At 32.9% G+C, this 144,179-nt stretch overlaps 9 protein-coding genes and 1 non-coding gene across 14 annotated transcripts; 6 read left to right on the top strand and 4 right to left on the bottom strand.

Annotated features, from left to right (window-relative positions):
• Window positions 1-12,294: 12,294 nt before the first annotated feature.
• Window positions 12,295-15,043, bottom strand: LOC126728556 (uncharacterized). The gene is made up of 3 exons (XM_050434359.1): window positions 14,051-15,043; window positions 13,748-13,984; window positions 12,295-13,470 (listed from the first exon to the last, which is right to left on the bottom strand). Exons 1-3 carry the CDS (start codon window positions 15,041-15,043, stop codon window positions 12,295-12,297), a joined length of 2,406 nt encoding a protein of 801 aa, XP_050290316.1.
• A 573-nt stretch (window positions 15,044-15,616) lies between these two features.
• Window positions 15,617-19,841, top strand: LOC126726706 (L10-interacting MYB domain-containing protein-like). 2 transcript variants are annotated; one of them, XM_050432039.1, is made up of 4 exons: window positions 15,617-15,967; window positions 16,111-16,168; window positions 18,778-19,481; window positions 19,566-19,841. In XM_050432039.1, the coding sequence occupies exons 3-4, from the start codon at window positions 18,789-18,791 to the stop codon at window positions 19,812-19,814; spliced, it is 942 nt and encodes a 313-aa protein (XP_050287996.1). In that variant the 5' UTR covers window positions 15,617-15,967; window positions 16,111-16,168; window positions 18,778-18,788; the 3' UTR covers window positions 19,815-19,841. The 2 variants fall into 2 exon arrangements, with proteins under 2 accessions (XP_050287996.1, XP_050287997.1); XM_050432040.1 differs by lacking the exons at window positions 18,778-19,481; window positions 19,566-19,841 and adding exons at window positions 17,476-17,826; window positions 17,919-18,679.
• Window positions 19,842-41,520: 21,679 nt separating this feature from the next.
• On the top strand, window positions 41,521-41,629 carry LOC126732001 (small nucleolar RNA R71). Its single transcript, XR_007659193.1, has one exon. It is a non-coding gene; the product is annotated as a small nucleolar RNA R71 (small nucleolar RNA).
• Window positions 41,630-50,784: 9,155 nt separating this feature from the next.
• LOC126726705 (uncharacterized) lies at window positions 50,785-58,284 on the top strand. 3 transcript variants are annotated; one of them, XM_050432038.1, is made up of 4 exons: window positions 50,785-50,987; window positions 51,302-51,433; window positions 53,037-53,139; window positions 57,812-58,284. In XM_050432038.1, exons 2-4 carry the CDS (start codon window positions 51,353-51,355, stop codon window positions 57,988-57,990), a joined length of 363 nt encoding a protein of 120 aa, XP_050287995.1. In that variant the 5' UTR covers window positions 50,785-50,987; window positions 51,302-51,352; the 3' UTR covers window positions 57,991-58,284. The 3 variants fall into 3 exon arrangements, with proteins under 3 accessions (XP_050287995.1, XP_050287994.1, XP_050287993.1); XM_050432037.1 differs by having other exon boundaries at window positions 50,786-50,987; window positions 51,281-51,433; XM_050432036.1 differs by lacking the exon at window positions 50,785-50,987 and having other exon boundaries at window positions 51,006-51,433.
• A 21,150-nt stretch (window positions 58,285-79,434) lies between these two features.
• On the top strand, window positions 79,435-82,931 carry LOC126726704 (LOB domain-containing protein 4). The gene is made up of 2 exons (XM_050432035.1): window positions 79,435-79,875; window positions 82,017-82,931. Exons 1-2 carry the CDS (start codon window positions 79,699-79,701, stop codon window positions 82,353-82,355), a joined length of 516 nt encoding a protein of 171 aa, XP_050287992.1. The 5' UTR covers window positions 79,435-79,698; the 3' UTR covers window positions 82,356-82,931.
• A 1,791-nt stretch (window positions 82,932-84,722) lies between these two features.
• LOC126726703 (photosystem I reaction center subunit III, chloroplastic) lies at window positions 84,723-86,769 on the bottom strand. Of its 2 annotated transcripts, none has more exons than XM_050432033.1 (2): window positions 85,936-86,769; window positions 84,723-84,890 (listed from the first exon to the last, which is right to left on the bottom strand). In XM_050432033.1, exon 1 carries the CDS (start codon window positions 86,625-86,627, stop codon window positions 85,950-85,952), a length of 678 nt encoding a protein of 225 aa, XP_050287990.1. In that variant the 5' UTR covers window positions 86,628-86,769; the 3' UTR covers window positions 84,723-84,890; window positions 85,936-85,949. The 2 variants fall into 2 exon arrangements, with proteins under 2 accessions (XP_050287990.1, XP_050287989.1); XM_050432032.1 differs by having other exon boundaries at window positions 84,723-84,893; window positions 85,936-86,760.
• A 6,454-nt stretch (window positions 86,770-93,223) lies between these two features.
• LOC126726702 (uncharacterized) lies at window positions 93,224-98,246 on the top strand. The gene is made up of 4 exons (XM_050432031.1): window positions 93,224-93,422; window positions 93,835-93,937; window positions 94,107-94,211; window positions 97,872-98,246. The coding sequence occupies exons 2-4, from the start codon at window positions 93,869-93,871 to the stop codon at window positions 97,911-97,913; spliced, it is 216 nt and encodes a 71-aa protein (XP_050287988.1). The 5' UTR covers window positions 93,224-93,422; window positions 93,835-93,868; the 3' UTR covers window positions 97,914-98,246.
• A 155-nt stretch (window positions 98,247-98,401) lies between these two features.
• Window positions 98,402-101,920, bottom strand: LOC126726701 (uncharacterized). Its single transcript, XM_050432030.1, has 2 exons — window positions 100,901-101,920; window positions 98,402-99,490 (listed from the first exon to the last, which is right to left on the bottom strand). Exons 1-2 carry the CDS (start codon window positions 101,858-101,860, stop codon window positions 98,597-98,599), a joined length of 1,854 nt encoding a protein of 617 aa, XP_050287987.1. The 5' UTR covers window positions 101,861-101,920; the 3' UTR covers window positions 98,402-98,596.
• A 17,012-nt stretch (window positions 101,921-118,932) lies between these two features.
• Window positions 118,933-122,188, bottom strand: LOC126726700 (MDIS1-interacting receptor like kinase 2-like). Its single transcript, XM_050432029.1, has 2 exons — window positions 119,584-122,188; window positions 118,933-119,368 (listed from the first exon to the last, which is right to left on the bottom strand). Exons 1-2 carry the CDS (start codon window positions 122,141-122,143, stop codon window positions 119,079-119,081), a joined length of 2,850 nt encoding a protein of 949 aa, XP_050287986.1. The 5' UTR covers window positions 122,144-122,188; the 3' UTR covers window positions 118,933-119,078.
• A 16,728-nt stretch (window positions 122,189-138,916) lies between these two features.
• Window positions 138,917-140,750, top strand: LOC126728555 (desiccation-related protein PCC13-62-like). The gene is made up of 3 exons (XM_050434358.1): window positions 138,917-139,242; window positions 139,530-139,755; window positions 140,379-140,750. Exons 1-3 carry the CDS (start codon window positions 138,917-138,919, stop codon window positions 140,748-140,750), a joined length of 924 nt encoding a protein of 307 aa, XP_050290315.1.
• The last annotated feature ends 3,429 nt before the right edge of the window (window positions 140,751-144,179 follow it).

The raw sequence follows: 144,179 nt of genomic DNA, 5'->3' as shown, positions 1-144,179 counted from the left end.
TGAAATGGTTATTTATGTCTTTCTCTTAGGATTTTTTAATCATTCCCATCAAAAAGAGTGATATGAGTGCTAAGTATAAAAGATTACTTAATCATACTCATCACAAACACGAGCCACAAAGCTCACTTACATAGTTGTGCATTGAGATGCTTATCTAAGTTACAAAAAATACAAAGTTTAGAAAACTTTATTTCAATGGCCATCCAAGGTACACAAGTACCAATGTACACAAAACACATACTGTTTTTGTATTTTTGTAATTTTTCAATTTTTATTTTTATTTTTATGAGAAACAAAATAAAGAAGAACTGAAAACAAACAAACAAAAACATGTTAAATAAAGCAAGCATAAAACTAGACCAACTCAAAATAAGAAAGCAAAACACACAAGTAATGCATAACCATAAAGGGAGAGAGAAAAAAAGTGACTAAATCACTTTAAGCGTTTTTCCTTCCACAACTTGGAAGAACGTTTCCTTTGAGCGAACCTTTGATCTGGTGGTGAGGGGAAAGAATTGAAACCTTTCAAGTTCGAAAGAAACATGAGGTCCTTGAGAAGATTTCCAAGAGGAGCAAAAGAGGATGGAAACTTATTCTAGTTTTCGAACGAGTGCATATTATTGCTTTATTGAGTGGCTAACCACTTGTAGCAATTTAAACGAGTATGCCGTCAAGCTCCACAGTGATGACAGACTTTGGTTGAGACTTTTTGTTGTTAACCTTCTTAGTCCTAGGGTTTCTAGTCTCTTTCTTTTCAACCTTAAGGGGTGTCCTAGAATAGATTTGCCCTTGTTTGCGTTCTCACTAGCTATTTCAGTTTTAGTTTCATTGTTCTCAGAATTAACATTATTAGCAGGTGAGACAAACACAATAGTACTAGAAGAGGCAATATTAGGAGAAGAGAAATCATAGCTTAAACCAGTTTTATCAGACATAGCTTTCTGAAAGCTTAGCATCTCATCAAGCTTTGCACTAGAAGTCCTTTCCAATTGAGCTCTAACCTAGAACAGTTATGCTTCAAGCTTCTTTATCTTTTTAGCAAGGAAGTTGTTCTCGAATTGCAAAGCTTCGATGGTTTGATTTGCTTCATCAACCTTTGTAGAGAGCTCCTCTCGATCTAGCTCAACATCACTCAGCTCCATGGTGGCTAGTCTATACAGTTTCTCATGCTTCTCAAAAACCTTGTATAATTTTGCATAGGCTGTATGGATGTCATCTTGATCTTCCATTTTCTCAAACTTAGAATCCACCTAGTCCTCTTCATCATCCACTGGTTCTGAAACCCCATTAGTAGGATCAACTGTAGTAGTGAATGCATTTAAAATTCCCTAGTCATCACTGTTATCTAACTCATCCTCAGGCTCGGTGTCACTCAAGGTAGCAATAAGGGCCTTGCTTTTCCTAATAGACTTAAGATATGTTGGACATTCTTGTTTCATGTGTCCAAAACCTTGACATCCGAAGCACTTTGGTCCGAAGGGAATAATGTACTGACCACCATCCTTAGCATCCTTCTTTCATCTGTCTTGGTTTTTGAACTTAGATGAACTAGATTGCTTACGATCCTTGTCAAATCCTTTTGCATTAGCATTCTTCATGAACTTCTTGAACTGTCTAGTCGATAGGCCACAAACTGAATGACCCCTTGTGATAGAAATTAATTAATTAATTAGCCAAGTTATTAATTAATCAATTTATCATGCAAACGCGTGGTAGCACAAACAAATCACCAATAAACTAATAATGCAGCAGAAAATAAATAACACGGTGATTTGTTTACGAATGGGGAAAACCTAACGGCAAAAACCCCACCGGGTGATTTTCAGGTCACCACTCCCGAAACTCCACTATTATCATAACAAGCAGTTACAAGTAAAGGAATCCCAAGTACCTTACCAACCTACAGTTGAACCCTTACCCCAATACAGCAATTGGACTTGTCTGTAGTGACAGTTCCCCTTTCGATGCACGACTCCCAAGTATGTGACTAACCAATTGTGCGAATCCCAGTACGCGACTTCAATCATCAACTAAAAAGGTTGTTGGTGCAAAGTTCTTCAGTTCATCCACACGATGAAGATCAAGAAGATGCTTGGTCACAAAACCCTACGATGCACATACACAGTAACTTCTTCAAAAGAAAGAGATGAGCTAGGGCAAGAACTTCGTCTCCGGTTACAACTTGCTTGAACAGAGTTTGCTCAAAGCTTATGCAACTTGTGAACTGTTTGACGGCCCTTAAAACAATCCTTTTATATGTTTAGGGTTAAGAGAAAAGAAAGCCCAAAGAAAAATTCATGGATCCCAAGAAAATCATATTTGAATTTTGAAAATCTTAAATCTCGACAGATAGAAGGTGTCGAGCAGGTGTCGAGCACACCGAATCTTTGAACAACTTTCTTAAGCTTGATAGATAAAGCTGTTGAGCCAGCTGTCGAGTTTTAATGATTTTGCACTATGAACTTGTTTTCTTGGACAGACTTGAAGGTTTCAATACTTAATCTTGAAACATGGTGTTTTGAAATATTTAAACACATCTTAAATCTACCCAAATACAAGTAAAATGTGTTTTGTCAAAGGATAAGCCAATTACATAAAATCATGACATATGTTCTTAATATGTAAAACACATATATCCTAACACTAGTGATGTAGGATTTCATCTTGGAATCTTCGTCATCAGAAGACTCATAAATTTCATTGCTTTTGGCCTTAAATGTCATGCTGTTGCTTTTGCTCTCTTTCCCAATTCTAGTCAAACCCAATTCATAGGTTTGCAAGTTGCCAACTAGCTCCGTCAAAGGAATAAAGTTAATATCCTTTGATTCTTTAATCGCAATGATCTTAGCATGAAATCTCTCAGGCAGAGACCTTAGCACCTTTCTTGCAACCTTAGGTTCGGTAATAGTTTCCTTAAGATTAAAGACAGAGTTGACTATGTCCTTTAGCTTGGTATAGAACTTGTCAAATGACTCATCCTCCATCTTAATCTCTTCAAAACTCGTAGTAAGCCTTTGAAGTTTTGAATCCTTGACAGCCTTAGTCCCTTCATAGGTTGTCTAGAGGATAGTCCATGCTTCCTTAGCAGTTTCAGTAGATGATATCTTCTTGAACTCCTCATTGGTGACTGCACTGAATAGAGCATTCAATGCTCGGCTATTGAAGTTTGCTGCTTTAATCTTAGCATCATCACAATCAGCTGGTGCTTCCTTTGGCTTAGTTTAGCCAATCTCCATAGCTTGTCACACCTTCTCATCTAAGGACTGCAAGAAAGCTCTCATGCGTACTTTCCAGTAGTTAGTACCATCAAATAAAGGAAGTATAATAAGAAACTGTCTTCTATCCATGACAAACAAATGTCAATAGATCACACAGCAAAGATTAATCTTAATCAGAGTTTGCCCGCTCTAATACCACTTGATAGGCCAAAAAGGTATTGACCCTTTTAGTAAATTAATCAATTAATTATTTAAGTGAATTAATTAGATTCAATTACATTCAATAAGCATAGTAGCATAAATAAATCACCAACTAACTTAAATACAGTGGAAAATAAATTTGACACAAGTGATTTATTTACGAATGGAGAAAACCATCGAGGCAAAACCCCACCGAGTGAATTTAAAGTCACCACTCCCGAGAATCTACTATTATCAAAACAAGCGGTTACAAGTAAAAGGAATCCCAGTACCTTATACCAACTTACAATTAAACCTTTATCCCAATACCCAATTAGACTTGTGATGTAACAATAATCTCTCCTTTCAATGCACGAATCCCAGTATGTGACTAACCAATGATGCATAGATCCCAGTACGTGACTAACACACCAACTTGAGGAAGATGTTGGTTGCAAAGTTCTTTCATTCATCTAACAATGAAGATCAAGAAGTTCCTTGGTCACAGAACCCTTGGCGCAAAGACACAGTAGCTTTTAGAGAGAATATGATGAATTAGGGCAAAATCTATCTCTGGTTACAATTTGCATGCATAATGACTTTCCATCAAGTTGCATCACCTTGCATCCTTTGAAACGGCCCTTAAAATAATCTTTATATATGTCTATGGTTGTCAGAAAAGACCTTACACAAATACATATGGATATGCGTGAAATCAGATTTGGAAATTTGAATTTTGTAATTCTCAATAAATACAGCTTCTATCAAGATCCATCATTAAACCTTGATAGATATGTTTCTGTTGAGCTATCTGTCGAGCTTTAATGAACATCACTTCTTCACTTTTTTCTTGAATAGATTTGTATGGTTTCAATACTAAATTTGAACTTTTGTTCCTTGAAGTACTAAACCCATCCTAGATCTACCCAAATACAAGTAAAGTGCGTTTTGTTAAAAGATTAGTCAATTTACATAACATATGTCTCTAACAAGTCTCACATATGTCCTAACATCTTGCAATAACTCCATTGTTTCTAGCACTTCCAACCGGCTCTTCTCTTGCCATAGCTCCATAGTTTCTAGCACTTCTAGCCGACCCTTGTCTTTTCTTAGCTCCATAGTTTCTAGCAGTTCTAGCCAAATCTTTTCTTGCAATAACTCCATTGTTTCTAGCACTTCTAGCTGACTCTTCTCTTGCCATAGCTCCATAGTTTCTAGTACTTTTAGCTAACTCATCTCTTGCAATAGCTCGATAGTCTCTAGCACTTCTAGTCAACATTTCTAGCAATTCCAGTTAATTCTTCTCTTGTAGTAGCTCCATAGTCTCTAGCACATCTAGTCGACTCTTCTCTTACAATAGCTCCATTGTTTCTAGCACTTCCAGTAGACTCTTCTCTTACCATAGCTCCATAGTTTCTATCACTTCTAGCCGACGCTTGTCTTGCAATAGCTCCATTGTTTCTAGCACTTCCAGTAGACTCTTCTCTTACCATAGCTCCATAGTTTCTATCACTTCTAGCTGACACTTGTCTTGCAATAGCTCCATTGTTTCTAGCACTTCCAACCATCTCTTCTCTTACCATAACTCCATAGTTTCATGCACTTCTAGCCAGCTCTTTTCTTGCAATAGCTCCATTGTTTTTAGCACTTCCAACTGACTCTTTTCTTGCAATAGCTCCATAGTTTCTAGCACTTCTAGCTGATTCTTCTCTTGCAAATGCATCATTATTTCCAACACTTCTAGCCATAGGTAGAATTCCTTCAAAAATTTTTAAACGAGGTTATAAAGAGTAGGAAAAAAAAAATACTCTTTCCCATAATATGTGGCCTGCATTACATGAAAAACAAGAATTCTTAATTAAAATATTAAAAGCAAGCAAGAATGACAATTCTATTCAACTTAAGAATTACTTGGCAAGGAATAATGAAGACCTGTAAGTCACTTTTATTTTAAAATGTTACAATATAATTGGCACCTTAAACTTTAAACATTAAAACTAGTTGTTTATTCAATGAGAAGCACATGCAAGCCAACAGCTGTCAGTATTTATAGCCTATCCATAGTATAAGATTGAAATTTAAGAAGCACCTTGACATTGTGGAGAACAATGTAGTCTTTGTATGACTTAACATGTGGAAGATCCTCCAACCTTGTAGTGAATATATGCACAGGGAACTCTTTGTCCATATAGGACTCATCCACAATCCTCAGTAATGAAAAATAATCTAAAATACCCATAAGATAAATTTTCTATAAATAAGACTGAAAGCTTAAAAAGGAGGTAAAATTTGTCATATATATATATATATATCCAAAGGCTAAGAAACTGAAAGAGTATGTGTAAAATGAGAAAATAAAAATAAAAAAGAAAAGGAAAGAAAGAAATAAAGTAGGTACCACTTCCTCTACTCTTTCTGGGAAAAGTGAATTCCCTAACAATTCCAACAAGGTTGAAGTTGAAGTTAATCCTTATTAAGGCATCTCTTATTACAGTGTTACAGTTTTTGCTCATCTTGCCAAACTCTCTCTCTCTCTCTCTCTCTCTCTTATTGACATACACAATAAAGTAGTCACAATAACTGATAGTAATGAGAAGGAAGGATTGGTATAGTACTGCTACAATGAAGAAGAGGAAAAAAACACCACACCACACCCCCTCTATTAGTATTAATTAATGAGAATAATTATTACTCCTACTCCTACCCTATGATCCATCCTAGTTCAGTTTTAGAGACAACTTTGTTCTATTTGACGAACCTAACTAGATTTATGTGGGCCTCTGTTACCTTACTTACTTGGAGAGATTGGGCCCATATTGACTATTGAGATTTCGGGGGCTGAAAAATGGGCTTCTTGAGCTTTTTTTTAGTCTTTCGTTGGAGCCATGATCCCATGGGCCTGCTCTAAGGCTTTTTTAGTTTTTGCAATGTATACATGAGAGAGAGAGAGAGAGAGAGAGAGAGAGAGAGAGAGAGAGAGAAATATGGCTTGTTTATTAATTATATGGTCTTCTAATACATGCTTATCAAAGGAAATTTTTATTTTTTTCTTATCCTAGTTCAACAGAATCTGAAATACGGTTTGGAAGTAAATTGTACTAAAGTAATTATTTTGTAGCCCCAAATTAATTCACACCAAACATGTAAGGTGTACGAAATTAAGATAAGCCAAAGGCAATACAAAAAGAAGTATTAATCAAGCTTGGTACGCAATACAATAAACCTCCACAATTTATTGTTTAACTACCATAATAGATAAAGCTTCACACAGAATGAGCAAGTCACTTAATATAACTAACACAATAGATCAGGCTTCACACATAATGAGCAAGTCAGTGGAGCAAGAGAATCAGTATGCGCACTACAAATATTGATTATGTAAATGAAGTCAAATCGACTCAATAAAATACCAAGGTTTCACATTCTCAAAAAAAAAAAAAAAAAAAAAAAAAAAAAAAAAAACAAAACAAAACCTAAGGTTTCAGGAGAATAATTGATCTTAGATCCAAGTAGCTAAAGAATCACACAGTAATACTCTACATGACCATTTGTAACACATTTAAAACTACAACAACTAATTCTACCACTAATAGGGGAAAATATTAAAAAGTAGGTCCAAGCAACTAAATTTTCAAACAGCAAAACTATAAATGGCCATCTATAAACACCGTTCAGCACCATGCAAAAAAAAATTCTAACACTGTAAATAAAAGAGAAAACAGATAGAAAATAAAGTTGACCCTTTAGATGATGATATTGCAGAAACTGACACTATAAGCACGGATCATTCAAAAGCTTATAAAGGGTCTTGCAACAATTTTACTCAAAAAGAAAGGGAAAAAGAAGGGGGGGGGGGGGGGGGGGGGGGCGGGGGGGCTTACAGAATATCTCTCTTGACCATTCACCAAAACTTTGTGCAATGTGGACCTGAGTACAAGCGTAAAGCAAAATGTTAGTCAAACAAGAGTCAAGAAGAAGATTTTCAGAAAAGGTGGCAACAAAAAGAGAGTTTTCATCCCAAGTGTTTTTCTATAGGGCCTTTCTAAACTCTGAGAGGATGCCTTGGTAACAAAATGCATGTAAAAGTCAACAGCTAAAATTGAATAGGAATTCAATAGAAGAAGGTTTAGAATGCACCTGCAAAGAAGTAGTTCACAGAAATAGAGGGCAATTAGTAACTTTAGATTGAAATTCTGACCAAAAGGGATGCAGACGTCATGATTTTTGCTTAAATATATTAAGGTTCTCTCAAGCCGATCCTCAATCAACTTTCCAATGTAAAAAAATTATCTCACAATCAAAGCAATAAGCCAATACCCATTGGTGAATTTCATTTGAAAAGGTGTCAAATTCAAAAGTTCACCTATTTTCTAGGCAGCAAATGGCCCTTTTTCAACTCTAGTGACCATATAGAACTACTACAGATGCAAAATGGCTGCAATAGATCCATTTTTTATTCTTTCCCTCTGTAAAGTGCCATGATAGCAGCCTAAAGCAAACTCAGGCTCTTCACAGCTTGCAATGCCCACTATTTTATCCACGCTTTTTCTTTAATATTTATGCACTAATTATGCAATACCTCCTTCGCCAAAAACTTCTCTTAAGTGCAATATATCCTAAGAATGAATCATTCAAACTAGTGGTTGTATTCGACACATGAACTTCCACTATTTTTTAGCTTATTTTCTTCTAATATTCTAAAATTTGACCACATTATCAGCCTCATTCACAATCTGTATTTTTATAAAATTATTGCAGACCAATCCAAACCACAATTAGATGAGCTTTCTTTTCAAAACAATTAGATGATTTTTTATTTGTTTACAGAAATATACAGTGTTAAAACAAAATCATTACATATGGATTGTACTTACTTTGTTTTCAAAGAAACCTGTTACTATAAGCCTCAAAGCTATATACCCTTTACCACAACTTATATTAATTGTTGGAAAATTTACATAAAACACTCATGAAAAACGCATCAAACTCTGAATTCCAAAAGACCATTGAGCATATCTATTGTCCACAAGTTAGTTCCTGGAAATTCCATCTATTCACAACTTAAATCTAAACTATTAAAGCTATAAACTAATTATCCTCCACAAATCTCTTATTCTTTGTTTTCCTTTTAATTTATTTTTTACTCTTTGGGTAATTTCCACAAGCACTTGGTACACATACTCTATGTCTAGACTTGCACAGACCAGGTTGAAGGATAGTAAATGTTTTCCACTTCTAATCAAGGAGTCTAGCAATGAGAAATACATCAACTTAACGCAGCAGCTAGGAAATATCAATTTAAAAACATATGGCTTTATCAAAAGTTATTCTATAGTTGAGGAAGTGTTATCATTGACTTCCTCATCACATCATGATGGGTAAGTTATCTAAATCAAAGTTGCCTAATGCCTAACACTACTCCTCCTATGAGTAGTCTACAATTAAAGGAGATATTTGAAGCCAAAATAGAAAAATTGAAAAACAAACCTAAACTCAAAAGCATTTTGCATTTACATGAAGGAACATCAATGTTTACCTTAAGGAGTAAAAGTCTTGTGACACCAAGTACAAGCGCTGCACCTCCAACAAACCCAATGGACTCACCAAATAACAAAAATGCAAGTATAGCCACTGCTAAAGATTGAGAGTCAATTATTTGATCACCAAGACTCCTTTTCATGTTTAAACTAGCATTTTCATTGGTCAAGAAAGTCAACTTCAATGGCGGTAAATAACAATTCAGCCATTTTTGTGATAAGTAAGAGTAATTATATTAATAAACAATAATTCTAGATTTGCTGTTTAATTATACAAGTTATATACAAAAAAATCCAAAATCAAAAGCAAAACGTTTATGCTATCTATGGAAAAACAAAAAAATACAAAATTGAAGGTTAGGTTTTCAAGGAGAATGTGCAATTGGATTCATCGATATATAGAAGATACCTAATCAGAGTTTTGGATAGGTAAAAGTGTGAAAATATACAAGATTTGGATGTGATTGTACCAACTTGGTGAATCTGAAGCAAAGCAAAATCAACCAAAGTCAAAAACTCTATTTGGTTGCCGAGAAAATAACAGAAAAACCCAAGGAAGGAAGAGAGAGAGAGAGAGAACTTGTGAGGAGCTGAGAACCTATGTTTAGGCTGAGACAGATGTGAGCTATGAAAGAGAGCGGAAGCAAAAGCGAGAGAGCCTACCTTAACGTTTTAAACTATGTGAGTTTAAAATGAGCTTTTATACAATATAGTGTTCTTGATTTCCAACGTTTTACAACCGTTGATACAAAATTTAATTTATTTTATCCACAGTTGATCAAGCTGTTAATAAAACTATTCTCTTTTTAATATTTTTGACCCCCTTTTACCACGATGCCTGAAGAGAAAAACTAAAACCAAATATTTTTTAATACTTTTTCCAACAGTTATAACAACTGTGGAAATAAGTATATGAATTTCCTTATTTTTACTCTACAGTTGTACTCAACCGTAGAAAATTAAGTTTTTATTTACATTTTTTAGTGACCGTGGATATAAATATGTTGAAAAAACTCAAGTTTATTGTAGTGAGTGGGTCCATGGTGGTGAAGTGCCTATTGTTCCAAAGCATGGATAATGAGGATGATAATATTTACGGCCCAGCTGGAGTATTTGGGAGCTTCCAACAGCAAAATGTGGAGGTTGTGTATGACTTGGAGCAAGAGAGAGTTGGCTTTCAACCTAGGGACTGTGCTGTAGCAGCGGTTGCTCAAGGACTTCACAAAATGTAGTTAATGGTGGTTCTCTTTTTGCTGAAGTTAAGGGTGATTCTTCTTCTTATGTACTCGTGCTTTTCAACGGGCACAATGAGGCATGGCAGTTTTCCTAGGCATTATTGATTTGATTGTCTTTTTCGTTACTTTTCTTTCCTTCTTTGATGGTTATTTGAGTACTTTTGATTCGTTGTATGGCTTTTATTGATCAAGAAATGAGATTGATATATTCTTTTTTTTTTTTTTTTTTTTGAGGGGAAAACAACTGAACTTTATTATTGAATACCAACTAAATTAGAATGAAATACTATAAGAAAGCACAGAAATCTTGAAGAGGAAACAATGTGCGAGAGAGAGAATGAAAGTTGAAGAAAATACTGATTTCTATTGAATGAATGAATCTGTACAATCTCTGTGTCTAAATACCAAAACAGAGGCTTGGAAAATATCCCAAATCATACGGGGACAGTTATAGCACGTGTAACAGTTAGTTATTCCACATGTGAACATCTCCTACTTTAAATACATTACAAATTACATGTAGCTTTAGATACTGAAAACACAAAACTACAACAATTATACTTCACTAATGTCGTTTAGTCAGATAGTTCATTTCTTCGTTCCTTTCTTCTTTTGCTTCATCTCTTCTCTTTCTTTCTGATGTGAGCTACAATCTTGATACTCCCCCTCAAGATGAGAATTGGGATTGTGAATGTTCACAATACACATCTTGGAAAGTAATGCTTTCAACTGTTGACCACTAGGAGCCTTTGTGAGAAGATCAGCTAGCTGTGAATGAATAGGAGTGAAAAATAATCGAATGACCTTATCTTGAACTTTTTCCCTGACCAAGTGGCAATCTATTTCTATGTGCTTGGTTCTCTCATGAAATACAGGATTCTCACCAATGTATATGGCTGCTTGATTATCACAGAAAAGCATAGCAAGTTTTGGATGAAATACCTCTAAATCCTTTAACAAGGCCAGAATCCAAGTTATTTCACATGTAGTCACTGCCATGGCTCTATACTCTGCCTCAACAGAGGATCTAGAGACTATAGATTGCTTTTTGGTCTTCCATGAAATGAGAGAATCACCTAAGAAAATACAAAATCCGGTGGTGGATCTTCTAGTGTCAATGCAAGATGCCCAGTCTGCATCTGTGTATGCTTTTAAATGCAAATCTGACTTGGATGATAAAAGAATGCCCTGACCAGGACTTCCTTTAAGATATTGCAGCACTTTATAAGTTGCATCCAGATGAGGTTTGCGTGGCTTGGACATAAATTGACTCAATTTTTGTACTGAGTAAGCAATATTTGGTCTGGTTATGGTGAGATACAACAATCTCCCTACTAGTCTCCTGTAAACACCAGGATCAAGTAGTAACTCCCCACAAAACTTGCTTAACTTCAAATTTTGTTCCATAGGAACTTTACTTGGTTTGCAACTTGACATCCCAGCATCTTTAAGTATCTCCAAGGTATATTTTCTTTGGCATAAAGAAATGCCTTGTTCTGATCTAGCCACTTCAAGACCAAGGAAAAATTTCAGGTTTCCAAGATCTTTCAGCTTGAATTCTTGATCTAAAAACACCTTAAGTTCTTCAACAGCATGAACATCATTGCTGGCAATAAGGATGTCATCAACATACACCAAAAGAGCTATAAATGACTGATTAAATTTCTTGGTAAACAAAGAGTAATCTGACTTAGATTGTTTGAACCCACACTTCAAAATGGTAGATGAAAACTTAGAGTACCATTGTCTTGAGGCCTGCTTAAGACCATACAATGATTTATTGAGTTTACACACCAAATGCTCCCCCTTGCTGTGAAAGCCTTGAGGTAGGTGCATGTAAACTTCCTCATGGAGATCACCATGGAGGAAAGCATTGTTTACATCAAGTTGAACAAGGTGCCAACCCTTCACAGCAACAATAGCAAGGACTATCTTCACTGAAGTCATCTTTGCCACAAGAGAGAAAGTGTCTATGAAGTCTAAACCCTCTTGTTGAGTGAATCCTTTGGCCACAAGTCTGGCCTTGTACCTCTCCACTATTCCATTAGCCTTATAATTGATCCTATATACCCATTTCCACCCAATGGCCTTTTTGTGAGAAGGTAGGGAAGTAAGAGTCCAAGTCTAATTAGATTCCAAAGCTGCAATCTCATCAGCCATAGCATTCTGCCACTTAGGATCTTTGACAGCCTCAGAATAGGATTTAGGCTCAGAAATAGCAGTGATTAGGGAACAAAAATGAGCATAAGAGGATGATAGACCAAAAGAACCAATATAATCAAATAAAGGATACTTAGTACCTGACATGGAGGAGCTGGAACCAAACTTGATGGCTAGATTGGAATGATCAAACTGAGCATGAACAACATTACTGCATTTATAATCTTGCAAATAAGCAGGAGCTTTACTGATTCGTGTAGATTTCCTTAAGGATGGAATGGAAGCAGGAATAGAAACAGGTATTGAAGCAGGAAGTGAAGCAGGAATGGAAGCAGGTATGGGATTAGGAATGGAATCAGAAATAGGAGCAAGTATGGGGTCTGCAGAATTAGGAGGAATAGTATCAAGGGAAGGTGCAGATGTAGGTATTGAATTGGATAAATCTGAAGTATTGGGAGGTAAGACAGGATTGGACAAAACAGATGTAGAATCTGTAGTGGGAAGTATTGGTGTATGGGGATCAATAATAGGAGTGGCAACAAAAGGTAAGGGGTCAATGTAAGGGTCCGGGGAAGGGAAAAGGTGAGGTAAAGTGATTGTGGAATGAGGGGAAGAAGAATATGTGGAGGATATATAAGGGAAGACAGCCTCATGAAAAAGAACATCCCTGGAGACAAATATTTTCTTGCTAGCTAAATCAAGCACCTTGAAACCTTTAACCCCATAAGGATAGCCCAGAAAAACACATGGTAAGGATCTAGGATCAAATTTATACCTATTGTGAGACAAAGTAGAGGCAAAACAAAGGCATCCAAACACCTTTAGATGATCATAGGAAGGGATTTTGTTGTAAAGTTTCTCAAAGGGAGTTTTGTTGCCTAGAGTAGAAGAAGGTAACCTATTTATAATATACACAGCAGTTAAAACACATTCACCCCAAAAGGTAAGAGGCATATTGGACTGAAACTTTAAGGCTCTTGTAATGCTCAATATGTGTTGGTGTTTCCTCTCCACAACTGAATTTTGTTGTGGAGTGGCTACACAAGAGTGCTGATGCAGAATTCCATGATTAGCATAAAATTCTGTTAGAGTAAATTCTTGAGCATTATCAGTCCTAATAGCCTTGATTTTAGTGTTAAACTGTGTGGATATCATGTTGAAAAATAAAATTAACAAGGGTCTGGTTTCAGATTTGGTTTTCATAAGGTACACCCATGTGGATCTAGTGGCATCATCAACAATGGTAAGGAAATATCTAAAACCATCATGAGTGGACTTAGCAAAAGGGCCTCATACATCACAATGAATAAGATCAAAAGGAGTTGCAAACAAATGATTAAAGAAAGGAAATGGAAAACGTTTCTGTTTAGCAATGGGGCAAAAGAGTACAAGTTTTATTGCTATGAACACTGCTTACATCAGGAATACAATCATGTAAAGCATGAAGTTTGGCATCTGAAGCATGTCCTAGTCTAAGATGCCAAAGAAATGGCTTGGTTATGACAGGAACATTAGAAACATTATTGACAAAAGTACCAAAAACATAATCTAAAATGGAAGATGCTGCAGAATCAGATTTGCAAGGAGTTGTAGATAGCAAGTAGAGGTTGTTATGTAGTTTACCCACTCCAATCGTTTTCCAACAAGAAAGGTCCTGTATAAAACACAGATTGGACAAGAAAATGAAACAACAGGACAATCTTTTTGTCAATTGACTCACAGAGATCAGATTGAAAGTGAAAGCAAGAACACATAACACATTTTCAAGGATAAGGCTAGCTGTGACTTGAATGGTGCCAATGTGTGTGACAACAACTCTTTCACCATTAGGTAGTTGAACAAAAGATGAGACAGAACTAGTGATTTTAGTGAATAATTTGATAGAATGGACAATGTGATCTGTTGCCCCAGTGTCAAGGACCCAAGTTTGTTTATCAAAAATTGTTTTACTGGCTGGATTGTTGGCAAAGATGGAATGTTGCATACTTAAGCAAACAAAATCTTGAAAAGAGTCACAAAAATTACCTGAAATGGCAAAATTGGCTGTGGCTATAGCATCATTGGAATTACCAGAAGTGGATGCATGAGAGTTCAGTAGAGAGAGCAACTGTTGATACTGCTCTGAAGTGAAAGGAAAGGGATTATTCTGCTGCACAAACTCAAATTGACCTTGATTATCATCAACCATAACCTGATTGACCTTGGCCATCCTTCCATTTTGCTTATAACCTTGAGGAAATCCAACAAGCTTGTAACATTTTTCCATGATGTGACCAAGCTTTCCACAGTGGCTGCACACAGGTCTTCCTTTGCCAGCATTGCCCTTGAAATTTCTACCATTACTGTTGTTTGAAGGAGAACCTTGATTGAAAACTTGGTTCTTAACAGCAAGTGCAGCTAATTCAACAGAAGGAGCACCATTAAAGGTTGGAAACCTTTGCCTTTCTTCCTGGATTACCAATGAGAAAGCCTTATCTATTGATGGAACAAGCTCCATCATAAGGATTTGAGTCTTGGCTTGTGAATAGCAATCACTCAATCCATTGAGAAACTGCATTATTGAATCTTGATGATAAAGCTGTGTAATCTTATCATTTACTCCACAAGTGCATTTGCCACATGAACAGCTTGGCAAAGGCCTGAGATTCAACAGTTGATCCCAAGCAGCTTGAAGATCAGTGAAAAAGGTTGTTCCTGTAGAATCTCCTTGCATTATAGTGGAAATCTGCTTCTGGAGCTGAGAAATTCTTGGTCCATTTGCTTATTGGAAGCGAATCTTGAGTGCATTCCACATTGCAAGAGTTGTGTCTCTGTAAATAACACTAGCTTTGATGTGAGGTGAAACAGAATTCAAGATCCAAGATGAGATCATTGAGTTGCATTTTGACCAAGCTTGCTTCTCGAGTGGTGTAATTGCCATTGCAACAGTGATGGAGCCATCAACAAAACCAAGTTTGCTCTTAGCATCCAAAGCCATTATCATCGCTCTAGCCCAGGTTGGATAATTATCCTCAGTCAGGTGTTGAGCAACGAGGATCGTACCAGGAGATTCACCATGATGCAGAAAGAATGGACTACGAGGATCTTCCATTGGAGAAAGCTCGCGATGTGAAGAAGTAGATGAGGTAGTTTCAATGTTTGATGCCATTGATAAAGGCTCAAGCTCTGATACCATATAAGAAAGCACAAAAATCTTGAAGAGGAAACAATGTGTGAGAGAGAGAATGAAAGTTGAAGAAAATATTGATTTCTATTGAATGAATGAATCTGTACAATCTCTGTGTCTAAGTACCCGTTTGGTTCAACTTTTAGAGCCTAAAAGTTGCGTTTTGCAAAACGCTGGCCCAAAAATTGCGTTTGGTTATTACAAAACGCAACTTTGGGTCAAAAGTTGCGTTTTAAAAAACGCCCAAAACGCGCCTCAGTCCTTATGCGAAGCATCAGGTCCATTTTCCAAAAGTCCTTGGGCGTTTTGGGGTATCCGTTGGGGTGAGCAGGCAATTACGAAATTACCCTTCAAATGCTCATGTCTTCAGAGATCGCACAGGCACTTCATTTCACTTTGGGTCTCTCTGCTCTGCGCAAGCTCCTTCGTTCCTCTCATCTCTGTGCTGCTACAAGTAACAACTTTCCGCGCGTAAGTCTCTCTTTTCTTTTGTCATCCGTTGGTCGTCTTCTTCCTCTTCTTCTTCTTCTTTCTTCGTCTTCTTCAACGGGCCTTCCTCTGTAATTTTTTTTTTTTTTATTTGTCTAATCTGATCTGAGAAATACATTTTGCAGGTAGAGTTTTGATCAAAAAAACCCCAAGCAACACGGATCTGCTACCCAAAGCCACCAGGTACCAACATTGATCTGGAATTTTTTTTTTTTTTTTTACCAAGCTGAAAAAAAGAATTTTCAGATCTTGCATGCTTTGTTCTTGCTAAAGATATATTTGTTCTCTTGCCGGGTACTGAAAAAGCTTTATGGGTACATGCTTCGTAATTTATTTATTTTTTATTTGTGTTTTTGTGGATGCTCTGTCTCATGCGATATCTGATTTGGGTATTTTATTAGTATGATTTGGGTATTTTAGAAATATAAAGAATGAGAAGGAAAGAAGAATTTTCAGAAGAAATATAAATATTTTTGATACTGGTTGATATGGTTCGTTGTGTATGTGACATTGTGGAATATTGGCTTTGTTGGTTGCTGCATGGTGAAGTGCTGATGGGGTGTTGATTGGAAATGGATGGTAGAGATGTTGTTGTTGCTGGATGCATAATATTTTTATTTATTAGTTATTAGCATGAACTGAAATTAGTTTTGTGTAAATTTTAGTTTTTGTTTTTATCCTTTTTGGGTCTAACTTGTGATTGGTTTTAAGGAATCTTTCTAATTTTGGTCCTTGAATTTAACATAAACTAGTAAGGTTTTTTACTAAATTTGATATTTCGTATTCATTAATGGCCGTATAGGAAAGGTAATGGAGCCAAGGAGGTTGTACAGAGTAATCACGAAGTAAAAGTCTATAATGGTGTGGACAAATATTACAAATTGTAATAAAATGATAAGAATTAACCTCTTGGACATTATTATAGCCTTGCACTAGTATTATTTCATAGTACCTTGCAAACTAAAATGAAATAATTATAGTCAGTAACTTAAGACAACTCCCTTTTTTTGTTAGTAATTATAGATGGATGATGATGAAGAAGAGGACCCGCACACAGTGCAGCAGCTGGTCTAGCTGCTGCACCAGTGCAGTGTGCAGCCCAAGCTGCACACAGTGCAGCAGCCAGTGCAGCTTGGGCTGCTGCACTGGGTTGCACACAGTGCAGCAGCTAGACTAGCTGCTGCACCTGTGTGCAGCCCAGTGCAGCAGCCCAAGCTGCACTAGCTGCTGCACTGTGTGCAGCTTGGGCTGCTGCAATGGGTTGCACACAGTGCAGCAGCTAGACTAGCTGCTGCACCTGTGTGCAGCCCAGTGCAGCAGCCCAAGCTGCACTAGCTGCTGCACTGTGTGCAGCTTGGTCTGCACACTGCACTGGCAGCTAGTCCAAGCTGCAACATGGATGATTATAATTCTATTTTTTGCATTCTATTTTTTGCATTCCCGGCTGGAATTCTATTTTTTGCATTTCTTATGGTTGGTTAACTTTATAGATGGGTAAAAAGACTACTTCCAACTCTGAGGTAAAAAAGGCTAGAGCAGACTGGGATATTAATCCAACGTGGACAACTACCTTTTGTAACATTTGTGTGGAACAAATTCAAGCCGGGAATAGAACAAAAGGTGCTGGCTTTAGTACCAAAGGTTGGGTCAATTTGGTGACCAAATTTTGTAATGAGACCGGTCTAAACTATGATAAGGACCAATTAAAAAGTAGGTGGGATGTATTGAAAGGTGACTGGAGAGTGTGGGAAAGATTGAAGAATCTTGACACAGGTTTAGGTTGGGATGCAGAGAAGGGAACGATTGCTGCTCCTGATGAATGGTGGGACCTAAAGTTGAAGGTGAGTTGAGTATTTTATTAATATGTAGTTAGTTGAAGATAGTTTTTTTTATATTATTGTTATATGAGTGAAATTACAATTACATATTGTAGGAATTACCCAAAGCCAAAAAGTTTCGAGAGAAAGGTCCACAGAATCTAGAACAACTTGATATAATGTTTAGAGATGTTGCAGCAACTGGGGTAGCTGCATGGACCCCTTCTTCAAATACACTCCCTCCAACAATGCCAGAAGAGGGTGCTGGTGATTCAGATGGTAGCTCCGAATTTAAGGATAACCAATGTGACATGAGTTTAGACATTGATAGTTTGCAGCAAGGACAAACTAGTCAATCACGTAGTTCAGGACAAAAGCGAACTAGTGTATCAATACCCTCACAGAAGAAAAAGAAGAAGATAGGAGGAGCTGCAATGTTGGACGATCGTATGTGTCAATTAATAACTGCATGTCAAAATAGGTCTGAAGGTACTTCTCGAGAGTCACCAAGTTCAATTGATAATGTTATGACGATTGTGAGAGCACTTCCTGGAGTGGAAAGTTCGTTCGTGGTTCAAGCTTCCTATATCTTACTAAAAAAGTCACGTAGGGAGATGTTCCTAACTTTCAAGGACCCAGAGGTACAGCTAGAGTGGCTACAAGGAATGATTTATAACCAAAAGAAGTGAACAACTTTATGTTGTATTAACTTTAAACTAAGTTAGCTATGTTGTATTAACTATGTTGTATTAGCTATATTGTATTAACTTTAAACTAAGTTATGTGACATTTAGTATTAGCTTTGGACTAATATGTGTAATGTAAACACATTTGAAATTTTCATTACAATGTTATGTACTTGATATTTTAAATTGTCTTGGTATGTTTTGAATTGTCTTGATGTTCTGATTATTATGTTGATCTATATTAAAATAGTATTAGCAAGGGTTGACTATTTGTTACTTTGTTGTGTAGCTTAAACCAATATGGATGATTATAATGGTACTCATGAGAGTGGCCATTTTATGGAACTATTAATGGATGGAGATTACAGAAATTACTGTGATGATTTTGATGATGGTGATTATAACAATGTTGACAATAATGATAATGGTGATAACAATGATGATGATGATGGTGAGAGTAGTGACAGTGATGATGACAGTGATAGTGATTCTGATGATGATGATAGTAATGATGATTCTGATGAAGAGTTTTACCAGCTTGTGGCAGTTACTTGTGAAGCAGTTGTGACATATTTCAATAAGTACATTAATAAGACTCCTTGTTATGATTCTGAACAAACAGGGTGGGTTTGGGTGAGACGTTGTATGGAAGGTAATGAGAAATTGTGTTACAATATGTTTAGAATGAAAAAGGAGGTGTTTCATAATTTGTGTCAAGTTTTACAACATGATTATGGACTTGAACATACAAGGAATATAAGGTTAGAAGAGTCAGTGGCAATCTGTTTACTGATACTTGGTCATGGAACATGTAACCGAATGGTTCAAGAAATATTTCAGCATTCAGGTGAAACCATAAGTAGGCATTTTGAGAAGATGATAACTCTGTTGGGTGCTCGCTTTGCAGCTGCATATGTAAAGCCTTCGGATCCAACTTTTAGTGAAGTTCCAACCAAAATACAAGACCATCCAATTTATTGGCCACATTTCAAAGTATGTGTACTATTGTATATTTGAATAAGTACTATTGTATAATACAATGCATGTGGAACTGAAAACTATTAATGTTTTTATTAGGATTGCATCGGTGCGATTGATGGCACACATGTGATGGCGGTTGTACCTATTGAGAAGTCCATTCCGTACTTTGGAAGAAAGGGATATCCAACCCAAAATGTGATGGCTGCATGTGACTTTGATATGTTATTCACATTTGTTTTGCCTGGATGGGAAGGTGCAGCACACGACACCTCTATTTTTCTTGATACTATTCGTAAACAAAGTAACAACTTTCCGCACCCACCACCAAGTTTGTGCCATGGTTAATCAATTCTTCATTATAATGACATATTGTGTGTGTGTTAATACAATTGAATTTTATTTTCTAGGAAAATATTATGTAGTTGATTCTGGATACCCAATGATGAAAGGCTATTTGGCACCATACAAGGGGATATCATACCATCTTCAGGAATTTCGAAGGAGAGGTGGAAGCCCTAGAACTAGACATGAAAAATTTAATCATGCTCACTCATCTCTTCGATGTACGATTGAGCGCACTTTTGGTGTGTGGAAGAATAAATGGAGAATTATCAGAAACATGCCATCTTTTCCATTCCATATCCAAATACTTATTGTATCTGCTACTATGGCTCTTCATAATTTTGTTAGACTAAATGATAGGGATGATATGGGCTTTATAAACGCCACTCAAGATTCAATTTCTAGAAGAGAACATAATAGTGAAGCAGGTAGCAGTTATGAGCAGAATTCAGGAACTTTAACAGACCCTGCGATGGTGGTTCTTCGTGATTCCATTGCTAATTCCATTTGGGAGGATAATAATTAGTAGTTGTCTTTTTTTTTTTTTTTTTAATATTATGTAGTACAATTTAAACTTGGGTTATTGGTATGTATTTTATCATATTTTTTTACATTTTTATGTAGTACAATTTAATCTTGGATTATTGGTGTATATTTTATCTTTTTACATTTTTATTTTGTGCTTCATGATGATGAAAATTATTTAGATTTAATAATATTGATAAGAAGTCAATAATGGTAATAACAAATAATTATGACACTAAAAAAGAAAAATTACCTAAACATTATTAAAATAATACCAATTATATATATTATTATTATTTTTTTTAGTAAATATATGAAATAGTTGATTTAAGTATGAAATAAACTCCTTATATATACATTGTCCTTTTTGGTAATTTACCCCTCAAACTGCAACTTTTATAGTGCTAGCCAAACACTCAGCTTTTTCAAAAAGCACTTTTTAACAGTTTTTACCAAACACTCAGCTTTTTGAAAAAGCACTTTTTCATTATGCACTTTTTGAAAACTCAACTTTTTAAAAAAGTTCAACTTTTGAAAGTCGAACCAAACTCACCCTAAATACCAAAACAGAGGCTTGGAAAATATCCCAAATCATACGGGGACAGTTATAGCACGTGTAACAATTAGTTATTCCACGTGTGAACATCTCCTACTTTAAATACATTACAAATTACATGTAGCTTTAGATACTGAAAACACAGAACTACAACAATTATACTTCACTAATGTCATTTAGTCAGATAGTTCATTTCTTCGTTCCTTTCTTCTTTTGCTTCATCTCTTCTCTTTCTTTCTGATGTGAGCTACAATCTTGATAAATACAGAAAGAACTTGTGGGGATCATCCTCCATCCACACTAAAAAATTCTGAAATACTAATGGCATATCTAGTTAGACTATGAGCAACAAAGTTTCCTTCTCTCTTTTAATTCCTAGGATTCATCTCGAAATAGTGCTCAGATTAGCTTGGACTATAGCCTCCTCAGCTTGGCTTTGGCAGCACCTAAGGTCAAGCTAAGGAGCAGGGTCCAGCGAAATCATGCTATCCCATTTCTCTGTCCTTAGGCATTAGCTGCCCTTATTTCCATGTCAGGCATGGCCTTGGAAATCTTGGCCTTTTACATTTTGTCTTGACAGTGTCGACACCTGATTTCGGTGCCAACCCCTACTTTTGGAGCCTTGGTGACTGTGTGCATGACTCGTGTATGACACTTAGGCGGATTTGTGTGCATGTATGTCTTTTTATCTTGTATTCATTTAAGGGAATTGCCACCGATCATTGACTTTTAACAGTATGATTGGTCACCTCTGTCGAGTTGATGTTATCTCGTAATTTGGCTAAAATAGTCTTAAGAGTTACAAAGCTTAAACTGAAAAAAAAAAAAAAAAAAAAGAAAAAGAAAGGGGGGGCTTATGTAGGGAAGATGTCATGCACTCCACAATGTTCATTTCACAATGATACCTCATTTGAATTATTCATATATTTCACCATGTCTATTTGAAGAGTAACTTAGAAATTTGGGATTTTGGATTTTTTTTTTTTTTTTGGGGGGGGGGGGGGGGTGGGAATTGCAATATCAAGTGATATATACATGCTTTATTCAAAACTACTTAGGAAAGAGAAAACTTGAATTAAATACTTTTAACCTCGTGCGTTTAGTATAGGCGTATAGCAAACTTAATAAAGGCAAATTAATCTTCTACGTATTTTCTCATGCAAAACAACAAAAAACACAATGCTAAATTTGGGAGAGGGGAACTGGTTTGGCTTGATTTGGAGTTCATGGTCTTATTTGATTTAGACCATGGACAAATTACTTCTTTTTTCTTTTCTTTTTTGAAAATTGAATTTCAAGTTTGAAAACATGTTCTTGGAATTTTTCAGAAAAAAAGTTCATTCAAAGAATATATATATCATTGTAGTTTTTGGATTCGTCAAATATATGTATATATATATATATATATATATATTCTGGATTTCTTTTTTGGGGGAAAGAAATGAAATTTTTATGGATATTTTTCTTTGAAAAAGGGACTTTATTTACAAAGAGTGAAATCACCATGGTTTTTGGAAAAATAATTTCTAAAGGGTAGGAAAATACAATAAAACCATTTCTCAGGAGTTAAAATTCCATGGAGTTTATGGAATATATTTTTCAAAAGGAAAATTAATGGATTTTGGAAAAAAAAAAAAAATCTTTCAAGAATTGGAAATCCCATGAGTATTGGAAAATGATTTTTCTAATATAATCTCCGTGGGTAATTGGAAAGAGATGTTTAGATTTGAAAATCCCAGGGTTAAGGAAAACAGTTTTCGAGGAAAAGTCCAAAGGTTTTTAGGAAAACAATTTCTAGGTGGAAGCTCCCGTGGTATTTGGAAAAACAATTTTTATGGAAATCTTCTAAGTTAAAAATCCCATGATTTTTGGACAACACATATCAGGGAAAATTCCATGGGACTTTAGGAAAACAATTTCAAAGTGAAAAATTCAATTATCTTTGGAAAAAACTTTAAAAGTTACCATGGCTTTTGAGTGGAGTTGTGGTGTGCCTTTGTGTTAGAACCTCTTTCCCTCTCCCTTGTGTGTGTATGTGTTTGTTTCTCAAAAAAAAAAAAAAAAAAAAAATCCATGGGTGTTTAGGAAAATAATAAGATTTTTTTTTAAGAGAATTTCAACTTATGATGTTCGCTCTTGATAATAGTTCTTTATTATTGACCAAGACACCAATTGGTTTTTGGTATAGGCAAGGATTAAATCTCAGATCTCTTATTTCAACTATCAGAGATTTTACTAGTTTAATTAACTGAAAGTCACAAGAAAATAATAAGTTGAAAATAACTTTTTTTGGAAAATAATGGGTTTTGTGGGTTCTTGGAAAGTAATTTAATTAATTTGGGAGAGGCTCCCCTTTCCATTTATAATTCTCCTGTTTCCTCCAATTTTAAAATATATGAATGACACGTGTAAAAAAAGAATGATCCAACGGATTGAAAAAAAATCAACTTAATTTTTAAAATTTTCTTATCTATCTTCCTCTTCTTTAATATGCAACGTCATCACCATTACTTGAGATTGTGAGAAGGAGACCCATACCTAATTGATGTCAGAGGAACGATTACTAGCAGTGGTTTTTGGGTTGAGTGGCATGGTTGTGTTGTGGGTCGGGGTTTGGGTTGTAGACTTGGCGGCGTTGTGGGTCATACTGGCGGAGATTCGGGTTAGATGTTGCGTGGACGGTTAATGGAGGCATAAGTTGTAGGTCATTGGTGTGAGGAAAAGTTGAGGGTTGACGATTTGGGCCGCTGGTGGCTGTGATTTGTGCGATCTAGTGGATTTAGGCTAGTAGTTGGTAAATTGCTTGACCGTAAGATAACGAAGTATTAGAAAGTTGGAAATAAAATTTAGGACCAAGTAGTTTGTAAACTACTTTTTTTTTTTAATTTAGCTATTTAAATTAGCAATTTTAAATATAACCCTATTATTTAAGCTTTGTAAACTGGTGAATTTGAGGGTATTTTGGGTATCAAAATTGAGGATCCCAAACAAGGGAAGCACTTTAAATAGTAGTATAGACTAGCCTAGCTTCAAACAATGAACAAATATGATTTTTCAATTTTTATTTTTTGAAGTTAGCCTCATAACACTCTTGATTATATTAATAGTTCTAAATGCGTATTACTAATGAGAAAATGTGTAAACCTCAAATTTGAATGAATGAATAATTATGACACTAAAAAAAAAAAAAAAAAAAAGCCTCAGTATTGATTAAGTTGGCTTGTTTTCCCAGCCGTTGGATTTATTATTTACACGTGTCATTCATATATTTTAAAATGGGAGGAAACATGAGAATTACAAATTGGAGGGGAGTCTCTCCCAATTAATTTAATCTTATATAGAATTTTTGCAAAACCAAGTTTGAAAACATGGACAATTTGAAATTACTTTTGAAAACATAGTGGGAAAAAAATTTACACATTGCTTGTTTCGATATTAAGTCATTAACATTTTCCACAAAAGCATTTTCTAGAAAGCTATCATTTTCCTATGTTTGGTAGTGACCTGAAAAGAAGTTGGAAAATTTTCTTTTAATTTTCTTTATTTAGTTTCATGTGAGATAGAGTTTTTATATAAATTTTTAGCGGAAAATAACTTTATCTTATGCTAAATTAAATAAAGGAAGTTAAGACTTAAGAGATAATTTTCCTTTAATTTTTTTTTTTTTTTTTTTTTTTCCTGATACTACCAACTACCAAGAATAGACGAGCTCTGGAAACTAGTTTTGATCGGGTGACTCTTGAAGGCGATTCACTGATCCTTATCTCAGCTCTCAAGACTGATTCCTACTCCTTGTCTCACTTTGGCCATATAGCAAAAGACATATAGTATCTTACCTCCTTTTTTTCAAAACTTAATTATTCTCATGTATATTGGCATTGTAATACTGTTACTCACCCACTTGCGAGGAGAGCAATTTACAACTCTTAATTTCAAGTTTGGATGGAAAATGTACCACTAGACGTTATCTTTGTATTACAGGCTAACATTGACAGCCTACCTTAAATAAAATGCACGGTCTTTCTTCTAAAAAAATAAAATAAAATAAAAATCATGTAAATAATAAATGTTAACAAAATAACTACAAAGCATGATAATTATTGAAACAACTAGAGTATAATAATTAGTAAACAAAGAATATTGTTGAGTAATATCTAAGAGAAATTGGAACTAATGAGGGATTAATTTTTTGGAATTCTTCATGAGAGATTTGTGTAGTTTTTGGGCATTTTTTGGGGGATTTTATGGCTTCAAGGTTAGGAAAAAAAAGATTTGATCTTTAGAATTTTTTGAAATTTTATTTTCTCACAAAACATCAAGGGCATTTGAAATAAGGTTTCAACAATATTTTTTGATAATCGGTATCAATAATAGTTATTTCTTAGGTTAGCGCAAAAGGCTTAATTAATATTCTCAATGGCATTAATTGCGTATATTATCACAAGCTGGTAGAGAAGTATTGCTTAAATTAGTAATCTAAGCAATTCCAACATATGCTATGGGGTGTTTTAAAGTACTCCCTATTGGCTTATGTCATGAAATTGTAGGCCTAATCAAGATATTTTGGTGGGGGCAACATGGTGACCGAAGAAAAATACATTGGCTTAAATGGGATGAGTTGACTAAGTCTAAGGCAGTTGGGGGTAAGAGCTTTCATGATTTGGCCATGATTAATGACTCTCTATTGGCCAAATATGCATGGAGGCTGCGGCAAAACAAAACATCCCTTTTCTATAGAGTTTTTAAGGCCAAGTTCTTTCTTGACTACACAATTATGGAGGCCAAAGAATTGAGATCCGGTTCCTATGCATGGAGAAGTATACTTAAAGGTAAAGATGTGATTCAAAGGGGCTCAAGGTGGCAAGTTAGTGATAAGGGGGAAAATTAAAATCTAGTTGCATCAATGGTTGCCAATTAAACATCCCACTACACTAACTTCCCCATTCGTTGCTACAATGGAGGAGGCTATAATGGATGTTTTAATTGATCCCCATACACGAAAGTGGGATGAATCAATGATTGATGGAATTTTTGTCCCACATGAGGCTGAATTAATTAAAAAAATCCCTTTGACTCAAGTGATATCGGAGGATGTTCTTTGTTGACCTTTTTCTCAGGATGGAAAATACAATTGCAAGTCGGTGTAGACACCTCATTTTGTACTCCTTACGACTCGGGCCTCCGTTCCCTAATGATGGCAGTACTCCGAGGCCCAAGGTTGGTTTAAGGCCTAATCCCATGAAAATTGACTTGAGGAAATCGTTATGGAAAATATAAAATCATTTTTGAAAGAATAAAACTATTTTTGGAAAAGAAAGTTTGCTAAAAACCCTAAGTGTGTGCATGCATACATGTGTATGTGCACACACATTGAAGAAGTGCATACGCATGCTTGGGGTATGTGCACACATACCTCGAGCATGCGCATGCAACTAGGGTTCTAGAAACTATGTAAGGAAAGCTTTTTACATTAAAAATGGTGTGGAACGAATCTCACATTGTCTAGGAGACACCCCACACCTCCATTTTACCACTATATAAAGCCATAAAAGGTATTTTTTCAAAACACACAGAAATGGAGGTGAATATATGCAAGATTTACTAGAAAATAGTGAATCAAAGAGAAAGTTTTTTTATTTCACAAAAAGTCCTCAAGTCAAAAAGACCTATTTTGGTCTTCGCTTTTGAGTTCTAAAGTTTACTAACCTTTTGGTTTGTTATTGATTATATTGATTGAGGGGGAATGTCAAAATCAAACTCTAGAGAGTCTTTGTGTTGAGGTAAATGTTCTAATTTGGGCTCTTCACTTTCCTTCTTTTATGTTGTTTGTTTATATGTTTTATTACTTTAATATGTTTGTTTATATGTTTTATTGCATTAATATGTTTGTTTAGTTTAGTTCTGCTTTGTGTCTTTGTTATAAGCATGATAGGTTGTTAGATTTCTTGTTTTTCTTTGTTTTCTAGTCTGAGTTGCTAGGTTGAGGTCCTGTTAGTGAGTTTACATACCTTTTGATATGCTCTTTGGCATTTCTAGCTATGCCATCATACTTGGGGAAGATAAGTGTGTTGTTGACAAGATATGGTTTCCTAGCCACGTCCTTAGGATAAGGAGGCCATATGTTAATGTAGACAGAGCTCTCTACCTTTCTAGCTTCAAGAAAAATGGCGGCAATATCCTCCCTTGTCAGGTAAGGGGATGCTTGAGGTCCAGTGGGCTAGTGCAGATCTCTTTGCTCTTAATTCAAGGGTGGAACCAGATTTGACCTCTCAGTCTCTCTTTGAGGTGACTGGCCTCCTTGTGGGGTCTAAGGGGTGGATGTCCTCTGATGTAAGGACTGAACTTTTACCCACATGGCAGCATGAGAATGTTGTAGGTCTTCTGTGGCTGTGACAAGAGCTTGGTTGCTAGGTTGTCTAACCTCTTCAGAGGATTTTGAATCCTTAATATGCACAGACATGTGATCTATGCTTACTTTGGCTTGGGTTTCTTTACCAGAACCCATTGAAGACATTGTGTTCTTCTTTCTTGGAGGAATTGGATGATGAAAAAGAGAGAATAACTAGAGATTCTACCTTGTGAAGTCACCAAAAAGGTACATGTAAGTTAGATTTGTAAGACACTCAGATGTGTGTGACCTAAAGTCTAACAGTACATTTGGGTGTCAAACTTGGTGAGAAATAAAATGTCAACTTTAGCACCAAAACATCAAAGGGAAAAAAAAAGGTAGGATAGAAAAGTAATGAATAACCAGAGATATACATGGAAAACCCTATGAACGGCCATGGTGAGTGAAGGATAGAGTATCCCTCACTTTTAAAAGCTATGTAATAATATGTGTTAGGAAATATGTGGAACATGTTATGAACATATGTCATTTAGAATTGGCTAATCCTTTGACAAAACACACTTTACTTGTAATTGGGTAGATCTAGGATGTGTTTAATACTTCAAGGAATAAGAGTTCAAGTTTAAGTATTGCAGTCATGCAAATTTGTCCAAGAATCAAATGAAGAAGTGTTGTTCATTAAAGCTTGATAGATAGCTTGACAGCTGCATCTATCAAGATTTAATATTTGAAGCTCGACAGATATCTCGACAGCTGCATCTATCGAGAATTACAAAATTCAGATTTCCAGATCTGTTTTTCACGCATATCCAAGCTATTTGTGTAGGGTTTCTTTTCTCATGACCCTAGACATATATAAAGATTATTTTAAGGGCCGTCAAAGGTGATGCAACTTGATGCAAAGTGATTATTCACTCAAATTGTGACCGAAGACAATTTGCCATAGTTCATCTTTCTCTTGAAGAAGCTACTGCATTTGTACACCAAGGGTTTTGTAACCAAGGAGCTTCTTGATCTTCATTGTGTGGATGAACTGAAGAACTTTGAAGCCAACATCTTTCTCAAGTTGGTGTGTTAGTCACGTACTAGTATCCATGCATCGATTGGTTAGTCAAGTTCTGGGAGCCGTGCATTGAAAGGAGAGATTGTTACTACATTACAAGTCCAATTAGGTATTAGGATAAGGGTTCAACTGTAGGTTGGTATAAGATATTGGGATTCCTTTACTTGTAACCACTTGTTTTGATAATATAGGAGTGGTGACCTTAAATTTACCTAGTGGGGTTTTGCCTCGGTGGTTTTCCCCATTCATAAGCAAATCACCCATGTCAAATTTAATTTCTGCTGCATTTAGTTATTTGGTGATTTGTTTATACTACCATGCGTATTGTATGTTAAATTGACTTAATTAATTCATTTGGCTAATTAATTGGTTAATTTACCTAAGGAGTCAATACATTCTTGGCCTATCAATATGGAAAGTTTATGGTTACACAAGGGGTTGTTCTTCCCAAAAACCTATCATTTTTTGCCTTTCTTTCCTACCTAGATTTAAACCTACTCTTCTCTTTACTCAACAACATTCTCCTTTTATAGTACGAGGAATTCTGCTAACTATACAAAAACAAGTGTTTCACTCTCATTCCTCTCCACAAACCCTAATACAGCTACAGGTACTATTTCATGGCTGGAGGAAAGAGAAAAATCGCTTCTACTAGGGTAATGAGATGAAAGGCAGCTCTGCTAGATCGTGAGGGACAAGCAAAGACAAGGAAATGGATTGTATAGATCCTGAAGGCATTGCACATGTCCTTGGCAGTGGTCTAGCTTGGTATTAATCAATAAAAGGTGTTCTACAACCTCTGACCGACAGGGACTGAATTCCCTCTCATGGTAGTGCTTAATGTCTATGCCAGACTGTGTATTTCTTTTCTCCCAACGTTAATCACACTGTTGGCTCAAGTCAAAGGCGCAACTCCCCTCACCAACATCTCTCTTCTGTATCTCATGGTTTGTCCACGTGGAAGGCCCATATGTAACCAAGTTAGAACACTTGCTTGCACTAGCTTGTGTACTGTACAATCCCCGACACTTTTTCAGTTTCTACCCCTCTCTCACTTTTGAGAAGACGTCTCATCTCTGCCCATCTTGCATAAGGAAACCTTGCTTTCTCTCATGATCATAATGGCTCACTCTCTCTACCTAGATCCTCTCCCACACTTCCTTCAATGAAGCCCAAGTTTGCCAACACTGTGAACCACCACCTAGGGTGGCTCTCACTTTCAAGTTTCTTTCTTTCCTTACTCATGTTTATAGAAGCTGAAACCTAGGAGACCTATACCACCATTGATAACGGTAGAGCATAACGATGTAACCACAAATGGTGGTAGCCATTCTCTCTCTCTTTCTGTTCTTATTTCGGATTCTATGTGGGTTTACGGATTGGGTTTCCTATTGGGTTGTTAGGATTCAACATTTTCAAATTGGGTTTGAAAATCAGGAGTTTGTGCATGGTAGTTTGTAGATCTGTGTGTTTGGGTGTGTGCTTTGTTGAAAGTTTTTGTTTTGATTGGGTTTTTGGGTTTTCAAGCAAAAGATGGTTTGTCGAATGAGTAATTTTAGGTTTTGTGTTTTTAGGATTTTTTTTTTTTTTTTTTTTTTTTTTGTGGAACTAATGTATATGTGGATGTGGATATGGATATTCTTGGGTGGTTAGTGGAGTGGTGGGTGGGTGGGTGGGTTTGTGCCAATTTGGTGGTGATCGGTGGATTGGTGCTTGGCTTTGTTGGGTGGTTTGATTTGTGCATTTTCATGTACACAACCAAACACTGTAAAATGAAAATATTTTCAGTAAAATATTTTACATTTGAAAATATTTTATAACAAAACAAATGGAGCGTAAAAAGGACAAAATTTGGCATGGTTTGACTACCAAAACATATGGACCTTACAATATCATGTTAAATGGGGCAACATGGTCATGTGTCTTGTAAGCGTAAAGGGCAAGTATGACCTCACAATAAGGGTTCCTCTACTACTACTAAGTACAAGAAATTATGCATGGTTGGTGGTACCAATCCACCTTGTTGTGCTATAATTTGTCATTAAGTATATGATATCATACTTGTCTTGTAGCAGTTGTTAATGAGGTGATCAAATCAGATTAAACTATTGAGAGGTGAACAAGAAATGGGCATGGCATCAGTAACCTTGACTACCTCATCACCCTTGAGAGCATAAGATTTTATTTATCTATGTTAGGACATATGTGATTCACTTGTTAGAAACATATGTCACTATTTTATGTAATTGACAAATCCTTTGACAAAACGTACTTTACTTGTATTTGAATAGATCTAGGATGTGCTTAATACTTCAAGAAACTTTGTTTCAAGATCAAGTGTTAAAGCCATGCAAGTCTGTCCAAAATTCAAGCTAAAAAGTGCAAGTTTATTAAAGCTCGACAGCTAGCTCGACAACTAGTATCTATAGAGCTTGAAGAGCTGTTCCAGCCCCGTGGCTTGACAACTGCTCGACAGATGGCTATCTGTCGAGGTTTATGAAAAACAAATTTTCAGTTCTGTTTTGACTCTAATCGGTGATTATGTATTTGGGCTTTCTTTTCTCACAACCCTACACATATAAAATGATTATTTTAAGGCTTGTCAATAAGGACACAAGTTGCACAAGTATTGAGCAAAATTTGTTCAAGCAAATTGTGACTGGAGACAGAATTTGCCCTAGTTCATCATTCTTGTGTAGAAGTTGCTGTGTCTGTGCACTATAGGGTTTTGTGACCAAACATTTTCTAGATCTTCATCGTGGATGAATTGAAGAATTTTGCAGCCAACAACTTTCTCTAGTTGGTGATTGAAGTCACGTACTGGGATCCGCGTAATTGGTTAGTGATAACGTCTTAAAATGTATACTTGCTATATATTTATATGGGCGTTATCTCTTTATTATTATGCTTAATTTGTATAATTAAGCCATGATTTGCATTAGTCCCTATTATTTATCTTTACATAATTTCTTGAATAAAATGCTATTCATTGTGTGTAATTTTCTACTTTCAGGAAATTATGTGAGAAAGATGAGTTTACAGGAATTTGTGAGAGAATGGAGGCTAAACTAGAATTAAAGTGGAGCTAAAGGACCATGCTTAAATGTCTAAGGAGGTGCAGCTGGAGTGCTTGGATCGTCTACCATGATTGGAAGCTTCAAATAAGGAAAGAAATCAAAGAAGCATAATCTGAAAAGGAAAAATTTGATTTGAGCACTGATCAGTATTTTGGGCTTATCTCTCTCCTCAAAAATCCAATTGACACAAGACCAGATGGGTTGGAACCGTGACTTAAATATCTACTACTTTCCAGTTTTGAGTTTTTCGAAATTCTCAATATTTGAAGGCCAAAATTAACTCACAAGTTACCACTGTAAACCTGGACGGAAATTAAAATAGTAAATGTTTTATTTTCTTTGGACACTTAGACATTAGGGTTTTGAAGGGAGGCTGTGGAGAACGAATTTTTGGAGAGAAAACCTTGTATTTTCCTTTCTCTAATGACAGCCTAAACTCTTTCCTAGGGCTAGGGGTTATGTTTCTTCTATACAATATGAATATTCAATGTGATTCTTTCTAGGATTTTATCTACAACATATTTGATTGTTCAATTAGATTTCTTTTGATGTATTAGTTTTTCCATACTTTCAATAAGTTCAATCATGTTTTTCTTATTGTTTAGATGAATTTCTAATAGTTTCAAATAGAAATTAGGTTTTAAAGTGAATGGGTTTTTCTGAAAACTTTTCTAACTGCATTATCAATCGAGGTTATCATGCGTTCTTGAATTATCTCAGTTCAACCAAATCATAAGTTTTTAATTGTTTAAGAACAATCAATTATGAAATATATATTTTCTTAGATCACAAAAAATTTCATATCAATATAGGTAAACACCCCGATGCCCTAGTATTTACATTATTGATTTAAATAAGTTATCATTGTTATTCTTGTTTACAATTACCAGACAAAAATTATTCTTCACCTTCACCAAAAGTTTTTTTTTAATTACATTGTCTTTGAATTTACCCCGCTCCTTGTGGTTCGACCTCGGTACTCCGAGAATTATATTGCTATGATCTCCTACACATGGGAGTGACCAAGTAGTTAGTTGTGTACTGGGATCTGCACAGAGATTGTCACTACAGAACAAGTCCAATTGGGTATTGGGGTAAGGGTTCAACTATAGGTTGGTATGAGGTACTGGGATTCATTTACTTGTAACTGCTTGTTGTAATAATAATGGATTCTCGGGAGTGGTGACCTTAAAATCACCCGGTGGGGTTTTTGCCGTGTTGGTTTTCCCCATTCATAAACTAATCACCGTGTCAATTTATTTTCCACTGCACTTAGCTTAATTGGTGATTTGTTTGTGCTACTATGCGTTTGCATATTAATTTGATTAATTAATAAACTTGGCTAATTAATTAATTAATTCATCACAAGGGGTCAATACGTTTTTGGCCTATCAATCTGGCCTCAGGCCTTGGCTTGAAAGGGGGAGTTGCCATTTTTTTTTTTTTTTTTTGGTCTCCCTTTTACTTGATACCCTACTCATTGCTTTTGTAGGAATTTTGAAGTGCATTGGTAAGGAACATTGGTCAAAATCATTAGTAAATCTTTATCTGATTCCATTCCTTCCTCACCCAAGTAAATCAAAAAATTTCCAACGAAAGGTGTGGCCACGGGAGGGTTGCCATCATGTAGCTAAACAACCAGTGCTTGCCCCCAAGCTTCATTGTCGTAATTATTTCAACAATGGGAGGGTTGCCCTGCCAAGCCCGCTCTAGCGTAAGCCATCAACACAAGATCACCTAAGTAAGACTTTAAAGTAGTTTATGAAAATCTCACTTTATGAGACTACTCACCTTAAATCTCAAAATAGAACCTTTATATTAGATTGAAGTTGTCCTCGTCATGGAATCCAAAGTGATTTTGTGCCTCAAATCTTGTGGGGACATTTGTACCATGTGAATGATATTCTCCTCTAGGAATCCAGGGGGAAATCCTCACCTCAGGTTGGAGATGTCCTCATCTCGAACTTCACTGGGAAAATCTTGTTTTGAGTTAGAATGTCCTCATTTGAAATTTATTGGGGAATTATCATCTTGGGTTGGAAACGTCCTCATCTCAAACTAAATAAAGAAACCCTCTTCTCGGGTTGGAAAGTCCTCATCGTAGACACTATAGGGAAACCCTTGTCTCGAGTTGGTCCTCATATCATATTCTTTCAAAAAGCCCTTTGTCTTGGGTAGGAAATGTCCTCATTTTGGACTCTTTAGGACTTAAATCTAACAAGAACTAAATTTTTTTCATTGATTCTTTACATGTATTTGCACACAAAGGCTCCTTTAGGTATGTGCTCAAGTGTTTAAACTTTGAAGTCTATACACTTTTCTTTCAATATTTCTTTTTTGATTGTGATTAGAAGATAATCCCATGAACTAAAGTGTTACATCAATTTCTCAACATATTTGCACACTAAAGCTTGTTCAGGTATTTCCTCAAGTGTTCAAAAACCCCACAATTTTCTTTCGGCTATCAAAACAAGTAAAATATGTAATATACTAATTGCTAGTCTATATTTATTTAATAATCTCTTATTCAATGCATTTTAAACTTAATTAAATTTTCAATTCACCTAAGAGTTATATTAAAACCGCAATTCTATATTGCTTAAAATAACAAAAACAATAATCATAAAATTACAATAAATTCTGAAACAAGATTAATGAAAATTACCAAAAAAAAAAAAAAAGTAAACATCAAGATGAAATCAAATCATCTTTAGACATTGAAATTTTTTGAAACTTAAAGACTTGAAGGGTAAGGTAAATAAAACAAATGAAGTTACACATGAAATGTGTATGATTAAAGGATTTAAAAAAGAAAAATTTTCGACTATGTGAATTTTATGTTGTTATCTTTTTTTTTTTTTTTTTTTTTTTTGGTGGCTAACTTGCCAAATGAATTCTAATTGTTAGGTTCTAAAAACTTAGGATTTTATGTATTTAGAACTCTAATGTATATTGTTGGCAAACAATGATCAAAACAAGATATTTAGTCGTGTTTAGACTTGCTCAAAGTTGGTTCTTTTATGTAAAGTTGGAATAAGCTGATGCAGGAATCATTTAAGCTTCTCGGCCTGGTTCGATCGATCGAAGCTTAGGCTCGATCAATCTAAAATCGGGTTAGAGGCGTTTTTCTACAGAATTCCAACTCAGCCCTAGTTTGTTTTAAAACGTTTAGGGTTTTCTAATTTGCCCTAGGCATAAAAGGCAAACCCTAGCCACGTTTTAATGTTACTCATATTACTGTTTGTGTAAATCTCTTGTGAGATTTGTGAGGAGCTTTCCTTTACACAAGCTTAGCATTATCAAGAAGGAGATTTCTTCAAGAGCTTGATGATTATTCAGTTGCTGCCATAAGAACTTAAAGAAACACAAGCGGGTGTGCTTGTACTTGCTGGAGAATCCAAGAAAGAAGGAGTTTGTGGTTTCGGAGCTTGCACGTGGTTGTGTCAGTAAGTTTCTACTAGTGGGTAGCAATAGGATGTTAGTAGTCTAAGTCCTGTTGAACAACTTCGATTCTTTCATAGTGGATTCAGGTTTACCTTGAGGATAACTAGGTTAAATCCTCTCCAGGTTTTTACCGGTTTGGTTTCCTGGGTGATCATATCATTGTGTTATTTATCTTTCTGTTGCTTTGCATGATATGATTGTGTTGATTGTGATAACCTAGATTTGTTAATTTGGACTAAATAACAACTTGGCTAATTACCTAGGTTAATCCAATTGTGTTTTTAAGGGGTCTAAAAACTATTACTAATATATATATATATATATATATATATATATTCACATAAATTTAAAAAAAAATCTTGAAGGATTGGAAATGTAGAAAATTAGAAATATTTTTTAATACAATTTTCAAATAAAAGTTTCATAAACATTAACATAAACATTGATATTTGTCAACTTACAAACATATGTTACTAAGTATTCAAATATAACATGAAAATGTATTAAAATTTTTAACACCAATATATGAAATCATTAAGGTGTTTACACTCAATTCCTATTATATTTTTAATGTATAAAACAATTTTATACTATAAACGTGAGAGACAACTAACCTTTCAAATTAGTTTCATTTCGTTAAAAAATCTAACCTTTTTATTATAGGTTAAGATATCCAACCTTTGTTTTAAATTTTTTAATTTTATATATATGCTCTAATTCTAACAAATATTGTGGTTGACTATGATTTGAAACTTGCCATCTAAACTAATTTTCTATTAATTCCACCAAAAAATTACATATAAACGCTTGCTTTGATAAACCATTAATTGTTTGAAGTCTACAACTTTTTCATTTAGTACTTTCATTTATTGTTAAATTTTCTAAGCATTAACCTCTATTTATTAAATAATCTCCTAGTAATTTATTTAATTTTGAAATTCACATAAAAGCCATATTAAAACCAAAATTATTGTTAAGAAAATATATAAAACATTATTCTCACCCAACCTTAAACATTCACATACAAACTATATAGATATATTGATTTTCATAAAACACAAACTAGTACATGTGTTTAATGTTGTGAAATTTTAAAATACTCGCAGGTGTACGAACCGTACCGAAGTATAGTTGGATAAGAACGAGGTCGAACCCACAGGGACTTATATGAACGTGGGAAAATTAATTAAACCTTAACCAAATTAATCCTAATCTAGTTTAATAAAAATTGGTTTTTTTTTTTTTTTTGCAATTAAATATACTAAACAAATAATAAAATTAAGCAAATAGTTAAACTAAGCAAAATATATAAAGCAATAAAAGATGTAAACAATCAAGAGAAAGGAATTAAGGTTTTGGAATCCACCTTATAAGTCATATCAGCATATATTATTGATCATTAATTTTTCCCAACTCACTACATGATAATCTAGAAATCAATCTTGCTATCATGGAAAATATCATCATTAAAACTTATGTTTAAAAATCTAAAACATGTTCTTCTTCGCTTCTTAAGTATAAAACCAAATCATCAATTATATCTGTAGCCAAACAAATCACAAGATATATCCAATTCTAAAAATCAAATCATAAATTGTATCCATTGACAGACAAATCACAAACGATATCCAATTTTATAGTCAAGAATTAATAAACCAAGCATTCAATTAATTAAGATAAATCCTAAATCATGAGAAAAACATGGTTGAACTCATATCTAGAATTCCATCTTAGTCAATTGATATGAAACAAGAACAATTTAAATCATTAAAGAATAACTATTGTGGGAAAAATCAAATCACATAAATATTACTGATAATCCTTAACAAGGTTCCATCCTCAACCCTAATTATAAATTTAGCTACTCATAGTAATTGAAAGAAAACACAAAAATAAAAAACTAAACATTAAACTAGACATATAAAATAAAACTAACTGTCATGGAAGAAAACCAAAGAACTAGCCGCACTCTCTATACATTCAGCCCTCAGCCCTAGCATTAGCCTCAGCCCCAGCCTCTTTGAATTTTGCCCTAAAGAGCCTTTAAATAGGTCAAGGAATCCTATTACAAGTTGAATTCCCGTTTGGAGAAAATCCCAGATTTTTAGGCTTCACTTAACCGACAGTTTTGGCCCATTTAACGTCATAATTTGGACTTTTGGTAAACTACAAAGTTGTAGCCCTTTAAGTTAAAGTTCCAGCCCAACTTAAATCATCTCGATTGGACATATGAGCCGAAAGTTATGCCAAAAATACTAACTGATATGTAGTCTAGAATCCTAATCCGAATTGGACTTAGATTTGGAGCAAATTTCCTTTTATTCCTTGCTCCAATTGGACTTAAATTTAATTGGGTTGGTCTTTTCTTGAATTCATGCATGGCTGGATGTAAGTTGGCTTGATTCAATTGGCCTAGCCCACTTTGCATGTAAAGCCCTTCTTACCTACAACACAAAGATAATATATAATCAGTCACAAAATAACATAAAAGTAAGGCTAAATATGTAGATATGTGAGTACTTTATTGTATATATTTCATGCACATCAAATACCCCCAAACCTACATTTTGCTAGTCCTCGAGCAAAACAGATAAAGAGTAAAACAAAACAAAGAAATTAAAAACAAAGAAAAAGGAAATCCTAACTAATCCACTTTCGCTGGAATTTTTGATTGCATTTAGCGTATGCAACAAGCCTCTAAACCCCTAGCTTACACTAGTGGACGAGTTGTAGTCTCGTGAGGTTTTGCAGGGAATATACCCACAAAATTCTGAGAATGAATACTAAATAAATAAATAAACAAAACAAAGAAAATCAATTTTAATTTTTTTTTTGAATTGCCTTTTGCAAAGAGGATTAGTTGAAGTTCAAAAACACTACAATGCTAAAGAAATTTCTCATGCCATCAAAACTCAATGTGAGTGAAAAGTGGTAGCCAACCCAAACATACTCTTAGTTTTAGAATAAACTTGACTCGAATCTCTATTTGAAAGTATGTTTCAACTCAAATCTTTCCGGTGTTATCACTCAACAATTGAAATCACTCTGAAATGGGGTTTAACACTCTCAACAATATATGTGAGCAGAATAATGTAAGCAAAATCAAACACCTCACATATAAATCACATGAAAAAACGCTTAATCAAGAAAGAACAAGTAGTCTCATGAAAGGATGCCAAAAATATTCATACCACACCTTTTTCTTCTCAGTCATAACAATATTTGAACTACACAATCTTCAAGATCGAATAAGGACTTTATTAGGACGTAATGTAGGGTAAAAGTAAAGGGAATGAAATAAAAATGGGTGAAGATAAATAATTAGAAGTGTTTTCAAGATTTGTCGAAATGTCAACTCTTTTTGGAATTTCCATTCAACAATTTTTTTTTTCAACTCTTCTTCTTCAAAGTAGTATTCCTTCCTTCCATTTCACTTCTCAAAATTTGATGAGAACCCTTTTTATTTTCTTCTTTTTGACACTTTTCCCTTCTTCTTTTTTCTTCTCTTTGATTTTTTTTTTCTTTTTTCTTTCTTCTTTTTTCTTTCTTCTTTGAATTCTCGCACAAACCACCACATTGAAACAAACTGATCAAATTCCATCTTGAAACACTATGGATAAGGGCTTTAAGAAAGAAAGGCTAATTAAAAGGCTCAACGAGGTGACTAGCGATAATGCATCAAAAAAAAGAAAAATACATATATGGCTCAAGGTAGACAAAAATGGCCTAATCTCATCTCTCAAAGACTATTATAGTTCATTCAACATCAATGACTTCAAAAGATTCAAGTGTGGCATAAAATCATATATTTTTTCTTGGCCAAAAGAAAAAACAATGAGACTACAACAAGGGAAATATGTTACGCACTTACTCATAGGGGTTGCAGTCTCCACATAGTTATCATCAAGATTTTCTAATCATTTTTATCCTTCAACAAAAAGTTGTGTCTGAGTGGCTACGTGCATGTGCAATGAATTGAGCATGAAAGCAATGAAATTCTTTAAGCAAGAGTAGTATAACAAACTCAAAACATAAACCTCAAGCTAGGCAAAAGTTTTTTTTTTTTTTCTTTTTTAACACAACAAAACAAAACAAAAAGATAGAAATCTACGTACATCCCCCCCCCCCCCCCCAAACCTAAACCAAACACTGTCCTCAATGTTAAAAATGATACTCTCAATTATATGTCTTGAATGAAAAGAGAGCAAAATATGAATATGCAACATGAGAAAATCAAGTAGGAAAAGTAAGGTAAGAAGAAAGAGGAGACGTACCTGATCAAGCTGATGGTATAAATTTTAATTTCTGTCAAATATCAGCTAGAACAAAAGAAAATAAAATGAAACAAGAAAATAAACACAAAGATTAATCTAAAACCAGAAAATAAACAAGAATTTTTTTTTTTTTTTTTTTTTTTTGCGAAAAGATTTAACACAACTGGAGATCAATCCTAATAAACAGGACCATCCAAACCTCAACAATGCCATGGAGATAAATAATGCATATTATGAATGGACAGTCCAATGATATTGTAACTTACCTGGGTCAAAAACATGTTGAGAAGCTTTTGTAGTGTCTTCCAAGTGAATTCTTTGCATAACCACAAAAGCACTAATACCCTTAATATCAGCAATTTTCCAACCTATAACTTCCTTATGCTCTTGAAGTATACTTATCAATTGGTGTTCCCAAAAGTCATCCAACTTTAGTGGGTCTACAATAGATGGGAATGGGGATGAAGAAAGTGGGAAAGGGACCACTTTTGGCTGGTAGCTATCAATACTTAAGAGAGGAACAAAATCCAACAATGCATTGACCTCCTCAATTGATTTTTCAGTACCCAAATTGCAATCAAAACGAGTTAAGCAAGCCTTTGGGGGATCCTCACAACTTGATTGTAGGAAAGTATCATGGACTAGGCTCCCAATCATGTTAACCTTACATATATCCTCATTGTCTAGTACTTGCTTACTTATGTCAAAAATATTAAGCTCAACAGTCATATTCCCAAAAGAAATCTTCATCACACCACTCCGACAATTGATCAAAGCATTGGATGTGGCTAAGAAAGGGCGACCCAAAATGACATGGATTTGTGTACTAGCATTTAGGGCAAGCTCAGTGTCTAACACAACAAAATCAACAGGAAAATAGAATGCATCCACCTTAATTAGCACAATCTCAACAATACCTCTAGGGATTTTCACAGACCTATCAGCTAATTGAAGTGTCATGGTTGTGGGTTTCAACTCCCCCAAACCTAGTTGTAAGTATACTGAATATGGCATTAGGTTCACACTTGCCCCCAAATCTAGCAAAGCTCGCTCAATGAGATGATCCCCAATCCTGCATGAAATTGTAGGAGATCCAGGGTCCTTACATTTCACTGGATATTTATTTTGAATGATTGAACTAACTTGCTCGGTCAAAAATGCCTTTTTAGGGACATTTGTCTTTCTCTTCATTGTCACAATATCTTTTAGAAATTTGGCATAAGCAGGAACTTGCTAAATTGCATCAAGAAATGGAATGTTTATTTGCACTTGCTTAAAAACCTCTAAAATATCTCCAAATTGTGCACTTTTCTGAGGACTGATTAAATTTTGAGGAAATGGAGCTTTAGGAACATACTTCTTATCAAGAGGGGAAGAACTAAGATCCTGAATTGGAATAGAGGGTGGGTTTCCCTTCTTTTCTCTAAGATCGTCCTGTGAACTATGAACTCCTTTTTCCTCTAACACAGTATTTTCATTATCCTCCACTTTTGGCATTTTCACTTGATTATCAACCTATCTACCAGACCTAAGGGTAGTAATAGACTGAACGGATTCATGTGCATAAGTAGAACTAGAAGAACCATTGATGGCATATTGCCCTTTTGGGTTAGGTATAGGTTGACTAGGAAACTTTCCTTTTTCTCTCTCTCCAATTTGGGTTGCTAACTGGCCAACTTGATTTTCCAACTTTGAAATAGCTTGAGTATTCAGATGGGTGGAACTTTTTATCTCTTGAATGGCTTGGCTAGTTGATTGCATGAAAGTTTTGAGAGACTCCTCCAAAGATGGTTGTTGTCTTCGTGGTGCTACAAATTGAGGTGTTGATTGAGGAATGGGAGGATATGCTTGAGTAGGTGGACGAAATTGACTTTGTTGATGCACTTGTTGTCCACCTACATTTGTGGAGGCTGATTTTGCCTCCATGAGAAATTAGGATGGTTCCTCCAATTTGGATTGTATGTCTTTGAAAATGGACTAGCAAATGGTTTTCCGTAATTATTCAGTGCATTTGCTTGCTCAGTATAAAAGTCAAGGTACCCAGTTGTAGAAGGACACATTTGCGTTATATGCATAGGACTTGCACAAATAGAGCATGTTTCACTTTGAACTTGTTTGACAGAATTCATCCCTCTACCTAAAGCTAAAGCCTCAACCTTACGAGTGAGATTGTCCAACCTAGCTTTTATGCCTAAATCTTCACTGACTTCATACAATCCTCTTTTCTTAATTGTAGGGGTAGATCTCTCTTTACAGTTGGAAAAATCCCATTGTTGTGAACTTTCAGAAAAATTCTCTAGAAATTTGTATGCCTCATTATCCACAAGACTCAAAAATCCACCACCATTCATGGACTCAATCATGTTACGATTTGTCTGAGTCAAACCATTATAAAAATATTGTACTAGTCTCCATGTTTCAAAACCATGATGGGGACACTTTAAGATCAAGTCCTTAAATCTCTCCCAACTCTCATAAAATTTCTCTTGTTCATCCTGATAAAAATCTGCAATTTCTCTCCTCAAAGCATTGGTTTTGGCCATTGGGAAAAATTTAGAGAGGAATTTTGTGACCAACAGTTCCCATGAGTGATAGATCCAGGTGACAAAGAATTAGGCCATGCTTTTGCCTTATCCTTCAAGGAAAAAGGGAATAAACGCAAGCGAACAGAGTCATCGATGAAATTCTGAAACTTACAAGTAGCACAAATCTCAAGAAAATCCTTCACATGCATATAAGGATCTTCTCTATCCAATCCATGAAAAGTAGGAAGAAGGTGGATTATCTGTGGCTTCAACTCAAAATGTGCAGCAGTGGTTGCAAGCAATACTATGCAAGATGGAGGGTTGGTGGTTATGGGTGAGAACAACTCCCTAAGAGTTTTTGAATCATCTCCTGTTTCTCCCATTGTGGATGAATAATCAAAACTAACAAGACGATTTTCTTTATCACGTATCCAAGTTCTCATACACCACAAAGAAATAAATTTTTTTTTTGTTTTTTTGTTTTAAAAAATAAATAAATTTTAACTACAACTAGTAGAAGGAAAAAATCAATTAAGACCTAATTTATTTTCCTAACCAAGTCCCTAGCAACGGCGCCAAAAACTTGTTGTGAAATTTTAAAATACTCGCAAGTGTACGAACCGTACCGAAGTATAGTTGGACAAGAACGAGGTCGAACCCACAGGGACTTGTATGAACGTGGGAAAATTAATTAAACCTTAACCAAATTAATCCTAATCTAGTTTAATAAAAATTGGTTTTTTTTTTTTTTTTTTTTTTTTGCAATTAAATATACTAAACAAATAATAAAATTAAGCAAATAGTTAAACTAAGCAAAAGATATAAAGCAATAAAAAGATGTAAACAATCAAGAGAAAGGAATTAAGGTTTTGGAATCCACCTTGTAAGTCATATCATCATATATTATTGATCATTAATTTTTCCCAACTCACTACATGATAATCTAGAAATCAATCTTGCTATCATGGAAAATATCATCATTAAAACTTATATTTAAAAATCTAAAGCATGTTCTTCTTCGCATCTTAAGTATAAAACCAAATCATCAATTGTATCCGTAGCCAAACAAATCACAAGATATATCCAATTCTAAAAATCAAATCATAAATTGTATCCATTGACAGACAAATCACAAACGATATCCAATTTTATAGTCAAGAATTAATAAACCAAGTATTCAATTAATTAAGATAAATCCTAAATCATGAGAAAAACATGGTTGAACTCATATCTAGAATTCCATCTTAGTCAATTGATATGAAACAAGAACAATTTAAATCATTAAAGAATAACTATTGTGGGAAAAATCAAATCACATAAATATTACTGATAATTCTTAACAAGGTTCCATCCTCAACCCTAATTATAAATTTAGCTACTCATAGTAATTGAAAGAAAACACAAAAATAAAATACTAAACATTAAACTAGACATATAAAATAAAACTAACTGTTATGGAAGAAAACCAAAGAAGTAGCCGCACTCTCTATACATTCAGCCCTCAGCCCTAGCACTAGCCTCAGCCCCAGCCTCCTTGAATTTTGCCCTAAAGAGCCTTTAAATAGGTCAAGGAATCCTATTACAAGTTGAATTCCCGTTTGGAGAAAATCCCAGATTTTTAGGCTTCACTTAACCGACAGTTTTGGCCCATTTAACGTCATAATTTGGACTTTTGGTAAACTACAAAGTTGTAGCCCTTTAAGTTAAAGTTCCAGCCCAACTTGAATCATCTTTATTGGACATCTGAGCCGAAAGTTATGCCAAAAATACTAACTGATATGTAGTCTGAAATCCAAATCTGAATTGGACTTGGATTTGGAGCAAATTTCCTTTGATTCCTTTCTCCAATTGGACTTAAATTTAATTAGGTTGGTCTTTTCTTGAATTCATGCATGGCTGGATGTAAGTTGGCTTGATTCAATTGGCCTAGCCCACTTTGCATGTAAAGCCCTTGTTACCTACAACACAAAGATAATATATAATCAGTCACAAAATAACATAAAAGTAAGGCTAAATATGTAGATATGTGAGTACTTTATTGTATATATTTCATACACATCATTTAATTCAATTGGATTACTTACTAACGAATTATGCAGAACGTTATTGTCTATCAGTATTTCAGCAGAATTATACAAAAAATACAAACTGGTAATAATAATTCCCAACAATAAAAATGATTTTTGGTTAGTATTCGATAAGAATTAAGCAAAAAACACAAACCAGTAGCAACAATTCACAAAAATACAATGATTCTTAGATGCACAGATTTGCTAGAATGCTTAAATTTGTATATTACCCAAATACTCAAAACCTAAGGTAAAAAAAAATTAATGTATACCCTAAATTATATTTGTGCTCTATGGCTTTTTTTTTTTTTTTTTTTTTTTCATATCTAAATTTGTTGTTATATTTTAACAAGATGCTTAATTGATTCTAACATATCAAGTTTACTTCCATTTACTACTTAAAAATCCTAAAGTGTTATGAATGTAAAGAACCATATGTTTTAATTACAATTATTATATAAAAACTTCATAAACATAAACATAAGCATATACATATACATTAATATATAAAAAAAGGCAAACCAAAATGCAAAACCCTCGATCTAGGAGGTATGATATCAACGATTGGGTTATCCCTTTGAGAAAAAAATATTCTCGGCCTCTTGTTTCTCACAATAAAAAAGGAATTGAAACACAAAAATTGTAATATAATCAAAGGGAAAATTTATTAAAAAGGCATCTAACTACTATAATAACTTAACAAACTCAAAGTTGAATGAGGTACAGACTCATGGTCTTAATCCAAGGTCCTAATGCCTTACCTTTTAAAAAAATAAGTGACATATTATACTTTAGTTGAATATTATATTAATAAAGTCGGCTGAGTTTCCAACACCCATAGGAAAAAGAAGATTTTAATTTTTTGTTGATTTGAAGAATTTTATGGTTAGTGAATTTACAAAACTAGAAAGAAGCATAAACCATAATTTACACCATTGGGATGTAATTTCAACTTGTATATTTTGTGAAATTAACAATTAATTTTTTTTCCATAAATAATTGAACTTAATTATTATTATTATTATTATTTGACTCAAAACATGGCAAGATTGAATTTCCAAATCATAATGCCCCATAAAACACTAAGATAGACAAAAGAAAAGAAATTTTCAAATTATTCTAAAACCCTAACTACAAGGAAATAAATTATACAACTACAAAAATTTTAACAAATCCTCTAGTAATTCAACAAATATATGAATAACATGGTTCAAAAGATAATGTGATCTAATTTAAGAAAAAAAAGTTGGAAAAAAAATGAATAAGGAACAACATATGGATTACATGGTGACATTGTCTATAATTGAGAGAGGGTCTTAACAAGGTAGTGTGAGAGAGTGAGGGTTTGGGAGATTTAGGGACTGATTGAAAGGGTTGGCTGAGACATTGAGTACTTTTGTGTCAGAGAGAGAGAGAGAGAGAGAGAGAGAGAGAGAGAGAGATTTGACTAGGTAAGGTTGAGGAGAATGAAAGGAAAAAAAAAAGAGAGGCAAAAAATGCAATTTACAACCACTAATTTCAAGCAAAAATTATTTTAATCCTCTAAGTTTGATGTCTGTCATTTTAGTTCAATAACTTTGTCAAAAATCATTTTAGTTTTTTAACTAAATTCTATTATTTGTGCCACATAACTCACTATATATATAACATACTAATTAATTATAATATACATGTGAAATTATATGATAAAACATTAAAATAATTTTAATTACTTTATATCTAAATCATACCATATCCGACAAACTATCATCACATTCATTAAATTATATCCAACATATTGTAAAACTCTATTCAAATTTTCATATTTTCAAATTTATACAAGGTGATATATGTCCTAACTTAAAATTAGTAAATTCAAAAAAAAAAAAACTTAAAAATAAGTTATTTCATTCTATAAATATATGTTAATTATTATTTTATTGAAATATTTGTGTTTAATTTAAATATACTTCTCTTATTAAAAAAATTAATATAATTCTTCCTCAATCTATGATATGGCACTATTATAAATTTTTTTTAGAAGTGTAGGGACACAATTATTTAACGGCCCAAGAATAACGTTGGGCTCGCGCATGAAAGATCCCTCACAATATGATTTGTAGAGAGTGGGCTTAAAAGGCTAGCCATTGATCACGGGGCGATGATCCAGTCCTGATTTTAGGGGAACTTACGTAGAAAGGGGTTCAGCTTGGGCACCCAAACCCTACAGCTTCGTAGCCTGAAGGATTGGGCTCCTCGGACTTGTTCCGAGGAGCATTAAGGTCTTCCCCCGGTTACCCGGCGGTGAGTGTTTTTGTGGTGTGCGTACGCAGTTAAGGTGTTTTCCTCCTTGGAGTCTTTTTTCCTGGAGGTGGGATGGGAGCTCCTAGTTTTTTGTCTATTTTTCCCAGCCCCTGATCTCTGGGATCTCTACTCTTATTTATACTACATATTTTCTTTCATCTCTACCCTACACGTGGATAATTGATGGTTTATGCTGATACTTGTCCCATCAACCCCCTCTAGAAGTCTTCTGGGGTGGTTGTAGGGTTGCATTAATACTGTGCAGAGGTCACTTCCTCATTAATGCAGCCAGGGAGTTAGCTGGGGTGCATTCAATGCGGTGACAGTAGCTTTTCCCAAGATATTTTGGGATTCTTCTGTGTCTTTTGTTCTTGCAAGGCTTATCCATATTTCCAGAACTTCATGGATCGCACCCCTAGATGGCAGGCATCCTTTACAGACCTCAGCCTTGGCTAGCCGAGGACAAATTCATCCTCGGCACAAACTCCTAGGCCATTATGTTCAATATTGTCTTCCTTATCCACTAGTATGGGTTTCCCTGGCTATACTTACCCATCCTCGGACAACCCCTTATCCTCGGCTTAGGCCTTAAGCCCAAAACCCAATTGTATGATCTGGGCCCATGACCCCACAAGAAGTATTAGAAATTTAATAACCCACCACATTAAATGGTCAACAAAACCTAGGGTTATAAATGAATCAAGCTGATTATGAACAACTCGGGCTTAGCTCGATAAAAATCTCGTTCATGTTTATTTGTTTGTTTATAAATAAGCCAAGTTTGAACCTTAGTTTTGGGCTCGTTTTAATAAACAAGTCTAGCCCAAGCAAAAAAAGTTGTTCACGAACAAAGCTCGTGAGCTATTAGGCTTAATACAAAACAATTCAAACATAGACTCATTTATAAGTTTATATGTGTTAGGTAAAAATACTTATTATACATATCTTAATAATGACATGACCAACATGAGACTACTACTAATTACCTTAATTTTTTTTCCTTCCCACTAAACAGCCCAAGAACTATTTTAGACTATAGTTACATTTAAAAATAAATTAATTAATTAACATAATCATTCCCTATCAATCATCTAAAGTAAAGTTATGAAACATGTTAGTATTTTTTTCATTCATAATAATTACAAACAAGTATTTTTCTAGTTCTTCACCATCTAACGTGAATGTAAAAATTATATTTTGAACAACTGCTGAAGCTATAGATTAGGAATAATGAATGAATTTATTTAATTATGTAAATTTTTAATTTGAATACTGGCTAATCATAAGTAGGACTAGATACATAATAAATTGAGTATACTATTTTTTTCCTTATTAATTTTAGAGATTTAAGCATTTAATAATGTAATATTTTTAGATCTCAAGCTCAAAAGTTTAACTTGAGCTCGAGTTTGAGCTTGATATTAAGCTTGAACTTAGCTCAACTAATTAATCAAGCCAAGCCAAGCCAAGCTCAAGTTTTTTGGCTTTCTCACAAGCTCAAGTTCAAATACTACTTTTAGGCTTGTCACGAGCTCAAACCAAGCTTGGGCTTTTAAATTTTTTTGACAAGCCAAGCTTGAACATGCACTACTCAACAAAACTCAGCTCGTTTATAGCCCTATTTAAATGAAAGACAAAAAATGTATGCAAAAATACAATTTATAACTGCTAATTTTACCCTAAAATCATTTTAATCCTCTAAGTTTGAAGTGCGTCATTTTAGTTTAGTAACTTTGCCAAAAATCATTTTAATTTTTTTTTAATTCTATTATTTGTGCGATGTAACTCACTTTATATATACTATCCTCACCACAAGCGCTTCGCACGGGTGATGAGGATTTATTTTCTTGGTTATAGTGTCAAAATTTTTCAGAAAAATAAAAGAGAAAGAAGGAACTAAAAATCATATGAGCAATAAAACAATTAAAACAAAAGCACTAAAAGAACTACCTTGTAGGAAAGGACTACTCCTCCCTCTAAGAGAAAAAATATTGGGATTTAAAAAAAAAAAAGATTAAACAAAGGAAGATTGGCATTTATTTATATTTGATTTTAGTAATTGACTTGATGTTTAGAAGGAATAAGGAGAGATGGAAGTGCCTAATTTTAAGAGATATGGATAACTATCTAAAATTTTAGGAGTGTTTAAATGAGTAATACTAGAGATACAAACTTTTTTACAAAATTTTTTACAAACTATTAACGTGGTAAGTGGTTATTGGTAAATAAAAAAGTGATGTTAATGGTGGGCTTTGTTGGTGTTGGTGTATGTTCCAAACACTTTTATTCTTATATATTTTCTAACTGTTAGGAATTTATGAGTAAAAGAGCCATTGGGCAATTATGAGAAAAATAGTTGTTATGCAATAATTGATAATATAGTCATTTGGCTTTTTGGAATTATTAATAACCAATAACTATAGACTATTATTTTCATAAGTAGCCTATATAATACTCATCGTAACACCTTTTCTAAAGCATCTTTCCACTACTCTATATTTAGATATACACAATTCTATTATCTTGCTCTCCCACATATTTTTCTACAATTTATATTTGTTCTAAGGAAAGACAATAGAGAGTTGTTCTTGAACCTTCATGAATGGAAGTGCGTCCATCACCAAGATTGATGCTATAGTCTAATCCTGGGGTGTTCTTTGGCCAAGAGAACCAGTCACACCAAGTTTTTTTTCTAGTTGGCACGAATGAACCTTTAAGGACAACACTTTCACAGCGTGATTCTATAGCATTATGAGATTGTTCTAAACTATCTTTATTTTATATTCTTGCTAACTATTTAGGATATTATTTGTTGTATTAAAACTTGTTTATTCACTAAAATATGTCCAACAAGCTTAAATTAAAACCAATAAGAAGTTGGATACATCAACAGTTTGTAAAAATGTTGTAAAATAGTTTGTAACTATAGCATTACTTGTGTTTAAATTAGTACTTTTATATATCTAACCTTATTATTTAAACTTTCTAAACATATGAATTTGAGTATTTAAATTTTCTAAACATATGAATTTAAGGGTATTTTGGTACACAAAATGATGAAACTCAAACATGGAATCCTGTTATTAGTAGTAGTAGTAGTAGGTGTATATATATATATATTTAGACACACACATACACTACTATTTAAAGGGCTTTCTATGTTTGGGATCCTCAATTTAGATACCCAAATTACCCTTAAATTCATCTATTTGTATGGTTTAAATAAAAGGGTTAGACATGTAAAATTAGTAATTTAAAAACTCCTAATTTTTTCTAAATTAATCAAAAAAAAAAAAAAAAACAGTTTTTTCTCTTACCTTCACATTTCGCTGTCACATTTGTTGTCAAGCACTAATACAACTTCTTCTTTTTGTTTCTCAAAAAAAAAAAAAAAAAAAAAAACTTCTTTTTGAAAAAATAAAAAATAAAAAATAAAACTGATTTTTTTTTTCTTTCACAAACCTGCTTTTTTTTTTTTTTTTTTCCTAATTGCCAAAATGAAATGACCCAAGTTTTTTCACTAAACTGTTTTTTTCCACCTCCACATTTCTCTCTCACATTAGTAGTCAAATACTAATACAACTTTTTTTTTTTTTAAATTAAAAATAAAATTGCTTTTTTTCCCCCCCACAAACGTACTTTTTTTTTTCTAATTGCCAAAATGAAATTGTCCGCATCCTTTTATCACTAAATGGTTTAATAAATTTTAAAAGCTGAAAACATATTCTTTTTTTTCCTAAAAATTCACATACATTATCTCTATTTAGATATATCCCACACACTTTTTACATATCTTTTCAATTTCTTTGCACATACTTTGGATTGCCTCAACTTTTTATTCACCTCATCACCATCTCAAATTTAAGAAATGTTTGTTTTCTTTGACATTGTTGAAATGATTAATTTGTTAGTTTGTGTATTTTTGTTTCCGTAATTTTTTACAGTTCACACTTTGTTTTTTTAAAAAATTCTTCTTCATCTCTTTCTCAAGTTTATTTTTACAGTTCCTTTGATCTCCACAATTTTTTTCCTCACTTCATCACTATCTTTCTTTTCAAAGAGGTATGTTTTTTATACAAGAAGTAAAGATGAGACTGTGAGGATTTGGGGTACGTCAGGGCAAGTTGTTATATTCTTTTTCTTATTATTATTAGTTCATTTGGTTTTTAAAATCAAATGTTGCAGAGAAATTATTACCACTAATGTGATTGTGTTTATATTTAAATACATGTTGTTTTGGTTTGGTGTGTTCATTTCTTTCATTTTCAAGAGCTCAGTCAATACACCTTTAAGTAGCATGAAGAGATTTATGTAAAAAAAAAAAAAAAAATTGTCACATGTTAAAAACATGAAAAACCAAAAAAATTAAAAAGAAAAAGGCATTATTGCACGTGTGATGAAACATTAAAATAATTTTATTTAATTTATATCTAAATCATATAATATCGTGTACAATTATCATTACATTATATCTAACATATTGTGAAGCTCTTTTCAAATTTTCATATTTTCAAATACACTATGTGATATATGTCCTAACTTAAAACAAGTTATTTCATTATATTAATGTGTTAATTATTATTTTATTGAAAAATTTTGGTTTAGTTTAAATATACTTCCCTTCTATTAAAAATAATAATAATAATATAATTCTTCTGCATTCTAGAAATTGAAAGCAACATGTTTACAATATTTATATTTTCACAATAAATCTCTCAGCAAAAAAAAAAAAATCACAATAAATCTTAATTTTTTTTTTTTTTTTTTGAGAAACAAAGTAAATCTAAATGGTTAGGATTTGTTACTGGTTTATGATTTGAGTCTACCATTTAATAAACGCCGCCATAGTCAACAAAACCGGACCACGACCACGACCACGCCCACGCCCCCTCGTCACGCAATCTGCTCCGTTCACCACCGCCACTGCCGATTCTCTTCTACAGCTCCGTCGCCGAAACCGCTTTGGCTTCTCCACCGCTATCTTCAACTCCAGAAAAAGAAAAAGATTTGGGTAACCCCACATTCGGATTACCTTTCAATTTTTTTCAATTCTGAATATATACATACATAGGCATGTGGGATTGAAGGAAAAGAATGCTAAGTGTTTTGAAGGTCTTGAAAGCTCAATTTCAGGAGTGAAACTTCTGGGCAGTTTTTCCTTTTTCTGATATATTGGGGTTGTTGTTTTACAACACAATAGGTTGTTGGTTGGTTGGTGCATCTATTGTGTGTACTTGGGGTTGCGCCCCTTTTTGTTTTTTTAATGAATGCTTTTACTTATCGCAAACTAATGTATCTATATAGCCTTTTGGTTTGATTTTGTAGGTGTGAAAATTTGGTATAAGTTTGATAATATAGAAGAGTTTGGTTACTTGAATGGATGAGATAGAAGAAATACTGGGGAGAAATAGGCCTGAAGATGTGAGTTGGCTCTGTTCCCTTTCTGCTTCAGAGCTTGTAAGTATTTGCGTCTAGAGTTTCCAAACCCCATTTATCATTTATATGCCCTCCCTTTTTAAAAAATATTTAATTAGTTATTTAGTTTTTATAGTTTGTGTATTTGTTTGTTCATACAATTACTTTCTTTCATGTGCATTGGAAATGTTGTCACTAATCCAAACTCACATTCTTTGAAATGAAAATTGCTTAGAAATCGTATTAGGTTGTGGGTTTGGTTAAGATATTAGGCAGCGTTAATGGATGCATTCTGGTTCAACATCCTAAGGTCTTAATTTTGGTAAGTAAGAAAATCCAATAAAAAAATGGGAAAAAAGGGCATAGGCTAGTACTCACAGAGGGTATAAAGGAAATGCAAGTCAAATATGACTGATGAATGTACAAGGATTCTAAGAAATCTAGAAAGTCCATAGTAGACAAGGTGGTGGAGGTTGAAGTTCAGTCATAAAGGGTTCAAAAATAAGAACTTTTACTTAATCAAGTTTTGTTCTTTCCATTCAAAGCAATGAGCAGTTCTTTTCCTCGAAAGAAACCTTATTAAGCTTAAAGGAGCCACTTTCCAAATTGCTCCATTGCCTCTCTTACCAAAGTGTTCTTACCAACATGATAGAAGCTCCATCACAGCAGAAGGCATAACACAAGAAACACCAGACAAGCAAAAAGCCAATGACCACAGTTCTATAGCCACCGCATAGTGAAGGAAGAGATGAGCCACACTCTTCATGTCCTTTTGCAGATGAAGCACTAGTCCAAAATAATTATCCTTTGTTTCCTTAAATTATCTGTGACCAAGTTCTTCCCTAATGTTAAACACCATGAGAAGAAAGACATCTAAGACGGTACACAAGCATTCCAAATGCTCTGCCAAGGGAAAATAACTTTTTAACTTCCTCTGCCTCTCAAATATTTGTAATAGATTTTCACCTGAAAACCTTGAGTTTTAGAAGGGACCCATATTAATTTTTCTTCCTCCCCATGATCAATCTTTGTAATTGTAGCGTATATGTCACGTAGGGTTTCACCAAAATTTCATTGCCTATTTTAAAATTTTACAAAAATTTTGATTAGTTTATGATGAAGATGATAAAGTTGATTAGATTTTGGTCTCATTCTGTTAGACTCAATAGCATATGTGGTAATGTACAATTCAAGAAACAAAAAGGTGGTAAATGTAAATCAATTGCTTTTTAATTGTCAATGTGAATGGGGTCCAAGACCATTGGTTCCATCACCTCTTGTGGTGCCTGGGCACTGGGATTCGAACCCCATTAATTGTCAAAGTGAATCCTGATGCATGATTGCTCTGTATGGATCTTAAACCCGGAAATTGGGTTTATTTAAAATTTTTCTTGATTGCACTCTGGACATCAAATTTGCTTGAGTTTGATTTGCAATGCTACCTGCTTGCCCTCTTCAAACAACTTTTAGCATTAAATGTGTGTTATTACAAATTTACATTGGTATGTTTCATTTTCATGGGAGTCTACATCCATATGCCATAGATGTACAAGTAAAATCCTTTAGCCATTGCCATTGCTTTTATGATTCTTGGTGTTGATTTTTGACAATGACCATGAAAGTATTTGATATTTTGATTGGACAGGATATGCTGATAAGCTTAAAAATGCTGGTCCTCCAGCGTGCAAAAGTAATTGGCCATGAAAGTCTAGCTAAAAAATTTGATCTAAAGATGCTTCGAGCCATGGGTATGTCTTCCACTTTTGTTTCTATGCATTTATTTAATCCTTAATTTTCATGTTTTACCGTAGTTACTTATCAAAAAATAAATAAATGTATTGCCATCGTTAGGAACTGATGATTTCATGAGCAATTAATAATTTATTAATTTTACTTTGTCAGGTGTGTAGTTTGAGTTTACTTCTGCAATATTCTGTGAAATATTGTTATACCCTATTTCTGCATCTATCTGATGTCTAATTTGATTTTTTGTGCTGCCATTTTTTTTTTGTTCTGTCAAAGGACACTATCGAATCTCTTCCTGATTTTCTTCTTATCTTCATTAATTCTAATTAGCATTTATCTTCTTCTTATCTGATGTCCAATTTGATTTATTTTCCGCTGCCTTTTTTTTTGGTCTCTCAAAGGACTCTGTTGTATCTGTTCCATATATTCTGTTTATCTTTTATTAATTCTAATTAGCATCTTCCATTCAATTCACATTCTATATATGGGCTGATTTTGTGTATTTGTTTTTCTAATTGCACTAATGTGACAACAGCAGTTGTTTATGCTGGTTTCAGAATTTTATCTATACAGTCTGCACCTAAGACTGAAAACTTTTATCTTAACGTCATATATTTCTTCAACATGTTGATTTCAGGCATGTTTGGTAGACTGTAATAGATACTGTAATGTAATAGATATTCCTATGACATAACTATTCGATTGTTTGGTTATGTTTTTATTACAATGAATAATTATTCCTTATAAATAGTTATTCTTAAAAATGAGGAATAACTATTCCTTATCAAAAGTACTGAATATCTATTTCTTCACCTTATGTAATAACTTTTTAAAAAAATATCTTAAAAAGCCATTAGTTGCCACATTTTCAAAAGGAAAGAAAATAAATTTTCCTTGTTGTTAATTATTAGCTCTATTTTGAACATCCTAAAATAAGTGTATTTTAAGAAATTTGACTTTAAAATGATTTAATTACACCTTTTTATTCTCTACTAAATTGTGGATGTATATTCAGGATTCTATTCCTAAATAGTCACCAAATTAATAAATAGTAATACTTATTACATTCTAACTTAATGTATTCCTTGTAATACTTATTCCTATTCCTATGTGATAATTATTATAGTGTACCAACGTGCCCTTAGTTTCTTTTTTTTATCATGTCATATTTTGTCTTCGTCTTGCCCTCTACATGTCAATATGAGATTGTGCCTTTAAACCCTTTTAATTCAAATATTATGCTTATAATTAATTCATTCCATAACCCTAACACACGTATTATTTATAGCACTAGTTATAAAATACAATTATATAAAAAAAAGGTATTAGTCATAAAATAAAAAATGACTAAATTGATCTTACAACTAATACTATATTACTTATAATACTCCCCCTCAAGTTGGGACATATTTATCATATAGTCCTGACTTGTCCCATAACAAATCTAAAACAGGCCTTTCGTAATGGTTTCGTGACCATATCAGCAGTTTTTGGCCCCAATAGAGACATGCTGAGTGGCAATCACACCACTCTCCAGTCTTTCTCGGGCAAGATGAAGATTTATCTCTATATTTTTGGTTCACTCATGAACACTAAGTTGCAATATGAATTGTTGCCTGATTTTCACAATACATAGTCATAGACAACTGCACATCAAATGTAAAACTCTTATAAAAGATGTTAAATCCATATAAGCTCACAAGATGTATAAGACATGACATATTCAACTTTTGCACTAGAACAGGACACAACACTGCTCCTTACTTCTCCAAGTGTTCATGGTTTCTCATAGGAATGGGCATAATCTATAGTAGATATCCTATCTAAGGGTGACCTTGGTGAGTCTGAATCTGTAAAAGCTTTTACACACAAATAATATTGGCTGTTTATAACAGTCTATGTCCTGGATTAGCTTTAAGGTAGCTCACAATCCAAAGTACCACCGCCCTCTGTCGAATACAGGGTGTTGCCATATACTGACTCACAACATTGATGGTGAACATTGATATTTGGTTGAGTAGTGGTCGGATCATCTTACCAACCAATCAATGATACCACTCAAGATTAGAGAATAACTCCTAATCTACAGAGATAGTTTAGGATTCATAGGGTGCTCTCCTTTGTTTACTCCTTGTGTACTGGGGTTTGCCCTATATATATATATATATATATATAACTCATTGCACCTAACAACCTGTTTCTTCCAAAATAACACATTTTCTTTTTGACAAACTAATTCCTTCCTTTGATGAGCTACATCAATACCTAAAAAATAATGTAACTTTATCAGATCTTTAGTTTGAAACAAAGTTTGAAGAAATGCCTTTAACTTGACAACTCCTTTCTTGTCATCACCAGTAATAATGATGCCATCTTTATAGGCTATCTATAAAATATTATGATGCAGGACAATTAAAACTGATGCAATCCAACACAAATTTACCAAGAACAAAAATATATATAAATCTTGGAATATACACCATGCCATTGAAAAAATTTAACTGAAATTTTATTCATCATAAACTTGTTGCGATAGGAGTACGATAGCTTTATTATATAGACTATTAGGACTAAACACTAATCCTAAGTGTCTTGAGTCAGAGCCGAATTATTGAATTGAGAAAATAATCATTGAAAATAATTCAGAAGAAAAACAGTAGTCCATGATTTCAGTTCTTTCATCGATTTCATGACAAAATATGATTAAGAAATCATTTACATGTAACCAAACTTCATGAACCAATTAATCAACAGCTCACAACGTCATAACCAGAGCAACCAAATCGCCTCGTCGATTCAAGTGATCATAACGACCTGATTATGATTTTCCTTAGGGATTCAGAGGTTTCTTCATTGTAGTGGTGGATTTATGTGCCTCTTGGTTGATTCAAGGGTTTTGGATTGAATAAATATTATAATATAATACTATCATCTATCTTGAGTAATTATTAGGTGCTCTTAGAGCACGGTAATGTGGTGCTCCCTCCTTTCACATTCATGGTAGATCCCACTTATTAAATTCTTGGTGGGATCCACCATGAATGTTAGAGTTGGGAGCACCACATAACCATGCTCTGGGAGCATCTAATAATTTTCTCATGCATCCCAGTGTCTCAAAGTGACAAAAGAACATTGTTGAAGGAAAAACTAGTTGAGGTCTTACAGGAAAGCTTTTTTATTTTTTATTTTTTTTAAATGAGTAATGGAATTCCTATTAATATAAAACAATAGAGTCACCCAAGTATACAGCTGGGGACCATATAATCAATCATGCAAGTTACAAGAATCTATCAAATTAATAACAGAAGTTACAAACATAAAGACAAACTATGCAAAACAGACATCCAATCCAACAAAGGTATTATAAGAAAGCTTTCCTACTTTAAAATGCAATTTGAAATGCTTTACAGCTCTAGTTCAACATATAGAATACTTAACTATCATAAAAAATATTTATCATCAGAAGTCTCAATTGCCCTGAGACAATGGATTGAGTTCTAGTGTTAGAGAAAGATGCGTTCCCAAACTGGACTATGGCTAAGATGAATGGTCAAATTTATAATGATTGAAAGTTGTGATGTTAGTTTTGTAAGCAATATTCCATTGGTCCATCGTTCTGAAGAGTATGCACAGAAGATCCCTAAATTAAGTTCCAAATTTTTGTGAGCATTTATGTTATGTAATGTTTTACATTTTCCTTTCCCATTTTTGGTGATTTTCAGTGTTTGTAATGGCTAATCAAAAGTAAGCCTTAATGTCTTATTAATGCTAACTAAGTAGGATTGGCTAGCCAAAAGATTGGTAGCAGGTTGACTTGTAAAAAAAAAAAAAAAAAAAAAAGATTGGTAGCAGGTTGGTGCTGGTAGCATCTAATGGTTAAAGGGCAAGGATGGGTGCTCTCAGTTTTTACATAAGCACTAGGAGAGAAGGAGAAGAAGGGGGTGGATGGGGGTTGGAGTGCTTGTTAAGTTGAACCCTAGCTAAAAAAGACAAAAGAAATTAAAAAAAAAAAAAAAATTCCTCATATGACCGTTACAGTTGATGCAATTACAATGTAGCTGGAAAAAAGTTTCCAGAGATGCTAACCACCTGAGAGGACTATACACCTATGAATGTCCTTAATTCAAAGTAACCTCTAGGTCAAAGCCTATTGCAGAGCTTTCTTTTGAATGTTGGTTGTGGATCATTTTCCTTAGGTAATTTGGAAGACCAAGTTCTGATTAAGTTTAGCTGAGGTCACTGTCCATTCTTTGTTTTGGGGAGAGGTGCTTGGGGTTGTAGCATAACACCGTGGAGTAGGTTTTACAAAGATCATGGAGTTAATATTTCCTTGAACTTGAATAGTCTCAAATTTCATTCTATAGGCAAGAAGGTACTAAGTATATGTTTCTGTAGAAAGTTGCAACAGTACCAAAACAAATTTGACTGGGAAATGCTGTGCCCTTGAATCTGAGTGGCTTGATCATTTTGAAGTTTGATCTTTAATTCATTTCAAAGTTTGGTGTTTTATAAATTTAAAATTGAATTAGCTCTATCAGGTCATTCAACTGAAAAAGAATTTTTTGTTGCTCATACACTTGGTCAATTTATGAAGGTTTGAATTTGATTCTCAATGATTATTTTAGCTTATAAATTTTCTGACCAGACCAGTAACTTCTCTGAGCACTTGTGCAGGGTTCATATTGATGGAATATCTCAAAGGAAAGGTCAAGGATTTATCTCTTGTTTCTGGAGAGAATGCTGAATTTATGGATTGTTGCAATTTATTGAAATTTAGTGTTGAGGAAATTATGAGTAATGAAGAGATTAAGGCATGTATTGGCCGTTCCAAAAAAAGTCCAGCAAAAAGTTGAGTCCAAGCTGCACGGCTTGATTATGAATGTATTTTTGGTCGTCTTGTGATTTTTCTTTTCTTACGTAATTTTGGTCGTCATATGATTTTTTTTTTCTATGTATTTTTGGCCATCATATGATGATTCTTAGGTTTACTGGTTTTAAAATCCTGTCAATTGTTTCTGAAATCAAATGAATTGGGCAGCTTTCATGAGGAACTGAGTTGATGTTATTCCTCAGTGGTTGAAATGACCTTAAATACTGTTTTCCAGAATATCCATATATTGTAGCGCAAGGGCAAATTAAGAAGCCAATTTTGTTTTTGCTAGCTTACAGACACATTTAAGAGTGATGGTGGTACAATCACTGGAAAATTCTACGCAACACAGTTGATGTAAATATTTTTGGCTTCCTCTTTTCTGTGGTTTGAAAATAAGAAAGAACGGTTAGTGATTTGTAGCTATGTAGAGGGCATGTCTGATTAATGCATTACTTGGGTCCCTTTTTTTTTTTTGTTGGATAGGAGCTTGGGTCCCTTTTGATTCTACGTAAAACATTTTTGAAAAAATATCTTTCTCATTTTGTGTGTTTGGACGGTTGGAAAACTTGGTTAAATTAAAGCCATTTTCTGTTAGATCAGAAAAAGCGATCTCTGATGTTGAAATGTTTTATGCTTGAACAATTTTCAACTTGAAGGGAACATAAATCTAAAAAATGATAGAAAAATATCAAAATAGCCTCAAAACCTTTAAAACACTATTGAAATTTTCTAAATAATCGAAATACTCTCAATTTTTTTAAAATGACAAAAATACACTTCAAAACTTCTAAAATGATTAAATATCTTGGAAACCTATAAAATAATATAAATATCCGTAAAATATTTAAAGTGATCAAATGCCCCAATAAAATCTTTAAAGTTTGTTTGGATGGAGGAGAAGGGATTAGAGGGAAGGGGATAAGAAAGATTTAATGAACTTTGTTTGAATGTTTTTCAAAGGGTGGAGTGGATTTGAGAGAATTTAGAGGGGTATCTTACCCCCTCCAAACAACTTAGTTTTAATTCCTCCAAATCGGGGGAATTTAGAGGGTAAGGGGAGAGAGTGGTTAACTTATATTATTTTTATTTTTTATTTTTATTTTTTTTGGAAATACTCTCAATCCTGCAAAATCACCAAAATAATTCTGAAACTTAAAAAATTAGTAGAATGCCCCAAAAGCATTGAAATGATGAAAAATCCCTCTTAAAACCTCTAAAATGATCACAATATGCCTGAAAATTTTGGGAATTGCCTCCAAATTTTTAAAAAGTCGCAACCAAAAAAAAAAGTGTCAACTAGGAGGTTTCAATTGTGTAATTATGCATATGAATGTATAGGTTTGTTGATAACTTTGTGATTTTATATATATATATATATAGGTTTATTTTACTTGTTTCGTATTAATATTTTAAAGTGGTAAATTAAATATTTTATTTCACATCTATATAAAAATATATTGGAATATTTGTGATTTGTTGAATGTCAAAAAAAAAAAAAAAAAAATTGATTTTGATAGAATTTTTAGGAATATAACCAAAAATTGAAGAAAAATTCCATGTCCACAATATTTTCACAACAAATCCTATGTGGCAAGTTATTACTTACTGCTACTAGTGGGCAACAAAGTAATTTCAATGGTTGATTCAAATTAAAATCCTGTAACAACATGCCAATTAGGATTTGTTGTGAAAATGTTATGGACGTAGCACTTCTCAAAAATAAAAAAACAAGTAGTTTTTGTTTATTACTAAAAATGGTTTTAACTTGGAAATATTTTTCAATTTAAAATATTTTATACGGAAGCAAATGGAGCCTTAAACATGTTTATCTTAAAAGTTATAAAATTTGTTATATGGTTCACAATTTTGTTAAAACAAATATGGTTTAAGAGTTTTAGTGAGTTCCAATCAACTCAATTGATGAAACATTTTGTTGTCGTCGAATAAAAGATCTAATGTTCAAACTTTGTCTATACTAACTAATTGGTGGTTTTGGCCGATAATAAAGTGCAATTATTATAAAACAGATGTTATAGATTAAAATTTCATCGCATCTATAAAATAAATTTTATTAAAGAGTTTTAAGTGTCCTCTTATAACTAAAATAACAAATTTAAACTAAAGTTGGAATTTCAAGATTTAATGTTAAATCTTTGAATCTTATTTTCCATGACACTCATGATCCACCCATTGAGAGTTGGGACATCTTTTTTATAATCTTTTTTTTCACAACTTGTAAAGGTGACATATTGTGATTGAAAAATCACTTTTACATGAATTTACCATTGACATGGAAAAAATTGGCCTTTGCCCTTTTTTAAAAAATAATCCAGCATTTTGTCCTATTTTCCAAACTAATTAGGAAAATACTCATATTTTGAAACTTGATTTTTTTAAAATCGAGTTAAGTTCTATAGTGACATTTTTAAGGAACCTATAATGACGTTTTAAGGACCTATAGTGGCGTTTTGTAACTCGATCTCCATGAAGTTGAGTTATAGGTAAAAAAAAAAGAAAAAAAATTGCATGTAACTTCGACTTCATGGAGATCGAGTTACAAAACGCCACTTTAGGGCTCTAGAATTTATTTATTTATTTATTTATTTTATAACTTGATTTTGAGAAAATCGAGTTTCAAAAGAGAGGCATTTCCTTAATTAGTTTGGGAAATAGGGCAAAATGCTAGATTTTTTTTTTTTTTTTGAAAGGGACATTTGCCCATTTTCTCCCCATTGACACTACCTTTATCAAGCACCAATCATGACCTTTATCAAGCACCCATCATGACAGATAACATCAATAGTTGTGAAAATTTTGAAGTTCCTAGATTTCTTCTTCTAATAATAATAATAATAATAATAATAATAATAATAATAATAAAGTTATTAATTAAATTAATTGGGTTCAACTATAAAATACAAACCACATTTACTATGTACTCTTTTGTCATTTCTCACAGCTAAAAACTCTTCTTAAAAAAAAAAATAAAACTTTAATAATTTAGTTATCAAATAGGATAACAACTTTGCAACACTCTGAACACTAAAATTATTTTTAGTTAAAACTCTTTAGTGCAAAATCTTTACAAGTAAATTTTTAAAACTAAAGCTTTACTTCCTACAACAAACTAAACAATCCCAGAACGAGCCACAACTTTTCAATCCCAGAAGACCAAAATTCTCAAATTAATCAATCAGAAGAAAAAGTTCAGCAATGTTTCAACTAAAATTAATTGTAATGAGAGAATAGTCGAGGTCATTTAGCCCTTAAAAAAGAGAGAGAGAGAGAGAGAGGTGCATGGTGGCATGGGATTCAAAGACCTAAACCTCTGTTCAAGGTAGGCTCTTAATGGGCTAAGGCTAGAGACATATGTTCAGCGTGTTGGGTCATCAAATTGTACTCCATTTTTTGTGCTGCATGGCTTGATTAATTGAGACCCCATCATGGTGCTCGTGAGATTCCTGGGGGGGACAAAAGAGGGAGGCAAATGGATGAAGGCCAAGAGCTTATAGAAATCCCGAGGATGTGTTAAGTCATTTCCGCAATATTATTTCTTTTCCCCCCTTGTTGACACACATGATCACGATTTTTTGTTGGCCATGCTTTGTTTGTTTGTTCCAAAGAGCGCGTGGCAATAAAGGATTTTGAGGGCCCTCATGTTCAACAAAGATCCAATAAGAGATGTCATTTCTTTCCTTTGTAGTACCACGCCCGTATGTCTTTATAATAGGTGGATAGATAATAACACGCTTTCCCACATACTTTGACACGACTTTCATATGGCTAATGCGCGGTTAGATTATATCACTTTTACGTAAATTCATCATTAAAATTCAATGAAAATAATTTAATCACTGCTTCTCATGTGACTCTCATGTGTCTTAGTTGGATTATTTCCCACATATTTTGACACGACTTTCATATGACTAATGCGCGGTTGGATTATATCACTTATACGTAGATTCATCACTAAAATTCAATGAAAAATAATTTAATCACTGCTTCTTATGTGTCTTAGTTGTGTCAAAGCGCGTGGTACCAGACTCTTTTTTTTATACCCCATTTGCTTCTCACTGCAATAGGCTATTAATCACACGTTTAAATGGAACTTCCTATTAGGGAAAATGTTTCCCGGAATAATCAGATACTTTGCTTCAACAAGAGAGAAAGAGAGGGCCACTTAAAAGAAAGAGTCCAATAAGCAATAGAAGGTTTTTTTCCAAAGTCAAATTCATCATTCCATTACCAACATAGCTACCATCCCTTTGTAACATCCAAAGAGAGAGCACAATATTAAAGTGTAGTTTAAAAAAAAAAAAAAAAAGCATGATTAAGGAAGAACAATGATTACAGATATTCCAACTTGTCCCCCTCACCACGCAGATTATTCCTTTTCTTCTTTTCTTGCCTCACATGCTTTGCCACGTGCGCGACGACGCAATCGTCGCCGGTTGAATACAGACACTTTGGCAAGCTAGCTTCTGAGAAGTCAAGACAACCCCATGCAGATAAACAGTACGACAAACTTGACTTATCATAAGGCTATTGGAAAATTTTCATTGGCTTAGCTGAATATTAGTTCAATTCAATTTCGTATTCTATGATGATACAAGAAACTAAAAAAGTAAATAAATACAATGAAGTGTTGGTCGACAATGTTTAAAAAGTTGGTGTACAAGACAGGCAGAATCTTATCGTATCATAACCTTGCTAAAGAATGTAAAATGGTGTCGGTTATAGATAATACATATATAATCCCTAAGCACTTTTAATTAGTGGATAATGGGACATTGGAGACCTCATAGATTTTGCTTAAACATCAAGGCACTCACCCAATGATGTTATCTTTTCAATAAAAATTATGCTCTCCATGAGATCACAAAACATGCGATGTCTCAGCCAGCAATGCCACTTAACCAATGAGAATGTATGCTTTTTGTAAAATTTTCTTATATATAGTTGCAATATCATAGATGGTTAATTATTACACCAAGATTTGGGACCTTAAGGTCAGTGTCACAATGAGCCAAAGAATAGGAAAATACAAAAACAAAATTTCAGTGTCCTTATTACAACAATCTTTGATATTGTTCATGTCAAGGTCCAGGCAAGATCCTACAACTGTAATCACGAGAAAATCTTGGTGACATAACTACACTTAGTATAAACTACGGAGAAAAATTAAACACATCATTCTCTTCCACGGAAAAATTTGTGGTTTCTTTATATTATACATCCTTTTTTTTAAAAGTATTGTGTCAGAATCGTATTTCCTTTCTTACGTAATTTTCATGATATATTAAAGTATATTACAAATCGTTGGGTCTTTTTCCAAATGAGAAATTGTAATATTCCAACAACAACAGCTATATGTTTGTCTCATTTGATTATTATTGCCTCATTGCGGGTGTGATGAATTGACCTTTGTGCCATCACAGAGCACTGAATCATTAATTGGGTGTGGAGTCGCTTTCTTTTTTCTTGGTTGAATTTCAAAAATAACAAAGTTTAACTATAAATTTGGTTGTAGCTCAAAACTATAACTTTACGTAATATTTTTTTATTGGATGTAAATTTTAACAAATCCACCACTGGATACATTTTTTTCTTATATCATTCATACTTGTAAAATTTTCAAAAGATCAAAGATCAATAGTTATGTCATCAATAACATTTTAAATTTCTACTTTTATATCGAATAGTAAATTACATCCGATTGGTATGAAATTTAACATGTATGTTAAGAACATAATTAAAAAATATGCAATTTAAAAATTAGATTTTAAAAATATGTAATCATGATAATTATTTTTAAAGAGAGTTATTGCCTTAGGCTACAATCAAGTTTGTAGTTAAACTTTGTCTTTTTAAAAATTGCAACTCCAAAAAATTGCTATGTGGGTAAGCTTCAATCAAACTCGGTCATCTGACCCAATTGTATATATATTTGCATTGTACACCTTAAATATAATTTTCTAACTATTGTGTCACACCTATAAAGGTATGTTAGGACTTGGAAGTTTGGATGAGTTTATTGGATTAAGATCGGGTGCTAGTCTTCATGCTGAGATTGAGAGTTAGATTAAAAAAAAAAAAAAAACCTTTTAATCTCAATTATCATTCAATAAAAAAAAAAAATTAAAAAAAAAAGAGAAAAAAATAAACGGTGAAAGTGGTAAAAAGTTTTTATAAGTAGAGTGGGGATAATTGCACCAATGTGAATTAATCTAATCCTTTATTTTCTTTAGCTTATTTTTGTTTAAAGAGATAAGGTCTCTGAGTGTTTTTTATTTTATTTTATTTTTTTATAGCTTTTTTCTTTTAAGAAATAAGTTGTGTGAAAGTATAATTTATTTCCTCCCATTTTTGTTCTTAACCAAACAAAAAGAAATTGACATCAATTATCCTTTTTTTTTTTTTTTTTCATTCCTCATACCAAACACATAATATAAAAGTGGTATCTCTTATTCTCTTCTATTTCTTTCTTTTATATCATTCCTATATTGTACTGAACGGAGAAGTGACAAACCCTTTATTAACTTAAGATTGGCTTGTTTTAGTTTAAAATATCAACTTATTTATCGCCTTTTAAATATTTAATTATTCTTAGTATAATTACTTGTATCAGTTTATTATTAATTAAAAAAAATGTGTTCACTGTTTTTTTTTTTAATAATACATTAATTTTTATTATAATGGTCTTCTCACAAAAAATAAAAGTTTTATTATAATGGTGTGGCTCATATAATAACCAGTTTCATAAAATATAATTTTTTATCAGCATAATTCAATTCCTTTTGGGCTTACTGTAGTTTAACGAATAATGTGTTTTGTTGTTTTATTGTTATGTTTTAAATCACGCATAACACACTTATTAACAACGTAGAAATTTTTTTTTTTTCAAATTGGAGATAAGAATAGTGATATTGAAAATTGGAGAAGTATGGTTGTATGGGTTAAAAATTGTCGGAAGTTTGAATAACAAGAGGCAAAAATTGTAAACCCTATCTCACCAAACTATTTTCCTCCTATTTTATTTTTTGGATTATGTTAATTGGTGTCTTTTAATAAACTATTTTAAGAAAAATTTAACACCACTTTCGTTGGAAATATAAAAAGCCGTAAAAAAAAAATTAACTTATTATTTTTCTTTTCACATAAAAAGTTTTTAAATATATTTTTTAAATCAATGCCTTAGAGCATCTATTAACTTTTACTCTTCTTTTTCCCCTTACTTACACAGAGGTATTGGAAAGTGAGCCAAAGTGTAAGAAAGTATTGAGTGAACCTCTGTAACTTTCCCAAATCCTTTTTCTATCCCCTCACATTTCTTTTCTAACAAACTGCTTGTAGAAAAAATTCTATGCTTTTTCCTTCATTTTTTCCAACTTGTCCAAGATTTTCTCTATCAAAAAGAAAGTGTTGAGTGTCTAATTTGATATTAATCATTTTTTATACCTTGTAATCACTTGACCTCTTATAGTGGATTGCTCTTTAATTATCATCGTCCTTAAGATAGGCTTATAGATGCAACCACAACCACAATAATCTTTGTATAAAACTTCACGTATTTGTTTCTCAATTTCAATTTCAATTAAAATCCAAAACCTTTAATGGTGTATTGGTTGAGTTGCTCTAGCAAAGGAACATCTGCTCTGCTCCAACCTACGATTCGTCTACCCGGATAGTCGATGACATCTAGCTCGATGACAAGGACATCGAGCTAACAAATGCAACCTACTGAAACTTAAGTCTTGATTTACAAACATACCAAAGGTAACAATCTTCCACAAACATGTACTTAGCAAAGATGAAAAAAACTATGCCTTAGTCCTCACCTCCATTTTGAGATTAATGATATTCTTCAAAATTAATCTGTACATTCTAGGACGCCTGAATTTTTATTTTTATTTTTTATATTTAATTATCAAATCAACGCCCGAGATCTTTTGAACTGAAAGTAACAAAATCTATTTGTCATGATCAGACGGAGGATCAATACTAGTATCAAATTATGATTAAACCCTAAGAACCATATTTACCAACATTGAATGAGTTTAACCGAGGTCCAAATGTGTCTGATTCTCTTGGCAATATGTCAAAAGGATTATATTTATATATAGTCTTTTTGATGGAAAATCTTAAGGGCACACATTAGTAAACTAATTTAAAAAACTTCTTATAAAAAAATGAAAAAAAGTGACTAATTTTTTTTATAACCTTTTCAATTTCCTATAGAATGTTTCATATAATGAATGATTAATGTATGTCTTAAAAGTATATATTTACTAGTTTTAAAAGAATAAAGGTTCAAGAGTACCAATTTTGAAAGCCAAACTTCCCTTTTTCCATTCCAATAGGGACTAGTACAAAAGACAGGAAAATACAAGAATTTTGAACTTCTATACAAAGTGGATAGATGCATGTGTACATGTACCTCTCACATGCGAGATTAGATACCACAAGTTGGTATCTAACTCATGGTATCTATGAGTTAGATACCAACTCGTGGTATCTACGAGTTAGATACCACGAGTTGCCCGTCAAAAAAAAAAAAAGATACTACGAGTTAACTCAGTTATAAGTGAGAGTGTGGAAACACATGTAGGCAGAGGAAAAAAATATCTTCCCTCCTAGATTTGACTATTTTAAAGAGAATATATAACATCATAGCTTTGAAATGTGTAATAGATAACCACTCATAGTTTACCATGTTAGAACGGTGAAAAAATCAAAATGTTGGCAAAAAAAAGGTTATGGTCGTTGAAAACCAAATATTTGATAAGAATGTCGCTATACCACGTGACCATAGGCCATGAGAACAGGTTTAGCCACCACTTATGAAACAAAAATCATTACCTATTTCTTTATACGAAGACTTTTGGCACCCTAAAATTGTCTTTTTCTCCAAACACTCTCCACCCCTTAAAAAGAAAATGCAAAATGCGACTTCACTATTTTTTTATTATAAAAAAAATATTAGTGTAAGGTGGGCTCAAGGCATACCCAAATCTATGATAATGGAGGAGTAATATATTTTCCCTCCTTTTTGGAAAACTAATGGGTAATGAATCATTTTCCACGGAAAAACTAATTAATGAAGTATTTAATCTAGTGGAAGGTGTTCTAGGAACAAAAAAGTAGATAAAATTTCTTCTAAATTGGGACCCCCTTTGCTTTGAATTTCATGCCATTTTATGTTTTCCAAAAACTTGAAATTCTTGTATTCCATTTCCTCTACCAACCGAAAGAGTTCCCCTTTTCGTCCCAACGGTCGAAATTGTGTCCTTTGCTGGTTGACTATCCAATGGCTATCTATGCTTTCACAGTACAATTTCGAGAAAAATAAAAAAACATGGCCTCTGCTATATTTCCAATATTTTGACTGGAAGCACCTAATTAGTTGTCTTTAGACGGCGGGTAGTTTATTAAATCGACATGGATAAGAATGATTTTCTTCACCTAACTATCACCTGCCAAATGAAATTCCATTAGGTTCTTCTAATTAAAGGCCACAATAATGGAATTTAGAATTAAAACTATTCACCATGCTCTCTTGCACTAAGACATGCAAATCACTTTATGGATGATTTATTTTTATAAATTCAAAATTTTTAAATATCATGTGCTCTTATTCATTTACTTATTCATTTACTGATAGAATTTGAATCCATAGTATTCACGTGATTAATTATAACTTATGACTAGATTATAACTTTTAACATTCTAATTATGCTACATCTATATTTGGAGTAACTCTTTTAGCGCCCACTTTTCAAATATTTCAAAATATCCTCACATTATATTTATAATCAACTTAAAATCATTTACCTTTTTCTAAAACAAAAATAAATTAAATTAAATTAAAAAAATCCTTAAAACAAGTATTCAGCACTGAGGTCTAAAATTAAAATATTAAATTTTACTGTTTTGTAATTGAGTATCAATCAAAGTGTAACAAATAGTTATACATGTTTTGGTATATTCTTCAAATAGGTTCCTTTATCCATCACTACATAGCTTGACAATTAATATTTGAAATCTAAAGTCTTTGTAACCATTAGTATCCTAAGTTCCTAACAACTATCTTAAATAATTATTTTGACTTTAATTATGATTGAGATATCGGATGAGGTGTACACATACATGTCATGTGCTCACTATTAGTTTTAAGAACCCACCGCTCTAGCTAAAACTAAGTATTTCCTTTTCATTTTTCAGCATGTTTTTCAAAAGTGGAACTGTGGAGTGTGGAAATACTTTCTCCATTTTTTTTTTTTTTTTTTTGAGAATCTAAATACTTTCTCCATTTGATCCTATTACACTTATCTATTTTTTTTAAAAAAAAAAGAAAAAATAAAAAGAGAAGAAAATTTATTTTAGGACTTGGGTCCACCACCAATAAATACTAAGATACTTTAGGAACACAATTAGCCTTTTCAATTGGTGAACTTGTAAAACTTAAAATATACATATAAAGTTTTATTGTAATATTTATGAAATTGTCCTCCCCCTAAGAACTGCTTTTATTGACTTCCCAAAAAAAAAAATATCCCTCCTTACTTATAAGGGAATCCACTTGTAAAAAAAAATGTTATGAATTTTATACTTAAAATAAAATACCAAAATCATATTTACACAAGTGATTTTTCAAATTATATAATTAGTAAATTTTTATCTTTTTAATATTTTACTTCATTTTTGTCTCCTAAACTAAAATTTTGACTTAATTCGCCTTAGTGCATATATATATAGTATTGGGTTCATTATGCTCAAACGTAACTTTTTAAAACATTACACCACTTGATAATTTTTCATTGAACGAATATTAAAAAATAAAAATCAACTATTTGGTTACAACATCTTTTCTTATCCTACATGCTTGTACTATACTAAAATAATTAAAGATTAATATATAATTATATCATCTATAGAATATTTACAATTCAGATATATTTGTAAATTTATGTATAAAAATGTACGAGTATCATGATTGAGTAGTAGGAGATTCAAAGCCATGGCTCCGTTTATGAAGAAAGTAATCCGGGTATGGTGTCCCATAATGCATGATAGGCCAAATTCCTAGTGGCAGAAATTGTAGATTCTATAAGTTTGTTGAGAGCTTTTTGGCTTGGATTGGTATTGTATAAGAGAAATATAAAGAGGACAATTTTCATAAAACCTTAGAGGTAAAAAATCGCACAAGTCCATGATGGGTAGGCTGATCAAGAACAAGTCTAGGGAGCTCAGTCTGAGCAAGACTATACATAAACCCCCAAACCAGAGAGAGAGTAATGCACTCATTTTCTCCCAACCATGTCATTTAATTGAGTTTTTTTTTTCATGATTTTTTTCGCTAAGTTGCTTATCGGAGTATCTCACTAGTTGGTCTGACCTAAAAAAAAGGGGTTGTTCTTGTTTTACAAACCACCAACTGACAAACACTAGCCCGACCAACCTCTATGCTTTTGGGAATTCTAGCTATGTTTTCTTTTTCTCTTTTCACCTACCTACAATACTATTATTACTTCTAAAACAACAGTCGAACCAAAAACAAGCAAAGAGAAAGGGAATCCTAAACAACCCATCTTTTGGTGTTTAATGAAACAATGGAACAAGTCAAAATTTCTAGCTTAGGCTCAAAAAGGGATCAAAGCAACAAATTTTGCTTTTAAAGTGCTAGAAAAATAATGTAATACATAAAAATATTTGTTTTTCTAATTAATTAGTAAGCAACTCACGTAATTCTTGGGACTTGAGTATAACACCTTAATTATCTACAATCCCATATATAAAAGGGTGGAAGAATAATTTGACTGTTAAAAAAGTTTTGAGAGAATGAAATTTTTGAAAAGAAAAATCCCAAAATCAAGTAGCTAGCAATAATATTATAATATTAATAGGTTGAATTAACTATATGTAACGTAGATACTATTATATATTTATTTTACTACTAAAGTTACAATCCAAGATCCAAGGTAATTTGAAGAAGAAAATGAATATAACTATATGTAACGTAGATATACTATTATATTTATTTGCAAGTTATGAAGTTCTTGCACATTTCAGCCGCACAAAAAAAAAAAAAAAAGAGAGTTGTTGCACAATGAACTACTATCATGATGAGGTCGTGTTTCTTTAACATGTATAGTGGAATTCTAATCAGTGTTCATGGAACATAATCATTGACCAACTGCCAGTAGACCCCAGAGTTGACCAAAAATATAATTATTGGATCCATAAACTCAAAGATCTTGCCATTGAGAACCTCATAATTATGAGTTAGTTTGTCTCTGGGACCATCCAAATTTTCAATTTTCTTCGTTCTCTTTTTGTGGTCTACATGCATGACATTTGTCTTGCAAATTAAAGGAAAAGAAGGATGTTCTTGCTTTAATTAATTTACCAATTGTTGCTTAATATTCTCAAATTTGTTTAGTCCAAAAATACAAAAACCCCAAAAGAAAAAAAAGATCCGGATTGCATCCAAATCTAATTGATTAAAAGATGTAATCAGTTTTATTGAAAGGTACTCGAAAATGATCTTTACCTTCCATTCCATCTCTTAAAGACTTGCAAGGGTTTGAATCTTATTCTTACCAATATTATCTGATTAATTTATATGGGTTCGAATAGACTTTACCAAAACTGCCAACAGATTTAGGTTAACTAAAAGCCTGTTCCAATTGCTATGAGTCCAACTACGCCAGGCAACTACTGCAAGTTAAGAGTTGACTGTGTTGTGCAATAGATAGCCTCAGAATTTCGATACTTTTTCTGATCATGGCGGGTGACAACGAAAATAAGAACAGGAATATGACTATATATCATTATATGCTTTACAAATTGGCCTTAGAATCTTGTATGTAAGATTTAGAAATAGAATGTTGGTTGGGCATTTTTTGCCTTGTCAAATCTGATGGTGGTTAGGTTGACCTGAGATCTACCTGTTTCCACCGTTATCATAAAACTAATTATTATTATTATTATTATTATTACTGCCATCACCATCTTCTTCTTCTTTTTCCTTTTTTATCTTAATAGTTTATTAGTTGGGAGAAAATGATTTAAACCATAAACGCCTAGATTGTATAAAACTGGAGAACGATGCATAATCAATTTGATTCGACTTGATGACCTATATTCATAACGGACTCCCTATATATATATATATATATAAGTAAACCTAAGTGCTAAGTTAATCATAAACTAAAAATAAGTGGTGAGGAGGCTTTGAACATTGTTTCTTCTTATAAAAAAGACCAAGTAATGTCATTAAGCTACAAAACTTTTGATACAAATAAGATTATGATTATTTTAGTACATAAACCAACAACAAATTTGTATCTCCTAACTCATAGTATCTCTTAAGAATATTTTTTTCCGCCAGGAGTTTTGTAAATCAACTATTGGCACTTTCAATAGAGACGTTCAAGGTTTAAATACCCTCCTTTCCCCTCCACAAACTATTGGTGCTTCTAACATAGACGTTTAGACTAAGTGTCCATTTGGAAAATATTATTCTTGTAAACTTATTTTACTATTTAGCTTATTTTTGCTACTATTCATGGGTCCCACTACAATTTTGGTATTATTCATGGGTTCCATTGTACTATTTCAGCTAACTTTTACTTTTATCTACAGTACTTTCAGTAAAAAATTTTCAGCTTTAGCAAAATAAGTAAATCTCAAATAGACCCTAAGTATCTATTAATAATTTTCTAGTACAATACACAAGAAGAGCATTTGGGAGGAAGTGAGTGACTCCCCCCCCCCCCCCCCCCCCACCACCCACCTGCCTCAAGTGGGGTTCCCACTAATTTCTATTCATGATTTTTTTATTTTTTTATTTTATGTAACAATAATACATACGGTCATATTATCTCACCGACATATCTAATACCATCCCTCCCCGCGCGCAGTTCCCATTATTTTTTATGTTATGTAAAGGTCGTAATATCTCACTGATGCATTTAATACCATCTCTCCCCCCACACCCCTTCCAAAAAAAAAAAAAAAGGGGGGGGAGAAATATAGATTTTTTATAATAAAAAAATTAGGTAAGGCTTTAGGTCGTTAGAATTTAGAATGCCAATATTACGTATCTAGGCTCCTCCCTGATATATAATAGACCTTTGTTAAAATTGATCATAGATCTTGGTCGATTAAGTCCATTCTCGCTGCTGTTCTTGTTCCCATTGACCTCGTGAGTTGTGACATCCAAAACCCTATAGTTCCAAGAAGGAAGAACTTTAGGCTTATATGACCCATTTGTTGTGGAAAAGAGATTCGGTGCGATGAGAGAGTTAACATGGTTGTCCTGAAACTACTTACCTTACCTATTGGCTTGATTTCAGAACTATTTTTGGAAAAAAAAAAATTAATAAAAAAAAGGATCGTATTTCCTGGAAAAGATAGGGATATGTATTTTTTTAGCTTATTATAAGTGGGGGCGAGGAGATTCAAATTAATTTCTTACGTGAATGATACAATACTTTTTGCCAGTAAAAATAAGAGCCCAATAAATACTTAATAAATAATAAATATAATGACATAACTTTTTTATAATTGTTCAGATGACATGTTAATTCAAATACATTAAAATTAATATCAATTATGGAATCATATAAAAGCAAGTTACGTGAATTACAACTTAACAATTTAGTAAATTTTTTAAAAAAGTGTACACCTATAAACATTATTTATATACAAATATCATTATACCTTTATAAATGCAAGCAATAAAATTATTGTGAAAACGATTTTCCTAGTATTACAATTCGAAATTTAGAATGATTTTGTTTTCACAAGAATTTTACTACAATCTTTGAAATATTATTAACTGGCATAATTTTCAATTTTTTTCAAAAATAAAATAAAGTGAGGATATGCAAACAATTACTTCAAGCTCGGCTCTAGCCTCTGGGCCAAGTGGCCTAGGCCTAAGGCCCCTTGTTACAAAAAGACCCCAAAATTTTAGGATAATAATTAGTTTCAAGGGGGATGAGTGGGTTGTGATATCTTATCCCTACCTCCAAGAGCGCTCCCAAAATATTGGATCTATAGAAACTCAACCCAAAATCCTAAATTGTTTCAAAAATATATATATATATATATATATATGTGTGTGTGTGTGTGTGTGTGTGTGTGTGTGTGTGTAACTTAAGTATGCCAAATCATCATTATCGATTATGGTGCCTCATGTTTTTTATTCAAAATACACCATCCACTCCTCCACTATCTACCTATACAAAATTTATCATTAACATTTAATTTCTCTTAACAAATTGGACATAATTTTTGCGAAAACATACCCATTTAATCTCCCACATTGTCACACACCAACCAATCTCTCTTTCTCTCCCCTCCAAAATCAGTATTTAAAAAATTAGATTTCAACTTTCCTTAACAATGTATCGCCTTGTTCAAGGTAAAGCAAACTTCTTTCTTTTTTTTTTTTTTTTAATAAATATTAAAATTTTCATATTTTTGTTAAATTTTATATTTGAACCATGATATTTACTCTCCACATGAAATCAATCTTGATTTAGTTAGTAAGTATTAATTCATCGACTGATGTGTTTAATCCATCTTTGCATAGTAGGTTGAGGCTATTAGGTGATTCCATTATTAATTGAAGTTGAAATAATATTTTTGATAAATTAGATTCTATTGTTGTATACTTAAAAATTATTTTCAGAACAGTACAAGTTTGCCACATAAAACAACAGAGAAGCAAAGCAACACATATCTTGGCTCAACATGCCTAGGGTATTGATAACTATGTAACTTGAATAGAGGAAAATCCTCGTATGCTTGAAGCTACTTTAGCTCAAGATGTCGTATATTTCTCTTCTTCTTAATGAAAGTTACAATATTCATATAAAAATAAATTATTTTATTCTTGTCATGTTTTATATTGTAGATAGTGTTTCTTTTATATTTAAATATATTTTTAATGGTAAATGTCTACTAGAAAATATCAAACTTGATATGAAAATTTAAGAGAGAGAAAGAGAAGAAATTAAAATGATTATTGAGCTTTTATTGTATGTATATCCAACAACATTTGGTTGCCACATGTTATACTCGATCTATTCAGTCTATTGTGAACATTTCCCTTAATCTATGATAAAACGTTTATAAACATTTATTTTATGGAAGATTCTTCCCAGTTCTCAATTGAATAGTCCAAATTTGTATGAACCACATGCATAGGTTCATTGAATCCATCCGACCTTTTTTTTTCTCACCAAAAAAAAAAAAACAAGCGGTTGCGGCAGTGCCGACTGTTTCAATCAAATTCCAACTAGTTATTATCACATATATCAATCAAGATTTGCAGACACATGTGCTTTCTGAATATTTTATACGCAAAAACCAAATATAAAAAGAAAATGGAAAAATTAAATTTAAGACCCTCCACTTTTAAGAAGTGTAACACATTAACATCTATGGTGAGTTATTGTTATTGAATAAAAAATATGGAGTTGAAATCCTACTTATACTAAAAATTGATTAGTGTCTTAATGTGATAATAAATAATAAAAAGATTATGAGTGAATGATATAGGTTAAATCATATCATAACTCTCTTTTTTAAATTATAATAAAATAAAATAAAATAAACTAAATCCTAATTTTTTTTTAAGAAATAACATTATTTTTTGAAAAATTATAATAATTGTAAATTATTGTAATTACAAGTCTTTGTGCATCATGGTTGTTTACCTCTAGCAAAAGTGGCTAATTTATTTTTGAAAAGAAACATTCCAAGAGTTGTTGTCGAATCTAGTGGTGACAACCTCAAATCTAGCAATAAGCCTCCATTTTCCCTCCCTTTCCATTAGGTGAGACATCTATTTGAGAGAGAGAGAGAGAGAGAGAGAGAGAGAGAGTTGTGATGATGGACATTTGAAATACTTCAGCACTTGATCTGACCACATTAGGTCTTGGGGGGGGGGGGGGGGGTTAGGGCAAAGCCCATTTATGATTAAGCAAAAGAGGCGGCTCAACCATTACGATATCAAAGGGTGGCAGGTGGATTTGGTCAAAATCAGCTAAAGATGACGATAATTGTGGATCAAACAACACTAACACAGTTTGGGGCTAGTGGTAATAAGAAGAGACAAAAATTTAATCTAGGTGAAAATTTCAAGATCTTTGTTAGATTTAGGTGGTAATGTCACTAAAAAATAAGGTAATGGTGGTTGGGTCAAACAGGTCAAATCAAGTCTGATTCCTAAGTTGGAAAGTCGACACTTGACCCGTAAAAGGGTGAGTTTCGAAACAACCAACCCATTGTTGACCACCAAAAATTGTCGAAACTAATTGAATCTTGACGGGCTAATACTAGTTGGCACTTGACCCGACCACATTAGTTCTTTGGGGGGGGGGGGGGGGGAGGGCAAAACCCATTTACAATTAAGCAAAAGAGGCAGCTTAACCATTTAGATATCAAAGGGTGGCGGGTGGATTCGGTCAAAATAAGCTAAAGATGACGGCAATTGGGGATTAAACAACACTGACACAGTTTGGGGCTGGTGGCAATAAGAAGAGACAAAAATTTAATCTAGGCGAAAATTTCCAGATCTTTGTTAGATTTAGGTGGTAATGTCACTAGAAAATAAGGTAAGGGTGATTGGGTTAAATAGGTCAAATCGAGTTTGATTCCTAAGTTGGAAAGTCGACACTTGACCCGTAAAAGGGCGAGTTTCAAAACAACCAACCCATTGTTGACCACCAAACATTGTCGAAATTGACTGAATCTTGACGGGTTGATATTGGTCGGGCGGGTGGGTGGACATGGTTGAGGCAAATTTGGAGAAGTGGATCTTGCTTGCTCATGTCCTATTATTCGGGTTATAGATGTATAAACCTAATATTTGATTGATAGTCGGATATTTTTAAAATTATCATAAATAAATAAAAAATTGTGAATGAAAAAGTTATTGATTGATAGTCGGATATTTTTAAAACTATCATAAAAAAAAATTGTGAACGAAAAAGTTATGATAATGGTGTTACTTTTATTTTATGTAGGATGGTGGTCAATTGCTACCTAGTAAGCTACATTTTTTTATTTGTTTCATATTTGTACAAAATATAGAGTTAAATCAAATTGTAATTTTTCTTGCCTTTTATCTTGAGAGAAATTGTTATTCATATATATATATATATGAATAAAATTTTCTCATATATCACAGTGAACTACATTGTTTATTAGTTTCACATTTGTACAAAATATAGAGTTAAATCAACTTTTAGTTTTTATTACCTTGATCGTAGACCACGAGTTACCGAGATAAATTATTATTTTTTAGAGAATATTTAATCTATAAATTTTCATATCTTTATGACTTTGATTTCTTTTGAAAATTTTCTCTAATTTAGTGCCTACATGGAGGCAGAGCTAAGAGTTTTGATCGGAAAAAGTGTTTGATATCATTAGTTATTTCACATCTCTCTCATATGAGAGTGTGAACCCACTCCCATGTAAAAGATATGTAACACATCTTAGTGATGTAAAATAAAAATTGCTTGGAGATGCAGCGAAAATCCCCTAGCTTCAAGTGATGTGGGGGTATTCAATTATTCAATGTACTAGTAACACTTGCTGCCTTTATCTATGTTTATATGTACCACCTATTTGGCGGTTGAGGAATGAATAACTTGGTCTGACATTTTTAGTCGCTTCAGGGTGAACTGCTCTTCAATAATTGCGTGGAGGTGACCAAATTGCACAATATATAAAAAATGCTCATTTTATTCTACAATAGTTACACTATAAATGGTAAGAAGTCTTGTTCAATAGTTACACTATATTTGGCTATTTGCTTCCTCATGAATTCCTAAAAAGGAACGAAAACAGATTGCTATAAAAGGAATGACCCCCATTGCCTGTCTTGTCCAAGTAATTCGGATGTACAAATCAAATTATTAATATTATGTGGGGGGAAAAAAAAAAGGTTTCTAAATTAATTGAAGCACTGTAGTTGATTGCCGATAGCTTGTCATCATTCAATCCTTATTATATTTTTTGTATTATTAATATGATAAATTTCAAATACCCAGAATACATAATACTTCAATGCATATCATTTATATTAATTATGAATTGTTTCATCTTCAAATGGGCAATGATCAATCAAATTCATTAAAAAGTTGATAAACTAACATAAAAGTATCATACATTTGTATATTCAGGAAAAAAAAAAAAATTGCAATTTGAATTTTCTACCCTAAATTTAAAATTTGAATATATGATAAACTAATTATAGCTTCCTCTTAAATCGAAATTTTGACTCCACGACTCATGTAAAAGTTCTTCAGACAAAAGTATCACACCAATACAATGTTTTAAAAATAAAATTAGAGTGACTAGTTCAATCGTTGTAATCGTAAACTTGCCTATTTATCAATTTGATTAACGTAAAAACCAAAAAATATATCAAAACACCAGCCACAAATTGAAAATCAATAATTCAATCGACAAAACCAAGAGCTGGATCGGGTTAACTAGGTCAAAATGAGTCCTAATTAGCACATGTAACCGCACCAAAAGAATCAACAAGATAACAATTACGGAGGAACTTACATTGAATCCGTAACAACAAATCCAAGATCAAGTCTCCATGGACAAGTCCATCATTGTAGTAGTTGCTTTAATGACTTTAATGTTGGGCTATGGAGCCTAGTTTTGTTTGATCATCCAACTTAATATAAAAGTGTTACAATTTTTAATGGAATTTTTTCTGAGGCTTAGTCCATTGTTTTTAATGGGATTATGATCCTAAGCGCTCATGGACAAGCCTTTGGGAAAAAAATTTGGCCAATTTTTAGCCCATTGTAAATCCTGTGTGTAAGATAAAAAACCTATTGTTTGGAGATTAGGGTTTGGTATTTTGTTTTGAGAGAGAAAACTGTACTACCACTTCTTGTATTTTTTTTTTTTCTCCTGTGAATAGTGAAATCGTTGCAACTCCAAGGACGTAGACAAATTGCCAAATCACGTAAATATTGTCTTGTATGATTGTTTTTCTTTGAAGTTTGTTGTTGTTGTTGTTGTTTTTTTTTTTTTTTTTTTTTTTTTTTTTTTTAATTTTTGCTTCTCACAAATCTAGGAATTTCATATATATTCCCTACATTCAATGCCACACACCCAAACAAACCCAACTACAATGATAACACTTATCTTTGCATCAAAAAGGTCACCCAATTGCTTGGTTGTGTTTAAGATCAATGCAAATCACAAGGCTGCAAGGGAGATTGTCGATAGAGTAGCATGCTAACTAGTGAGTGATGAATAATAATTATTGTTTACCCTAAGGACTTTCTCTCTAAACAACAACTAGAAGAAAGCATAGAAGGAGATGGAGTTGAAGTTGAAATGAGGGTATTGGGAAGATCAAATGGTTCATTTGCGTTGATTTTATGTTTGACCAATATTACTATTATAGGTTATGCTCCATTTGGCCCAATTTTTCCAGGGTTTTCGCTAGGATTCATTTAATTTGGGAGTCTAATGGTGGGTAAATAGGGATCTCTCTCTCTCTCTCTCTCTCTCTCTCTCTCTCTCTCTCTCTCTCTCTCTCTCTCTCTCTCTCTCTCTCTCTCTCTCTCTCTCTCTCTCTCTCTCTCTCGACTACACTCTAACGGAATATCTATATCATTATGTCATTCATCGTGATCTAGCATAATCTTGGTTTTAAAAATCGGATTGGACCAACCGCTCTGATCGAGAACCATATCTTTAGCTGATTTGATAAAAATTGTAAGAACCGATGGTTCAATTGTAAAAACTGTTGGTTCAATTAAAATCGAATCATTTTTTTTATTCTTTGACTATTCCAGTTTTCAAAATCATAAGCATAAATTAATTATAATGACATTAATCCGATCACTACTTCTATCTAGGTTAGACCAAAACACTGAAAACTAGTTTTGTTTCCAATTCACCAATCGATCCTATATATTTTTAAAACCATGCACCCATATATATATATATATATATATGTTACATTTTACACAAAATCACACTTTAACTTTTTAGTACAAGCAGTTACGGAATTTACTATTACTTTATAGATTTTTACCATTGAGTATTGACCCATTAGAGTCTTTGCAATTTCAATTTTAGTTCCCTACTTATATGTGATAATTCCTTTTTGGTCAAACTATAGAAATATTTTAGTATTATTATTTCTACCAAAAAAAAAAATGTAGTATTATTTTTTTCACAAAATAATAAAATATGCACCACAAAAGAAAGTTATATAAAATTGGCGCCAAAGGAGTCATGTCAATTTACAGGGTGTTTTTGGTCGGATCAAAATCTAAAGGGGTTTCCTTGCTGGGACCCATCTCAGATGTATTACCCTCTGCCTCATCTTTGGCTTATATATTGCCCACCACCTCGTCCCTTCACGCCCCCCTCTCTTTTCCTCAGTCACTCGTCTCTCTCTCTATCTCTCTCTTACTTTTTCTTCTTCTTCTTCTTCTTCTTCTTCTTCTATCAATTCCTCTTAGATTCTTTTTATCTTTGTAATACTAGATAGCCTTAATTTTGTCTTTTTCTTTCAGCCAAAGTACCTTACAATTGTAAGTTGTGTCCTTAACAGTTGAGACTTGGGGGTGTTTTTGGTTTGCCTTGGAATTAAGGGACAAGTGATACTCTACTACAATACAGCATGAAAGAGAGTGGCAGGAAACAAGGTGCACCTTCACCCTGTGCAGCATGCAAGCTTCTTAGGAGAAGGTGTGCTCAAGACTGTGTTTTTGCTCCTTATTTTCCTGCAGATGATCCCCAGAAATTTGCTAATGTGCACAAGGTGTTTGGTGCCAGCAATGTCAACAAAATGTTACAGGTTTCTAGTTAGCTTTTCATACTATAAACTCTCTCTTGGAAAAAGACTATAAGGTTTTTTATTTTATTTTATTTTATTTTATTTTTGAAGCAACTTCTTAATCAAAGACTGAAAATTTTCTACAAAGACTAAACTTAAAAAAAGAAAAAAAAAATGGTTGAAGTCCAAATAAATTATTCCATGAAAATCTTATTATTTTCATAATGAAAATTTAATAATCTGCACCTCATATGTGGACCCAATAAATTTGCAACTTTTTCATTTTAATAAGATAGTATTTCTTGGTAAATAGATTGAAATTGTTGTAAATTTTGTTTGTATACGGTAATTTTATTATATTGATGGCTAAATATCCCCAACTAGTTCACATTTGAAGTCATTCCTACACACTCCTAAATAGTGCATAACCCAAGAAAAAGTCTTCCCTACAAGAAAAGTAGACATCTTACCAACCCTACTATTTTTTACTAATTCTTCAAGTGTACATAACTCCATATCTTTTGTAGGGGTTTATGAATTAGGTATGGCAAATTTTATTACAATTTTATGGCAAATTAATGCAGTTATATATGATAATATTGAGTAAAAGATATGTAATGTCTACCAATTATGTGTTTAGTACTCCAAGTGATCAACTGTGACAGTGATACTAGTTTTTTAAATATGAAGTCTGTCGTACTAGTTTGCAACCAAATTGCGTGAAAGAAAGAATCCAGTTTGTGTGGTGTTTTTAGAAAATCTCACTAACTCATCATAGTTTGTTATGAAAAAAAAAAAAAAACTTGATATTGTACCAAATCTCGATAAAAACTCTCTCTCTCTCTCTCTCTCTCTCACACACACACACAAATTGGGGTTTACTAATTCAGTGAGTCTTTTAGTTTTAGTTAGTAATTTTTGTGTTTTTTTTTGGTGTATGGGTTGATTTTATGATTGTATTTTAATTTTAGTTAGTGAGTAAAACTATTTAAGAGTTGCCAAATCTTGATAAAAACTCTCTCTCTCTCTCTCTCTCTCTCTCACACACACACAAATTGGGGTTTACTAATTCAGTGAGTCTTTTAGTTTTGGTTAGTAATTTTTGTGTTTTTTTTTGGTGTATGGGTTGATTTTATGATTGTATTTTAATTTTAGTTAGTGAGTAAAACTATTTAAGAGTTGCCAAATCTTGATAAAAACTCTCTCTCTCTCTCTCTCTCTCTCTCTCAAATTGGGATTTACTAATTCAGTGAGTTTTTTAGTTTTAGTTAGTAATTTTTGTGTTTTTTTTTTTTTTTTTTTGGCTGTATGGGTTGATTTTACGATTGTATTTTAATTTTAGTTAGTGAGTAAATCTATTTAAGAGTTGTCAATTATATTTTATTTTTTCTACAAAATTTCCCTCAAGACAAGAAATTAGAAAAGAGTGATGCTCTCTCCGTCTCTCACTTTTTTGTCCCACGTGGACCAAGCTTGACGGTTTGCTGGACGAGGCATCAAGGGCAAGGGTAGTTCAGCGACTTTGAGGAAATATGTCTTCGGAATTGGGATCACTAATTGCCGAAACATATTTTTTATGAACAAAATAAATTATCTTTTTTCTTTTACATTATCTTTATACAAATAGTATACATATAATATAATTGATGTTTTCAAATCACGTGAAGTTGTTTCTTATATAGTCTTGTTATTTTATTGAAAAACACCAGAACTAAATGTCAATCGGGCACGCCTTTTTTAGATCTGGGCCCCCTGTGATTTCCATATAATATCTACCTCTTACATAATCAAAAACAAAAAACCCTACCGAAAAGAATATTGTTTAAAAAAAAATTAAAAGAAAGTCTTAAATATATATTCCACATGGTGAATGAAAAAGAATTAAACCAAATTCTAGAAGTTGGGTATCATGTAACTGGTCTTCAAAAAGAAGGAAGCAAAGAAACTTTAGACTAGTTAGAATTAAGCTTTATACATGAATGATACATGGGCATATATAAAAGACTAAAACAAGCTTTTTAAGAAACCAAGATGATATGATCATGACATATATATATATATATCTAGCTCTGAAAATCTTTTGGGCTTGGGCTTGGGTTACACATTGATTCTATTGGATCCATGGCTAAGAGGAAATTTTAATTGTGAAACTTAATTAACAGGAATTGCCAGTGGACCAGCGAGGTGATGCAGTTAGTAGCATGGTTTATGAAGCAAATGCAAGGGTTCGTGACCCTGTGTATGGGTGTGTTGGTGCCATTTCATCTCTACAGCAACAAATTGATGTGCTCCAGACCCAACTGGCTCTGGCTCAGGCTGAAGTGGTGCACTTGCGGGTGAGACAGACTGCATCAATGCCCAACCATGGGGTTGGGCCAGGTAGCCCAAGTAGTAGCGGCTCGCCATCATCAAGGCTCATGGGCTCACAAGTCAAGCCCATTTTTGACATGGATACGGTAGTGGATCAGGCCAATTTGGGAGAGTCAATGTGGTTATGCTAGTTTAATTTCTACTGGTCATGCCTCCTATCTCTAGATTAATTTTTGTCTCCCTGAGTTGGATTTAAATTTGATATAATTATTATACATCAGCAATAGTAAAGAAAAAAAGTATCTATGAGATGGTCTTATGGAACGTCCCTCTCATGACATGTGAATCCTACAGGCATGTCAGACCCACCAAATATATTAGAGACACCCATAAAACCGTCTCAAGAAATATATAATGTATTGGTAGGGATAATTGTGGTGGTGGCAGTGGCGGCATCTGTGGCTGTGGCTGTGGCTGTGGCAGTGACAGGAGCAGTGGCGGAGGCCATTCGCCCGCTTTGGTTTGAAATGGGTGTTTATGATTAACTTATATATGTATATTGTAAATATAATTCAAGCTTATATATGTTTAGTAATTATATAGTGCGGACTTGTGATCAGATTATTACAAGAAAATTTTCCATGTATTCTAAGTGATGCCTTGGGTATTAATAGCAAGGGAGTATAAATGGGTGGTATCTACTTTTAATTATTTCAGGGTTTTCCATTTTACCATGACATATTTATTAGTTGTGGACTTGTAGTTCATCTCTCTCTCTTAAAGATTACTTTTTTTTATTAATCTCAATCAAAAGCTCCTGATTAACCTGCCACACTAATTAAATACATTTGAATCATCCTTCAATTTCCTCTGTAGAAAATGGCTTGATTGAGAGATATTTTTAATCAAAGAGATTGGTTGGTCTTCTCTCTCTCTCTCTCTCCTTTTTTTAATTTATTTAATAATAACAATAATTATTTTAATTTTTATTTATAATTTAATAGTTAGGAGTGGGGACATTTGAATCTGAGAAATTTCTATTAGAAATACCAAAAAGTGTCAGTTGAGCTATAAAGGTCTCTATCTCTCTCTTATTTTATTTCGTTTCTTAATTTTCTTGAGAAAAAAGGCTTTTTTTAAAAAAATTTAAAAAAATCTAGAAGAAGGTAAAATCTCTAAGAAAAGCTTAGGGCTTGTTTGGTACATGTGTTTAGATAAATGTTTTCAGTTTTTAAACAACATTACACACATTTTCACACAACCCAAACGTATTTCCAAAAAATACAAACAACATTATTAAAACAATGTTACTAAATGTCCCTTAAGCATGGAAATTTAGACTTGCACCCTTTTAAAAGTTTACAAGGATCGGAAACTTTGAAGTGTTATTTAGAACAAATGCAGCAAGGCATAGACCAAAGAAAACAAAGGAAAAATTGTACTAACTTTCCTTGAAGTTTATTAAAATTACACTCAGCTTTACATTGTTTCGAATTGTACACGTACAAGCCTCTTATTTTTCAAAGATAAATTATATTCACCTCACTACAGCTTATCACTGTTAAAATCACTAACAAAAGTTGAAAACAGATTATTATAATTTTTTTATAAAAAAATCTTATAATACTAGCCTCCCATTTTAGCCTACCACTCAAAAATTTCTAGAAGAGCTGAAGAGCATGCTAAGTTAGAGAAAGGTGTGCACTCTATTATCTCACTAAGGATAATTATAGGTTTACATTATACTAGTGATACAAATATTATATTGTAGACTAAACAAATTTGTACAACAGTAAACATTTGTTTAGTTTACAATGTAAATCTTACATTACTAATACAATATAAACTAAAATTTTTTCTTTTTATTAAACTTATTTTATTAAACTCATCACTAACTTTCTCTTTGGAAAGCCTCCAACTAGCCCCATTAGTTCGTCTCCAACCTAATAAGTGGGTTTTCACTATTTTGCATTTTGTTCATGTGTGAATCCTAGTACTTCGGACATATGTGCTAGTCAAAATCATTACTTTTTTTCAGTTTTACCCCCTTATAATTGGTGTCATTTGTAGGGAACCGCAATCCAGAAGTTTCTATGAGTACTGAATTCACCAATTGAGGGACGACTTCATTAGCACTTGCGTAGGAGCATCGCAACAAGAATTATGGAGGCACTCGCCCCATTTCAAAGACATTATGGATGAGGTGTGAACAAAATTTTGACAATCACTAACTGAGTGGCTCTTGACAAGACAAGCCGCATGATCTTAGATTCTCCGACCCAATTGAAAATTGTGACTTCGAGTCATGATTTCAGTGCATTTCAAAAGTGTAAGTAAAATTGTGTAACAGGGTGTGTATAATAAACAAAAATCTTTCATTTTTTCCTATTTTTCTATCCATCATAATTTTTTTTTTTTTTTAATTTTCTTATTTTTCCATTGTCTCAACCGATCAACACATACAAAACAGAAGGCGTGTGAAGAAATTAAACAATGAACACTTAGGCCGTTCGGGCTGGTTCAGTGGGATATTTGGCATTGGTGTTGATTACACTGGCTAAAAATGTAAAGAAGATTAGTTTAAAATGTCCAGCACAAGCAATATCTCATAAAATGAAGTAACATTTTACAAGTTAAATACAAGAAATATTCCACCACTCCTCTCCTTCAAACAAATTCCCAAGACAAGCACTCCACCTCCCTCTACTGCGTCTCTTCATCCCATGCTACTGTTGGAGAAAAATAACCAAATAGAAAGTCTTTATTCAGCAGCAGCAATAGTAACAAATTTGATATTTTTATTGTTTGGTATATTATTTTATATTATTTTGCTAAGTGGATTGAAGACCTATTCAGTGTTTGGTTGCTAAAAATTTCAAATTCTGACAATTATAATTTACTTTAAATTCACAAAAAGTAGAAATTATAAATTAGGATTCCCAAAATTTGATAATTTTTATTGTTTGGTATACATAAAATTTGAATATATACCGTATTTTTAAATATCTATATTCATAAATATAAATGTTAATTGATAAGCAATTTATTTTCTAAAATTAACATTAGAAATTTTCTACTTAAAATTCTTGCAATTCGTGAGAATTGAGATGTCCATGAGAATTATAATCCAGGATAATTTTGTTAAATGAACAAGCAAATTTTCATGAATTCTATATATATAATTTTTCTTTTGAATCCCCATCTCAAATTTCCACTTCATTAGTAGGATTAACTAGCAAAATTATCAATTATCTAGCTTTATCCACCAAATTTAGTCCAAGAGTAGAATATAAAGAGATGCATGATTTTGAAACAGTGGCATTACTGCATTAGCAGACCTATTGAGATTAATTTTTGCATCACCACAACTACTAGAAACATATAATTTTTTTTAACCCGAAAAAGAAAGAAAGAAAAACTATAAGAATGTTTTTAGATTTGAATGGTGGTTGAAATTTTGGGCATAACTATCCTATTAGGTTGTATGTTGCAACCTGTGTTTACCAATGGGAATATTCAATAATAGTGATGATGAGGTTGTCTTTCTTAGATGAATAAGGTGATCATCCTATATAAAATGGGCACATGAACATTTTGACGTAAAATTATATTACAATTAAAAACTAATTATACTTCCACTTATTATATTATATATGATTACAGTCATGATTCGTTATTGTTGTTTTAGAATCTAGCTATTGAATTTCAGCACTCATGTGAAACATTGGCAAGTAAAAACTAAATTGGCTGAGGCTTCAATAAAAAGCAAACCTGAAACGATGAATTTAGACATCCTTGACAACAAGATCACCATTCACCAACTCTCTGTAAGCAGCCACAGGCCAAATGAAACCCCTGAAAAGCAAACTCGAAGCCAAAGGCACATCAATGATGATCTCCTTCTGGGTTGGCTTCTTCTCATCCCTTATAGCAATCAGGTAGCTCCGACCCACCCACCCGATCCACCCAGCAATGTACAGGAACAGAATCCCAGGAGTGATGAACTCACCCCAGTGCCTCTGGTCACCGCTCACAATCAAATGAGGAAGCCCGTCAGACCCACAAAGCAAACCCTGTTTTCCATAATTGTCGAACCTACGCTTTGTCTTTTCTACTGAGGCTTTGATAGCCAGAGCTGGTGCACTGTCGGGTGCGTAAAGCTTCAATGAGGACTCAAGCTTTTTGATTTGTTGCTTTTCACGTTTGGCGAATTGCTTGGACTCTTTGCATGGGGTTAGACCCGCGATGTCAGCATTGGCTGGGAGTACTGGGGCTGAGACAAGAATGGAAGAGAGAGCTAGTGCAGCTGAGAAGGCCTTCAATGGTGAAGTTGTGTTTTGCTCATCTTGGTTGCTGTTTTGGGAGCTGCATACAATCGTAGGCCTTGATTTCGGGATGGGTGAAGAGCTCAACTTTGGCTTCAAAATGGGTTTTGAGAGATTCGTGGGGATGGTTAGAGACATGTTTGTTTTGGTTATGTCTCTATGGAAGTGTTTGTTGAGTGGAAAATGGGAAGGAGTTGATGATGAAGAGTGAAGCAAAGGGTGTGGAGAGAAGGTTTTTAGATTCTTTGAAGGATTAGGAGAGATTGGTGGTGGAGGGAAGAAGAAGAGGGTGGATAAGGCGGATGGAGTAAGAAGGCTGAGTTGGATGTTTGTAATTGGTTAGGGGTTATTTGGTTGTGGGCTCATTTAGATTTTCTCTCTATCTATCTCGGAAATTAAAGTTTTGAGTGGATAAGAGAAGTGCTGGCTTGCCTTTGGTGCACAACTCTTTCCACCAAGTTTTTGAGTCAGTGTTAAACAATTATTAATGAACTTGTTGATAATGCAATGAACTTCAAGTCAAGTATTAATGTTAAATTATTGATTATTTCAAAAGTTTAAGTTATTGATAAATGATAAATTTAATTAAATTCAAATTCTTTTTTAATATACAGGTAAGACTTAACACGTAAGATTTTAAATTAGAGGTAGACTGAAGGAGACAATGATTGAATTCAAAACCTCCTACTCTGATACCATATTAAATTAACGATTCTCCCCAAAACTTAAGTTATTAGAAAATAGTAATTTTAATCATTTAACTACATATTTCTTACAGACAATGTATTACTAGTTACAAACCCACGTGACGCGTGGGAATAAATAATTATTTTTTAATTTTACAATAAAGTATAATTTGTTCTCTAAATTTTTTTTAAGATAATTGTTCTCCCTAAAAATTAAATAATTTTTATTTAGTCCAGTTAGATGTACTTCAGTCCAATTCAATCTACATGATCAATGTCAGTCCCCTTCGGTCCATTTTGGACTAATTGGGCCTTGAATTGATTCTTTTTTGTAGGTTGACTTTTCAAGTTTAGCTGAATTTTTTTTTTTTTTCATTAATTGTTGAGTTGAAAAGTATGAAATTTTATTATATTTGGGTTAAACTCTTTAGTTTTGAGTTAAAAATACAAAAGAAAAAAAACATTAGAAATTAGAAATATGAGCAATAAAAATGAAATCAAATTGATAAATATTCAAAAGTCCTGTTTAGTCCACGTTGGTTTTATTCTGTCCTATTTGGTCCATTCTGTCCTCTTCGGTCCACTTTGGTTCCCTTCTGTCCATTTTGGTCCTATTTAGTTCATTTGGTCTATATTAGTCTTTTTCGGTCCATTCTGTCCACTTCAGTCCTATTCAAACCATTCAGTCCGAATTGGTCCTATTCGGTCCATTCTATTCAATTTTGTTATATTTGGCCCACTTGATGGTCCTATTCAGTCCATTCTATCCACTTTGGTCCTATTCAGCTAACATTGGTTCTATTCAATACACTTTTATCCTATTCAGTCTAATTTAGTCCTATTGAGTCCATTATGTCCACTTTGGTCCTAATCTGTCCATTCATTCTTATTCGGTCCACTTTGGTCCCATACGGTCCACATTAGTCCACTTAATCTTTTTCAGTCCTATATGGTCCATTTTGTCCTATTCGGTCGACCTTGTTCCCATTCGGTCCTACTCGGTCCACTTCGTTCCATTTGATCCAATTCGATCCATTTGTGTCCACTTTAATTCAATTCAATCCATTTTTGTATACTTACATATAGAGAAAAGACATTTTTGGTTTGTAGGCACCTATTCTAAATCCAAATGTGATGTAGGACACGATTTACTATTTAACTATTGTAATTTATTATTTTTTGTACTTTTTATGTAAAAAACGTTATTTTAGGTTGAGGTGATTTATTTCCTTGCTTTTAGGTGCATTTAGTAGTTTTTAGATCAAATTTGATTCCCGTTATGGTTAGGTATTAATTAGAAGTTATTTTAGAATATATTTTCTTGTCTGTCAAGTTTTACGGATCCCTTAAAAGGGCCCTTAAGTCCGTACACGTTTTTTGGAAACAATTATTCAATCAATAAAATTCAGAATTTTGTCTTCTTATTGTATGGTAGATTCCAAACCCTTTCTCTTTGTAGATTCAAGGAACCATCATGAATTCGAGGTTATTTTCAGAAAGAAACGTGTTTTATTTCTTGTTTTCTAAAAGTAGACATGTTCTACTTCTTGACGCTTCCGCATCTTGCATCAAAATGTATTAAAGAAATATATAGATCTCTAAATCATAATATCTTAAATTTTAAGCATAGCATTTATCGTTACTTCACTTTTCTTGAACTAGATTAACGTAACATTTCAGTCCACTTTGGTCTAGCTAAATTTAAGTGAATGTCTTTCTAACATGAAGGCTATTGATATACAAATCTAATCTTTAAGGTTGTTACTCATTTGTTTTAATGTCATTACTTTTAAATAAATTGCATGAGGTTGATTATATTTTCAAGTAAAGTTGATTATATCTTCAAGCGAAATAAATAAATAAATGTGTGTGTGTGCGCGCACGTGTGTGCGTGCGTGTGTATAATTTTTATTTAAATAAATTAATCAAATTCTTCATTCTCTTAAAAGAGATTATTATATATGATAATTAAAACTCATAAAAACTTATACTGAATATGTATAATTTATTCTCAAAACCTTATTTTGAAATGCTCCATATTCTTCAAATTATTTTTATTATGCATTATATTTTCCTAGTTTTCTTTTTTGGTACAATTAAAAATTTTAAGTTTCAAAGTTATTATTCAAATTCACATTCTCTTAAAAGAAATAATTATGATAATCAAAGTTTATGATACAATTACAATTGATATTACTCAAATAATTGATAGTACTATCAATCCAAACTTGTATTTTCCCATTCTTAAGTAGGTACACTAAATTGGACTAAAGTGATCTAAAATAGACCGAATTGACCAAATTGGATCAAAGTAGACTCAATGGACTGAAGTAGACCAAATGGACCTTATTTGACGGAATGGACTAAAACGGTCCAAACATGACTAAATTGAACACAGTAGATCGAAAAAGACCTAAGTGAACCAAATGGACCAAACTGGACTGAATAGACCGAATTGCATTGAATTGACCGAATGAACCTAATTGGACTGAAGTAGACCGAAATAGAATGAATTGGACTGAAGTAGACCGAATTGGACCACATAGATGAAGTGGACTGAAATAGACCTAATGTCGATCTTTAATTAGCATAACCAAGATTGTGTTTTGATATAAATTCAAATTCTTACTTAAAAAATAATCAAGTATTAACTCAAATAAATATCAAGCCAAAAATTAAGAGAGAGAGAGAGAGAGAGAGAGAGAGTAAATATATAAATTAGACTGAAATGTTTCATAATTAGACCAAATAGACCAAAATGTTTGATAATATATAAATTTGACATTCACTATAGAATAGACTATCCCCAATTCAAAGTAAATAAAGAACCCTATTATGTGAATATAGGATGTACCAAACATAAATTGAAATGTAAAAAAAAAAAAAAAAAGGTTTTGAATAATGGAATTAAAGACTATCTCCATTATTTTTTGGAGGGGCTAAATAAAGAGAAATTAAATTAAAAATAAGCCTATAGGGACTAGACCTTGGGCAGAACTAGAGAATGAGTGGCCCAGATTAGAATTAGTTAAATTGTAACCCGAGCCCTTATTCTTCCATCTGAGCTATACCCCTACTCTCTCTCTCTCTCTCTCTCACCATTCTGCTTCATTTACCAGGTGCCACTTTTCTCTTGAGCCTATTTTTGGGGTTTGCTTTTAAGATTAATAGTCTCACCAAAGAGGGGGGGGGGGGGGGGGGTGGGGTGGTGGTGTTGGGGGGGTGAAGAGATAACTTGCAGATTTAAAAGAAAATCTCTTTTGACCAAAATCAAATGGAGGTCCGACAAGAGTGAATAGAGCCCAAACTTTTTTTTTAATTACTTTATTTTCTATTTAATCTTTCTCTGAATATAAATAGCCTAATAAACTTCAACTTACTGGTTGTTTTTATTCATAATTCAGAAATATAGAAGGATTTTGAATATATAATAAGAATTATTATTTTCCAAATATAATGAGAATAAAACTATATAAACATAAATATAAATATAAAAATAAAAATGAATATGTGTTTTTTTTTTTTTTTTTTTTTGTACCAACAAATAGATTTGTCATTATTTAAAATAAGAATAAAAATTCATGAAAATACAAATGTCAACATATAAACTTATTTTATGGATTATACTTCTTCCTTTATTTTTAACATACAAATCAATTTTTAACTATATTTTTGTCTATGCCTCAACTCTCTCCAAATTACCTCTTCTTGCCTTATGACTACAATGGCATGAAGACACCAAAGTATTAAATCAATTTTTAACTATATTTTTGTCTATGTTTCAACTCTCTCCAAATTACCACTTCTTGCCTTATGACTACAACGGCATGAAGACACCAAAGTATTAACGAAGTAATTTATTAATATTGTAAGTTTTACTTGAGAAAGAGACAAATTGTTGTGTAATGTTGTTACATGCAAGGATTATTGTATTGTAGATAAATTTATTGACAACGTTAAAGTGGTTATATTAATAAAATTTTCTTTGATACACTATGTTACTAATAAAGAAATTATGACTTAGCTCTTTGTCGATGACCTTAAAGGTCATGGTATCTTTTTATTATATTTTTATTGGTCCACTGTTAGTATCTACTATTGCAAACAAAATGATAGTATTGCTGCCAAAGGCCTTGAAGCTGAATTGGCACCTCCCCATGCACAAAGTGCTTGGGGGTCTGGGAGGAATGAGTTCAAGCTGCGAAGTTAGCAACATGTTGTAATTATTTCTAAAAAAAAAAATGATAGTATTGCTATTTATTTTATTTTTTTTAGTGTCATTCTCAATAACATATTTAATAACATATTTGACTAATTTCTTTAGAATCCAATGTTTTTCATTTCATTTGACACTTTTATTTAATTTTTATGGAAAGAGCTATAATAACACATAATATGGTTGCCAACTTTCATCTATCATCATATCTAACATTATAAGTGGCTTTATGCCAACTACATACTCTTCTCAATATTATTATTTTTAAAATATAAACATATGAATTAACCATCTCTCACATGTATATTATTAAATCAATTTATATATTCAAGCAAAGAAGGAAAAGGTGTTTCTCTCAACAACAAAAAAGCAGAAAAAGTTTTTTGCGGTCTAATAAATTGAGTAGTTGACATAAGACATTTTTTTGTTTAATTTTTTATTTATATTTGAATAAAAATAACATATCATGTTAATACATATGTTTATGTTTATGTTTATGTCTATGTCTATGAAATTTTTAGTAGAATATTATATTCTAAAAATCTATTATTATTTTCGTGACGTCCCAGGTTGATTTGATATTGTTTTGACATATCTTGAGTCCCACATTGGTATATCCTTTGTTAATATGGACTTTATTAACCATTATAGCTTGATCTTTAACTTGGTCTTCAATTACAACTTTAAGACACATCAAAACTTAATAAAAGACACATAATTTGGTATGATTGACAATACCAAAATATATGACCCTAACAATCTCCCCCTTTGTCAATCCATGACAAAACCTCTAGTACAAAAGTAAGCCCAATACAATAATAACCCGAATACAATTAATGAACCCATATTCAAATACACTAGCCTATTTAAAAATAACTGATCCTAAGAAACATAGCACGAATTAGGATTGACTGTTTTGATTGGCTTCATACTTGTCTTTCCTGAAAGCAACAAACATGTTATGCAAACCATATGGAAAACAATTATAAATAATAAACAAGTAAATTGCATTTTATCATAAGATATGCCAATTATATAAAAATATGAACTTAACAATCTCCCATTTTGGCAATCCGTGACAAAACCATAAGAGTACATTGGATGTCTTAGAATACATTCTACTCAAGACTATAAAATAAACCCAGTCTAAAAGATCTAAACCTTGGAAGTTGCTGCAAGAAGACTCAGAATCTTGAGGCAGAGAGAGGATGAGAGGGAAACAGGGGCGGCCCTAGATATTTTGGAGCCTAAGGCGAGAACTAAAAATGAGGCTTTTTTTTATACTTATATATTAATTAAATTAATGTTTATTTAATATTTTTATATTATATTTTTCATCATTATTTTCATTTTCTTCTAAATTATTTTGAAGTTTATTATCAAGATTTGTTGTATTGCAAAATTGAACATCATTTTCTTCTAAATTATTTTGGTGAATTTCTTGCTCATTTGTGATATTTTCATCTAAATTTTGTATTATATTTTATTTATTACTAATAACAAATTTATCCATTGATCCTTTTTGAGACTCAATTAATTTTTCTTATTTTTTATTTTTTTTTTTTTTTAAGTTTTTCATATCCAGATACATATTTTCTAGTAGACATTTCTAATCAAACAATATATTTATAAAGATTAAAATAAAAAATAATTTTTCAATGTAGAGCAAATGAAAAATAGAACCTAATTTATATAAAAAATATTGTTGTAGTTTTATTGAACAATAATAAGTTTTTAATAGATCTCAACCTGCATAAATTAAAAAAAATTAAGCACAGCCATAACACTACACAGGACTTATTAATAAGACCGACCCACAAAAAAAAAAAAAAAAAAAAAAAAAACCTTGAAGGCCCAAAGTTAACGCCCAAAGTTGACGCTCAGAACCTGATACGGTGAGGTGAGCAGTTGAGAGTCTTGAGACTTGAGAGAGGCGGAGAGCAGAGAATCAGAGAGAGGCTGAGGCGGTCCAGCCTGAACAGTGGAGACTGGAGACTACAGAGAGGCGGAGAGCAGAGACTAGAGAGAAAGGTAAAATTTTTAGGGTTTTGATTTGTGGTTAATCTCTTAGACCGGATTTGTAGTTTATCTGGTTGTCTTTTGGTCAATGATTTTGTTTAGAACCAATGTTTAATAGGATTTACCAAAATTTTTGTTTTTTTGGTTAAAAGGATGTGCCAGATTATTTTTGTAATTCTTTTGAAACTAAATTTTCTACTACCCGGTTCTTTTCTAACTCGCCTAAGGGAAGGGCCGGCCCTGCTTGCTATATGGGGTTATTTTCTTTTCTTTTAATTTAGTAATTTGGCTGGGTTTCTTGAATTTCATGAACAAATTTATGGCTTTTTTTTTTTTAATTGGTAAGTGACAATAGATTGTTAATGTTGTATGATACACTTGCACTTGAAGAATAAAACTTATTTGATGTTGAAATTTTTTTCAGGAGGAGAGGACAGTGGTGAGGATAATAGGGAAAAATGTCCAAGTCTTGCAAAGGCCTAGCAGGGGAGCTGGTGAAATGCCTCAGTGAATCTGATTGCGTCAAGGTTTTCAATTTCATATATCTGTCATGCTTGAGGCCTTTAAATAATGTATTTATGAAATGCATAAAAAAAAGGAAAAAGAAAAAGAAAAAGAAATGCATAGAAATATGTGTATAAATGATTTGATTTGATCTGATCATTATAAGATTGGTGCTATATGTATTGACTACAGGTTCAGAATCGATCATTTAGGGAATGTGCTGGAGAGAAGAGCCCGGCAATTTCAACGGAGTGTGTGGGACTTAGGGAAACATATTTATTTTGCAAGAGAGGCCAGGCATGTTATCTTCTCTTCATTCTTAATACTTTATTTTCTTTTTCTTGTATCTCTTTTCACATGCCTGCATTCTCTTTCCTGTATCTTGGTTTTTGAAAATCTACTAGCTTGAGAAGTTAATTTTTCTAGTCCTGCATATCAAAATTTGAATGATGGCTTAAAGAATCTTAAATGAATTAGGCCAATCAAATGGATCATAAGTTTAAGAGTTGTATGTGTTTCTTTCTACGTGCAGGGGCAGATCTGAAATTTTATGAAAGGTTATTTTTTAAATTGTATCTGGTATTAGACTATTCTAGAATTTCCAATGGTATTAAGAGTTTATTTTATTTTATTGGGTTTTACTTTGTTAGTTTAAGACTCCTCTAAATGTACCTAACATATGGAATTCTTGTAGAAATCTCACCACCTCCACCTTAATCACATCCCAACATCATTGCTAGTGTTCTATAGTGAAACTATCTGGGCTCAGAGCCTTACGTACTTCTCCCTCCTTAAATCTTCTTTCCAACAATGCTCCATGCCCCTCCTAAAGAATTGCAGATTCAATTCCATCCCCTTTTGGTTTCCAATTGATGGAGTACTAATAGAGGTTCCTATAAAAACCAATAATTCCCATTTTTGAGTTTAACATCATCATCCTCCTCTCTCAACAAATTTGAACTCCTATGGGAGTTTGCCATCCTATGAAAAAATTGTGTTTCTGTCCCCCTCTGTTAACCATAAAACCCCTGATTTTTGTCTCCAGCTCGTTTCCTCCATTAGAGTGAGTTTTTCTATCTCCTTCAAGTCATCTGTACTCATCCCCTCCTCCTCTGATGGGCCCCACTCCTTTGCATCCAGACAGCTCAGTCAATGCCCTTCCTTTATTAAAACCTAATGTCCCTAAAGCTCTTCTTGTTCCATTTCTTGAAGTTTTCCTTCAAATGCAATAACTTTTTTGATGGAATTCAGCTAGTTGTTCCCATTACTCCCTCACTTGATTAGTAAAACCTGGGGCTTGGATCCACATAATCTCAATTCAAAATAGGGTTCTGCCTTTCCTGAAACCCCAACAATCCTGGAGGATTGAATGATGATTTAAGATCGGCCTAGGCAGTAGTCTTTAAGCTACATTAGGATAGTGCTCTATCCATTCCATTGATGCCAAGAAATGATCTATGTCTCTTGATTGGTGGTGCTATTTGAACTAGCATTATCAATGGTAAAGGTGAAAATGAAATCAATATTCCACTCTAACAAACTTAACTCAATATTTCTACCAATGGCATCTTCCATGTGGTCATCCCAAGACAAAAGTTCACAATTCTTTTATGTAACTTCTAATCATCATCTATGAAAATACCATTGAAGTTTCTTCTACCTATTAGCCATGTTATTGGGCATAATGAAGAGGGATGTAAAACATATAGGTAAGTTAGACAATGTACTTTTGATAAGTGTGGGTTGATCCCCTTTTTTTTTATAGGTAATCAGTGAACTATTATTAATAAAAAAAATAAGGAAGAGTACAAGTTGTTCATGATGATGAACAAGAAGAAAAGGATAAAACAAACAGCAAAAAAGAGGGAAATCGGGAAACTAATCTAAGAGAAAACATAAACTCAGAGAGAGAAGAATAATCATTAAAATCCCAACAATGAGACTATTCAAAAAGACTACTCTGGCATAAGAACTTTAGCTCATCCAACGTCTACTCAATGTCCTCAAAAGAATGACGATTTTTTCCAACCAAACAATCCACATTAAGAAACCTAGAATCAAATTCCAAATGTTCAAATTATGCTTCCCAAGCCATTGATGCCAACAAAATAACAATCCCGCCACTGATCCTGGCATAACCCAATGTATACCAAAAGCCTGACGCATAAAAGTCCACAAGGTATATGCAACAGGACAATGAAGAAGAAGGTGGTCCACCGACTCCCCATCATAACAACACATGCAACACCGATTTTCTAGAGAGCGACCCCTAAGCATGAGATTATCCAAAGTGAGAATCCGATCATAAGTAGTTGTCCACAAGTAGAAAGCCACTCGCATAGGAACCTTTGGTTTCCAAACACCCTTCCAACAAAACAAAGAATTCGGAGTACTTGATATAATCCTTTCCACCAAGCCATCCCTCACTCCATTTTTCTAACGATACCATTCCATTCCATATTAAACTTGGTGTAAAATGAGGTCCCCAAGGTAGTCCCAAGTAAGTCATGGGTAATGAACCAACCCTACATCCTAATGTCGTCCCTAATCTCTAATCATCAATCACAGATCCTACTTGCACAAGCTCACTCGTGCTTAGGTTTTCTTTTATCTCATCACCAGCTTAAAGAACATCAAAATTGCTCTCAATGTTATTATTTGCTCCGTCTCTGCCACCCAAAAGATAATTTGTCATCTGCAAAGAGAGAATGAGATATAGACAAGGCATCAGCATTACTCCCCTTGACTTTTAACCCCATCATATGGCCTTCCTCCACTGCCCTCCCAACCATATCGCTAAGTGCCTTCATAATTAGAATGAAGAGGAGAGAATAAAGGATTCCCTTTGACACATTCCTCTTGAAAACTCAAAAAGAACCTTGAGGGCTGCCATTATTGAGAATAGAAATTCTGAAAATTGAAAATTTTTTCCATTTCAACACAAATCATGCTGTAAAATTACCTTTTACATCTGTAGTCAAAGCATAGCAATTTCAAGGTGAAAACAAGCCTAAAGACTTTGATACCAATATTAAAATTTCTAGTAAAAGCCTCATTTACATCAAGAGAATTGAGTTCTCACATAGGATCTTTGGCAGCTTGTTTTACAAGCCTCTAACACCATGACCTAGCGATCCTTTGCACCACGAACTAAACCTTTTCCGTTTATGAGAGGCTACTGGAGTCTTTCAATTAATTCCACCCTTCAAGATCTTAGGTACTAATGATGGCCACCCTTAAGAGTATTTGGAAATGGAGAGAAGACATGTTTTTCTAAACAGTATTCAAGTGGTGATATTTATGTTCTTGGCTCAAGTGGAAAGAGTAGAAATCAGTGGTCAGAGTTTACTTCCAAATTGGCTTGGAGGGAAATTCCTCCTACCCCCAACTTGATGACCCAAACAATCATTCACATGTACTTTAGTCACACGATCTGTTTAATGAGTCATTTAATTTAATAAACATTGATAGCTTACTGAATTGCCAATGGGTTGGAGGAGATATCTTCAAATTGGTTTGGAATAAAACTGTCCTAAATCCGTTGTTGTTGTTGGCTTGAAAAAAATCTGATCTTTAAACTGTAAAAAGAAATACAAAGTAGCTTCTAGGAGAAGATTTAAAAAGTTACAATTATTAGTGCCTAAAGGAGGACACCAAAAAGAGTATTTAAGAGCCCATTTACCAAGGTCATGGGTTGCTCTGTAAGCATCTCTAAGAAACCCACCAGACCCAATAGCTAACAAACCAGGGGAAGTGTCTGAGGCAACTACTGAGATTTTCCAGTTTGCACAATTATCTTTGGAGTTGAGTATAAATCCATAGTATATACCATGATTGTAGAGAAGTTGAGTAATTATATGGCTCTCTTTATAACATAATAAATTCTTTCTTTAATAATTATGAAATCAGTTGTTACTTATGAGATTTTATTGCTATATTTTCTCCCCTTTTTTCCAGGTTGACATGAGATCTAGGATTCGCGGAAATAAGGGCTACTAAGTTGTGGGCATGGTGTTTTGATTCATGAAAATAAGGGCTGCTGAATGGTGTGCATACTCTTTTCCAAATTGTGAAGAGACAAATAAGTAAACACCTGATGCTCTTGCACGTTTGAACAAAGAGCCTGTGGCACCTAGGCATGCAACTTTTTACATTTTTATTTTTTGCTGAATAAATAATGTTGCAATTAGTTGAGAACTATTTGAACTGTCATAAGATGGATGTGAAAAATATCAGATGCTATGTGGTGTGATTTTGGTTGCAATTCCAGTAAATAGACTAGAATTTGTAAGACATGAAATGGCTCAAGAACTATTTTATTTGTTTTGTATAGTATGATCTCCATGCGTACTCAGGAGGGGAGCTAAACTGTAATAATCCAAATAATGAAGTGTATATCTTGTTTCTTTCTATATCAAAAGGGGGGGGGGGGGGGGGGGGGGAAGAAAAAAGAGTTAAATACATGTTTCCTAGAGTTTTGTAACTCAATTGGCACTTCTTTCTTGATATTTTCAATGAAAATGTTGAGGGTTTAAATCCCACCTCCTCCAGCAACTGAAATAATATATATATATTTTAAAGAGAGGAAAAAGTTACATCTTCACACTAGTATAGTTGTATATATGTTCTTGACTAAGGGGTAAGGAGAACATAAATTTACAACTTGCTAGATTATTAAATCCCTATGGTAAAATCCGTAGTAGCCCACTACTTGCTCTACTATGCTTCATAACTGAAGCCTCTCTCAAGCATTCCTCAATTATGTTGGATTTTGTAGATTTTCCAGATTTTATGTACCCACGTTTCTTTTCAAGTGCCTCAATATCTTTATGCAGCTTTGCAAGATCTCTATCAATGTTATCAAGAGCGTTGTCCACTTGCTTTTTAACATAGAGACCAAAGTAAGCATGAGCGACTCTCTTCAAATGATCGAAGGCAAATTGAATTTCCAATGTTGCAAATTGCAACATTTTGAAGATTGTCCACCACTGGAGAAGCAAATCTTTTCTGATATCCACAACCCTAGTGTTTGTCATGCTAAATATACACTCACATAAAATGTTAATGAGATATAGTTTTGCTATTGGGCTTAACGTGGACTTGGCACTAATATCTTTGTGTTTGGAAAGCAAGTGCTTAAGGATAGGAGCCAACCTCATAGGAACCATGTAATCTCCAACATTGACAACCTGAGAAACCATGTAAGCTCCAACATTGACAACTTCTTCTAGAGTCTCCAATGGTTCATGAATCCCTCTGCCACGATCAAGAAACTTCATGAATTGTGTGTAAGCCATGTCAGGAAGCAATAAATCTTCCAAGTATCGACTTTCTTCATAATGGTCATCTTCTTCAGTGGTGAGTGTTTTCATAGACATAAAAACACAGCTTAATTCCTTTATCACATCTTGACTTGAAGATTCAAAAAAACGAGACAAGGTTGATTTTAGCTTGAGTTGTTCAAATATATTTTGCAGCATCTCTTTTTCTGTATTTCTGCCAATCAACTTACCAGACAATCCAAGAACACTACATAACTCCACATCTTCGTACTCTCCCTTTAGTAAGGATATTACCTAGAAACCACCCGAAGATTGAATTAAGAGTATGAACCAGTTGTAAAATGTTCATTGGATGAAGTCATGGTGCAAAATTATCAGACGAGCCACGACCACCAACCAAGCCCAAAATTGAACTTGAATGGCACTAATCAATAGATTCGATACCATTCTTTCACATACATGCATACATACATAGTCAGGGCCGGTTGAAACTATAGGCCACTTAGGTAGTGGCCTAAGGCCCCCACTGATAAAGAGGCCCCAAATAGTAATAATATATTATATAATATCTCATCAAAAAATTGTATAGTTTGAAAAAAAAATTGTCTTAATCTTGAATGTTTTCTCACACATGAAACTTATTCCAATATTGATGGTTTAGATTTATTTTCAGAACTAAAAGTTTTAAAAAAAGTTTTGCAAACTCTCCAATTAATGTACTAAATTATATAAAAAGTTTAGAATCTTTTCCAAATGCATGTATTGCTTTCAGAATATTACTAACTATATCTGTTACAGTTGCTTTCGTAAAAATAAGTTTTTCAAAATTAAAATTAATAAAATCCTATTTAAGATCAACTATGTCACAAGAAAGATTAAGTGGATTAGCTATATTACCAATTGAAAAGGAAATGTTAGCGGAACTTGAATGCAAAAATTTAATTAGTAATTTTGCCTCTCAAAAAGCAAGAAAAATAAATTTTAATTGAAAAAAATATATGAATTTATAATCTATATATAAAATAAATAAATAATAGGTGAAGCAGAGAGAAACTCAAATTGCAATTTCAAATTAGAACTCTAATTTTGTGCCACGTGTCTAGATTGCAATTCCAAATTAGAATTCTAATTGTGTGACATGTGTCTAGATTCATGTGAGAATCACACCAATTTCAATATGAAATTAGAGTCTAATTTTCCTCCACTTGTTAAATATAATAAAAGGCCCAATTTAAAGCTTTCGCCTAGGGCCTCCAAATTCATTGAGCCAGCCCTGTACATAGTCCAACCTTCCCCCACCCAACTAAAAATGAAAAAGAAATTAATTACCACAAGAAAATTCACATTAATCAAATTACTGATTTTGTGGCCTACCATCTATAACAAATTGTATGATGCTGTAATAGAGTAACACTAAAAAAACAAGAACAACAGAGACATCATTGATTACGTTTTGTCTTTACCTTAGAGGTTCTAGTATTTCTTTTAAGCTTGGGATTAAAAACTTATAAGACTTTCCCTATGAAAACTTCTGTAATTTCTTCCTTTTTTTTCCTTACTAGTATAAAGAACTTATAAATTAAGGATTGGCTCAAACGTCTTAAAATAAAACTATAAAACGCTCTAGCTTAGAAAGCTAAAAACTTAATATTTTATCAGTTTATATAGGTACAATTCCATTAAAAAAAAAAAGTATGTAGGTACCTTAGAGAAGACGCATTTGATTTCAGCAACAAAACGAGGTTTTGCAGAATAATAAACGGGTAATTGTGGGTCTCTTTCTTCATCACAAGCATTACAACAAAATTTGTTTCTCTCTTCTTCTTCTTCCTCTTGAACAGGTGAATTTGTAAGGACGAGGGGTTTGATATGACATTTATGTGTAATAGTATATGGTAAGGGACCACAGGTAAGATGGAGATTGAGATCACAATATAGACAAGTGAACCCATATGATTCACAGATATGGGATTTGCAAGAGCTGCACTTAAGTTTCTTTTTCTCTATATTGTCCCTGAAAAAGATGAGGTGAGGGTGGCCTTCAAATTTTATGGCATGAGTTATCTCATCACTGCAATCTATGTGCAAGCAAAAACTGCATTGGTCACAAGCATAAATGAGGTAACGAATACTATCCTTGCCACAGGCATTGCAAATGTCATATCTATTTCTCCACCATTTCTTTGCGACAACCTTATCCTGCAGGGTGAGAGAGTGGACTGGATGAAAGGGATAGCAGATCTCTCGTGGCAACTTTCGCGTGAAACATGATGGATGGAGAAAGAAGGAACATTCAAAGCAACAATAGGCGTGATCCGAGCAGTATGTTCTACATAGGCAACATTTAATACGGTCATTAGGAATTTTTTTATAAAGTTGTAATGGATGTCTGTGGCTAAAATACTCAACCCCCTCTTCTTCTTCTTCTTCTTCTTCTTCTTTTATGGTCTGCCTTACTTTGGTTAATTCGTAACTAGCGAGCCTTATATTAGCGCATTTAAGATCAAGGTTGAAACGGCAGTCCTTGCAGCAATAGCCGTCTCGGACCACACTGTATCCCATCAAACAAGCATGGCAGCAAAATGCTTTGCCCTGTTGTAGGATAAGAGGGTGTGGATGAAGGGAGCTAATGATCCGATTTGGACTTTTTGGAACTGATAACATTGTTAGTGAAAAGGGTACGTGACAACTTTCTTACAGTTTTATTTGAGGTAGCATTTATGATTGAAGTTGGCTATATAAATTTCTAACAATAGAAAGGAGAATATATATAAGATTAGAGAAAGAAAGAGAGAGATGCTTGAGTGCAAGATAACACGTATAACTTTTATTTACTCTATCTTTTGGTGCTTTATTCGTTCCTTTTCTTCTAATAAGCTAGACAGAATCATTCAGTATTCTTAGGACAAGTTTATTCCTCTAATCCTCTTATATATCCCTCTATCTTCTTTTCTGTTACATGTTTATATTTTTAGATTAACATCATGAAGGGCGGTGGTTGTTACACACTGTGTTTTTATAAATTGAAAATGTGAGTGTAATGCACAGTGTGTGACAAGATTTTACCCTATCATGAAATCCCATCAAACAAGCATGGCAGCAAAATGCTTTGCCCTGTTGTAGGGTAAGAGGGTGTGGATGAAGGGAGCTAATGATCCGATTTGGTCTTTTTGGAACTGATAACATTGTTAGTGAAAAGAGTACGTGACAACTTTCTTACAGTTTTATTTGAGGTAGCAGTTATGATTGAAGTTGGCTATATAAATTTCTAACAATAGAAAGGAGAATATATATAACATTAGAGAAAGAAAGAGAGAGATGCTTGAGTGCAAGATAACACGTATAACTTTTATTTACTCTATCTTTTGGTGCTTTATTCGTTCCTTTTCTTCTAATAAGCTAGACAGAATCATTCAGTATTCTTAGGACAAGTTTATTCCTCAAATCCTCTTATATATCCTCTTATCTTTTTTTCTGTTACATGTTTATATTTTTAGATTAACATCATGAAGGGCGGTGGTTGTTACACACTGTGTTTTTATAAATTGAAAATGTGAGTGTAATGCACAGTGTGTGACAAGATTTTACCCTATCATGAAATCCCAACTTTGAAAAAACGGTGAGTTTCAACAGGAGAGGAAGATTCTTACAAATGGGTTTCAATTTCTTGGTTGATATGGTTAAGGAATCCGATTGTGTACATGTTGGTGGTACCCTGTCATAGATATCATCACTATAAAAGGTTACAGAATTTGAATGTCTCGACCTATGGTCAAAAATTGGATGCTTCGCAAACTGGACTCAAGATATTTCTATGGATAACTGTTGAAACAAATGGACATTTACAATTTTCAAACTTCCATACCCTGGGGCCTGGATTGTCATCAATGTATGTGCTTCTTGCAATCCTATAGGACTATAAATATTACTATAATTTTAGGGTGACATTGTTTGACACAAACAACATGATTTTTTAGAGTCCACCGAAGGTTTAATTAGTTAGTAGGTAATGTGGCATTTTTTCATTAAAACAAAATGAGATGTCTAGTTAAAAAACTACTGGAAGTAAGCCAAACTCCTCATATATGGTTTATATATCCATAAGTAAAAATAACAACAAGATAATATGGAATCATATATCTTAAGATAAGATTCTGAAGTCAAGAGGCTTGTAGATTATGGAATTAATAGTATATTGTAACTATCTTAAAATAATAATAATAATAATAATAATAATTCTGAAATATTTTCATTAATGTGGACCTTGGATTTTGATGGGTCAGATTGAGCCTTGGGCTTGGAATCAGTTCAGAATCTTCAGATTTAATTTTGGGCTTTGGCTAGTAACGAACTTTAGGTCTAATTTATGGCATGTCTCCGATATTGAGTAGGTGCTGTGTCAGTTCAGTCTTTCAAAGTTCAAACTATTAGCTCTGCCACACCCTAACCTTCCTTCCCCGTAACGCAATTGAGAGTTGAAGTTGAGAATTGAGGCTCGTCGATGGCAGAATCAAATTCAAAACGCCATAAACTTTCTCCTGAACACAACGAGCTAGTCAACAGAATCAATGACGCCATAAATCCGCTTAAGGAGCATTTTAATGGGAACCAATTCACCTTGATAGTTTTAAATGAAGCATTAACCTTTATTATGAAAGACAAAAAATGAAATTTTTGTGTGTGGTGTTGTTGTGGAGATAGGTTTGGGGAAACTGAGTTGCTTATGAAGCATATTATTAAAAGTAACCATATCTCTAATCTGCCTAAGAAGTATGCGCATGAGGAGCTAGAAGTAGCTGATGGTGAAAGTCTTAAAATGGTTGTGAAATATGCTATATTATCCCTAGCAAGTATTTAGAACCCTTAAAGACAAAGTTTTACAGCTAAATCACTTTAATACTTAACTAACAACTTAGTCCAATATATGTGTTTAGCCAATAAGTTTCATATTGCAAGCATAAAGAACAATCTAAAACAAGTAAAGAGCAATATGGAAATGCAGAAAATAAAACAAACCACATGAAAACACCAATGCATGTTTTCGAAGAGGAAAACTTGATCACTTGTGCAAAAAAACCTCTCTGCCAACCACCCATTGGAAAACTCCACTAGCTAGTGGAGTTTAGTACGAATAGATGTAGTATATAGATAACTATAAACCCTCCAAATCTATATCTCCCTATGTACTTGAGCCATCTAAGCTCTAGTTAGCAACCAACTCCCACGAGTCTTTTCTTCATCTAGCTTACTGGAGTCACCATAGTTGAGTGGAAAGCCACCAAAGGATTTGGATTTGGATTTGGATACGGCTTCTCAATTTTCCATTGCCATTCACTCACTCACAAGGTTTGTGTGTACAGGTGAGGATGGTGGTTATAGAATCCCAATCAATACAATGAAGGAGATGCAAAGAGAGGTAGGATTTTGGTTTTTCTCAAGGCAAAAAGCTCTATCTTTTCATACACTTGATAGCTTCACACTTCTATCACTCTTCTAATTTTTGTGATATTTTCAGACTTGTTTGAAGCCTCTTGCCACGCCTCATAGCTGTGTGTGCGCGTTCACAGATATGCAGTGGACATGTGCATTACAGAGTATAGAGATTGTGCAACTTGCGACCTGGTTGCGCCCTAAGGTCGTGTGGTGGTTGAGAAGTGCACAATTGCACTCTCATCCAAAACACCTGCCACGTGGATCTCATGGCCATTTAGGACGCCTCTAGGTCACAATGTCACTAGTTGATGCATCTTCCAATTTTGAAGGAGAGGCTCAAGTACTCTTACCTCAAATTACATATAAGCCCATGAAAAATACATCAAACAATAAAAAGTATTACAAACACTTTTTTGTCACTGAATAAAGCTAACATAATAAAATGGACTTCTCAAGTTGCAAACAGAATTTAGACACCAGTAAATGATAAAAGATTGCACAACTTTGCTGGAGGGCATCCATCATGAATTTTAGTTGTTTTTAAAAAGCAAGTTTTTCTCAGTGATTGGTTTTGCAATGGAAATGATATATAATAGCATACCAATTTTTAAACTAGATGAATCACTCAACTGCCTGTATTTTAGAAGATTCCTAACTGCACAGTATGCTTATGTTTTTAAAAAATATTTCAAATTCTTCTAATCTGAATTACATTTCAGAATTAAGTCTTTCAAATGGTAAAATTGAAGATGTCCTAGCTTTCTGCATTGCACACGACATTGTCTTCACTAATGACTACAGTAGCATACTTTTAAATAAAAGTATGTTGAAACTGTCCTAGCTTTCTGCACTGCAAACAACATTGTCTTCACTAATGACTGCGGTAGAATGCTTTTTAAATAAAACTATGTTGGAAGGAGAGGTTAATAAGTTAAGCACATATGAACATGTCTTTGTCCCGATAACAGAAATATAGTCATATTGGCATTAGAAGAGAAAAGAAAGAAACAAGGATAGAGCTTCTACTAGTTTATTGGCCTTTCTTGCTGGAAATTAGAAAAACTCCTAAGATGGTAATGGAAACTAAAGATGGTGTGGAACTAATTAAAGCTGAGTGCAAGCTGATAGTCATTTCATTGCCTTTGGCACGTGGAGGAACAAACGATTGCATAAAAATGACATTCGAGAGGGAAAAAAAGAATATCAATCAATAGATGAGTGCACCAGATACCTTTGATTTAGTGCTTTAAATATCTTTTGGATATATAATTTCTATATATTAAGAAGATTCAAAACGTTAGTTATGATTTCAAAAAATTTCAAAAATATCCCTAATTTAATTAGATAATCTTTATTCTTAAAAAATAAATTATGGGGTTAAAATTGTAATTCAACAAAATTAAAAAAAAAAAAAAACAACCAGAAGTTTTTTTTTTTTTTTTTTTTTTTTTTTTTTTTTTTTTCTAAAAATTAGCATACTCTCTATTTAAATATATCTCACGTGAAATTAAGACATTAGTTCTCGGTTGGTTACAGTTGGTTATTCCAACTCTTCTCTGATTGTAGTATAGGTTTCCTTTCTTTCCTGAGAAAGATGAGTGGTTCCTCTGTTGGTATTTCGTTTTGCCTGTTCATGTGTGTTGGTAGTTTGTTTGTTCATGCGTGTGGTAGTTTTGGCTTATCATGGATGATATTACTAATCGTTGGACTAAATCTCTTTCTAATAAGGAAGGTGTTAAAGGTTTGCTTAGATTGTAATTGTGCTTGGACTGCAATTGTAATTGGATATTGTACATAAGCTACATGTAGTAGCTATGAGCAAAACGGCTTGTAGTTTAGAGTATTGTATATAGTTAGTCAAGTTGTTAATACTGTAGATGACACATGTACAGATTTGATTGGTTGCTAGGTTGGTTAGATTTCTGTTATTACTGTTCACACCTCTATAGCAGTTATATAAGGAACAGAGCATCTTATTTATCAATACAAGAAATTCATTTCACAATTCTTGCTTCTTGCTCTGCATCTCTCTTTTCTGTGTATTGAGCAACCTTCCATTGTAGAAGCTTCGTGAATGAACTTCAACAATTTCAACAGAAAGGCAAGAAAGTTATTCTATCCAAGGGGAAGCAAATTCAAGAATTTGTTTTGGTTGCTAAGTTCTTACTAAGAGGGTAGTGAACATTGATGCAGTTGCCAAAAATTTTAGGCCATTATGGTGAGCAAGGCACAGTTTTCATATTGGGGATGCTGGTAATAACCATTTAATCTTTGCATTTGAACTTGAGGTAGATGTGAAGAAGGTATTAATGGGTGAACCATGGTCTTTTGATAGACACCTTGTAACATATTATTGCTCAAGAGCTGACTTAACACATTTTGGGACTAAGGTGAAGCATTTTTTATATATATAATTTATTTAATGTGAAAAATTATTAGTTTCTTCCAATGTCTCAATTGTAGTTCTCATTAAACCTTTTTTTTTTTTTTTTTTTTTGCAAAACCATCAATTTGATATTTGTGTATTTTTTACAACTTTAGCCTTAATTGAGTTGATTTCTTTGTACTAATACCATGACCATCATGCCAAAATTATGAAATATTAACCATATTATTGACATGTTAAATGTCATTCATGCAAAATATGGCAATTGTGAGTATTTTTTATATGCGTAAAATATTTTAAATATAAAATAAAATATTTTATTAAAAAAAATTGTAAATTGTAAATTGTAAATTGTAAATTCAATTCAACTGTGTCATTTTTAAAATATTTTTAAAAATTGTGTCATTTTTTTTAAATACCTCAATTAAATTTAATTAAAATAAATTCATTTCAAACCTCGCTCAAATTTGTAGTCTGCAATAATAGGGCCTAATCTACTAAGGCCACAATTTTTAGTGCGAGGCTTCTCTTATTTTAAATATTGATTGAATAATATTTATGTTTTGATATTTCATTCATTAAAAAATATATTTTTTTTATTGCCTTTTGAGATACAAAATTACTACTGGTTATGTTTTCATGTTCAACTTTTGCTAAAATTTCCTTTTCTGTTGGTAATTGTTGGGTTAAGATTTCTTGACCTCAGTTAATTAATTCAATTGTCCAAGTTGATTAATTATGTCAAATTACATGCAAATCGTAGAGGCACCAACAAATCACCGAATAAACTAAATGCAGTGAAAAATAAATTAAATATGGTGATTTGTTGACAAATGCGGAAAACCTTGCAAGGCAAAAACCCCACCGGGTGATTTTAAAGTCACCACTTCCAAGAATCCACTAATCAACAATCAAGCGGTTACAAGTATAAGGAATCTTACCAACTACCCTTGGCCTATCCCGAAATAACAACCTATAGTTGAACCTTTACTCCAATACCTAATTGGACTTGACCTTGTAGTAGCTTTCTTTCTCTTGATGTAGAAATTTCCAATTTGTGACTAACCCTTTGCACGGATTCCAAGTATGTGACTAACTCCAACAACTTGAACAGATGTTGTTGGCTACAAAATTCTTCACTTCATCAACAATGAAGATCTAGAAGCACTTGATTACAAAACCTTATGGCGTACAAACGCAATAGCTTCACACAGAGAATATAAGTCTCTTAATCTTTGTATTCATGTGTAACGACCTTTAAAATAAGTCTTATATATAACTAGGGTTGTGAAAAAAGAAACCCCAAACAAATATTCAAGATTGGGCTGAATTTTAGATTTGGAAATTCTGAAATCGTAATTCTCGATAGATTGAGCTACTGTCAAGTTATCTATCGAGTTTTGCATTAAGTCTTGATAGTAGGCATTTGTCGAGCTATCTATCCAGACTTAATGAACAACTTTTTTTCATTTGTTTCTTGGATCAATCTTCATGTTTTTAATACCTTGAACAACATATTTCTTGAAGTACTAAACTTATCTTAGATCTACCCAATTACAAATAGAGTGACCCTAACAGTAATATCGCTAATTCACTTAATATTTCTAGTGACATATTCTATATTAAATATGATTTAATCAATTTTAATTTTAAATAAATATATGCAAATGTAATATGTATTGTTAATTGGGCTGTTTTCATCTATTTATAAAACGTATTTTAAAATTTTAATTCTAAAAATAAATCTAAATAATCAGTATAAAAAAAAATTTCATGTCTGAGGTGGTCATTGTTTCTCTTGGTACTATTATTGGACTTCATGTATTGAAAAGTGGATTTCAATAATGGCTTTGTCTGGAAAACTATTGATTCTAATTTTAATTTTGATAGAGAGAGAAAGGAAGAGTATAATATTTTTTTACAAATTTAAAATTTTACTCTCTTAAACTACTGCAAACATGGTAAAATGCACAACATTAAAAAAGAATATAATTAAAAAAAATTATCCATTACATTTTTGGGTCTTAATTAATATTTTTATATTATAAGACCATAGATAAGACATTCTATTGGCAAATATAAGATGTCATTTTTTTTTTTACAAGGTGAGAAAATTTAATTTTTATAATTATTATATTTTATTTTAGGGGGCCTACTTCTATTTGGGGGCCTTTTGCCATTGTCTAAAGGGCCTAATGGTTGAGCCACCTCCTGTCTTACTCTGTTGTACATAGTTATTTAGTTTACAATGTAAATTTTATATTGCTTGCATGATATAAACTAATAATTTTCCTCTATTAATATTCTATTAGTTCAATTAAAAAAATTATCATATTAATATATACAGAATATTTGGTATTCATGGTCAATCTTGGAAGGACTGGCACTTCTAATAAGTAGAACTATGGCATGTTATTCCCCTAGGAAGAACTTTTATGAAGCCTCTGATGTGATGGAACCTGTGTGCATGACCTCAAAATTTCAAAGTTGTGTCAGACTCTGAATTCTAGTAAGCTTGACCAATGGTGTTGTTAACCAAAAGGAAAAGTTCATGCCCGCAGTGAAACTACACATTGGAAAGCAGCATATCACATGGACAAATGGAAAATATAGTAAAACCATTGCATCTTCTTTGTAATGAATTCTAAGGAGCAGCATTGTACCAAATTCATCGGTGCTTTTGGACAGACTGGTGGTAAGTGGCCAGAGAAGTTTTTATTAAGTTGGAGATTCTCTAAGGATGAGAGATTTGCTAATCCTTGAGGTACTGGACCAGATAACTGATTTTTAAACACCCGCAAATCCTGTAGATTTTAAGCATTCTGAAAGCTTAGGGTTTGTGTGGTAAGGTTTTTGTTGATATTCCTAGGTGTGCATTCCAAGTTGTAGGGTTGGCAAAGTAAACTCAAATCCATTTGCCTACTCAAACTAGGGGTGTCAAATGGGTGGGTTTGGGGTGGGCATAATTGGGTTGGATATATAAAACCCATTTAACTAATTACTTCTAACCCAAATCCAACCCAACCCAATTATTATGGATAAACCCCAACTCACTCAATTACCCAATTATCAAAATTACCAAAATGCCATTAAAGTGAAAACCCCACCTCACCCAATCTGTTTGATTTCTGAGAAACTTTCATTTCATTCATTTTCCCTCTCTAACTTTCTTGAGAAAATTCCAATCTCTTTGATCAATTTCTTGGCCTCCTCAGGATCACTACTTTTGCATTCAATCTCATACAGAGTCCCAAACCCGAAATCAGAGAGCATAAAAGCCATTTTTTTATTTTATTCCTAACGTCTCTTTTATCTCTCAAATCTCTTCTATCTTCCCTTTCCACTCCCTTTCTCTTTGATCTTGGTCTCTTTCGCTACTCAGACATTCTCTCTCCTCTTTCTGACTCTCCTTCTCTCTTTGATCTTGGTCTCGCTCTGCCAAATGCTGAGACAGTGGTACAACAAGGCATGGTTGTGTTCTACGTGGGCACCAATTGCAAGAGTTTGTGGGTTTTGGTGGTTTGTTTTCAGTGGGCTTCTAGACTTCTAGTCCAAGTCGAAGAGGTGGTCTGGTTTTAGTGGGTTTCTTCTTTCACTGCAAGTGGAAAACCTTGAGATTTTGGGTTTGGGTTTGAGCAAAAATCAAAAGAAATGAAGTTTTGGTATGAGTAAAATCAAAAGAAATGAAGTTTGGGCTAGAGGAAAACCTTGAGATTTTGGATTTGGGTCTGAGCAAAAATCAAAAGAAATGAAGATGGCTGGAGCAAGAGTTGTCGAGAGAGGATGGCCAGAGCATGGGTTTGTGGAGGTATGGTGAGTGTGTGACGACGCAGAGAGGGTCGGTGTTGGAGAATCGGAGACGGAGGGTGGCTCGGCACGATGAGAGCTTGCCAGAAGAGCCGTCGAAGAAATGGTTCTCTTGGCAGTGGTCTCTGTGCTATGTTTGTTGTGCCTCATTGTTCTCTATGAGAGAGAGAGAGAGAGAGAGAGAGAGAGAGAGAGAGAGAGAGAGAGAGAGAGAGAGAGAGAGAGGAGAGAGACAAGTGTTTGGAGACCAAGAAAATGAAGGAAAATGAAAACCTTAAAACACTGAAACATCTGAGGGCTTTTTTTATTTTATTTTTATTTTTTTTATAGGGAAGGGCTGGGTTGAATTGGGCATATTATTTTTGGGTTAAATAGGTCTCAATGGGCTTTTAGTTAAAACCCAATAATTACTGGGTCTAATTGGGTTGATGCCCATTTAACCGAACTAATAATTGGGTAGGTTTGGGTTCAATTAGAGTGGGTGGGTTTAGGTTAAGGGTGACAAAGTAAGCCCAAACCCATTTGCCTACCCAAACCCACCCACTCTAATTGAACCCAAACCCACCCAATTATTAGTTGGGTTAAATGGGCATCAACTTAATTAGACCCAGTAATTATTGGGTTTTAACTAAAAACCCATTGAGACCCATTTAACCCAAAAACAATATATCCAATTCAACCCAACCCTTCCCATTAAAAAAGAAAAAAATAAAAAAAGAAAGCCCTCAGACGTTTCAGTGTTTCAAGGTTTTCATTTTCTCGCTTGCTCTCTCCCTTTGTCTCTCTAGCTCTCACAGAGAACAATGAGGCACAACAAACACAGCACAGAGACCACCGCCAAGAGAACCACTTCTTCGACCGCTCTTTCGGCGAGCTCTCATCACGCCGAGCCACCCTCCGTCTCCGATTCTTAGACACCAACCCTCTCTACATCGTCACACACTCACCATACCTCCATAAACCCATGCTCCGGCCATCCTTTCTTGGTAGTTCTTGCTCCAACCATCTTCATTTCTTTTGATTTTTGCTCAGACCCAAACCCAAAATCTCAAGGTTTTCCACTTGCAGTGAAAGAAGAAACCCACTGAAACCAGACCTCCTCTTTAGCTTGGACTAGAAGTCTAGAAACCCACTAAAACTAGACCACCAAAACCCATGAATTCTTGCAATTGGTGCCCACATAGAACACAACCATGCCTTGTTGCGCCACCGTCTCAGCATTTGGTGAAGCGAGACCAAGATCAAAGAGAGAGGGAGAGTCAGAAAGAGAAGAGAGAGTGTCTGAGTAGCGAGGAGACCAAGATCAAAGAGAAAGGGAAGATAGAAGAGATTTGAGAGATAAAAGAGACATTGGGAATAAAAAAAATGGTTTTTATGCTCTCTGATTTCGGGTTTGGGACTCTATACGAGATTGAATGCAAAAGTAGTGATCCCGAGGAGGCCAAGAAATTGATCGAAGAGATTGGAATTTTCTCGGGAAAGTTAGAGAGGGAAAATGAATGAAATGAAAGTTTCTCGGAAATCAAACAGATTGGGTTAGGTGGGGTTTTCACTTTAATGGCATTTTGGTAATTTTGATAATTGGGTATTTGAGTGAGTTGGGGTTTACCCATAATAATTGGGTTGGGTTGGATTTGGGTTAGAAGTAATTAGTTAAATGGGTTTTGATGGGTAAATGGGCTTTGTATACCCAATTCAATTATGCCCATCCCAAACCCACCCATTTAACACCCCTAATTCCAAGAGTCTCTTTCCATCTCAGGAGAGCTTAAAGTTCGGTGTTGCTTCAACTAACTTTAATTATTTTATAAATTGATTATTTTATACCATGCTAAAAGTTTCTTGGTTTGGTGGCATAACTCCCTAGAATAAGTGAGTTTGCTTTTGAGTCATTGGCTCCCTTTCGGCTTTTGGGGGAGAAATTGAATTGGGAAACTAGTAATTATTCAAAACATATAACCTTATTGGATGAGTAGTAACTTTGAAGAGGATCGTATTTTGAGCAACTGATAGATATTTCCCTTTCATCAAAGTGCTTATAAATGTTTTTGAATGGATGGGGAGTGCAAACATGCATTGGAGCAGATGGAAGAGTACCTAGGCAAACCTCCATCAATTCACTTTACATTAGTGAAAATAATCACTGATAGGTCAAGAATGTATTGACCCCTTATGATGAATTAATTGATTAATTAGCCAAGTTTATTAATTAATCAAATTAACATGCAAAATGCGTGGTAACACAAACAAATCGCCAATTAACTAAAGTGCAATGGAAATTAAATTGACACGGTGATTTATTTACGAATGGGGAAAGCGTACACGACAAAAACCCCACCAGGTGATTTTAAGGTTATCACTCTTGAGAATCCACTATTATCAAAACAAGTGGTTACAAGTAAAGGAATCCCAGTACCTTATACCAACCTATAGTCGAACCCTTACCCTAATACCTAATTGGACTTGTTCTGTAGTGACAATCTTTTATTTTCAATGCATGGCTCCCAGTATGTGACTAACCAATAGATGCGCGAATGCCAGTACGCGACTTGATCACCAATTTGAGAAGGATGTTGGCTGTAAAGTTCTTTAGTTCATCACACAATGAAGATCACGAAGCTCCTTAATCACAAAACCCTAAAGTGTATAAACACAGCAGCTTCTTCAAAAGAAAGATGAACTAGGACAAATTCTATCTTCGGTCACAATTTGCACGAACAAACGTTTCTTCACACTTATGCAACTTGTGTAACCTTTGATGGCCCTTAAAATAATCCTTATATATGTTTAGTGTTGTGAGAAAAGAAAACCTAAAAACATACTCACAGATTGGATGAAAAATAGCTCTAAAAAACTGAGTTTCATAAACCTCGATAGATAACCATCTATCAAGCTAGCTGTTGAGCCATGAGTTTCAGCAGCTTTTAAACCTCGATAGATGTTAGCTGTCGAGCTTTAAAATGCAGCACTTTCTCACTTGATTTTTGGACAGACTTGCATGGCTTTAACACTTGAACCTGAAACCTTATTCCTTGAAGTATTAAACACATCATAGATCTACCCAATTACAAGTAAAGTGCATTTTGTCAAAGAATTAGCCAACTACATAAAATATTGACATATGCTCCTAACATTGAATCACATATGTCCTAACAATCACAAGAAAATGCAGGCCCTACTTTTAAGCTCACGCCATTTTTGTATGGACTGTCCACACCCTCAAGAAATCCCTACACAAACCAAATGTCGAGATGACTCATTCAGTCGTCTATTGAACTAAGTGCATTTGACATTGTGTGGGCTTTAGCAAACTTTGTGGTTGAATTCACACTTCAAGAGGACAAAAAGCAAGAATGTACAAAAGGCTCCCAAGACAATGAACAAAGGGAAGATCAATATTAGGTCATTGATCACCAAGTAGGTAGAGCATGGTTGGTGTTAACTTCCCCTAAAAACCAAATTAAGCAATATGTTTGGAATTACCAACCACCACCAGCTAGACTAAGTACTAAGCCTTAATATTTAGACGTACTAAAGCTCATGAAGGTGGTAGGGATTAACCGGGTAATTGTCAATAGTGACTCACAGTTGGTCATAGAGCAAGTGCACATAAGCTATGAGGCAAAGGAAGACTGAATGAAGAAATACATGGAAAAGTTCAAAAGGTTTCAAGGTAACTTTGTTAAGTTCAAAATCAAGAATGTACCACACGAGCAAAAATGCATAGGCAAACAACCAAACTAGCATTGACACTAGAGCTCAACCTTCAAAACTCAGTCCTTAGTGTACTCATGGCTAAGCCATCTATTTTGAAATGAGTGAATTAGATTTTACCACATTGTCAATAATATAAAAAGTTGACTATCAACATTTTGGTTTTTATTTATATTATTGATGACATGGCTATATTCAATTTACTCATTTCAAAATGGACAGATAGAATTGTATTGATGGATCTTAACTATAAAAGACCATATGTTTTCTTGGACATTAAAACTAAGCTAATCACTGTTGTATTTTAATTTATGAATTTACCTTGCAAGTGCAATTTGCAATTTACCCTTTTATTTTTCAATATTTGAATTTTTTGTTTTTATTTTTTTTCATAAGATGCTTAATTGACTCTAATATATTATGTTTACTTTTCATATACCATTTTAAAAATCCTAAAGGGTTACTATGTAGAAAATTAAGAACCATTTGCTTTAAATACAATATTTAATAAAAAAAATTATAAACATATGTGTATACATATTCATATACATATACACTAAATTTCTTATAGGCTAAATTAAAACTACACCCCCTAACTTTGCCTAAAATTCAACTAAGTTTTATCACTTTAATTTCTTTCAATTTAGTCCTTTTAACTTTTAACTTTATTCAATGTTGTTAGATGATCAACATTAAGTGCCTAAATTTTTTTTTTTTAATAAATTTTCTCACAGTATAAAAATTCATAATAATAAAATTTGGAAAAAAAATTTTAATTCATATGAAAATTAATTTTTTTTAAAAAAATGAAAAATATGAAAAGAAAAAATTTCAATCCCAATTCATCGTTACCATACTTGCAATAGCATTGCCAGTACTTCGTAGTGTGAATTATTATAATTAAATTGTCCCTGTCATGAAATGCCGTAAATAGTAGGAGCTGGATGATCGTGAATAAAAAATGATCTTGGTAATATAGTAACGGCAACAATTATAGTTAATAAGGATACACCAAATCTATTCCCCATTCATTTTCCTATTAGTTTTATCCTTATTTTGGACCAATAAAAGCAAGTTGTGTCGTACTCTATCAAATAGAGATAGTGTAAATTTATTCATAAAATTCTCTCTCCTAAATAAATTATATATTAATATGAAGATTTACCCCCTTTTCCTTTTTGTTACCGTGGATTTTCGTAATTTATCTAGATCTCAATACCAAAATATATAGAAATTTATCCAGTTTATAAATTTAACATAGAAGAAAGTAACATCAACTATGGATTAGAATTTCTCAAAAAAAAAAAAAAAAAACTATGGATCAGAACACCTTCTCAAAAAAAAAACAAAAAAAAAAAAAAAAAGGAAAGAAAGAAAACTATGGATTAGAACATATTATTTTTGTTTTGGGTAATATTGGATTAACTAGAGTGGATAATCAAACAACTTCTTAATTAAGAAGAATTGTCCTATAGAGGAACTACTGTTATTAGGAACATCAATTGCCATGAATATGGCACTGTAAAACAATCAAAACATGTGAATTTTTTTATAGGAAAAAGCAGGTCAAATAGGATAACATTGAATATTACAAAAGTAAGTAAAATATGACCTTTAAATATTGGAATTTGTTTAGAACCAAACACTCAAAATGTATGGCTAAAAAAAAAAAAATTAACATAGATCTGAACTATATATGTGCTCAATGAATTTTTTTTTAATATTTAGATATTTTATAGTTACATTTTTTTTTCTTATAATGCTTATTTAATCATAACATATCATGTTTATTGTTCATATACCAATTTAAAAATCCTAAAGGGTTACAAGTGTAGAAAATTAAGAACCATTTATTTCAAATACAATATTTATATAAAAACTTTATAACCATAACCATAAACATATACATGAGAATTTTTTATATAGGCTACATTACAAATCACACCATTTAAATTTTACTGAAGTTGAATTCAATTCTATGACTTAAATTTAGTCAATTCACAAATCTAACTTTTAAGTTCATTCACTTCCTCCTATTAATTTATGTAATTAGATTTCTTTTTCTTCTAGCAAGTACATTTATTGAACCATGAAATATTTGCTAGCCAACACAAGCATCTGAGATTGTGGGGGCTATTCTCTGGTATGAGCAGAGGATTGTTAAGTTAAAATGACTTTCACAACAAAAGTTTTTATTTGTTGTTTGGAAGTAGTAGTTAATTTACCTTTCTGAATTTGCAACGACAATTCTTAAAGATTTGTTTAATCACCATGGACCTTTATCAGTACATTTCCATCATAATCTTCTACTATATAATGCAATGTTTGCACTAATGCCCATGGGTGGTAAAATTGATGATAGTGTAAATAATAGAAAGGAGCCCTATGTTTTTTGGTTAAATGGTCAAAATCATTAAAGGCTCGATTGACTTCTTGTTACCAGTTGAACGGGTTAAATAATTTGACTTCTGGCTTGTTTGGGGATTTTAAATGTTATGAGGTTGTGACGAAATTTGTTTGAATAAAGGTATTTGTTTTTCCAATACTGTAAGTTCAATTCTTTTTTCCCCAAATTCAAAGTGTGTTAATATATAATACTGTGAAGGTGTATGATTTACTTTTGATGATGTTATATATATATATATATATATATATATGGTATGTAATTAGATAGTTAGATATAATATTTAAGGGTTAGTTAAAGGGTGATAAAAAAAATGTAAAAAAGTCAGTTATTTTTCTCATTTTCCATAAAAGTTTCTCCAAATATTTCGTAAATCAATACCAAAGGCAAATGTTAACTTTTCCCAATATTCTCAAATGTGTAAATGGAACATTCAGATTCTTACTAGTAGGAGTAGGGGAAGAATGTGTACTTTTGCAAGTAGGTGTCACTACTGTCCCTGCTATAGCAAAATGGTGTCGTGGTGGAATGAATATCTGTTGGGAACTTACAATTGTTGTAGCTGAATTGAAGGCAGAGCCAGCGAGTTAAATTAGGATGTGCCAATGAGGTTGGTGGTGGTGATCTGGCGTTGCCGGAGGTTGGTGGTGGTGGAAGGAGATGAATATGAATTGGGGTTTTAATGGACAGGTGGCCTATTTTGATTTGTGGAGCATGAGGGTGGTATATAGGGTTTGGGACAGAAGATTTTGATTCCCAAAAATTGTATTTAAATGTAAGATGATCATAATTTTATAGCGGGTGAGGCTTAGATCCAGTACATCCAATGCACTAGATCCATTGAGATGATGACACGTGTTTAAAAGTGCACATATGTCATTATTTCAATGGATCCAATGCAACTGGAAATTGGACTCAAACTTCACCCTTTATAGCAATTGTTCAATCCCTTCCATAAGTGGTTGAATTCATTGAAAACGGTTAACTTTCTTATAGACGGCTTTAATGGTTAAATCCCTAGCAATCTCCTTATTCAATTGAGCTGTAGGACCCAAATCAAATGGCACAGAGCTCCCACTTTTATTAGTACCTAAATCCAACAAAATCTTGTTTCTTTTGTTTGAAAAGAAATTGACACATCTGAATGTTGTTTCCTATCTTAGAATAAGGGTGGGTTTTTCTTGTCCAAAAATAATAATCTATATCTACATTTATATACTTTATAATAATGGAAGCATAATATTTAATGTTACTATGCTCTTGTTGTACTATATCATCGTCCGCATCATTTATTTCTTTACTATTTTTAGTTTCCCAATTTTTTGTTATTATTATTTTTTTTTTAACAATGCAAAATATACAAAATGCTGATGTGTTTATACACCATGACTTTACACATTCTTATGGTGGTTCTAGGCTTCTAGCTATCATTTAATGTTAGCAATGTGGTTTGTGGAGAAGGTATTTACATGGTTTGTGATACTTAGAAGTTGAAAAACTACATTGACATTTATTTTTATATCTCGAGCTTGATAATGCTATATACTTATTTTCCTCAATTAATGACCAAAACTAATTGGTGATATTTCTCAAATGAGATGTGATAGTTACATACTTTACAACTGAAATCGTGTTTTGAAACACAATTTTTTTGGTTATAATTGTAAAACTTGATTTTACAAAACATGATTTCAACTGGAGTGTGTATAGTGGTATATAATTTTGTGTGCGCAATAATAATTAGCGTTCTCAAATTGTTTCCTTTGGTGGTCTATGTTGATCCGATGATATCATTCTTGTTGTACCCATGATACCAACAAGGCAACAAGTTGTACTAAATTTATCGTAATTCATATTATTTCATTAATATCAATTCTATCTAAAGAAAATGCGAAAAGGTTCTCAAGAAAGAAAAATATAAAATAACACATTGTGTATTTGTGTGGATATTAGGATGTCTTAATTTTTATATAAAACCAAAACACTGCCCACTATTCCATCTATACTTCCTCATTCATCAGCATGCATTGAACTACCATGGTTCCTCTGATTATGAAGCATATCAATACAGACTAAAGATTATAATGGAAACTTATGAGAGAGAGAGAGAGATGCCAGTTGGAGTGAGTAACATTTACTTAAGCTTTCAATAGTGCCTGAGACACCACACGCATGGTGGGTCTGCAATTTGGAGTTATGTGTAAGCATGACAGTGCCTGCTTCACTACGGAAGCCACATCTTTCTCAAACAGAACAGTAGGAGGTGGAAGACGTAGATCTAGCAGTTCCTTTAGCTCGATGCTCTGTTCAAGTGTACTTAAAGACGATATAAGCTCAGCTGGATGTTTTCCCATGATCACTTCAAGTGCTAGAACACCAAAGCTATAAACATCACTTTTTTGAGTCACTCTCATTGTGTATGCTAGCTCTGCAACAAAATACAGTAAAAGAAAACATCACAACATTACATACTAACATTGTTATATTACAAAGCTATCTAAATTCCCAACTTCTATTGCTGTCAACTGACCCAATTACTAAAATTTGTTCTTTCTTATAGCTTTACCCTGAATTGAAATTGTGGAAACAACCACTTTTCAAATAAAATAGTAAAGTAAAAACAGAATTGCAAGGCAAGCTTACCAGGAGCAACATATCCATACGTGCCTGCCATAGCTGTCCAATTACTTGACTCAGGCTTCAAAAACCTTGCTGTGCCAAAATCAGAGATGCAAGCCTCAAACTCACTATTCAAGAGCACATTTTTGCTTGAGATGTCTCGATGAATGATCGGTGGAGTGCAATCATGATGCATGTAAGATAAAGCATTAGCTATATCCCTAACAATGTCCACCCGCTTGCTCCAACCTAGCTTTTGGGCTTCTTCATCATTGCATAGGATATTAGCCAAGCTTCCTCGCTCGATGTAGTCATAAATTAGGAATTTGTGCTGTCCATGAGAACAGAACCCATAAAATTTTACTATGTTTCTATGTCGTATATCTGATAACACTCGAATTTCATTCTTGAAAGTCTCCACCATCTCTTCCTCTTCTTCACCTTCCAAGCACCACACTCTCTTTATTGCTAGTACATGTCCTGTTGGCATTTGCGCTTTGTAAACTCTTGCAGTTCCACCCATCCCAATGCAATACATGTCGTCAAAGTCATTGGTGGCTGTGATGATATCTTCATATACAATCTTCCCATCGAAATTCAGTACTGAGAAAATGTTTCCACTATTTGATGTTGTTGCTTCTTTTGACTTGCTTTTGAATTCGGCTCTACCTGAGAGAGTAAAAAACCCAACCAAAATAGCAAATGATAACAGCATTCCAAACAAACAAGCTCCAACAATGATAGAAACTCTGCGTCCAGCAATGCTATGAGCACCATTCTCCAGTGATGTAACATTGCAGGGCCGCAAACCTTCTACTATGCCACATAAATCTTTGTTGTTGCTGAATGCTGTTAGATTTGCATGGCGAAAGAAATCATTATCAGGAAGTGGACCTTCCAATTCATTGTATGATAAATCGATGGAGGTTAGTCCTGTCATCTGGTTGAATAAGGGAATGGAACCAGAGAGCACATTGTGAGAGAGATTCAGGTACTCCAACATTATCAAACTCCCAAGTTGAGGAGGTATGTCACCAGTGAGTCTATTTTGACTTAGATCAAGTAAGCCTAGATGGGCTAGATCACCAATGGTATGGGGGATAGTTCCATTGAAATAGTTCTTGCTCAAGCACAATTTGAGCAGCCTTGAGCAATCCCCAACTTGTTCTGGAATTTGTCCGCTCAGCCTATTGGCAGACAAGTCTAGATCCTCAAGATTGGAAAGGCCACCAATTTCAGGTGGCAACTGACCTGAAATTTGATTGTCTCTCAAGTGCAGGAAGATGAGCTTAGATAATCTTCCCAACTGCTTTGGTATTTCTCCAACAATTTGGTTAGAAGAGAGATCAAGCAGACCGAGTTGGTTCAATTTGCCAAGCTCACTGGGTATTTCACCGGTGATCTTATTGCCAGCGATTCTTAGTGATTCTAATTTTCTACACCCTCCCCATTGAGGTGATAGCACCCCCTTCAAGTTGTTGTAGCTCAACTCAAGGTAGTTGAGATTTGGATACACTCCAAAGTCCTGGTCTAACATTCCAGTAAGTTGGTTTTCATGGAGTCTTAACCTTGTGAGGCTTTTGCAGTTTCTCAAGCTTTTCGGGATAGGACCTGAGAGGTTGTTAGAGAATGCAGTGAATACTTGAAGAGGTGCTTTCTGACAGACTGGTGGTAAGTGACCGGAGAAGTTGTTTTCATTAAGTTGGAGATTCTCTAAGGATGAGATATTTGCTAATCCTTGAGGTACAGGACCGGATAACTGATTTTTAAACACCCGCAAATCTTTCAGATTTTTAGCATTCTGAATTGTCTGAGGCAAGGGCCCGGAGAGTCTATTTTGATGTAGATATACTATGGTCACTTGGCTGAGGTTACCAAGAGATGGGGGAATAGGACCCATAAGATGATTTCCACTTAAAGCCAAAGCATCCAAGTTTATCAAATTTCCTATTTCGGGTGGAATTGAGCCAAAGATGTGATTATTCATCAAAGCTAGTTCTTTCAAATTTGTTAAGAGGCCTATTTGGGAAGGTATTACCCCAGTAAAATTGTTGTTCTGGAGCTCAAGAAATTCAAGCCTTGTCCAGTTGGAGAATAGTCGTGGGTCTAGTTCGCCATTTATCAAGTTATTGCCCAGATAGAGCAATGAAAGGTTAGTGAGATTGGTGAGGGAAAGTGGAAGATTACCAGAATGAAAATTCATTGAGAGATTAAGGTGGGTTAGTCTGGAGAGGGTACCAATTTGGGATGGAATGGGACCAGTGAGAAGGTTGCAACTGAGATTGAGACTAACAAGGTTTTGAAAGGAAGAGAAATCTAAACTGCTGAGATTACCTCTTAACCGTGCGCTTGGCAGGCTTATTTCTGTGACACTTCCGGCCATGTTGCAAGTAATTCCGAACCACATGCATGGGCCTGTAGTAAGCTTTTCGTTGATATTCCCCGGCGTCCATGACTGCAGAGATGTTTGGTTTCCAAGGCTCTCTTTCCATCTCAGGAGAGCCTCAGCCTCAAAGTTTGGTGTTGCTTCAACGTTGAATGATGACAGATAACATGCAAGTAGTGCAAGGAAAATTATGGACATTTGTGTGTTTGTGTACCAGTGTAAAACAATATTTTCAGTTTTCCAAGTAGGTCACTATTGGGGTTCCATATATGAATGGAAGGTTAACTTTAAGCACCTTTTATAAGCCTACAATACGATCAGTCTATACAAAAACGAATCTTTAATTTGTTTTATTTTTTGTATTTCATTTTATGTTCCATCAATCACGTTATGTTTATAACGTATTAAAAGGATTACTAAATTATGAGAAGGATTACACATCATTTTCTGTTAAAGAAGAAATTATTCACGCCTATATTTGGATTCTTTGAATCAAACGCCAGTTGATTATGACTATAAGGATAATAACTACTTTGTTTTTTAAGTTATAGTCAAACATTGTATTATTCTTAATGAGAAGACTATGACTATAAGAATAATAGAATAAAAAAAAAAAAAAAAAAAAAAAAAAGGACTGTCTATAAGAATAATAGAATCTTTGACTATGACTAATTAAAAAAACAAAAAAAAAAACAAAAAATTAAGGGGAAACATTTTTTATGTGATCTGTTGTTAATAGTACATGTATTGATCATTAAAGTGACGATGGTATATATCTGACCAAGGAAGATCTTATAATATGAGAAAGTATAGGAAAAAAATTTGCATCATAACTTTTGTCATAACAATAATGTGATCGATTATGAATGGTGGGGTAAAATCATAAAAGTGGATTTATATGTAAGTGATTATCCATGCAACTCACAATCAACAATTTAAACAAGTTGTAACAAAATTTGTGACAAATGTAGGATTGTAAACAAGTTGAGTAGAGTTGAGTGTTTAAAATTTAGGCTTGTTCACTTAATTTTAATTCAAACATTAGGTGTGCTTGAACATCATCAAACAAGTTCGAGCTTAATTCATTTTCTTGTAAAATACAAACTTGAACTTGTTTACGAGTTACTTAAGTATCTATTCCTTTTTTCATATATAGTAAAACAATAGCTAAAACTTTTTACTATTTCACAAATTTATGAATTTTTACTATAAATAGATTGTTTATATTAACAATAAATTAAAAATAATAATTTGATGTCATATGAACCTATTTACAAACTTATAAATTTCAATCTCCAGTCTACATAGGTATATTTTTGGAAAAGTATACATATAAAATATATGATTTTTGTAATTAAATCGAGCCTCTTGTTAATGAGTTTGTTCATGAACACATTTTTATATTTGAGCTTGGCTTATTTAGTAGTTGCACCTAAACTTGGCTTGAGTTTGACTTGTTTGTTTAACAAACGAATATAAACAAGACTTTTCCCATGTTGAGCTCAAGTTATTTATAGACAGTTTGGTTAATTTACGGCTTTAGACAAATAATGTGCTCCTAAAAAACTTATTGTTTATAGCTTGTGGGAAGGGGAGGACTTTGAAAAATGCTTTTACGAAAACTAATTAAAATTTTATTCTTTTTGGCTTTGGTCCCCCAAAATTATGAACTCCTTAGGCTTGAAATAATTTTATTTTTCTTTTAAATTTTAATATTGAGGAGGTTTAAACTTGTAATGGAGCAAAGTTGTGTCATAAATGAGAATAAAATAATAATTAATCATATTATAGAGATATCTCTTATTTTCATATGTCTTATTTTCTTTATTTTTGAGGAAAAAAAAACACTCTTGAAGTTTTCATATTTTATCTGAAAATTTCTTGTTGAGTTTTAAAAGCTATAATACTAAGAAGTTAATTATTAAAAAAAAAAAAAAAAAAAAAAAAAAAACGAATATAAAGTTAAGTTTAAAAAATACATTGAATCAATAATCTTCATATGGTGCTAGTTTACTTCTTTATCAAAAGCATGATACTTTTTACTAAAACCTTTTTTTTTTTTTTTTGAAAGCTTTTACTAAAACCTTTTTAAGCAAATACATACATATAGTTGTATTTTTGTTATTAAAATCTCGCCCCCCATACTAAAATTCCTTGTCCGCATGTATATAAGGGCTGGAAAATGTCTAGAGTTTATAAACAGGATAAAAAGGCTTGCTTGCAACAATGTATGTTTTTTTTTTTTTTTAGCACCTATGTAGTAATCTTTCAAATTTTGATAACTAATATATGTAAATTCACATCACTTTAAAATTTAGGCTAGGTTATATATGTTGTGTATGAACACCGGTGTTCATACACAACATACGAAGTTGATGGAATGCTTTATATATCACAAAGAACTAACTTACATGATTACATTTCTAAAACCTATAAGTTAACGTCCCTTATATAACAATGATAAGAACATGTGTTAATCTAAAAATATATAATTGCAAATGCAATCCATACTTAAGCTCAAAGAAGGACTGGATTTATTTCTAACCAAAAAAAAAAAAAAAAAAAAAAAAAAAAAAAAAATGTTGAATTTCTATTTAGTATTAGAATATAAAGGGTAAACTACAATCTATACTCCTAAAATTTATGAGTCTTTAGATTTTATACTATGAAGTTTCAGAATCTGTATTTTATTCCTTGAAACCATATTCTGTTTACATTAACAGTCCATCCATTCATATTTTCCATTAAGTTTTACATAAACTTACCAAGGATGTTTAATCCACCCAATAAAAATGATGTCACGTCATTTTTGTAGCCTAAAAAACTTTAAATAATTAAAACAAAAATGATGTGCTGTGATGAAAATGATGTGATATCATTTTATTGGATGAATTAAACGTGTGTGCCAAGCTTATGTGACATTTAACATAAAACAATGGTTAGAGGGACTGTTAATGCAAACAGAATACAACTTTATGAGAGTAAAATTCAAATTTTAAAACTTTAATATGTAAAATCCAAAAACTTATGGAGTGTAATTTGCACTTTAACCGAATATAAATATACCAAGATAATTAAGAATCAAAATTTCCATTTTAAAAAGAAAATAACCCAAACAAGCTATCAAGATAAATAGCTAAACAATTATCTTTGAATTAAAGGTTTTAGTTGTTATAATTCCAACTAAGGGTATGTTTGGGATTTCCTTAAGAAGTAAGTGTTAAGAATTCGTATTGCTCTAGTCTATGTTAAGGGAGACTTATGGTCCGTTTGGATTGAGGGGAAGGGAGGAAGAGTGGAGTAGAGTAGAGTAGATTTAACTCAAAATTAGTCTGTTTTTAGCCAACTCTACTCTGCTCCCCTCTACTTCCCTCTCCTTTCCCCCTCCATCCAAACAAGCTCTTAAAAAGCTTTGAATGAGCTCTTTGGTAAAATTTGGTACTCAGTTTGACAAGTTTGCAAAAGATTTCTGTCCCACTTGAAGTTGAAAAATAAGCTAAGAATTTTTCACTCCTACAGTCCTACTGGAATAAGAGTCTTCCTTGCTCTCACAGGAGGTGTGGGTGTCGGCTTTACCATGAATTCCACAATAGAACCCACATTGAGTAAAGAGTTCTTTCACAGCGTGATTGGGGTTGATCAGATTCAGAGGTATTGCTTTGAAAACAAAATCACCCTAATAAAATCAAACGTCAAAGCTCATCGTAGTCTTTTAAAACGACCCTATAATAGAGCAATTTGCGCATTCCAATTGGTTTGAAATTCAGACTATTATAATTGGCTAGACAAAATCAAGCTACACAGCGCCAAATATGGAAAGCTCATGAAGTCACTGAAAACGATATTCTAATTGCAATTTATTTGTCCCTTTACGAGAAGAATTAAAATTCAAATCTTCTCTTTGCCGAAACTATTGGAAAAGAAGAAGTGGTCCATGGAACTAATATTAGACCATCAATAAAGGCTTAAAAGAATCGTCCTTGATTGGTAGTCTATATAGAAAGTAAAAACTTCAAACATTCTAGATCACTAGGAAATACAGAGGAATCTACGGGCTCCGTAATGTTAGGCATGACGAACCTAAGAAACAAGTTAGAAATCTAATTTTGTGAAAATCAAAAGTACTTGTATCATAATTAATTTGAACACCATACGCCTATGGCGGCGTAATGGTTACTCTACAAGACAACAACTACAAGTTTTTCTACAAGTTTTTGTAGGTAAGGGGAGTACTAAGGATTAGAGTTTAAGTTTCTATGAGAGAGTTTCACACATATACACTTAGCAAAAATAATTAATTACATATAAATCTTTTATATTTTATATGTCCAAAAACATATAAAATTAGTGAATAAAGTTCATATTTTTGCGTGTTATCTTCAATCTTTTTCCTTAAACCAGGTTGCAAAAATTCACTTGTTAGTGTTTATGCGATTGAGTGGTTAAGTCCCATAATAATAAAAAGAAAACTAAATTATTACTATAATTAATATATATATATATATATATATATGAGAGTCTAATAAAATCATATCTTAAGTTTCTGAGTTAATTGTTACTATAATATAAATTTATGACTCTAAACTTTTATCTTACGTATTTTAAATTTATGAAAGAAACCACTTTAAAATCGAACATTGCCATATAAATAATATACTTATAAATTTTGCTTCGCACAAAAGAATATAACTTTTTTTTTGGAGGGAAAAAAGAATATAAATATGATTGGACTAACTATTCCATAAAAAAATGATTGGACTAAATATAAACTCATTTTAAGTGATCAATATAAAAATAAATAAATTGATTATTTGTATTGCTTTGTAAAGTTTATAAACTATATGACTCATAGGATAGTGAATTAGTGTAGTGATTCTTATCTAAATTATGGGGGGTAAAAGGAGAATTTAGTCTTGGTGAATTTCAGAATAGAGTGAATAGAATGAGTGATTCTAAAAGCATCAAAAATGATCTTAGAACACTTGCATTAGTATATTTAAAATGGTTTAAATGCAAAATTTTGGCCAGTTATCCTTAAAAATCATCCACTCTAGTTCATGTAAAATTAGCATTTTTCCATTTTAACTACAAAGCAATCACATTAACTCATTCAAAAATTTATGTCTATTTTTTACTTAAGAACTAACTTTTTCTATTTTATATAATCATTTTTAAAAAACACTCATATCATATTATCTATTCTACATTCTATTTTATTTAAACTATCGGAACTCACAAAGTTATTTTGTTAATTTGTTATAATCAATTAAAACATACCAAAATCCAAATTTTGTGTCAACTAAAAACGTGTAATATGGATAAATAAAGACCAAGAAGGCTTCCTTATGCGGCAAGAACATCTTAATTGACAACTTTAGTGTGGATTTCTGGTCAACAAAACAAATCTATTCGAGACCCAATTAGGCCTTCTATATATATGTTTAGGAACCTAACATATAATGGAGAGCTCAGAGTTGAGAGTCCCTAAATTAATAGTAATATGGGTTCTAAGTGTGCTATTCTTACGGTGGTTGTATTTTTTGTTGCTCTTACACTCTCCTTGGAAGGGAGCGCAAGAGAATTGAGGGACACTTTTAGTAATGTAGACCCGCCTTTGCCCTTCGACGAAGAGAGCGTGTCATCAACAAGGGAACTAGCTGAAACTTTTAACACTGGTCAGCCACCTTCCCCATTGCTTAATTTGTGGTTACATTTCTCTCTCTCTCTCTCTCTCTCTCTCTCTCTCTCTCTCAAAGTGTGTGTATATATATATATATATATATACACACACATACTTATATACACTAGTATGTTATGTTATATTATATATTCATCAAGACTCAAGCAGTGGCGGAGCCAGGATTTGACTTTAGGGGGGGCAAAATTTATAACTAATATACATGTGTTTCCATAAACAAATACATATTGTGTATGTAGCATACAACATATGCATCATATATACAAAATATTAACCAAACTTGACAATTAAATGCCAGTAATATGAATAGTAAGTGATCATTCAATATTGAAAGATCACCTAAAATCATTGCATATCATTATATTTTGTATATTTTATTAGTTTTTTTTTAATATATAGCCAATAAAATAATCCCCTTATATATTTTATGGAATTTTTCATGTAATTGTTTCCAAATTTTATTGCTTAATACTTTTGAAAGGAAACTTTTTTTTTTGGGATGGTATTTTCATCTCTTCAATTAAGACTTTTTCTTCTTTATTTAAGTTTATTTTTTATCATTTTTTTTATAAATTTTGAACTTTAAAAAATATTAATAAAGTAAAAAAAGATATGAATATAAAATTTTGATACATGAAAAAGGAAAATTTTGGGCAGGGTCAGGGGGGGCAAGTGCCCCCTCTCGACCCCCCCTGACTCCGCCCCTGGACTCAAGTAACAATTCTTGTCTTATCAAAAAAAAAAAAAGTGACAAATCTTGACTATAATCTAAAAGGATTTTGTTAATTGGTACTTTTAGGTCATTTGCTAATGAACATTTTCAGAAAATTTTAATGCCATTTTTATAGGAAATATAAATAATAAAAAAACTATAAAAAAAATCGGATTTCTTTTTTTCATATTATATATAAACCAATATTCTTAGGGTATTTGTAAACTTTTCCTAATCAAGAATAATAATATTTTTAGTTTAAAATTTGTTCTATAGTTTCTTTGGAGCCAAATATTTGAAGAGAATTATCTGGATTTCAATTTTTAGTAATGAAAACATTAATAAAGTACAAAAAACACAAATGTTACTCATGATCAGATTCATGGATAAATTTAAAAATTTCTCATGATTATGTATAAATATAGGCGACACTAAACTATTGGTCCTTAAAGTTTGTCTTATGAGTGCAATTGGTCTCTAAAGTTTCAAGTGAGTACTATTGATCCCTAAAATTTCAAAAAATGAGCTCTATTGATCCAAGTATTAACTTCAGTTAGTGTTTTTGCCTATATGTCTAACAGAAGACTGATGTGTCAATTTTTAAAGTGATATGACAAATTTTTTATTATTAAAAAATTACACATCAGCACCAACTCACCATTTGACTTGTCAAACTCTTTTTAACTTTTATCAAATTAAACTCTCCAAACAATCCAAATCCCTTCAACCACGCCGGCTTCCATACAAAAAACCAAATACCAATCTAAAGACCACTGCAAACAACATCGTACAATCTAAATCTTCTTGAACCCATCGCAGTTGACAAATAAATTACCAAAGCTGAACAATTTTTTTTTTAAATCAATCAACAAATTTAGTTTTTATTGATTTGGCACGCAGCTTAGATAGCTGCCAAGAAAACCAAAAACCCAGCCAAACTCCACCTACACAATCCTGGACAATTCTCATATCCTTGTTAAGATCAAAGGCCCATAGTCCCAAAAGACTCCAGAGACTTCCAAGTTCGACTAGGGCCCTCTCATTTCTCATGAAGGCAACTTGGCTTGCGAGAACAATCGCCCGTCATGGTCTCTAATTTTGAGTTCAATGGCTCTGCCTCCACAAATTTTGACAAATCAACCAGTTCAAGAAGATTTGGATTTTGTGATGGTATTTGCAGTAGTGTGGTATTTGGTTTTGGTATGGAGGCCGACGGAAGACTGTGGTTGAGGGGACTTGGGTTCTTTTGGAATTAGAAGAAGTTTAATTGTTTGACAACACATATGTAAATAAAATTTTTAATTTTTTTATTTAAAAAAATGCCACATCATTAAAAAAAATTGTCTAGTTACTAATTCATTAGTCATATAAGTAACATCACTAAAGACAGGTAACAGATGAACTAATACTACTCACTTTTAAAACTTTAGAAACCATTCGCACTCACTTGAAACTTGAGGGATCAATTGCGCATGGGATAAACTTCAGGGACTAATAATACAATTTCGCCTATATTTTTAATTCACATATGTATTTTCGTGGGAGTAAAATGTTCAAATTTGTCAATTGCCATGTGTCATGTGTAGTTAAAATTTATATTACGTGCACTATTAATTATTCTTCAAACGCTAATTTTAAACCCTCATGTCCAAACTAGGAATTTTATCCCTTTTTCAAGTGCCACTAATACATACATACATACATACATACATATATATATATATATATACACACACATACATATACACATATGTTACTAACTTCGTGTAAAACACTAAATTACATGAATTACTATCAATTATGGTTTAGTTATACTGTTGACCCATCCCATTATTTGGCTGGAACTTTTATTTTTTATTTTTTATTTTTTATGAGAACCAAAGGCTGGAAATTGATCTTTAAACTCTAAGCATGCATAACTTGTCATACCCTATTCCTGTGCCATGCATGAATATATACATGCTCCAACAGTCCAACTTGCATGGTTGCAGGAACACCAACGGAGATTGCTGATACCTATGCATGGGAGGGAGGCCCTAATTCTAGTATGGTTGCTGGAGAGGATAACGCACCCCCAAAGCAGCCGAGTTAGGCTCTATATATGCTCACTTTGATCGGCTCGTCATAATTGTCAAACTTTATTTCTACCATATATTAATGCGTGCCTGTGTCTACCTTTACGCGGAAGATTTTCCCTTGCCCTGGAAATTTTTTTTTTTTTTTTCAGAAGAATATGACACTTGTTTTATGCCTATGTGTAGAAGCAAATGTGATGTAATGGTATATGCAATAATAGTGTAATCAAGCTTTCTTAATAAAGATGAGAATGAATCAAAATCTCTTAGTATGACCATCATCAATTTGCATTTGCTTATAAGCTCTGGTGCATTCAAACCACAAATCCGACAAGCCCAACTCAATCAATCTAACTTGATTTTTTAAAGTTGATAATTAAGTTAGATTTTGTCTTAATTTTTTGGGTAAGTTGCACTCTGTGGCTACCCAATTTTACTGTGAAATCATTTCTTTGATCAGGACGAGGGAAGGAAAACAAAACAATCAAACTTGAGCTAATGAGACGCACCAAGTGTAGGCGTGGCAAAACGGGCGGGTCGGGTCGGGTTCGGGTCGGGTCAATCGGGTTTGCGGGTTAAACGGGTCACGGGTCAAAACGGGTCATTTTTAAAACGGGTCAATCGGGTTGCGGGTCAAACGGGTCGCGGGTTGAGTCGGGTCGTGAGTCGGGTCGAGTTGACCCGTATTTTTCAAACAATTTTTTTTTTTTTTTTTTGGAAATAGATGCAATCTGTCAATTGTTTATGAGTTCCTTAATTGTGATTAGATTCTCACTAGTGATATTGTTACCAATTACCACTAAACACTTGAATTGATACCCAAATTTGGTGCAACTCTTGTTCCAGCTTTCTAGAAACTAATCTTGGTATAATCTTTAATCTATTTAAAGTAGGAAGAGAAAATAAAGGTGGCAAGTAAAAAATAACAAACTATAATGGAGTACATAACATATTAAGTAAAAAAGAATAAGTAAATATTTTATAAAAATTACACCTCAATCTAAATCTACTCAACATTGGTAAACGTGGCAAAACGTGCGGGTCGGGTTCGGGTTCGGGTTCGGGTCGGGTCAATCGGGTCGCGGGTCAATCGGGTCGTGGGTCAAAACGGGTCACGGGTCAAAACGGGTCATTTTTAAACGGGTCAATCGGGTTACGGGTCAAACGGGTTGCAGGTCAAACGGGTCAGGTCAAAACGGGTCTGACCCGTTTTGCCATGTCTAAGTGTAGCCAACTATCCCGACTTGGTAAATATATACCAAATTAGGCCATGAGTTTTATTGCAAAATATAAAATTTGTGTTGGACTTTGTAAAGCCTAGTTGTGTTTGATCCAATTATGATCCGACCCAAAACAAAATTGCTATGGTTTTTAATGGAAGATTTTCTAAGGCTTAGTCTATGGAGCGAAAGCTTGGGCCGATAGGCCCAAGCCGTAGTGCTTAATGTGAATCCTATGCGCATGATAGAAAAACTGTTGTTTTGGAAATTAGGATTTAGTGTTGATTTTTTAAAGAGAAAACTATATTGTCGCATTTTGTATTTTTCCATGTGAATAAAATTCCTGCAACTCCGTAAACCTAGATAAATTGCTAAACTATGTAAATACTATTTTGTGTGATTGTTTTCTTTGGCTTATATTTTTTTTTTCTATTTTTATATCTCACAGATCTGAGAATTTCGTAGACATTTCCTTCAATTTGAGGTCATTAAGTTGAAGAGATGTGTTAAACCGACATGTAGATATTTCAATTCTTTATCAAACGAGTGGGCAACCATAAAGATCAAATACAAAAATAGACGATCCATATCACAAAAATAAGGAAGTTTTCACATAGCTTTTCTTAGATAATGTGTCATTGATAAACTTCTTTATTAAAGCTTTTTGAACATCATTTAGCTTTGTAATACAATAAATATGGTTTTAGGATCATTTTTATTTGAAATGGATCCATTTCATTATTCATACAAAATATTATAAATTTAAAAGTATATCCAATGCCATATTATCTAAAATTTGGAGAAATTACACTCCACTCTTTTGAAGTTTAGGGGAATGACACTCAACTCCAAACTTGAAGGAAAAAAAATACTCTTTACTCTCTTGAAGTTTAAAGAAAATATCACTCCTCCCTTTATGTTTATATTAGTAACAGAATATTCTAAATTTCTATAAAATTATTTTTACCAAATTTTAACCATGGATAATAAAAATATAACCAATAAATTTAGGATAAAAGTACAAATTTTATCAAGCACCAGAAGACTTGCAACGGCAAATCTCTCCACAACCCTTTGAAACAAGAAAAAAAAAAGTAAAAGTCATACTTAATATTTTAAAATACTCCTTAATTAAAATTTTAATTTGATTTTAATTCTGAAAGGGAAAATAATTTTGGAAACCTGGCCTTAAGCGAAGGGCATATTATTACATCACATTTTTAATATTAATTTAACAATATTTAGTCAAATGGATGTTAAGAGGAAAAGTGTTTTTCTTTCAGATTTGAGGTGGATTGCCATCATCACTCCAAACCTCAAGCAAGTAGTGAATTTTATAGCAAGATGGCTTAACATTGACTCATGTGACAAAACAAGGGAAAATCGAAATGACATGAAAATAATAATAATATTATTAAATGCAAGTACAAGTAGTTAAATAAAATCAAGTTTGTTATGAAAAGCATGATTAGGGTTAACTCTTTTAAGTGATTCTCCACCAAATAAATGGGCCATGTCATAACAAATGAAGAAAATGGCCAGGGTTTTCTTTTATCTAATTAAGGTGGACCAATAATTTCAAATAGTCCTAATAAGGACTGTCCCAAAACAAAACAGAATTGCCTGGCCCAAGTTAAGAAACAAATACAATGAAACACACCAAAGAAAAACTGATTAGGCCAATAACAACTCACTAAACAGATTTTTTTAACCCACTCAAATTTAAATCCACATATAGATCTGAGAGAAGCCCCGTAACCCCATTTCAACTATCAAGTTAGGACCATTAATTTAGTTTTGTTATAATTTACAACTCTCATTTTCAGCTCTAACCCACACATAAGATCAAACTATTTATACTGTCGGACTACAAAACAACACAAATAAAAATTGGGAGATGAGTTTTTTTTTTTTTTTTTTTTTTTGAGTTTTAGAAATATACCCAGAAGCACTCCCCATGAGCTTGGTCTGATGGCATACCAGTGCTGGTAGATCTGATGCATGCACTGCCGTATTATTCTGGTTTGCACTATTGTTTGTCTTTAAAAAAAAAAAACAAAAACAAAAACAAAAGACAAAAACAAAAACACACATTTTCCTTTTCTTTTTCATTTTTTTAAATCAAAAAAAGTCCCAAAAGTTAAGCAAAATCTATAAAATTTCGAACAGTAAATTTGAGATTAAATTGAAAGCGAAAAAATGTTAAATTAAATAAGTAAAAAATTGAGAGATTTAAACATTAAATGAAAATGTGTGAATTCTTTATTATTTGTTGAAATTGAAAGTTTTGAGAAAATATAGATACTTAATAATAAATTACTCATAAATAAATTAAAGATTGTGTGATTTCTCATGTATTTAAGATAAAGATTAAAACCATGAATAAGAATAGGTTAAAAATATAAAGTTAACATGTAATTGGGAGAGAGATTGTAGAGCTTAGACACATCATTATTCAATCGGTATATCAGGAACTCATGCACAAGGGGTATACACCATAATTGATGAATGAAAAAACAAAATATGGTGTCTACAACAGAGAACATAAATTTACAACTTGGTCTATTTGAAAATTTTTTTCTTTTTCTAGTCAGGAACCAATGCATTATTGTTTTTATGGAGAGAAAGAAAGGGTAAGAATCAATTATCCAAAGTACCTTCTTGTGATTAAAATTTTTTTTTATTGACTTTGTGATAATCAATGTACAAAACATCCTTTTGACCATCATAGGATAAGTATAGTTGGTTTTTTAATTAGGTTATAGCTTTGATAAAGAAATTCATGAATAATCTTTTTGATATCTCTTTACATGCTTGAAATTTCAGAATTTGGTTCACTCAATTTTTGTTTGATGGTTAAAATTGAAATTGAAAAATAATTTAATGTCTCAGCAAAATTTGTGCATCAAAAATTATATCTTGGAAGAAAAATTTAGAACCTTGAAATACTTTTCTTCATAAAAATAAAATAAAATAAAATAAACTACTATTAATCAATCTTCACAAATATATATACTCTCACAAATAACTCTTTGGTGCAACAGGTGCAAACTTCACTCTAGCAACATGGTAGTCCATTACTTCACATGACTATGTGCCAACCTCAACCCCTTCCCCCTTTTGTCTTTCTTTTTTGGAACTTGTTTTTCTCTTTCTCATTATGTTTTTAAGTTTCAAAGACAGTAAGAAACCCTATTATGTACCCCGATAGGGGTTACATACAGTAAAATGCAATTCTTGATGTAGGCGAACTGGCAAAGATCTCAATGGTAAATGTTCTTGGGAGGTTTTTCTTTATTACTGATTGCAATCATCAAGTATTGCAAGTCATTTGTCTATTACTGAATTTCTCCAATCTTGAGAAAATACTTCTTGGTGATCCAATTTTAGTTTATATATGAATTAATATTATAAATGGTTTTATATTAGTCACTGTAAGGGGAACGAACATAATTACCACACTGTGATTCACCGGCCAAAGAAAGGATGCCGAAATACATGTCCAAAATAAGAAGTCAACCCAAATCTCGATACTGAAAGCCCAAGCCCATGGAATAGTTGGGCGGTCCAGATAGGCCACTGAGGTACCCATTTATTCTTTTCTAACCAAACAAAGGACAATAGGTCATTTCTCTTCGTTCTTTCCCTTTCTCTTAAATCAAACATAGCCTCATTCTCAAAAAAATAAAAAATAAAACATAGCCTTAATCAGGGCAGAGCCAGGGGTGAGATGGGGCAGTTACCCCCCTGACTCCTCCAAAAAAAAATACCTTAACACCTGCAATGTAATGTATATTGAAGTAGTTTGCCCCTTCCAACGGAAAATAATTTAATTTTTAATAACTATTACCTGAAGAAAGCCACCCATTGCAAGTCACCCACTTTCATCATTTCCTTCTCCTTCTTTTAAATTTTTTTTGGGTATGCCCATTTGGTTTTACCCTCCAGTTTTGTGATTAAGCTTTGGCATTTTGACTTTTCTATCCCAATTTGTTAGTTTTGTGAGCCACTCCCATGTGACTAACATTGTAATTTAAAAGTAGAGTTAAAAGTTTGCATCATTTGTTTCTTCTTCAGAGAAGGTATATCACATATTGGGTGCATAAGTCTTCCCTCTCATATGAAGGTGAACCCCACAAGTGTGGAATCCTCCCTCCCACATGGGGGTGGACCTCATAAGTGCAAAGTCCATCCCCATGTGAGAGGAAGGACTCATGTATTCAATACATGGTATATTTATCCCTTCTTCAATCTGTCCTCATGTTTCTAATTACTTTTCCTTTTTATTTATCCAGTAAATATTATTGTTATTATATTCTAAAAAAACTATTATGGTTATTAGGTGAATTATGGATTTATAATTTCAAGATTCATGCTAATTAAAATATGGGTTTGATATATATATATATAATGGTAACTTAGAAATGGTACATCGGTATTTATCAGTACTTAAATATTCTATTCTAATGGACAAATAGAAATGAGGTTCGAAACAGTATTCTTAATATTTCTATTTATTGTACTTTTCTTCCTTATTCTTTTTTTTTCTTTCCTTATTATAATTATAAGTATCTTGTTAATAAATGCCCTTAGGGCAAATTTAAAAAAAAAAAAAAAAATTTTGACATCACTTTCATAGGAATTATAAAAATGTGTCAAAAAAATTAATTATTTATTTATTTTTCCAAAAAAAATTTCTAAAAATATTTCCTAAACCAATATCTTAGGGCATCTATTAACTTTTACCTAATTATAATGCTATAAAAATAACTTCTTCTTTTTCACAATTGGAAAATAATTAACTGTGAGTGATGAACAACTTACATTCGTAGACCCACCAGTTTTTCCTTCACAACCCACGGCTTTTTCCTTCACAACTCACAGTCCACTACTTTAACAATTGTCAAATTGATTGTGAAAAAATTGTGTATGCATTACTATACGACAATTTAATCAGTAGGTCCAATAGTCCTAACTTTCTTAGATTGATTTTTTTTTTTCTAATTTATTTTAAGCAATCAATTTGTGTCTAAATTTTATGTATATAAATTAATTTCTCACTTCGATTGTTAGTAATTATGATTGATTATTTTTGTTTCTTTGTTTTAATAATATGAAATATATACCTGTAGTTACAATCGTCTTTTTTTTTTTTTTTTTTTTAGTATAATCAATCAATATTTTTAGACTAACTTTGGTTTTAGTTTTTTTTTTTTTTTTTCAATCTTGTCCCCTGAACTGAAATTTTGGCTCCACCACACCTATGCACTACACTTAACACCCTTACTTGACACTTAGAGACTCACAAACTAGAAAGATGGTGCTTAGTTCATATTTATACTTGCTAGAGGTCGGTTAAGTAACCTACATTGAAGCTTCTAGCTTCATTTAATTTCTGTCGGTTCAATTAGGACATGGCAAAATGGGCCAAAATTCACTGACCAGATCCAAATCCAAAATTTTTAACCCGAATAAAAAACGAGCCAACTTGAGATCCGCCCAGTTTTCAAACTTTTTTTTTCCCTAAAAAATATTTAGATTACGTGCCAAGATGCTAAGTGCATAGACATAAAGGCACAAAGGATTGCACTGGCACTGCCTAGCTATTTGGTAGCCATTAGTGACACTAACCATGCCCCATTTATTATATTAAAAAAAAAAAAAGTTACATTAAAGGAAGAAAATAAAAAAGGAAAAAGTATCTACAATTACAAGTCTACACTATTAACTGTCCAACATTAAGTTAAATACTAAGCAATGGAGTTAAATAATAAGACTAAACTAAGTCTGACTAACACAAAACAAAACTAAAGTAAAAGAAAAGGTCTAAAAGTCCACATCATTAGTAAACTTTGAATCTGAAATGTGTAAACTTAAAATATATACTTTTTGGAGCTCCTTAGAATCTCTCTCTCTCTCTCTCTCTCTCGTTGTAAATTTGTATAGCTATGAGTTATTAACATGGAGGATTTTGTTAACATTACTGTAAAGAATTTTACTTAAGCTCAAAACCGTCAGAATTGGGAGGATATGAAAAGTTTTATGTTTTTTGGTTTGTTTGTTTTTTCCCCTTCACATGTATAATGGTAACAAATAGTCTAATAATAGTTGGTGCCCACTTAATGAAAAAAATAAAAATAAATAAAACAACAACAACAACAACAAAGGGTATTAGGTGCAATTTCTTTCCTTGATTGATTTTATTTATTCTCTCTAAAAATTTGGCATTTATTTGTCTTTTTTAAGTTTTTTTTTTTTAATGTGAAAATACTGATCAGCCCAACCTGACTTGCAACCCGATTAGCCCAACTGGTTTTCAACCAATTTAAAATGACCTATTTTGACTCACAACCTAATTGACTTGACCAAACCCAGCCCAACCCAACAGTTTGCCAACCCTTGTTCTACAAGTTTCCAATTTCTATACTTCTCCCCTTTTATTTTTATTTTTATTTTTTATAAGACTTCTCCCCTTTTCTTATTTCTTTCATGAGGCAACTTCTAGAACTTTTAGGCAAATTGACCCTAAGATTTAATTGTCTAGGGAAGTTTCTAGAGAAAATATAAGAAATGTTTTGTAGATATTTCCAGAGGGAGCAAGAGAGAGAATCCTGGAATGAGAGAGGCTGGTGTTGATTTCTAACAGCAATTACTTTTATTATTATATTATATACTAATAATCATAATATGCCGCTTCAGCAATTACGAAAAATATGGTAAAATGGGTTGGTATTAGACTTACTGTACAGGACAACTTCCATCAATTGGTATGAGTCAAACCATATATGAGTTCCTGAAAGACACTACAAGCAATTCAAGGTCTACCTTCTTGTCCTTTTTCTCTTCCTTTATCAAATTGCTACTAATAGGATTTGAATCCATCTTTTCCTCCTCCTTTAACGAATTGCTACTGATTAGGACATACATGATGCCCTCATTAGCATCAATTCCACATAAGTTCACAACTCAAATAAAATACAATTAACTTTTACATTTTCAAACCATCCCCTATTCAACAGCCCCAATTTTACATGCAAAGTCAGTGTCCATATTCTAAATATAAACGATAGCATCTTCAATGGCATTATTCTAAATACAAACACTGGCACTATTCTAAATATAAACGGTGGCATTAGCCGTGTGACATTTTTTTTCTATATATAACCAACCATAGATTATATATAAATATATCAGTAGCGTCATTAATCTAACATAATGTTAGCAAAAAAGTCAAAAAAAGTCAAAAAACAAAAAACAAAAAAAACCATGGCACTGACTTCTACTAACACACTCACCATCACCAGTATACTAATCTCCTTCCTCTTCCTTCCCAAATTTTATTCTTCTGAATTCACCAAAGGCCATTTACCAGTAATAATATCAGATGTAGATCTTTTGGAATTTCCTCTAAATTTAGAGTTCTTAGAAGCTGAATTTTTTTTGTATGGCTCTTTAGGTCATGGTTTAGATAAAGTTGCACCAAATTTAACCCAAGGAGGTCCAACACCCATTGGCGCTAAACAGGCAAATCTGGATCATTTTACTCAGGATATTATCAAGCAATTTGCTTTCCAAGAAGTTGGACACTTGAGGTTTTTCTCTTGAAATCATTATTTTCTTTTTTTGTTCTTTTTTTTGTGGTTTAATGGTTGATGGGTTTTAGTTAGTTTAATTGATACAGATTTTTGCCCTTGAATAAGAGATTTGGGTTTGCATCCCACCTATATTGAAAAGAAAATGTCTTAACATAATAATAAACAACAATTATGATAATTATAATTATAATGTAGATACTATAGATTTTAAATCCTATTGCAGATATAAATTTTTTTTTTCTTAAAAGAATGTCATAGTACTAACTGTTAAATTCTTGATGCAGGGCCATTCAAAAAATAGTTAAAGGATTCCCAAGACCGTTATTGGATTTAAGTAAAGAATCATTTGCAAAAGTGGTTGACACTGCATTTGGGGGAAAATTGACCCCACCTTTTGATCCTTATGCCAATGGAATTAACTTCCTTCTTGCATCTTATCTTATTCCTTATGTTGGACTCACTGGCTATGTTGGAACAATTCCAAAACTCGAAGCCCCTGCTTCTAGAAGGGTAACCAAGATTTAAACTTTATTATAGATCCCTAGCAATGTTCTATCAGATAGTAATAACAATTTATTGCTTCTATGCGCATGTGTGTGTATATACATAGTTATATACTACTATTATTTTTATAGAATAATCTATCGTTTTTTCCTAAGAAATGGTAAAGGTTGACAAATGGAATTTGTAATTTTTAAAAGTCCAAAATTAAGTTATATTTGGTGTAACTCACCTAATAATTTTTTATTGGATTACTAGATATTAAAAATCCTACCACTAGATTATATATGTTCTCTATATTTTAAACATACACACCAATTTGGTATCAGTTAGATGAAATTTAATTTTTAATCCACATTCTCATTTTTTCTGCCTAATTTTAAAGTAAAAAAAAAAAAGAAAAAGAAAAAAAAGAACTTAAACATTTTATAGGTGAGATAATAATTAATCTCTAGTCATCTTTATATTTTGCATACATATAAGTTATAAGGAGACAATGCAATTATTTTTATTGATGAATTTGTCAAAATCAACATTTGATATATAGTTATTGACTAGTGTAACGTTGGTAAAAGTTACACCCACTTTAATTTAAACCCAACCTTTTTTTTTTTTTTTTTTTTTTTGTTTAGCTTGTTGCAGGCCTTTTAGCTGTGGAATCAGGTCAGGATGCAGTTATTCGAGCATACCTATACGAGCATGCACATGAGAAAGTGAAACCATATGGACTAACCGTGGCAGAGTTTACACATAGCTTTTCAGAACTAAGGGATAAGCTTGGACATGTAGGTTGCAAAGATGAAGGCCTTGTGGTTCCCCTAAGTAAAGGTGCAGAGGGAGAGGTCACGGGAAACGTGCTTGCTGGAGATGAAGACTCTGTTGCATTTGATAGGACCGCAGAAGAGATATTGAGGATTGTGTATGCCACTGGTAATGAGCACAATCCTGGTGGGTTCTATCCAAAAGGAGGCAATGGTCGCATTGCTAGATATTATCTACCTTAATTCTATGCCTATAGCTTGATGACAAGTCTTTGGTGTTTTTGGGTTCATTGTTTAAACTATGTACCGGGAAGGGATTGTGGAAGTTCTGAAATAAATGGAATGATATTCTACTTTCATTTTGTGATTTTTTATTGTTAAGCTTTTATCTAGTACTTTTTATTGTTAAGCTTTTATCAAGTTTTTTCAAAAGTTAAATACTTTCTGTGGGTTCTAATTAATCAACATGGAATGAATGTTATAAGTTTTTGCAAGACATTAGTGTTAAATTACCGATTGTCCCATGTGTGAGCTAAAACTTCCTTTTAATAGGTGAGGCCTGACACATGGGAATTTAAATAGGAGGTAGAGTGGAAGAAACAAAGATCGAACTCAGGACCTCTTACTCTGATACTATGTTAAATTACTGATTGTTTCAAAAGTTTAAGTTATTGGGATATGGTAAATTTAAAAATTTGACCACATACTTCTAACTATCAGTAATTTAATCATTTAACCACATATTTCTAACAATTAGTAGTTTCTGAAATTATGTATCAGAATTCTGATTGATCCTCCTACATTGTTTCAATTCCCAAACCTTAATATGCTTAGTGTGTTCAGTCTTGCTTATAAATCAAACTCTCTTTTTAGGTTCCTCTCTATCTGTCCGCCTGTTCTCGAAATCAGACTCTCTTTTTAGGTTCCTCTCTTAAAATGTTGTAAATATAACACTTTTCATTAAAAAAATATAATTGTTGGGAATAAATATAGGAAGAGTAAATGATGATAAAGAATGAATAAAGAAATAATATTTAAATGAAATAGAAAATGGGATAGAGAATCTGTTGGAAGTATATTTGAAAAAGTGGGTATGTAAAAACTAAATGTCACTATTCATTCTCTAAATAGTACAAAAATTTGCTGAAGTTGCTGGAGATGCCCTCAGTCGAGGCAGATGTTAACATTCGTAAATTTGAAGTTGGTGTTAGTGTATTAATTTAAGCTTCTTGCCACACTCTATAACGTCAAATTCCTGTCATATTTTTCAAGTCACGTAGAGGTGAGGTTATTTTTTAAAGAATGTTTCATTCCGGATCAAATTGCGCAATAATGGGATGGAACAAGGAGGGTCATAAATTAAAGGCATAATAGTCAGTTAAAGTTCACACTCACACCATTCTTTATTGAATTTATATTTTTTTGATGTTTTCTAGTACAAGCTTTGATGTTGCGATTATAATTTTGTTATGCAGTGTTTCAACTATGGTTCCAGTTCCAAAAATTGGTAAAATTTGGACATTAAGGTGAATCTGTTGAACTGGCATGTGCTACAAGCCTTACTCGAAAATTGTGTTTTAAAAACTTGATTTCACGCAACAAAATTTCATTTAGGATGTGTACGGCTAAATATTACTCAGTGTGTGCAATAATAATAATTAGTTCTCTAACTATTTCCTTTAGTCACCTATGTTGATCCTAGTGATTTCATTCTTGTTGTACCCATGATACCAACAAGGCAACAAGTTGTACTAACTTTATCATAATTCATATTATTTCACTAGTATTGATTCTATAGATAATGCGAAAATGTTATCAAGAAAGAAAAAGTGTCAAATAACACATTGTGTTAGGTTCTAAGAATTTAGGATCTAAATGTTTTAGAACTTCAATATGTAATATTGGCAAACCATGATCAAAACTTAAAGTCTAGATTTAGGTTGCTCAAAGTATGTTTATTGTGAAGTTGGAATCGAGTAATTGTAGAAAATTACTATTCACTTTCTATAAGGCTCGATTGATCGAAAATTAGACTCAATTGATCGAAGCTCGTGCAGAATATTTTTCTGCAAATTTTTCCAACTTAGCTCAAGCTTATATGACATGTAGGGTTTTATGTTTTGCCTTAAGTATAAAAAGAAAAACCCTAGTCACGTTTTCATGTGACTGTTGTTTATGCTGTGTGTGTGAATCTCTTGTGAGATCTAGAGGTGTTTGCCTTCATACACACTTAGGGTTATCAAGATCAAGATTGATGTCGAGAGCTTGGTGATCGCTTTAATTGCTACATAAAGAACTTAAAGAAAATCACAAATGGGAGTACTTGTGGTTGCTGTAAATCCAAGAAAGAAGTAGTCCGTGGACTCGAAGCTGTCACGTGGTTGTGGTAGTAAGTTGTCTACTCGAGGTAGCAATAGTATGTTAGTGGCTTAAGTCGCTATTGTAAAACTTCAATTCTTTCATAGTAAATTTGTTTTACCTTAAGGATAGCTAGGTTAAATCCTCCCTAGGTTTTTTAACGGTTTGGTTTTTCTGGGTTATCATATCATTGTGTTCTTTATTTTCCGCATTATTTACATGATATGATATACTTGTGTTAACCTAGTTTTTGAATAATTTACCTAAGTAATCACTTGGCTAAATATCTAGGTTAATCAACTTGTTTTTTAAGGGATCTAAAAACGTACACATTGTGTAGTTGTGTGGATGTGTAAAATATAGGATTTTTTTTTTCTTTTATATAAAACCAAAATACTGCCCATGTTTTCTCAACCAAAAAAATAAAAAAATAAAAAATGAATACTGCCCACACATTCCATCTATAGTTCCCCATTTTTCAGCATGCATTGAACTACTATGGTTCTTCTGCTTAAACTTATTACAAATTCTCTAGCAAGGGTGTGCATTCTTCAGCATGCTTTATTTTTATTTTTATTTATTTTTTGAATGACCTGCAACCAATATTGCAAATTTTATACAATCAAAATTTTTAGTGTCTCTCTCTTTTGCATATATTCTTCCAAATTATCTGATTGTTTGGTTCAATTTACTCGAGCATATCTAAATTTTTGGGAAAAAATATTCGATTTTTTTTTGGTTATCGATCTTAACTGTGTTGTTTGTAGATCTGTGTTGTTTGTCACTGGCTCTATGCCAGGTTGGTTAATGTGGGGTTCATGGGTTTCTCCCATAACATAAGGAGAAATAGGTCTCTTTTTGAATGAATTCATAGGTTGTGTTTGCATGCTTTACTCAATTGCTCTTGTCCTACCTCTATGTACTCCTAGTTGAGAGGAGAACCCAACTTCTCAAGATTTTCACGCAAAGATCCATATTCATTGAATACAGCTTGCTATGAACTTAATTTCAAATCTTATCGTATCTGTCTATAATAGTAATTTTACCCCCAAACCTTGTCCAAAAGTTCCGGACCATCCCACCTCAAATCTCCACCTTTAGTGAGCTCTAGCACAAAGTACTCACACGTTAAACCTTGAATATTGAAATGAAATATTTTGGTATCAATGTGTACTATTGCACCATTTCAAAATTATGCATCCGATATATATATATATATATATATTTTATTTGTATTATTATTATTATTAATAAGGTTATTCCATATTATTATATTATTGTTTTTTATGGACTTATTATTATTGCTAAACTAAA

The sequence above is a fragment of the Quercus robur genome, chromosome 5, assembly GCF_932294415.1.
Source record: "Quercus robur chromosome 5, dhQueRobu3.1, whole genome shotgun sequence".
In the NCBI taxonomy this organism is placed as follows: domain Eukaryota; kingdom Viridiplantae; phylum Streptophyta; class Magnoliopsida; order Fagales; family Fagaceae; genus Quercus; species Quercus robur.
The sequence above is the reverse complement of the archived record's forward strand: the minus strand, read 5'-3'. Positions and strand labels throughout refer to the sequence as shown.

Excerpts from the sequence above, each read along its gene's own strand:
- LOC126726704 (XM_050432035.1), top strand. The coding sequence starts at position 79,699 with ATGAAAGAGAGTGGCAGGAAACAAGGTGCACCTTCACCCTGTGCAGCA. Across the intron at positions 79,876-82,016 it reads ATGTCAACAAAATGTTACAG|GAATTGCCAGTGGACCAGCG; the intron begins GTTTCTAGTTAG and ends CTTAATTAACAG.
- LOC126728556 (XM_050434359.1), bottom strand. The coding sequence starts at position 15,043 with ATGCAAGGAGATTCTACAGGAACAACCTTTTTCACTGATCTTCAAGCT. Across the intron at positions 13,985-14,050 it reads TCACTTTCAATCTGATCTCT|GACCTTTCTTGTTGGAAAAC; the intron begins GTGAGTCAATTG and ends TGTTTTATACAG. Across the intron at positions 13,471-13,747 it reads TACATGATTGTATTCCTGAT|TTTAACACTAAAATCAAGGC; the intron begins GTAAGCAGTGTT and ends ATATCCACACAG.
- LOC126726700 (XM_050432029.1), bottom strand. The coding sequence starts at position 122,143 with ATGTCCATAATTTTCCTTGCACTACTTGCATGTTATCTGTCATCATTC. Across the intron at positions 119,369-119,583 it reads GTATGGATATGTTGCTCCTG|AGCTAGCATACACAATGAGA; the intron begins GTAAGCTTGCCT and ends ATTTTGTTGCAG.
- LOC126726703 (XM_050432033.1), bottom strand. The coding sequence starts at position 86,627 with ATGTCTCTAACCATCCCCACGAATCTCTCAAAACCCATTTTGAAGCCA.
- LOC126726702 (XM_050432031.1), top strand. The coding sequence starts at position 93,869 with ATGTCCAAGTCTTGCAAAGGCCTAGCAGGGGAGCTGGTGAAATGCCTC. Across the intron at positions 93,938-94,106 it reads GTGAATCTGATTGCGTCAAG|GTTCAGAATCGATCATTTAG; the intron begins GTTTTCAATTTC and ends TATTGACTACAG. Across the intron at positions 94,212-97,871 it reads TATTTTGCAAGAGAGGCCAG|GTTGACATGAGATCTAGGAT; the intron begins GCATGTTATCTT and ends CCTTTTTTCCAG.
- LOC126726705 (XM_050432038.1), top strand. The coding sequence starts at position 51,353 with ATGGATGAGATAGAAGAAATACTGGGGAGAAATAGGCCTGAAGATGTG. Across the intron at positions 51,434-53,036 it reads CCCTTTCTGCTTCAGAGCTT|GATATGCTGATAAGCTTAAA; the intron begins GTAAGTATTTGC and ends TTGATTGGACAG. Across the intron at positions 53,140-57,811 it reads AAAGATGCTTCGAGCCATGG|GGTTCATATTGATGGAATAT; the intron begins GTATGTCTTCCA and ends GCACTTGTGCAG.
- LOC126726706 (XM_050432039.1), top strand. The coding sequence starts at position 18,789 with ATGGATGATTATAATGGTACTCATGAGAGTGGCCATTTTATGGAACTA. Across the intron at positions 19,482-19,565 it reads TTTATTGGCCACATTTCAAA|GATTGCATCGGTGCGATTGA; the intron begins GTATGTGTACTA and ends TGTTTTTATTAG.
- LOC126726701 (XM_050432030.1), bottom strand. The coding sequence starts at position 101,860 with ATGTTATCAGTTCCAAAAAGTCCAAATCGGATCATTAGCTCCCTTCAT. Across the intron at positions 99,491-100,900 it reads TCAAATGCGTCTTCTCTAAG|GTAATATCCTTACTAAAGGG; the intron begins GTACCTACATAC and ends GGTGGTTTCTAG.
- LOC126728555 (XM_050434358.1), top strand. The coding sequence starts at position 138,917 with ATGGCACTGACTTCTACTAACACACTCACCATCACCAGTATACTAATC. Across the intron at positions 139,243-139,529 it reads CAAGAAGTTGGACACTTGAG|GGCCATTCAAAAAATAGTTA; the intron begins GTTTTTCTCTTG and ends TTCTTGATGCAG. Across the intron at positions 139,756-140,378 it reads AAGCCCCTGCTTCTAGAAGG|CTTGTTGCAGGCCTTTTAGC; the intron begins GTAACCAAGATT and ends TTTTTTGTTTAG.